This window comes from Bos indicus, chromosome 17 (assembly GCF_029378745.1).
Source record: "Bos indicus isolate NIAB-ARS_2022 breed Sahiwal x Tharparkar chromosome 17, NIAB-ARS_B.indTharparkar_mat_pri_1.0, whole genome shotgun sequence".
NCBI classification, from domain to species: Eukaryota; Metazoa; Chordata; class Mammalia; order Artiodactyla; family Bovidae; genus Bos; species Bos indicus.
Genome location: NC_091776.1, coordinates 42066059 through 42187954, shown reverse-complemented (window position 1 = coordinate 42187954; position 121896 = coordinate 42066059). Strand labels below are relative to the sequence as shown.

General features: G+C 38.2%; 1 protein-coding gene across 1 annotated transcript; it reads left to right on the top strand.

The window, feature by feature from the left end:
* The first annotated feature begins 3588 nt into the window (after window positions 1-3588).
* On the top strand, window positions 3589-93008 carry GLRB (glycine receptor beta). The gene is made up of 10 exons (XM_070769207.1): window positions 3589-3702; window positions 5449-5599; window positions 43370-43476; window positions 45154-45221; window positions 60913-61142; window positions 61251-61333; window positions 63313-63453; window positions 68397-68549; window positions 82722-83014; window positions 90561-93008. The coding sequence occupies exons 2-10, from the start codon at window positions 5478-5480 to the stop codon at window positions 90855-90857; spliced, it is 1494 nt and encodes a 497-aa protein (XP_070625308.1). The 5' UTR covers window positions 3589-3702; window positions 5449-5477; the 3' UTR covers window positions 90858-93008.
* The last annotated feature ends 28888 nt before the right edge of the window (window positions 93009-121896 follow it).

Below are 121896 nucleotides of genomic sequence, written 5' to 3'. Positions count from 1 at the left end.
AGTGGACACAGGACTTGGAAAGGTTAGTTTTCATTCCAGTCTCAAGGAAGGGCAATGTCAAACAATGTTCAAACTACAGTACATTTCACACATTAGCAAGGTAATGCTCAAAATCCTTTATGCTAGGCTTCAAGAGTACATGAACCAAGAGCTTCCAGATATACAAGCTAGACTTAGAAAAGACAGGAGAATCAGAGATCAAATTGCCTACATCTGGCAGATTATAGAAAAAGCAAGAGAATTCTAGGAAAAACATCTACTTCTGCTTTATTGACTACTCTAAAGCTGTCGACTGTGTGGGTCACAACAAACTGTGGAAAATTCTTAAAGAGATGGGAATACCAGACCACTTTACCTGTCTCCTGTGAAATCTGTATGTAGGACAAGAAGCAACAGTTAGAACCTTACATGGAACAACTGACTGGCTCAAAATTTGGAAAGGAGTAGGGCAAGACTGTATATTGTCATGCTACTTATACAACTTATATGCAGAGTCTATGATGTGAAATGCCAGGCTGGATGAATTAGAAGCAGTAATCAAGATTGCCAGGAAAAATATCAATGATTTCAGATAAGCAGATGAGACCACTCTAATGGCAGAAAGTGAAGAAGAACTAAAGTGCTTTTGGATGAGAGTGAAAGAGGAGAGTGAAAAAATTGGCTTAAAGCTCAACATTCAAAAAACGAAGATCATGGCATCCAGTTGCATTACTTTATGGCAAATGGAAGGGGAACAATTAGAAGCAGTGACACATTTTATTTCTTGGGCTCCAAAATCACTGCAGATGGTGACTGTAGCCATGAAATTAAAAGACGATTGCTCCTTGAAAGGAAAGCTAGACAAACCTAAAGAAAAAGTAAAAGTAAAGTGAAGTCGCTCAGTCGTGTCCGACTCTTTGCGACTTCATGGACTGTAGCCCATCAGGCTCCTCCATCCATGGAATTTTCTAGGCAAGAGTACTGGAGTGGGTTGCCATTTCCTTCTCCAGACAAATCTAGACAGTGTATTAAAAAGCAGAGGTACCTCTTTGATGACAAAGGTGCATATACAAAGCTATAGTTTTTCTGGTGGTCATGTATGGATGTGAGATTTGGACCATAAAGAAGGCTGAGCACTGAAGAATTGATGCTTTTGAACCGTGGTGCTGGAGAAGACTATTGAGAGTCCGTTGGACAGCAAGGAGATCAAAGGATTCAATCCTAAAAGATACCAGTCCTGAATATTCATTGGAAGGACTGATGCTGAAGCTGAAGCTCCAATATTTTGGCCACCTGATGTGAAGAGCCAACTCTTGGAAAAGACTCTGATGCTGGGAAAGTTTGAGGGCAGGAGGAGAAGGGGGTGACAGAGGATGAGATAGTTATATAGCATCACTGACTCAGTGGACATGAATTTGAGCAAACTCTGGGAGATACTGAAGGACACGGAGGCCTGGCATGCTGCAGTCCATGCTGTTACAAAGAGTTAGACATGACTTAGTGACTGAACAACAACAGCAACAAAAATATATTTTCTACCCATAGCAATCTACAGATTCAATGGCATTCCTTTCAAAGTACCCAAGACATTTTTTTATAACTCTAATAACAGTTCCAATGTTTTTTTTTTTTAGTTCCAATGTTTATATGAAATTATAAAAGATCCCAAATAGCCAAATCAATCTTGTGAAAGAAGAACAAAGTTTGCAGTAGCACACTTCCATGCTTCGAATAATATTACAAAGCTATAGTAATCAAACAATATGCTACTGGCAGGAAAACAGACACATAGACCAATAGAGTAGAATAGAGAACCCAGAAATAAACTCACACATGTATGAGTGAATTAATCTACGACAAAGGAGACAAGAATACACAATGGGGAACAGACAGTCTCTTTGATAATTGGTGTTGTGAGAACTGGACAGCTATATGCAAAGGAATGAAACTAGAACATTTTCTCATACTACATACAAAAATAAACTGAAAATGGATTAAAGATGTAAATTTAAGACTTGAAACTATACAATTCTGAGAAGAAAAGAAAACACAGGCAGTATGGTCTTAGCAATATTCTTGGGATCTATCTCCTGTAGCAAAGGTAACAAAAGCAAAAGTAAGTGAAACTCCAGTACTTTGGCCACCTCATGCGAAGAGTTGACTCATTGGAAAAGACTCTGATGCTGGGAGGGATTGGGGGCAGGAGGAAAAGGGGACGACAGAGGATGAGACAGCTGGATGGCATCACTGACTCGATGGACTTGAGTTTGTGTGAACTCTGGGAGTTGGTGATGGACAGGGAGGCCTGGCGTGCTGCAATTCATGGGGTTGCAAAGAGTCAGATACGACTGAGCGACTGAACTGAACTGAACTGAAGACCTAGTCAAACTAAAAATCTTTTGCAAAACAAAGGAAACCATCAACAAAACAAAAGGACAATCTATTGAATGGAAGAAAATATTTGCAAATGGTATGTCCAGTAAGGAATTAACCTCTAAAACAGAAAGAACTCACACAACTCAATATCAAAAAACAAGCAACCCAGTCAAAAAATGAGCACAAGAATCAAGAATGCATTTTCTAAGGAAGACATACCAATGCCCATCAGACTCGTGAAAAAATGCCCAACATCACTAATCATCAGGGAAATGCAAAACAAAACCGCAATTAGCTGTCACCTCACACCTGTCAGAACAGCAGTCATCAAAACACAGAAGAACTAACAAGTGTTGGTGAGGACGTGTAGGAAAGGGATCCTGTGTGTACTGTTGGTGGGAATGTAAACTGGTACAGCCACTATGGAGGGTGTATAAAAATTAAAAAAAAAAAAAAGAAGAAGAAGAACTGATGATACCATATGACCCAGAAATTTCACTTTTGAGTATCTATCTGAAGAAAATTTATAAAAATACATGCACCTCAACGTTCATAGTAGCATTTTTTACAATAGCCAAGATATGAATCAACTTGTGTCCAAGATTGTATGGTTTTATGGATTCTGATCAATTTCAGCATGCTTAAAAAGGTCAGGCTTAGAGGAAATGGCAACCCACTCCAGTGTTCTCGCCTGGAGAATCCCAGGGACGGGGGAGCCTTGTGGGCTGCCGTCTATGGGGTCGCACAGAGTTGTACACGACTGAAGCAACTTGGCAGCAGCAGCAGCTGCAGAGAAATTGTAAAAAAGACTGGAGAGGAAGTTAAATGCCAGAAGACCATAAAAATTATAGTCACAGAAACTGTTGTCTGCTTAGGTCTCAGAAGGTCATTTGTTGTTTGATTGTTTTTTGTTGCTAGTGGTAAAAAATAGACTCTAAAGAATTCCAGCTCCTTGAAAGGTTTTTCCTTTCGAAGTAACCCAGCTGTCCCCCGCGCCCTGTCCCCCACCCACCGTCCCCATCTTCTTTAGCCCCTGGTGGGGACTGCATTCCTCCACTCAGAGGCCGGAAGGGGACACGCGTGCAGCCGGGACACCTCTGCAGTCCCGCCCGGCCCACCTTTCGCCACGCTCTGGCTGTGCCGCGGGCCCCGCAGCGTCCAGACCGCACCGGCGCGGACACCACGGCGCAGGCTCCTCGGCCGGAGCAGGCGCGTCAGCCCATCGCGGGAACGCGGGGACGGGGACGCGGGGACGGGGACGCGGCCGCTCCCCCCGCGGTCCCCCTCCCGCACCGGCGCGTCCGGCGGAGCGCGCGTCCTCCCGGGGCTGCGGGAGGGGCGCCTCAGGTAAGTCGGCTCCTAGAGAAGGGGCGGCGCGGGGGTCCAGGGATGCGCACCTCTGCGGCAAGGCCTGGCGGGGGCACCGGGCACTGCGGCGGCGGCGCGAGGAGGAGGAAGAAGAGGAGGAGGCGAGAGCATCCCTGGTGGTGGCGGCGAGCACATCCCCGCGGGTCAGCGGTGTGGGTGTGCTCGGCTGGAGGGATGCGGGCAGCGGAGGATCAGAGGCGCAGTTGGCGTCCTTTGGTCTGCAGGGGTCCCTCAGTCCCTGTAGCCAGCCCCTTCGGAAGGTGGGAGGTGGATACAGAAAGACAGGGTGGAATTTCTCCACCCTCAGACCTCCAGGGCCTCTGGGCTCCTGGGCTCCTGGGGCTGAGTGGGCAAAGATGTGGGCACAGTACCTGCGGCCTTGGGCAAGGTGTCTGCACCAGATGTCCCCCTAGGCTGGGGCGTGGGGGGAGGGGTAGGAAGTCCAGTGTTGCGAGTTGACTGGGGGCAGCTGTGGGCCTGTTAATTCCCCTCTGTCGTGTCTTCAGGAGAAAGACCAGGGAGGAAGCCCTTACTGCTTGCTTAGGGACTGTGAAGAATAAGTGTGGGAAAATAAGAGTTCCTAGGAAGAAGATTGGTGGAAAACATGCCACAGGAGAAGCAAAATTATGAGGAGTTGGGGATTAAGTTAATGTTGGGGAACAGGCCGGTCTCTTACTCGGCAGGAAACAAGAAGGAGAAACAATTTATGGTTTGGGAATGAAGGATGCGGAAGAGATTTAAATATTCCAGTGTTTAGAAGATGCTTAAAGTTTTTATTGTTGTTATTGCATCAGATAGGCAAGAATGTAATTCTCTTGGAGCGTGAAAAACGTTATTAAAATATGGCTAAGAAGATTATTTGGAGGAATCTGACTATAGTTGCTAATTTATTTCTTGCAGTGTAGCCTAGAATTTCTAGAGTCAGAAATCATCTATTGAATGCTAAATGTTAGTACCATCTGAGTAGACAAGGAGAACGCTAACTTAAAATATTATGCACCTTCCTTTTTTGGGTAAAAAGTAACTTGCAAATTTAATGTATATAAAAAAAAGACCATGAATTTAGAGGGTGAAACTTTGATACTATTTTTTTTTCTTTTATTTCTGTCAGTCCTTTAATAATTAGAATTAACTTTTTCCTTGAGAATATATTGTCTTTGAAAAAAATATGCATACAAAAGTCAAAGAACAGAAGAAATTTAAAAAATAAAACATAAATTTAAATGTACTAGCACAATCTTAACACCTTGTAAACATCTTTCCAGCTATCTTTCTAAGCGTGTATTGATACATTCTGTAATTCAGTATCAATTTATAATTTTATGAAACTATATAGTAGAAAATTTTACATACTTACTTTTTACTCCTCATGGGGGTCTTATTTTCTATGAAGCAATTTTTAAACTAACTTTTACTATGAAAACATCACAGAGAGTCACAAAATATGAAGTAAGGTGTAATTACAGAGATGCAATTTACAGAGGTTTTTTTTCAAGGAAGAGAAAGAAGAATAGAAAATTTTACCGAGTATAATATATTTAGTAAGCTTAAAATATGACAAAGCCTTCATGTTTGTGCATGTACGGAAGACAGATGTTTGCCAGGAGCCGTGAGAATATGATGTACAAGCGCCCTGTCCATGGTAGTAACAGTCATGATCCTTAAAGAGTCATGTAATTGTCATTTGTCTCATGAATGTAAATATCTTCTTGTTCTTTCTTGTAGATCCATCTTCTGAAATTTAAATTTTCAAGATGAAGTTTTTATTGGCAGTGGCCTTTTTTATTTTAATTTCCTTGTGTATTGAAGAAGCCTACTCAAAAGAAAAGTCTTCAAAGAAAGGGAAGGGGAAAAAGAAGCAGTACCTATGTCCATCGTATGTCCTTCATGTCTTATATTCTTATACAGAGAGATGTTATTGCATTTTTATCAAAGTAAAGTGGTTTACTGAAACACATGTCATCAGGACTATTCCAATCAGAATATGTACCAATTTGTTTCATAGGTAGAAAGTGACAGAGTGAAGAAGGCTTTAGTAAATGAAAGCTAGTTCTCAGCTTTTAGATGAAAATAGTAGAGTTTTATCAAGTTTTGTTCATGCCATGGACTTATATAATTTTATACATCTTTTATAAAAGTAGGAAAAAAAGTTATTTCTTTCTTACTGTGAATTCTTTGGATACTGAGATTATGTGTTTTGAGCAAGTACCAGTTCAAAAAGTTGACTTTTTAAAAACAACTCCTAAAAATGAATATTCATTAAAAAATCAGATAGCTGGAACTATAATTTTAAGGTCTATTTAATTCATATTAATGCATGGCAGGAGAAAATTCACACAGTAGATCAGTTTTCCATTTCAGTGTATTTTTTTTTTTTTGGCAAAAGATTTATATTAAGAAATTAGGATATTTCTTAGAAAATGTCATTAATTTTGAAGTTACTTATAAAAAAGAATCTAAGTCCAATTCCCACTCCCTCCCCACTCAGAAAAAAACCAGCAAGGTTTTGTGGTTTGGGCTCCATTTTGTAAAATAAAGAGTTAATATTACTGGTGAATAATAGTATATAAATAAATAACCTTCACAAAATATGTGCTTTTAGGTAGTAATGTTACAATGTATGCAGTTATCTGGAATAAAAATTAATTTGCTGATGCTGATTATTTTTACATTAAGATTTCTTAAGTGCCATATTGGTCTGGGGTAACATTATTCCAGCATCATCATTATTTAAATATAGACTATATAGTTTCATAGATGTTCCATAAAGATTTTTAAGGTACATTTTAGGAAGTGTATTTTTTAAAGAAAAGATATTAGAGTTTGTATTCAGGGTGGATGTTTGTATGAATATGTGAGACAGAAGTTCTGGGGCTGGTATGGTGACCCACATAAAGCCTTATCATGCATAAATCTCCCTGTTAAGCAGTACCTCCTGGTTTACAACTATAACAGTTCTGCTTATTCCAGTTTACACGGTCTGATGTCAGGCCGGGTTCTGGGTGTGACAGGATGGCCCCAACTGCCTGGCTGAGTGTGACCTCCTGCCTCTGTCACTCATCTTCACTGATACAGTTTTTGTGCAACAGCCGGGAGATGAGCATTTTAGGGAACTGGACATGGTCAGGCCTTACTCTTCCCAAGCAAAAGGACACATTGTCTTGTTTTGGATCGTGTTTATATTAACCTTTTATTTGATGAATCATAGCATATTGACATGAACTGTTGTATTTGTCTTATAGTCCTGGTGATTCGGTTTATCAGTCAAGCCATCTGTGATCACTGAGGAAGCTGATAGGAATCCTGTCTCCCCACCCTTCTCCCACCCAGTCCCCCCATCAAATGTCATGAACCAGAGTTCTGAATGTGGCAACTGCAAGCCTTATAACTATCATGTATCTTATAAGAGTCTTTTAGAGGGCATCCTGATAGCATAGCTGGTAAAGAATCTACCTGCTGGAGACTATTTGAGTTCTGGGTTGGGAAGATCCCCTGGAGAAGGGAATGGCTACCCACTCCAGTATTCTGGCCTGGAGAATTCCATGGACAGAGGAGCCTGGTAGGCTGCAGTCCATGGGGTCGCAAAGAGTCGGACAAAACTGAACAACTTACACACTTACCCCTTCCCAGAATTATTCTATTGCCTAGGGCTTCCCTGTTGGCTCAGATGGTAAAGGATTTGCCTGCAGTGCAGGAGACCCAGGTTCAATCCCTGGGTTGGGAAGATCTCCTGGAAAAGGGAATGGCTACCCACTCCAGTATTCTTCCTAGAGAATTCCATGGACATGGCAGCCTGGTGGGCTGCAGTCCCTGGGGTTGCAAAGAGTTGGACAAGACTGAATGAACACACACACATGAACTGACTTGTATATGCTTAGGGTGTCTACAGTTAAGACAGATTTTTAAAGTTAAACCTGATAGATAAAGAGTGAAACTCTGAAGGTTTTCTTTGGTACATATTGGTGATCTCTAAGTGGAAGGCCCAATATATACCTGGTAAGTCCATATCACAGTATTTTAGATACGTTGAGAAATCTATCTCAACCACAGTAGTCAAATTTTGATTATATTACTTACTTTTGTGTAATAATAATGAGACTAAATAAAACTTTATGAACAGTGGGCATAGCTATGCTGCCCCAAATCCAACTTATTAAAAAGTAGATGTACTTTGGAGAGTTAGATTGGTATAGTTTTTCTTTGAGCATTTTATAAAGAATTTTGATTTTAAATGATCACTAAACCTCTGAAGGGAGAAGTCAATGGCACCCCACTCCAGTACTCTTGCCTGGAAAATCCCATGGACGGAGGAGCCTGGTAGGCTGCAGTCCATGATGAGGTCTCTAAGAGTCGGACACGACTGAGCGACTTCACTTTGACTTTTCACTTTCATGCATTGGAGAAGGAAATGGCAACACACTCCAATGTTCTTGCCTAGAGAATCCCAGGGATGGGGGAGCCTGGTGGGCTGCCATCTATGGGGTCGCACAGAGTCAGACACAACTGAAGTGACTTAGCAGCAGCAGCAGCAAACCTCTGAAGACTAAGGTTTTTTCCTGGCTATTATTGGATCCACTATATTAAATTTTTTTGAAGATCCAGATTTGGAATCTCAGTTATAATAATGGGCTGAGAAAGAATATGCAAGTTATTTGTATCTCATACAGTTCAGTTTGCCCATTTTGTGTAAGTTAAACATTAATCACCTTGATTAAGAGGAGTATTTGAGATCACAAAACCAAGAAGTTAAGTGGACTACTATATTCTCTTCAATATGGTGAAACTTGCCCAGTGATATCTTCATTTATTTAAGCTTTTTTTGGAATACAATTGAGTAATGGAGTTGGATGTTATATACGCAGTTAATGTGTTATGTTCATGTAGCAAACATGAGCAAAAACTTCCCATTTTACTCTTTTAACTTTTCCCTCCAAAGATTAGAAATAAGGAGGAAAATGTTTTTAAATGTAGAAAAAATAAAGAACTTAGGACCCTTCATATTCTAGGTCAGCGTGAAGCTTGAATCTTATGATAAACTTTTCCTGGCTTTTTATTATTTTTTTAACCTACATTGTTTTGAGAAGCTTGACAGTCATAAATTTGTGCCATTATTCATTTTTTATGGTGTATAATGAAAGCAGCAGTACCAGCTTGACAAACTACCTGATAAATTTGAGTTAAAAATTTTCAGAAATTTAGTCTCTATTAATAAATATAAAATAAACTTAGAAAATATATTTTAGATGAAGTCTTTGGACACTGTTTAGCTTTCTCTTTTATAGGTTGAAGTTTACATTGATCTTAATCTTTTGGTCTTTTTATTTCCTATATATTCTGCATTAGTGGTTGTGTCCAAATCTCTGACTATAACTCCATCCATTCACTATTACCTCCTCAGGCTCTGGTTTTAGCTCAGACCTCTCTTAGCTCAAGCCATACTCATACATCCAACTTTTCTATTAGTACCTAGTAATCCTGTCTTGATCTTAAAACTCAGTTTAAAGTGATAAAAACCAAGTATTGAAACCCTCCCCACCCTTTCCCAAAGTGGTGTTTCCATTTGCATTCTTTTCCATCCAAGCTCAGATCCTCAGGATTACCTGGGACCCTCTCTCTACCTTAGCTTCTCAAATCCAGTCATTCGTCACCCAGACTCCAGGGTCAGAGTCTGCACAATGTTAGAAGTGTGTGAGTCACTCCCATCGCTATCATGACCCTGCTTTCTCTCCTCCTCTCACCTGTTTTGCCTGTATTAGTCTCCTTTCACTTTATTAGTCTCCTTGCTTCTTGTCCTTCATCAATTCCTACCCCACATCAACCCTAGAGTGTATTTTCTTCAATCTACTCAAGTCATTCCAATGCTTAGAGCCCTTTTAGGGATCCCATAGCCTTCTGGAAAGGGTTCTCACAGAACTCCTGCTGAACTGGCCTCTGACTCTCCCAGCTCTATCTCCCCATCCAGCCCACACCCTTACTCAAGTCTCATACACACTTGATGCTTCAGACCTCTGAAATGTTCTTCCATTTTACCAAAATGCCAGAGATTTCCTTCTTTCATTAACTTCTGACTCAGTGCTCTTATTCAAATCCATAGCTGCAAATACTGTTTTCACTGTTGACTTCTGTGTGTCCAGCCCAGATTTGTCTAGAAAGTACCACACCCACACATCCAACATTTCAATCTAACTGTTCTATAATGACCTCAAAGTCAATTCAACACAAACCTTGCTGTTTGCTCTGGGAGACCTTTCCTAAGCCTAACAATCTGATTTCTATAATCACACTCTGTTCCTTTGTGGTTCCCTAATTGCCTGTCCCGTTTATAAGGCTATCCGATGATATCACCTGTAATTGTCTGCTTTGCCTACTAGACTGTAAGCTCCTTGAGGGCATCATCTTACTGACTTGGTCACCAGAGATTGACATAATGCCAGGTACAAAATGTACATGGAAAAAACATTTGTTTAAAAAATGAATACAAACATCAGATCTTTGAATAACTTATGTCATTGTATCTAGATTTTTTTATAGTGTTGGAAAATAATGTATAGATCTCTGTGGATAGTATTTAGACCTACAGTCTGAGTATAGGGAAAATTAGTTAACAACTAGGTAGCTAGTACAGCATTTCAACCTGCATGATGTTTCCTGATGAAAGTTTGGCCTCATCATGTTAAACATCTTTACCAATGGGAAAATAAGACTGTACAAGGGAAACACTCAAATGAAATAGATGGTGGATATGTGAGATAGAATTAGGATCTAATATGGTATTGAAAGAGCTTCCCTGGTGGCTCGGGTTGAAGCATCTGCATGCAATGCAGGAGACCTGGGTTCGATCCCTGGGTTGAGAAGATCCCCTGGAGAAGGAAATGGCAACCCACTCCAGTATTCTTGCCTGGAGAATCCCATGGACGGAGGAGCCTAGTGGGCTACAGTCCACAGGGTCGCAAAGAGTCAGACACGACTGAGCAACTTAACTTTCACTTTCACTTTTCATGGTCTTGAAGGGCCAAAATGAGGAGCTGAATCTAACAAAATTGAAGTATAAACTGCACTTTGTTTCAGAAAACGTGTGTCCAAGTGTATAGAATGGGGAAAGCATAGTTTGGCAGAGAGCAAATGGAAAAAATGTTAGATGCTATTAATATTGTTTAAAAAAAAAAGAAAGTGAAAGTTGCTCTATTGTGTCTGACTCTTTGCAACCCCATGGACTACAAGGCTCCTGTCTGTGTAATTCTAAGGCCAAAATACTGGAGTGGATAGCTGTTTCCTTCTCCAGGGGATCTTCCTGACTCTGGAATTGAACCAGGATCTCCTGCATTGCAGGCAAATTCTTTCCTACCTGAACTACCAGAGAAGCCCTATTTATAATATATTAATATTGTAACCAATATGTTAACATTGTAACCATGATACAGATGAAGCATTATGTAACATAATATAGTATAATAGAGTAGAATAGTATATTAGAATACACATGATACAGATGAGTAACTATATACTTTATCTTTCCATATCTTTCTCAGCTGTATATAACTATATTTAGTTACTTAAGAAAGAAATTAGTGTTAATATTTTACTAATTCTGTGTTAAGCATATTACTTCACTTAAAATAATTCAGTTATTTATAGCAAGCTTTACAGAGATTTCTGTACTGTGCTAGTCGGTACTTTCAGGGGAGAGAAATAAGAATAGTTGAAGTAATTACCATAATGTCATATTTGGAAGAGCTAAAAGAACTGAGGTATTTGACAGTTGTCTTCAATTTTTTGAAAAATTTTGATTTAGATGAGAAAGTTTTTGCTGCTTGGCACCAGTAGTTAAAACAAGGACTAATGAACAGAAGACACGAAGAGGGATAATTTTGGCTCCAAATTAGGAAGAATTTTCTAATAGCAGTCTGCCAGATATAATTGCCTAGGCAGGGAGATAGTAGAGTTCCCAGTGACTCCAAGCACTCAGCCATGGGGGATAATTGCTTGGCAGCATATTTTATAGAAAGTTTGAGCGTTGAATGGGTGGTTAGGCCAGATGGCAGTATTTATGGACATTTCATTTTGTGAGATTCTAAAGAGTCTTTGATTCTAATATATTGTTTGTGATGATAGCCTTAAGACTATCCAATAGTAGAATGATACAGAATCATCTTTTAAAAATTTTATCTCCATCCAGACTTAAATAGATCAGCTGCTATTTTTGGTGCATTGTCTTGGAAAGCTCTACCATATAAAATAAATATATCTTGGTCTAATAATAAGGATTTAACTTTCAGTGGTAGCATTTCTTCTTGAAATTTCATGAGTAATCAGATTTTTTTTAGTATCTTTTAAAACCACACAATCTTTTTTCCTGGAATAAGCATGTTAAGCTACTATTAATTTCAAGAAATAGTGATTGACAGATGACAAATTTAAATTATCTAATGAATGCCTGCCATAATTGATAAGAAGGAGGCATAGATTTATAGATTTGTATTTATATCTCTATTGTACATGAAACCAGAACTTTCTAAAATATACTTCCAGAATTCTTGATTGAATAAGCAAAAGCAAAACAAAACTATCACAACCAAAACCAAAACATGATTTATCATGTTTATTTGTGCTCATGGCAGACATAATAACACTTTTTAATACTGAATTTGGCCAGATCATAACCTCTTGGTACATACTACCTTTTTTGGCATCACTGAGTTAGGGAACCTTCTACTGTTAACGAAGGACTGTTTGAATTTCACCTACTCGCTCACTATAGGTATAACTAATATGCTTGCAAGCTACATTTGATATCTCCTTTCTTGGGCTTCCCTGATAGCTCAGTTGATAAAGAATCTGTCTGCAATGCAGGAGACCCCGGTTTGATTCCTGGGTCTGGAAGATCTGCTGGAGAAGGGATAGGCTACCCACTCCGGTTTTGTTGGGTTTCCCTTGTGTCTCAGCTGGCAAACAATCCACCTGCTGTGCAGGAGACCTGGGTTCAATCCCTGAGTTGGAAAGATCCCCTGGAGAAGGGAAAGGCTACCCACTCCAGTATTCTGGCCTGGAGAATTCCATGGACTGTATGGTCTATGGGATCGCAAAGAGTTGGACATGACTGAGAGACTTTCACTTCTCCCATTTTGGGCCCATATTTCTATCTTAGGTGTGAAGAAGCCTAAGAAGCCCTTACTTGATACTTGTGAGGGCTGCTGTTATTTCTGAGTGTGTAGTCATGTTTGCATGTATTTATTTTATCTTCTTAATGATCTTTCTGTCAAACTGTTGGTGCATGCATGCTCAGTCATCTCCTACTCTTTGCAAATCTATGGACTGTAGCCCACTAGGCTCCTCTGTCCATGGGATTCTCCAGGCAAGAATACTGGAGTGGGTTACCATTTCCTCCTCCAGGGAATCTTCCTGACCTAGGGATTGAACCCATATCTCCTATGTCTCCTGCATTAGCAGGCAGATTATTTACCACTGAGCCACCTGGGAAGCCCTCAGACCGTTGGCACTCTAGCTTTAAAATCATGGCATAAAGATTTATGGTTCTCTCTGTGTGTAATGGGAAACAGTATGACTTTTTTTTTACTAGTTCACAATCTGAGAAAGTTGTGTGTGTATAAATGTGTTCGAGAATTTTTTGTCTCCTGGAGAGAGCTGTCGTACCATTTAATGATAGCATCTATATACATCAGTTCTGTGTAGTAAGGAGGGTTGGATTACTGTGAATAATTAAAGCCATTGTGTGTTTCCTAAATAATGTTAGCCGTTTTCTTCCTATTCTGATTTTCTTGCCTACTATGCATTAATTAATAGTAATTAATAATTAATAGTTATTAATGTAATGGGTTGATTTTTGTTTACTTCCATTTTCTAACTACCTAATGGGGATGTTCGAGATAAATACATTGGCAAGAAAGATGAAATGCTGATTTATAAAGAGTATTGAGAGCATGTACAATGGATGCAATTGAAAATTGCCTATATTATTATCACCGTAACAAAGTAGAACAAATTTTTCGTCAATGGGCAGTTATATATTTTCTTACTAGCTATTGAACCGTTCTAATTTAATGGCATGCAATTATTTTGCAGTCAGTTGAATTAATGATCTTCCTTTTACAAATAATTCCCTAGGTTTTAAAGTAAGCTTCTTCGTTATTTTAGTTATTTGGGCATGAAATTTAAATGGAACCTGTTTTCTCTTAAAGTGATCTCCTATGTCTGTCCTATTCATTGCATCTGTGCTTACCATCATGTTCAACTTATCTGCTACAATAGCTTCGTACTTATTTACTGTATTTTTTCTCTGCTCATTATTATTTGCCTTATATATTGTTTCCATTTTCATCTTGTTAATCTTATGTTCCAGACCCACAATGTTGTCTTATTCCTTCATGGATCCAGGGCAGACTTTTCATTATGACTTTGAAAGGCCTCTCTGATTTACATGCAGAACTTTATATAAAACTATTTTCTTGTCTCAGAAAGGTCAGTCTGTCGTTAACGCCAGTCTGCCACTTATGCTTAGACAGGCTTTTGGTTAGGATGACAACTTCCTGCTTAATCTATGCAGCCCTTCCAGGTACATCTCAGATATTTCTTTGCTTTATGAAATTAAAAAAGTGTATTTTATATTGGAGTATAGTTGATTAACAATGTTGTGTTAGTTTCAGGTATACAGCAAAGTGACTTATATGTATGTGTATGTATTATATATATATACATATATATAATATATTCCTTTTCAAATTATTTTCCCATTTAGATTACTACAGAATATTGACTATAGTTCTCTGTGCTGTACATGAGGTCCTTGTTTATTTTATATATAGTAGTATTTGTTAATATCAAACTCCCAATTTATCTCTCCTCCTACCTTTCCCCTGGGTAGCCATGTTTGTTTCCTATGTCTATGAGTGAGTTTCTGTTTTGTGAATAAGTTCATCATATTACCTTGCCTTGCCTTATGAAACTTGTAAAATGATTAGAAATTTCCATTGAGAAAAATAGTAATACAAATTAATAGCATGCTGAAGTTGTTAATAAATTGAGTTCTTGGACCTTGATAGAATACAGTGTTTAGATAGAAAAGAGTGTTAATTTCCTGGCGGGTATATCATAACTGGAACCTTGTGTGGAATTCTGGCTGCTGTTGTTTATGAGGGTTGGATTTACATGAGAATTTCTTCCAAGAACCATGATCAGGGTTTGCTGGAACATGAAAGTCTGTGGTTTGATCGATTGTACTCTGAATTTTTTCTTTAAGAATAGATGAGGAGTTTGTATTTAGACCTCACGTTACAGAACCAAGACCAGAGAGAGAAACATAGAAGAAGACATTTCAGTTTTACGGTTTAGGATGTAACTATCCAAAGAAAAAGTGAATTTCCGTGGGTGGTTCTTTGCTACCAGAGTGATGAACATGCTTGACTAGGGACAACAACCAGACCAAGTGTCACTGGGAAGCTTGATTAGACTTTATGATTAAAACTAAAATTAAACTTCTTGATCTCTTAGAATCCTTTTTGTTTATCTTGTATGTTTTGACACTTGATTAGATTTAATATTATTACTCTTTATATGATAGCTTTTATTTTCTGATTGAAACATTTATATTATGTTAACTCTTTAGCTAAATTACAAATACTTGAGATGAGATGGTGCACTCTCTCCACTTTCATTATAGTATATACACTTTAACTTAGTAAGCGTAAATGAAGCTCTTATGCAAAGAATTTTCATGTAGGCAGAATATATATATATTTAAATATATATATATACTTTATGAAATGCATATATACTTTATGAAAGTGTATGTGTATATATAAATACAGTTTATATAGTTTCTTATATAGAATATAGATATGAATATGTAGTTTCATATGAAATTATATATATAATTTCATAAATTATATATATATATATAGTTTAATAGTCTGCCTACTTCAGAGTTCTTTGTATTTGAGCTCTGTTTGTATTAAGACTTAATCAAATGGAATCAAACAGGTGACTGAGTATATAGAAAAATCATAAGTTAATCATAAATTAATTCAGTGGCTCCCTGGGGCTGTATTTAGAGGTCAAATACTTGGAACATGTGCTATTTAAATTCCCTCTGTATTTCTGTTTAATCTTGATGGAAAAAGCAGTGTAATTGGAGAGAAAGAGCCCTGCTGTATCTCAGAACTCTTGCTGATAGGCTTTATAATTTTCAGTAAGTCATTTAATTAATCTTGGTCTCAATTTTCTCATTGCATGGTGAAAAATTTTATCTCAGTTGTCTCCTCATTTCATTTATTTATTCCAATTCTATCTATTATGCTACAATCCTGTTTTATTTATGATTGTTTTGGTAACTTAATATTCAGGGCTATTTTTTTTTTGTCACAATCTTTTTGTTTTCTGATTTAGAACCAATCAAGCCTAAAAAATGGAAAGAAAATATACAAAATTCTGTTTCTTAAGCAAGTTAATTACTAAGGGATATGATTGCAGATTTGACTTAGCAAAATACAGGTATGTAACTGTCCTCCCAAATTGAAGAATGACATGTGTCCAAGGTGAATAGTCACCGTTCTTAGCTCTGTAATTCTTTACAAGTTATAATGATCAAATTGTGGAATTTGACTTACAAACTTATGTCTTGTGCTTGCTTTTTTGTTTTCTTTTGGAGGTGAATACTTTCTATAATGCAGTAAAGGATGCAGTAGCTTTGTATAAGTCTCCTGTATTCTTCTTATGCTACTACCTGAAAAAGGCACATCACTGCTGTCCTCCTGAGAACAGAGAACTCTTCGTAAATGAGTTCCTCTGGCCCAGACATTTTATGGAAATTTACACACAGAATTCATAAAGCAAATTATTCAAATGTATGTACATATAAATAGCTCCTCTGAGAAATGATGTAAATAGGAAATTACATTTCTCAGAGCTCTGATTGGAATAATAGCAAAACACTGATTAAATCACTAATAGACTCTGTTAAAGAATATGAAATATCTGACCTGTATTAGTCCTCCTGTGAGAAGACAGTGGTAGGAATTCATGATGATTCGGGATTCAGGGAAATTTAGGACTCTGAGCCTGAGAGTAACCAAAGAGAATAGGCCCACCTTTAGTGAGTGGATTTGCTGCCTTCTGTGCATCACTGTTGAGCTCTGAGTTATACCACGGACCCTGCAGCTGAGACATCCCCAAGGTCTTACTGCAACATTCTTTGATATCTCCTAGAAGTTCCAAATTTATTGGATTAGAACGTCTATAATATTTTTCTTTCATTTTACAAATGTTGCTTGGAATCTCTGTTGGTTTGTTTTGTGTGTTGATCTCACCTTTTCTGGTCTTCATTGCGGGGCCTCCACATTTACTTGGCTCTTAGTGGCTCCATTGTTCTCTTTTCCTAACAGTGGTTTCAGTCCTTGATCAACACCCCTTTCAGTCCTTGCCTACAGTGTGAAATTCAACTTTAAAGGAAAAAAAAAATAGAAGTCACTGGACAGTTGCACCCCAAACCCCTCCTTCTTCCCTCCAAAGCTGCCTATGGCATCATCCTTTCTCTTCTTCTTGCCTCCTGACCTAGACGAAGAGTCTTCGATTCTACCCCCCACGCCTCTGAGACTTCCCCATCACCACACTTGGCTCTACCATATGTCATCATCTTCTCTTCTTTGGCTCCTTTTTCCAAGGGCTTAAAAATATGCTGAAGTTTTGCCTACCTGAAAAAAAAAAAAGTGTGTAGTTTTTTTTTTTTAACTTTTAATTTTTGTTTGGGTATAGCCAATTAACAACATCATGATATTTTCAGATGAAAAGCAAAGGGACCATTCTCCCCTAAACTCCCCTCCCGTCCAGGCTACCACATAACACTGAGCAGAGTTCCTTGTGCTATACAGTAGATCCTCATTCACTATCATTTAAAATATTAAAAGTGAGTAGTTTTTATATTCCTGTTTCATCAACTTTGTTTCTTTGCCTGTGTTCATTGTCACACTTTTTAAGCTGACAGCCCACAGCAGCTTCTCCTTTCTCAGCTCTGTTGTTCAGTTGCCCAGTCGTATCCAACTCTTTGCGACCTCATGGACTGAAGCACGCCAGGCCTCTCTAGCCTCACCATCTCCCAAAGTTTGCCCAAGTTCAAGTCCATTGCATTGGTGATGCCGCCCAGCCATCTAATGCTCTGATGCCCTCTTCTTCTGCTCTCAATCTTTCCCAGCATGAGGGACTTTTCCAATCAGTCAGCTCTTTGCATTAGGTGATCAAAATACTGGAACTTCAGCTTTAGCATCAGTCCTTCCAATGAGTGTCCCGTTAACCCTTAAGATTAACTGGTTTGATCTCCTTGCTGTCCAAAAGGACTCTCATGACTCTTCTCCAGCACCACTTTGGCATTCTGCCTTCTTTATGATTCAGCTCTCACAACCGTATGTGACCGCTGGGAAGACTATAGCCTTGACTATATGGTTCTTTGTTGGCAGAGTAAAGTCTCTGCTTTTCAACATACTGTCCAGGTTTGTCACAGCTTTCCTGCCAAGAAGCAGTCGTCTTCTGATTTCATGGCTACAGTCACCATCTGCAGTGATTTTAGAGCCCAAGAAGAGGAAGTCTGTCACTGCATCCACATTTTCTCCTTCTATTTGCCATGAAGTAATGGGGCCAGGTGCCATAATCTTGGCTTTTTTTAATATTTAGTCTTTTTTTTTAAAATTTAGTCTTAAGCCAGCTCTTGCACTCTCCTCCTTCACCCTCATCACAAGGCACTTTTGCTCCTCTTCGTCTTCTGGCTTTAGAGTGGCATCATCGGCATATCTTGATCTCTTCAGCATCTACTAGGTCTTTCCCATGATGTCCTTTATTGTGCCCATCTTTGGGCAAAACGTTCCCTTGATATTTCCAATTTTCCTGAAGAGATCTCTAGTATTTCCCCTTCTGTTGTTTTCTTCTTGTTTTATACACTGTTCATTGAAGAGGCCTTCTTGTCTCTGTGTGCTGTTCTTTGGACATCTGCATTTACTTGGACATACCTTTCCCTTTCTCACTTGCTTTTCACTTTTCTTCTTTCTTTAGCTATTTGTAAGGCCTCCTCAGATAACCACTTTGCCTTCTTGCTTTTCTTTTTCTTTGGGATGGTTTTGTTTACTACTTCTTGTACAGTATTACAGAGCTCCATCCATAGTTATTCAGGCACACTTTCTCCAAGTTCTAATCCCTTGAATCTATTTGTTACCTCCACTGCATATTCATAGGGGATTTGACTTAAGTCGTATCTGGCTGGCATAGTGATTTTCTCTGCTTTCTTTAGTTTAAGCCTGAATGTTGCTATGAGACGCTGATGATCTGAGCCCCAGTCAGCTCCGGGTCTTGTTTTTGCTGATTGTATACAGCTTTTCCATCTTTGGCTACGAAAAATATAATCAATTTGATTTCGGTATTGAACATTTGGTGATGTCCACATGTAAAGTTGTCTCTTGTGTTGCTGAAAAAAGGTATTTTCTATGACCAATGGCTTCTCTTGGCAGAATTCAATTAGCCTTTGCCCTGATTCATTTTGTTCTCCAAGGCCAAACTTGTCTGTTACTCCAGGTATCTCTTGAGTTCCTACTATTGCACTCCAGTCCCCAATGATGAATAGAATATCTTTTTTTTTTTTTTTTTTTGCTGTTCTAGGAAGTCTTCTAGGTCTTCATATAACTAATGAATTTCAGCTTCTTTGGCATCAGTAATAGGGATATAGACTTGGCTTACTATGATGTTGAATGGCTCGCCTTGGAAATGAACCGAGATCATTCTATTATTTTTGAGGTTGCACCCAAGTACTGTATTTCATACTCTTTTGTTGATTATGAGGGCTACTCCATTTCTTTTATGGGATTCTTGCCCACTATGTATTCTATATATATACTACTCTACTATATACTATTTCCCTGGTGGCTCAGGATAAAGCATCTGCCTGCAAAACAGGAGACCCAGGTTCAATCACTGGGTTGGGAAGATCCCCTGGAGAAGGAAATGGCAACCCACTCCAGTACTCTTGCCTGGAGAATCCCATGGACAGAAGAGCCTGGCAGGCTACAGTCCACAGGGTCACAGAGTCGGACACGACTGAGCGACTTCATTTCACGTCACTTCATACTATATAGTATACTATATAGAATATATACTACTATATATTCTATACAGTAGATATAATGGTCATTTGAAATAAATTCATCCAATCCCATCCATTTTAGTTCATTGATTCCCAAGATCTTGATGTTTATTCTTACCATCTCCTGTTTGACCACATCCAATTTTCCTTGATTCAGTAACCTAACATTCCAGGTTCATATGCAATACTGTTCTTTGCAGCATCAGATTTTACTTTCATCATCAGACATCCTCAACTGAGCATCGTTTTTGCTTTGGCCCAGCCACTTCATTCTTTCTGGGGCTATTAGTAGTTCTCCTCCGTTCTTCCCCAGTGGCATATTGGACACCTTCCAACCTGGGAAGTTGTCATATCTTTCGTTGTCATATCTTTGTCCTTTCATACAGTTCATGAGGTTCTCATGGTAGGTATACTGGGGTGGTTTGCCATTCCCTGCTCCAGTGGATCACGTTTTGTCAGAACTCTCCACTATGACCATCCATCTTGGTTAGCCCTACATGGCATGCCTCATAGCTTCATCAAATTACACAAGCCCCTTAGCCACAGCAAAGCAGTGATCCGTGAAGGGGGATCATTGAGATCATTCTCAGTTCTAATTCACTATTTTTTTTTCCTTTTTTTACTTGAATTGCTTTGAATTACAAAAGCCAGACATTACTGTTGTAACAAAGGAAGCAATACAACCTCATTAATTCTCCTATTCACATTGACTCCTGTCCCATTGTCTTTTTTCCTTAATTTATTTATTCATTATTTACTTAATGTGTGAGCTTTCTCTAATTGCAGGGAGCAGGGACTAATCTAGTTTCAAACCTAGTGCTTAGGTTTCTTATTGGGGTGACTTGTTGCAGAACATGGGCTCTAGGGCAAGGGCTCAGTAGTTGTGGCACACAGGCTTCATTGCCTCATGGCATGTAGAATCTTCCTGGACTAGGGATCGAACCCACGTCTCCTACATTGGCAGGCAGATTCTCAGCCACTGGACCACGAGGGAAGTCCAGCCATTCTGTATTTTGATGAAGATATTAATTTTGTCCCTTTAAAGAAAATATGCTAAATTTATTTTGAGACCTTATAATTTGACAAGGACTAATGTTTGTCTAGGAGAAGGCAGTGGCAACCCACTCCAGTACTCTTGCCTGGAAAATCCCATGGACGGAGGAGCCTGGTAGGCTTCAGTCCATGGGGTCTCAAAGAGTCAGACATGACTGAGCGACTTCACTTTTACTTTTCACTTTCATGCATTGGAGAAGGAATCGGCAACCCACTCCAGTGTTCTTGCCTGGAGAATCCCAGGGACGGCATAGCCTGGTGGGCTGCCATCTATGGGGTCGCAGAGTCTGACACGACTGAAGTGACTTCGAAGTAGCAATGTTTGTCTTCTGTGTCCTGAAATGACCATGTCCCCCACCAGTCCCAATTTGCCTTCCAGCATGTATCTGGTTAGACACCTTCCCTGGCTATTCCATTATGTCTGTCAAGAAATAGTGGATTTTACCAGATATCCATCCTCAGTGCTGCTAGAGGTTCATCCTTGGTCCTTTTATTTCCTTAACACTTTCCCCCTAAGTTCTACCTGTATCTGTGGGTTATGCACACATCCTTATCTCCAGGTATAGTTACTCTTGTGAGTTCCAGTTAATTATTTGTAACTTCCTCTGGACCTCAGCATTAATATATCAAGCTAGCTCTGCTGTCAACCTTCCTTAGCTCTGCTCCTAGCCTTTCATGAGAAAGGGTTTAAACATCTTCTATTCTGTCCCAGACATTCACCTTGATCATCTCATCTTTATTAATGTGCATATTAAAGTGGACAGATATTAATGTGGAATTAATTGAATTGATACAAAAGAGGAAGAATGGGATTGAAATTCAGGAAAATGGGGTTCACTCTGTCACTAACTTTCTTTGTGTCCTCAGATAAATTGCTCTGGACCTTAATAGTCTTGATCTGTAAAATGAAAGAACTGCCAAAAGAATTAATGAATTTTTCATAGTCACTGGAAGAGAAGTTTGCTCTGGAGGTTTAATAGGTGGGAACACCATTGTCTTGAGTATGAAGGGACTATTCTGGGATGGATCACTTAATACATTTGTGACCTTTCTTTTGCCCCACCTGTGCTCAGTTCTCTTATCTGTAAAATAGAAATGATGAACTGATTTACAGTGTTTATCTGACAATATAATTTGACATTGTGTATGAAATTATCTTTTGAACCCTAAACATTCTATAAGGTGGACTGCCTGTGTTTGTGATATTGAGTTTCTTTGAAAGAGCTCAAGGGGGTTTTGCATATTTTATATGATTCTAGCTCTTATTCTATCATGACTTAAGCTAATTTTTAGAGACAGAAAACCTAATTTTACAGCTAAACAATACCTGTGTCACTTTATTGTACATATTCTCCTAAGATTCAGGATTTTAGGACTGGGGTGAGTACAACACACGTCCCACCTATCTGTGCCAGGCTGGCACTGTGAGCTATGTGTGAGACTCAGAGCTGGGCAGATTCTCAACTGAGTTTATACAACAGGCAGTGGCACCCTCCCTTTACACACGAGCAACTTGTGGCATGTGTTTCTTAAGGTCATAAGATTAGTCAGTGATATTCCAGTGATACTCTCTGGTGGGTATTGTGGCTCATTTTTTTGGTCATTGGGTACATCTCATAGTTTATCCTGTTTATCTAGGAGATAAGAATGCTGGGGTCCCAGGAGGTAAGATTTTTTTTGCCAAGAGCATAGCCCTGGCCAAAAGCCAGAGGGGAACATAGACTTCTGATTTCCAGTCCAAGTCTTCTCATGAACTTCCTTACCACCATATTTGTGGTTTTCTAGTTGTTGCCCTCACCAGTAAGAACACTTTATCTTGACTTCATTTTGTATGTTTTTAAGAAACATATATTAGGTTTATTGTAGGCTTTTCCTAAGACTTAAAACTCATTGAAGTACTTTGTAAATAACAAGGAATGCATTCTTTGTAAATAACAGAATGTGACAAAATTGTTTGTGTGTTATTGTTTTTAAACATTTTTGAAGTGTAGTTTGCATATAGAAAAGTGCAATCTTAAGCACACAGCTTAAGTGTTCACATGTAACTATGTAACCAGAACCTGGATTTAGAAATAGAATATTGTCAAGTTAGAAGCCACTTATTGTCTGCCCATTTTTGAAGTATGATAAATGGAATAATCCTGTAAATATATGTAAGATTGATCCACAATGTTAAATGTAGCAAGAGTTCAACCATTTTTCATTGCTGCATAATAGTTCATGATAGAAATCACTGTCCTTTATTTTTCTCTACTTTTTGTAGATGTTTGTGTTGTTTCCAAATAAATAGACACATGCACGCACACACACACCCTAATAAAGATTTTATGGAGAATATATAAGAAACGTTTAGAAATCATTAGGAAAAAGGCAAACAGCATAATTGAATATGCCCAAATGATGGCAGCCAAAAGGCCAGAGCTGTATTTAAAGATGATTGACTTCATTACTCGTCAAGGAAATACAGATTAAAATGACAGTGGGACACTATTATAACTCAACAGAGTGGCTAAAGTGGAAGTGAGAGGGAAATACTAGGTGTTCGTGAGAATGTGAACAGGTACAGTTTCATTCTTTGCTGGTCAAAGTCCACATAGGCAGCACCATCTGATAAGCCGCTTATCAGTGTCTCCTGAAACTGAAAATCCATACACCCTATGACTCAGGCATTCTATTCCTATGTATAGATACTAAGCAGAAACATGTGGACATGTTTACCAAAATACAGAACAAAATGTTCATACAAGCACTGTTTGTAATTACCAGAAGTATAATTCATCTTTGTTAGTTTTGTCTATGGTTTTTTGATTCCAGAGGATTCAAAATTTTTCAGACTAAAATAATATTTAGCATCACTAAGGCTAGGTGACCAAAACTTTAGTAATACTAAAATAGATTGCGTTGGTTAGAATAAGAATTGTATGATAAAGGCAAAACTGACCTTTGAAGCTGTAATCAAAATATCCAAGATAAAGACAAATCCCTTTAATTTCTTCCTGGAATTATCATGCATCTTTTTGCTTAGCAACATTAGGTGTGTCTAGGCAGCTCTGAATTATCAATGGAATGGTAGTAGTCCTATAGTTAATTCTAAATAAAAGGTACAGTCATTAGTACTTTGAGTGCATTTATAATATTCTATTCTGGGATTTCACAAACCTTAAGCAAACTTCCAACTTAGAGTAAAAAGAAAATGATTTCTCTATGACTCTTAACTGGCTTGCAGTTTCTAATTTTATTTTTTAAAAAGTGAATCATTTAACTCATTCAATTACTCTTTTTTCTGTCTCTTTTTTAGAATAGGAGTTTCTTTTTTTTTTTTTTTTTTAGTAGGAGTTTAGTTGCTTTACTCTGCTGTGTCAGTTTCTACTGTACAGAAAAATGGATCAACTATATGTATATCTGTGTTGTTGTTTAGTCACTAAGTTGTATTGATTCTTTTGCAACTTCATGGACTGTAGCTGGCCAGACTCCTCTGCCCATGAGATTTCATAGGCAAGAATACTGGAGTGTGTTGCCATTTCCTTCTCCAAGGATTCTTCCAACCCAGGGATCAAACCCACATCTCCTGCGTGGCAGGTGGATTCTTTACCACTGAGCCACTTGAGAAGCCCAGTGATCCCATACGTATGTATGCCTATATCCTCTCTTTTTTGGGGTTTCCTTCCCATTTAGGTCACCACAGAGTACTAAGTAGAGTTCCCTGTGCTACACAGTGTGTTTTCACTCGTAATTATTTTATACAGAGTAGTGTGTACATGTCAGTCACCGTCTCCCAGTTTCTTCCACCCTTTCCCCCTCACCCTTGGTATACAAAGGTTTGTCCTGTATGTCCGTGTCTCTGTTTTTGCTTTGGACATAAGTTCATCAGTACTGTTTATTCTGTGTTCTACATTTTGAGCATCTTCCCTGTGCACCTGTAAACCTTACCACTTATTCTGTGCTAAGACACAGATTCAAGGCAAAATACTTTACATACATATAAATGCCATACATAGCTATGAGTCAATATCTTCTGTCATCTTCTGATGACAGAACATAGCGGTATTTCTTCTAAGCCTCTGTTATAGAAGCACACAGGATCTGTAAAACCTGTGTGGGCGTTAAGTCACCATGCAGTGAGGTGGATTATGGGTGTGGTTCATTGTTCCATTTCCCTGGGTTCCAGAAGATTGGTTTACAAAACTTCAAATTGTTTTCTCTGCACATATTTGTCTGTCTGTCTTTGGAGGCCTATTTCTAAGCAATATTGCACAAATAACCTTTCAAAATTGTGTAATGTTTTACAGGAAAACCTACTTGAATGGGAATATTAAAATAAGACTTCCTTGTAGATAGCAGAAACATGTTTACAGTGACCTTGCAGGGGGAGGAATAGCATTGATTACGACATGATTCTCTACTCTCTTTTACATGCTATTCTAAGTGCTTCACATCAGAAATGAAAAGTTTTTGAAATAGTTTTTATTAGCTCTTTATGTCAAAATGATCAATGGTTCATTCAATTATTAAGTATAATAGAAAATTTGTATTTAATTAAAAAGCCAAGTTATTAAAATTCTAATTGATAATGTTCATAATTCTGAAATCCTACCTCATGTGAAAATTCTTAAATTTCTACTTTAAAGAGCCTGCATAGCTTATTTCATATATTAATAATATCTGCCTATATTAATTCACAGTCACCTGTCACATTTGAAAGTCTTTTGTCCTTAGACTGTGTCTGGCCAGAATCCAAAATATACATGATAATTGATTGTTTGATATTAAGGACCATTTTAATTAATTATATTTAATTATTAAGTAAATAGTACATTTACTTATGTAACTTATATAAGTAATCTATAATTGTATTTTCTTTTGGCAATAACAGGAGGAGGGGAGTTGGAACTTAGCTCAGTATGTCAGGAATTTGAAGTAGGATTTTTTCTGCATCAGTTTCCCTGAGGTTCCAAAGGCCAAGAACAACCATGCCTGCATCCTAGAGTTGGGAAACAGACCTCTGATGCGGTCATGTTCGTGGGACCTCCAGCCCGCCATCTGCATCCATGGCCCAGCAGAGTTAGAATGCAGAAGACCAGTGGGAGAGCCTCTTTGGAGGAGATTGTGGAGGTGCCGTGGCAGTTCTCATGGTCCCCAGCAGATGGAGAGGATGCTTTTCCTTCTCTAGGTGACTCCAGAGGCAGAGTCACCTGTGTCCCCCAAGTGGGGGGCTCATGGCGACCTGGTCCCTGGACCCCATGAAAGTGAAGTCATGGCTGTAACTGTGGGTGGCAGACAGAGGAACAGACAGGAGAGGCTGCTGTGAGTGGAACCATGTTTACTATTTGTCAGGAGAAAGAAAGATTGAGTCCTTCCTGCAACTCAGATGTGGTCCCAGGAGAGAGAGGAAGAAAGTGCAGCGTGAAATTAGCAGTAGAGGAGCTGTGCCTGAAGGCCCAGGAGGGTTCTGAAACCCAGGTGTGCGGACTACAGGATGCCTGGGCTCAGAGTTGGAATCTGGGTTGCCAGCTGGAGCAAAGCCCACAGTCATCATACATGGAGAAAATAGGCAAAGCAAATTAATTGGGAATGAGGATATTTTTCATAACATTTCAATAACCACCTTTTCATAAATGTGGCTGGATAGCAGGTATTTGAAACCATATCAAATGCAGACCTTAGCACTGAACGATATTCTTTTAGGACTGGGAACTGGGGATTTGGGGATTGCTATCCAGTGACTATACAGTGGAAGTGAGAAATAGATTTAAGGGACTAGATTTGATAGACAGAGTGCCTGATGAACTATGGACATTCATGACATTTTACAAGAGACAGGGATCAAGACCTTCCCCTGGGAAAAGAAATGCAAAAAAGCAAAATGGCTGAGGAGGCCTTACAAATAGCCGTGAAAAGAAGAGAAGCGAAAAGCGAAGGAGAAAAGGAAAGATATAAGCATCTGAATGCAGAGTTCCAAAGAATAGCAAGGAGAGATAAGAAAGCCTTCCTCAGTGATCAATGCAAAGAAATAGAGGAAAACAACAGAATGGGAAAGACTAGAGATCTCTTCAAGAAAATTAGAGATACCAAGGGGACATTTCATGCAAAGATGGGCCTGATAAAGGACAGAAATGGTATGGACTTAACAGAAGCAGAAGATATTAAGAAGAGGTGGCAAAAATACACAGAACTGTGCAAAAAAGATCTTCACGACCCAGATAATCACGATGGTGTGATCACTCACCTAGAACCAGACATCCTGGAATGCTAACTCAAGTGGGCCTTAGAAAGCATCACTACGAACAAAGCTAGTGGAGATGATGGAATTCTGGTTGAGTTATTTTGAATCCTGAAAGATGATGCTGTGAAAGTGCTGCACTCAATATGCAAGCAAATTTGGAAAACTCAGCAGTTTCCAGGACTGGAAAAGGTCAGTTTTCATTCCAATCCTAAAGAAAGGCAATGCCAAAGAATGCTCAAACTATCGCACAATTGCACTCATCTCACACGCTAGTAAAGTCATGCTCAAAATTCTCCAAGCCAGGCTTCAGCAGTACATGTACCATGAACTTCCTGATGTTCAAGCTGGTTTTAGAAAAGGCAGAGGAACCAGAGGTTAAATTGCCAACATCCGCTGGATCATCAAAAAAGCAAGAGAGTTCCAGAAAAACATTGATTTCTGCTTTATTGACTATGCCAAAGCCTTTGACTGTGTGGATCACAATAAACTGTGGACAATTCTGAAAGAGATGGGAATACCAGACCACCTGACCTGCCTCTTGAGAAACCTATATGCAGGTCAGGAAGCAACAGTTAGGACTGGACATGGAACAACAGACTGGTTCCAAATAGGAAAAGGAGTACGTCAAGGCTGTATATTGTCACCCTGCTTATTTAACTTATATGCAGAGTATATCATGAGAAACGCTGGGCTGGAAGAAGCACAAGCTGGAATGAAGATTGCTGGGAGAAATATCAATAACCTTAGATATGCAGATGACACCACCCTTATGGCAGAAAGTGAAGAGAAACTAAAAAGCCTCTAGATGAAAGTGAAAGAGGAGAGTGAAAAAGTTGGCTTAAAGCTCAACATTCAGAAAACGAAGATCATGGCATGTGGTCCCATCACTTCATGGGAAATAGATGGTGAAACAGTGGAAACAGCATCAGACTTTATTTTTTGGGGCTCCAAAATCACTGCAGATGGTGACTGAAGCCATGAAATTAAAAGACACTTACTCCTTGGAAGGAAAGTTATGACCAACTTAGATAGCATATTCAAAAGAAGAGACATTACTTTGCCAACAAAGGTCCTTCTAGTCAAGGCTATGGTGTTTCCAGTGGTCATGTATGGATGTGAAAGTTGGACTGTGAAGAAAGCTGAGTGCCGAAGAATTGATGCTTTTGAACTGTGGTGTTGGAGAAGACTCTTGAGAGTCCCATGGACTGCAAGGAGATCCAACCAGTCTATTGTAAAGGAGATCAGTCCTGGGTGTTCATTGGAAGGACTGATGCTAAAGCTGAAACTCCAGCACTTTGGTCACCTCATGTGAAGAGCTGACTAATTGGAAAAGACCCTGATGTTGGGAGGGATTGGGGGCAGGAGGAGAAGGGGACGACAGAGGATGAGTTGCCTAGATGGCATCACCGACTTGATGGACATGAGTTTGAGTAAACTCCGGGAGTTGGTGATGGACAGGGAGGCCTGGCATGCTAAGATTCATGGGGTCACAAAGTCGGATACGACTGAGCGACTGAACTGAACTGAACTGACCGAGTGACGATGACTCCGTGAGTCGGGGATTTAGCTCTGTGAGGGCAGTGTGTTTGTATGTTGTTCTGCTTGTGCATTTCCAATGTTTAGGAAAATACCTAGCTGTGGCTGGCTCATTGTGTAATGCTACCCATGCTGTGTATGCAGAATTGACGTTTTATTTGAGTTCTGTGAGGGAGAAATAGTTTCAACTCTTTGAAAATTTACTTTTAAAGAACACCCCCCATACCCAAAATGTGTTAACAAATATAGACAACCATAGACCAATTGAAAATAACCATGCTTAGTGAATCATTTTGTAACAGTCCTAAAGAGTTAATTTCAAAATCAGTTACACTGATATTTTGTTTACCTTTAATGTTCAAAATTGTTTTGAAATACAATTCAGTGTACTTCATTTATCTTCTAGGTGTTTGTGTGATAACTTAATTCTTGGCAGGTAAACAAGAAAAGTGTTCTGGATTGCTATTGTGAAGCTTTTGAGGACAGAACATCTGTCTGACTCAGCTTTCCCTAGGCATGTGATCCTGCCTGTGTCCTCTTCTCCCTTCATCTCTTTCAGAGAAGGGGCTCCCCTTCATCCAGCCAAGGCTAATTCTCTAAACCACGATGTAGATTTCATTGACTCCTGTTTTTGGGGGGGAATCTGAAATTGAAATTAATTTGTTCAAGTTTATCGACTCAACTGCATCTTTCATCACATACTTGGATTTTGCATCACAGACTAAAGTGAACAAAAATGTCAGTGTGTCTCTGAAACCCATACCTGTTTCTAGTCACTTGTTCTCCTTTTGTGGAATCAGTGTAGTCAAAGTCTTCTTTGGGGGATGGTTAAAAAAGGTAGATTTATTTTATTAATTTTTGAAGTTGAAGTATTCAGGAAATATATTCAATGATGTTTTGTCCTGCTAATGTTCAGTTTTTATTTCTTCATGGGCCAGGTTTTCCTTAGAAGGAAGCCAGAGCTTTAAATTTGGTTTTCAAATATTAGCTATGGAAATAGTTTTAATAATCAGCCATTTGATTTAAAAAAAAAAGCAAACTAATAATTTGACTGACTTTTTTCTCTATTAAATTGAGCAGTAACTCAGTTAAAATATATGTATACATGAAGTGTGGATTTTCTTTTGGGAGAAGTTGTTACTGGAAATTTTTTTTTAATTAAAAAAATTCTTTGTGGCAAGGACACTTAACATGAGATCTACCCTTTTTAACCAATTCTTATGTCCAATACAGCATGGTTGACTATAGGTAGTTGTACAGGGGATTTCTAGAACTTATTCATCTTGCTTAACTGAAATTTTAAACTCGTTGATGAGTGGCTCCAGTCCCCCCATGCCCACTCCAGCCAACGCCCCCCCATTTTTTCCTCTGTTTATGTTAGTGTCTTTTTTAGGTTTTTCATATAAGTGGAATCCTGTAGTTTTTGTTCTTCTTTCCCTGGCTTATCTCACTTAGCATCACATCCTCCAAGACCATCTGTGTTGTTGCATATGGCAGGATTTCCTTTTCAGGGCTGAGCAATATTCCATTGCATGCATAAACTGCCTTCTTAAAAAATGCATTCATCTGTCAGTAGACTTTGGGTTGTTTGCACGTGCTGTCCATAGTGCAGAGTGCAGCAGGACTCCAGAGGGTGCAGATATGGGGAAGAGCTGGGGTTTTAGAGCCCAACACTGTGTGCTGACGGGGCAGGAAGAGTGTCACCAGTGCCCTTAGTTCCAGTCCCAGCTTGGTTCTCTGTGGTCCGCAGGGAATGGAGTCTGCCAGCCCCTTCGTGGTCCTGAGACTGGAGAGCTGGAAACCTGTCCCTGGGGTGGTACCTCGGTGAGCTGGGGTGCTGGTTCCACTCTTTCCCTGTTCTCACTGGCCTGTGTCTGGGAGTGGGTGCCCTTGGGGAGATGGTATCTCCCCTTTTCCTACTGGTGCCATTGAGGCTGGTTAGGTGGAGAAGCCTCTTAGCTAATTTCTGGATTTCTCGCAAAGGGAATGGATCTCTGAGATGCTCTTGAGTCAGTGTGTCCACAGGGGAAGGAGAGTACAGAAGTTCTTGTTCTGTTTTCTGAAGTCTCTCCAGTCAAGCTCTTCAGTCCTTATCCCTCCTTGCTCTGACCAATCCACCCACTCCAGTGTGGCTTCTGTTTCTCCCTCATCTTGAAATCTCTCTCTCTCCCTTTTGCTGAATCCTTGGAAAGGTCTTTAGTTCTCATCTTACTGACCTCTCAGCAGCCTTGGTCCTGTGAACCAACCCCTCCATCAAATTTTTTTTTTTCCTGGATTTCTGTTGATAACACACCTATGGGTTTCCTCTGTCGACTTAAAAAACAATTTTAACGTTGAGGATTATGTTTTATTTGGTGCACAAAACTGACGATGTAAACCTGGGATGCAGCATCTCACATAGCTCTGAGGGATGGCTCCAAAGAGGCAAAGGGGAACCAGGCTATATAAGAGTTTCTGCAACAAAGATCAGGCAGTCAGAACTTGAAAAATTACTGTTGATTAAGGAAAACCAGATATCTCAAGTTAAGGAATTTAGTGCTTTCTATGTATGGGACGGAGAAGGCAATGGCACCCCACTCCAGTACTCTTGCCTGGAAAATCCCATGGATGGAGGAGCCTGGTAGGCTGCAGTCCATGGGGTCGTGAAGAGTCGGACACGACTGAGTGACTTCACTTTCACTTTTCCTTTCATGCATTGGAGAAGGAAATGGCAGCCCACTTCAGTGTTCTTTGGAGAATCCCAGGGACGGGGGAGCCTGGTGGGCTGCCGTCTATGGGGTCGCACAGAGTTGGACACGACTGAAGCGACTTAGCAGTAGCAGCAGTAGCAGTATGTATGGGAGAATACAAAAGTCTGGGCTCACTTAAGTCATTTCTTTGATGTGCATCTCAGCTGTCTGGGGCCAGCATCCTGTGATTCTCATCCTGAATCCCCTCGGGGTACATAGCTGGGGCAGTTGCAGCAGCTGAAGTCTTGATGGTTGCAGCATCCTTTGCTTACTAATGGGGGAGGTGACATTCGTAGACCACACCTCCTTCTTGGGCAGCTCATTCTTTGTTTTAATTTTTGGCTTGTGTTCCTCCATCTGCTCCTTAAATGTTAGGGTTTCTCATATTACAATCCATGTCTGCTTGTCATGGAGCTTTGTTTTCTAACAGGTGATTTGTCTAACCATTCAGATCATCTGAGAAGCCTTTAAAATCCTGATCCCACGTTGACTCAACCTGAAGGTGGGGTATGGGGCTCAGTACCTACAGTTTGCTGAGCTCCTCAGGTGGGTTCAGTGCAACCAAGCTTAGAATCACTGGACAAGTTCATTTTATATCAGAATCATCCACATGTGTGTTTGACTCTTATATGCATAACTGGTGCATGGCATGTTGTGAATGCCAAGAGCTTTCTTAAATAAAACCTTTTAAAATAACTAAAGTAGAAGAGACACGTAGCATATTGGTAGTTGCATTACTGGTGAAGCTTTGGTTGTTCTTTAAAGAATCTTATTTAGTTTATATCATCAGTTGAATTTTCTCAGAAACAGCCTCTGAGATGAAGATTTCCCTGTAGAAAGAGATTGTTTCTAGAAAAAGACCTCTTGGATCTGAGAGAGGTGGATTCAAACACAGGAACAATGCAGATGAAACCGAGGCTTTAGTTGGTGCCCTTGGAGCTCTGAGACTGGGATGGACTTTCAGAATGGCCGCTAAAGTTAGTAGAAAGGAACTTGGTGCCTTGGTGTCCGCGCGTCAGAGTCTTCAGAGTCAGGTTGCCTCCAGGGCAAGACACGTAATGTCAGCTGAAGCTTGTTCCCAGAGTTTTGCAGGTCAGAGCTCTGAGTTCTTGGCAGCCTCAGTTCTGCTGGGTGATCTGAGGGGCACAAGGTCACAGCCTTCATCACAGGGCGATTTAGATTGTCACCTGAAGGATCTTATCAGTCACCTCATTTAAACCTTCATTTAAAGTACGTGGAATACATGAAGCCTCAGAGAGCATAAGAGATTCACCACTGTCACATTGGACTCTCACAGCCTGTCTGACACTAGAACACGTATCCACCCTTAAGGGTTTCTTCAGTGATATTCGCACTTAACTTTATTATGTGACTGTGGGGCTTCTCATATTACCATTTATATTAAGCCAGACAGGAAATATTTTATATTAATGCTGTGTGTGGGAAAAACTGAGTGAAGATAAGTCCTGTTCCAGTTGTAATTAGTCTCAGAGTCAGAGGTATTTCTATGGATACCAATTTGCTGGGCTAGGTGGAATATGATTTCTGCATAGTATGGAAAATAATTGCACAAGAAACATTTTCTTTGGATTGAGGTTTAATTTGTTGTGTCATGAGGCTTCTGTCCAAAGGACCATAGTCTTTGATGGGTTTTGGCAATTGTCAGTATCCAGTATACAGCACCTCTCAAAGAGGTGTTTCTACTTTGTGAAAAATACTTTTCAAAGAGCCATGGATAAGTAATTGCATAATTTAAGATATGAAAGATTTTAAGATGTTTCCATGGAATTCATCAGTTCCTTAAGCCCAACTGGGGTGATAAATAAAACAATTATTGAGGAACACTGTTGGTAATTACAATTCTTAGCCAATTATAACACAACACACTTTCCCACCCACATACACATATACCCATAAACACTTTCTTTTCAAATAATATAAACTAATTAAACTGACATAATGATGGTAGAGGGTATCACTCCCTGTATGCATAAACCTTCATTCATAATTTAATCTGGGAAAACCAAATGGAAAATAAATACAAAAGATTTCAAGAGAAATGATAATAAATTACACTATAGTTAGGCAAATAATAAGCAAATTAAAATACTCTATAATAATCCAAAGATTATCTAGAGTCTTAAGATTCTTAAGTAACTACTGACCAAATTTATTACCTGGATATAGAAAGTGTTTATCTATCTTTGTATGTCTATCTGATTATCCAACTGAAAATTATTCCATGTGGATGAAAATTGGAACCTTCTGAGGTGATATGTACGACTTGTAGCAGCAGTTTATCATAAGCCCCAGCCTTCACATATGATCATAGTGTCAGTTTTCCATGATTTTATACAGAGTTTACAGAGTTATGAAGTAAGAAGGATTTTGGAATAAGAAAGTGTAATTTCCTCTTTTGAATCTTTTAGTTTCTTTCCTGTTCTTTTTTTTAACTTCGCTTTTCTAAAGCGTCTTTAGATTCACAGCAAAATTGAGAGGATGGTATGCGATTTCCCCTGTACCCTGCTTAGCCTCTCACATCAACATCCTCCACCAGATGGTACCTTTGTTACAGTTGATGACCCTGCATCGTAATCACTCAAAGTCCATGGTTTACATGAGGATTCACTCTTGGTGTTGTCCAAGTTCTGTGGATTTTGACAAATGTATAATGACGTTATCCATCCATTACAGTATCCATTATTATGATGTCATATGGAGTGTTTTCACTGCCCTAAAAATCCTCTGTGCATCACCTGGTCTTCCTTCCTCCAAACTTCCAACCTCTAGGCAACCACTGGTCTTTCTGCTGTCTCTCATAGTTTTGCCTTTTCCAGAATATTATATAGTTGCACATGTACAGCCTTTTCATATTGGCTTCTTGGAAATATGCATTTCACTTGCTCCTTGTACTTTCATGGCTTGACAGTTTATTTTGTTTTAGTGCTGTTCCACTGTCTGGACGTTCAGTGTCCACTGTCTGAACGTTTGCCAGTTTGTTTATCCGTTCACCTACTGAAGGACATCTTGGTGGCTTCCAGTTTTTGCAGTGATGAATAAAGCTGCTGCTGTAAGCCTTGTGTGCAGGTTTCTGTGTAAACATGTTTTTATCACCTTTGGGTATACACCACGGAGTGCTGTTACTGGATCATACTATATGAATAGGTTTCGTTTTGTATAAACCCACCAAACTGCCTTGCAAAGTGGCTGTACCAGTTTGCTTTCTCACCAGCAATGAATATGTGTTCCTGTTGCTCCATATCCTTGCCAGCATTTGGTATTGTCAGGGCTCTGGATTTTGGCCATTCGAATAGGTGTACTGTGGTACCCCATTATTGTTTTAGTTTGCATTTCCCTGGTGATACAGGATGTGGGGCATCTTTTCACAATGCTATTTGTCACCTTGCTCACCTTTGCAGAGGTGTTTATTATTATTATTTACCCCCTCTTCTTTTTTTCTCAAATACACTTTGAAAAAGTTATAACGGCTTTAGACTTGACATTTTTAAATGTCAGTTCTAGACTTGACAATTTATAGAAAAATTATCAAAATGATATAGAGTTCCCAATACTCTGTGCCTAGTTTTCTCTCTCAGAGAAGGCAATGGCACCCCACTCCAGTACTCTTGCCTGGAAAACCCCATGGATGGAGGAGCCTGGTAGGCTGCAGTCCATGGGGTTGAAAAGAGTCGGACACAACTGAGCGACTTCACTTTCACTTTTCACTTTCATGTATTTGAGAAGGAAATGGCAGCCCACTCCAGTGTTCTTACCTGGAGAATCCCAGGGACGGGGGAGCCTGGTGGGCTGCCGTCTATGGGGTCGCACAGGGTTGGACACGACTGAAGCGACTTAGCAGCAGCAGCAGCAGCAGCAGCAGCAGTTTTCTCTATTATTAACATGTTATATTAGTTTAGCACATTTTTTTTACAATTCAAGAATGAATATTGGTATATTGTCATTAACTAAAATTTATGCTTTATTTATATTTCTTAGTGTTTATTTAATATCTTTTCTCTGTTCCAGGATCTCATTTAGGTTATAAATTGCATCTAGTCCTCATGTCTCCTTAGGCTCATTTTGGCTGTGACAGTTTCTCAGACTTTGTTTTTCATGACCATGGCAGCTTTGAGGAATAGTGGTAAGGTAGTTGTAGAACATCCCTCCATGGGGACTTGTCCAGTGTTTTTGTCATGGTTATATTGAGGTTATGTGTTCTACGGAGGAAGAACACAAGTTTAGAAATAACATTCTCATCATACTATATTGAAGGTACACAAAATCAGCATGATTTATCATGGGGTTAACAGGTTAAGTTTAATCACCTGGGTAAAGTTGTATTTGTTAGACTTTACCAGTGTAGAAGTTGCTATTTTTCTCCCTTTCCATCCTGTGGTCTTTGGAAGGATGTCTCTATGCACAGCTCACACCAAGGAGGGATGTGATGCTGCACCAGTTTGAGCACAGAGATCTATGCCAGTTACTTGGAATTTTGCATGGGAGATTTGTCTTTTCTCTACCATTTATTTATTCAATCAGTCATTTTATTTACATCTTTATGGACTTATGGGTCTTTATTTTGTACTTTGGATTATAACCCAACTTGATATTATTTTGTTGCTGAAATCATCCTAGATTTGGCCATGGGAAGCTCTTTCAGTTTGTTCCTGTGTCTTTTTTGACAAAGTCTCATCAGAGTCTCAAAAAAAAAAAACTTCCTTTATCTCACTTTAGGTGAGGATAACAGCACTAGTTTCCATGAAGAAGGGTTTCTTTTCTTTCTCTCTCTCTCTCTTTTTTTTTTTTTAGCCATGCTCTATGGCATCCCAGATCTTAGTTCCTCGACCAGGGACCAAACTTGTGTCCCCTGCAGTGGAAGCTCAGAGTCCTAATCACCGGATTGCCAGGGAGGTCCTGAAGGAGGGTTTCTTAATCTGTGGAGCACAGTCCAGGAAACCTCAGGATTGCAAACTTTGTGGGCAATTTTTAAGGAAAGAACATAACTTTTATCAAATTCTTAGCATGTCTGTGGTGCTAAAAAAGAATAAAACAACCACTGCCCTAGAGTAAAGAGGAAAAATAATAAAACCTACACATTGTGCAAACGTCACTCTTTCCTTGCTCTCCTGTGCTTGTAGAAAACTCTGCAGCTCCCATCTTGAGAGGACCCAAGCTGGAGAGATCCATGCCACACCCAGATCTGAGAAGATGTGTAATATCGTTGCTGCATTGTAACTCACAGGAAAAACAAAATGATCCTATGTCTCAGGTTCCTGGTTTAAGGGAGGACATACAGCCAATATGTCTGTGCACCCCAGTTTTGAAATGCTGCTGTGCAGTGTGGCCACTAAAGGGTCACGGAAAATAAGAACATTCTGCAGTTAATGGAAAACTGAGCTTCCCCCTTTGGAAAGACATTTCTGGATTTTTCCTTTAGTTCTGGAAAACGTTACATCATCCAGCTATACAGCCTGGTCCATTCCATGCATATCTTTACATATTAGTCATGACATCAGTTCAAGTTTAGGCAAGTGAACAAAAGAGGACAGATTGTAAAAAGGCTTTTGGTCTAAGACATTATTTTCTCTAGTCATTTGATCACTTTCCCTGAATGGACTCAATTATTGTCTTAAATTAATATCATATTTCCATGAAATCAATCTGGTTGTGTAATAATATCAGAACTGTTGACAGATTGGTTGAAAGAAAATAAAGTGGCTTATATATATATACTTAATCGGTAAAGATGACTTTAATGTTGTTTTAGGATTGGTGAAGCTGAAAAAAAAAAAATTTCTGCTTTTTTAGGTAGGGAAAATGCCCTGGATTCATGTATGTGAAAATAAACTACATGAGATTTCACTTAAATTTTTAAATGTCTTTGAATTTCTAATATAAAGAAAGGTGAAGAGTTAATTAAAGATTCGTATCCAGTTGCTTACAGCAAAGACATGAAAATATGTACTGACACAAATAAGAATAAAGAAAAAGGTCTATAACATATTTGATATACTCTTGTTTTCATTTCAAGAGATTTTTTGTCAACCCAAACTGTGTTTTTGTGCTTACTAACAAGTTAAGATATTTTAAAGTTTGACTGTGGAGAGAAGTCCAAGCATCTGAAGATGACTACAGGAAAGGGAGACCCTGGCAAGTTGTAGAAAGTGTAACTTCAAATTGTCAGGATGAATGATTTTGAAAATTGGTAAGATTAATGTCCTCTATCACATAAAGGAGTATATGGATGGACAGTAATAAAAGATAGATAATATTCCACTTTTATTATGGCAAGTTTGTGAAATGATGGCTAGTAGTAGGGATTACCAGGGTTCATTCTTGACTCTCCCACCTCGGAAAATCTCTGAACCTTGCTGTGTCCTGGTTTTCATATATACGTGCCTTATGGCCCCATTTACTTGCCTGTTGCTAACTCTCTGCCTATATGTTTTTTCCTCTTTCTCTGTGAGAAACTATTCTCTGTGTGGTTTATGTCTCTCCTATGTAACCAAGTGAGTGAGTGTGATGATCAAGTGAAATCGTGTAATGGACATGGTGATTGGTTCTCCAGTATTTGTTCTTTACCAGACTATAGATCTGAGCCAATCATGATTGCTTTTTCCTCTTTACTAGTGATTGGTTCAGGAGTGGCCAATGCTGGGAAGCTTCTGAGGAAAAAAAAAAAAAATCCTTTCTCCTAAGAGAATTTCTGAAGAGCAAATGCTCTTCGTATGGAAATGTTGAGCAAAGCTGCTACTACTATAGTACCCGTGGGCATCCAGAGACTGAAACTGATGTAGAAAAGCTGGCAGGTGGAGAGTGCCTGGGGTATTATGTATTTATTGCTACATGAGTATAGGGAATTACAAAACCATAGAAGCCATGGTTCCCTCAAGAATCACTCAGTACATTCAGTATAATTAGTAATATACACATAGATATGAAAAAAGCTATCAAAAATTCAGTCAGTTCAGTTGCTCAATCTTGTCCTACCCTTTGAATCCCATGGACTGCAGCATGCCAGGCTTCCCTGTTCATCACCAACACCCAGAGCTTGCTCAAACTCATGTCCATCGAGTCGGTGATGCCTTCCAACCATCTCATCCTCTGCTATCCCCTTCTCCTCCTGCCTTCAATCTTTCCCAGCATCAGGGTCTTTTCCAATGAGTGAGTTCTTTGCATCAGGTTACCAAAGTATTGGAGCTTCAGCTTCAGCATCAGTCCTTCCAATGAATATTCAGGACTGATTTCCTTTAGGATGCACTGGTTGCATCTTGCAGTCCAAAGAACGCTCAAGAGTCCTCTCCAACACCACAGTTCAAAAGCATCAATTCTTTGGTGCTCAGCTTTATTTATGGTCCAACTCTTACATCCATACATGACTGTGGAAAAACCATAGCTTTTACTAGACAGACCTTTGTTGGCAAAGTAATGTCTCTGCTTTTTAATATGCTATCTAGGTTTATCATAGCTTTTCTTCCAAGGAGCAAGTGTCTTTTAATTTCACGGCTGCAGTCACCATCTGTAGTGATTTTGGAGCCCAAAATAATAAGGTCTCTCACTGTTTACATTGTTTCCTCATTATTTGCCATGAAGTGATGGGACCAGATACCATGATCTTAGTTTTTTGAATGTTGAGTTTTAAGCCAGTGTTTTCACTCTCCTCTTTCACTTTCATCAAGAGGCTCTTAAGTTCCTCTTCACTTTCTGCCATAAGGGTGGTGTTATCTGCATATCTGAGGTTATTGATATTTCTTCCGGCAATCTTGATTCCAGCTTGTGCTTCATCCTGCCTGGCATTTTGCATGATGTAATCTGCCTTTAAGTTAAATAAATAGGATGACAATATACATCCTTGACGTACTCCTTCCCAATTTGGAAGCAGTCTGTTGTTCCATGTCCAGTTCTAAATGTTGCTTCTTGACCTGCATACAGATTTCTCAGGAGGCAGGTAAGATGGTCTGGTATTCCTATCTTTTAAAGAATTTTCCACAGTTTGTTGTGATCCACACAGTCATTGTGTGGATCTACAATGATCCACAGGCTTTGGTGTAGTCAGTAAAGCAGAAGTATATGTTTTTCTGGAACTCTGTTGCTTTCTCTATGATCCAATGGATGTTGGCCCAAGAGTATATTTTTCAGTTTATTAGAGTAAACCAGTATAATCAAAGCATCATTTTAGAGGAGCAGTATTAAAGAATACTGTAGATTTGTTCAACGATGAGTAGGAATTATGATTTTCCACTAAGGGGGGCTGACAATCGGGAGAAAAATAAAATCTGGTAGTGAGTTGGAAGGGCTAGAAGATGAGTTTGGGTAACTTGACTTACAGCTGTAAAGGAGAAAAGGTTTCTTTTTGTTCCCTACCCCATCCTCAGTAGCTGGGTCTGTGAAGTAGTCTGACAATAGTCATGCTAACAAAATAAAAGGTATGCACATTTATTAATTTTTAATGTTATGTGCATATGGGCCAGCATCAGAGAAAAACAAAATTGAATATGGGAGAGAGTGGTGAGTTTTGGGAATTTATATATCATCTTGAAAGGGGGAGGGGAGGAGAATGTGGGCCTCCAGAGGAAGTGGATGACTTTTAGAAAAGGTGACTGGTCTGGAGAAGAAGAGATGAAAGAGGTGTGATGTTTGTGACTCTGTTTTCCTGGGTGTGGATCAAGTGTTGTTGTCCTGTCCTGTGATGAGTCATCTTACCCAGTTGATGAAAACTCTGGGGAGGGGATTGAAGACAAGAGGGTTCCTTTTGGAGAAACTCTTTCTCTGGTTTTTTTTTTTTTTTTTAACTTTTAATTTTGTATTGGGGTATATTCTTGCCTGGAGAATCCCATGGACAGAGGAGCCTGGTAGGCTGCAGTCCATGGGGTCACGAAGAGTCAGACACGACTGAGTGACTTCACTTTCACTTTATACTTTCATGCATTGGAGAAGGAAATGGCAACCCACTCCAGTGTTCTTGCCTGGAGAATCCCAGGGACAGCGGGGCCTGGTGGGCTGCCGTCTATGGGGTCACACAGAGTCAGACACGACTGAAGCAACTTAGCAGCAGCAGCAGCAGCATAGCTGATTAACAATATTGTCATGGTTTCAGGTGAACAGTGAAGGGACTCAGCCATGCATCTACATGTATCCATTCTTCTCCAAACTCCCTTCCCATCCAGGCTGCCACATAGCATTGAAAGAGTTCCACATGCTATACAGTAGGTTCTTGTTGGTTATTCATTTTAAATGTAGCAGTGTGACTGACTGTAGTCAGATAAGAAGAATTTAGAGAAATCCTGCCCCTCTGTTTGCTTTTCTTCAAGTGCCTTTGGTTCAAAATAATTTTTATGCTGAAGAGGTATAGATTGTGGGGTGTTGTATTCTTCCTGCCTTCACAGCTGGGAAGAAAATCAGGCTGAACAGTTCTCTACCACAAAAATTATTATGAGACTTGGCTGGTATTTAGGACTCCACACTTCCAATGCAGGGGGCACGGATTTGATCCCTGGTTGGGGGACTAATCCTCCATGGCATGGCCAAAAAAATAAATAGATAAGTTATTATTAATTGGTTTTATGATGTCTGGTTCTTGCATTACATAGAAGAAACAGACTTTTGAAGGATTTTACATTGAGAGATAATAATAACAGTTCTTAATTGATCCTATTCAAGTGTAGTTTGTAATCCATCAATTCTATCTTCCTTCCTTGAATGAGAAAACCTGTAAATGAGTTTGGACACTAATTGCATCCTAATATCCAATTTTCTGAAATAGGCTCATTTTCTTTGAAGTTTTCTACATTTTGCTTAGGAATGACAGTTGGCTCTAAGAAGGTTACAATTTCCCTTGCAATGAAATGGAAAAATCTCATTACTAGTCCCCAAAACCTGCAACTAGGTAGGATATGAGAGCTGATAAGGTCAAGAGATACAACTTAAATCTACTTAATCTTCTGCACTTTGGGGAGATTTGACTAATTGGTTTTCACTTTATTTCTCCAATGTTTTGGATTCTTTCTGATAACTACTTGAAAAGTTTGTCTGTATCAACTCATGGTATTTTTAGATTTTTTTTTTTGAATGCTAGTTAATGTCATATTTCACCTCTAGTGGTTGTATAATATCAGCTCATAGTAGCATAATTAACAAAGAACAAAATTGCCTGATACATCAGAGCTGGGATCTCAAAACAAAGCAAGTGTATTACATTATTTGCTTCCTATAAATTAATGTCATTTATGAAATTTATACTTTTACCATCTCAATGGGGTTTCCCAGGTGGCTCAGTGGTTAAAGAATCTGCCTGCAATACAGGAGACGTAGGTTCAGTCCTTGGGTCAGGAAGATACCCTGGAGGAGGACATGGCAACCCACTCTAATATTCTTGCCTGGAGAATTCCACGGACAGAGGAGCTTGGCGGGCTACAATGCATGGGGTTGCAAAAGAGTCAGACAGGACTGAAGAGACTGAGCACACAGGCACATCATATTGATACAGAATAGACAATGCTGGGTGCTCAAGTGTAGTTTTAATCTTCCTTGTGATTTTCATGGATATTATTTTTGGACTGTGGTATTGGAGAAGACTCTTGAGAGTCCCTCGGACTGCAAGGAGATCCAACCAGTCAATCCTAAAGGAAAGCAGTCCTGAATATTCATTGGGAGGACTGATGCTGAAGTTGAAATGCCAGTCCTTTGGCCACTTGATGCAAAGAATGGACTCATTTGAAAAGAACCTGATGCTGGGAAAGACTGAAGGCAGGAGAAGGGGACAACCGAGGATGAGATGGTTGGATGGCATTAGCGACTCAATAGACATGAGTTTGAGTAAATGGGAGTTGGCAACATACAGGGTGGCCTGGAGCACTGCAATTTATGGAGTCGCAAAGAGACATGATTGAGCAACTGAACTGAACTGAACTGATTTTTGGACTGGGAAAATTATTATATGATAAGATTTTATGGGTAGTAATAGATCCCAAACAAACAGTAAACAACAGAACAGTTTTCAAAGACCTCCAAGGAAGAGTTTAAGTGCTCCCAAGCAACACCAATTTAGTCAAGATTCATTGTTCAAAGTTAATTACAATAGAAAAATATGGCAGTTTTTCTCTTTTTGATAGTTGATAGCAAATATGTATATATATTGAATAAAAGAAAAAGGCAGCTGTATCTCAGACCTCTCTACTTTCCTTTATTTAATTGGTCTGATAGTAAAGACCTCTTTTACCAATCCAGAGTTAATGGCTTCCCTGATGACTCAGTGGTAAAGAACCCGCCTGCCGATGCATGAGACTAGGGTTTGATCGCTGGGTCCGAAAGGTCCCCTGGAGTAGGAAATGGCAACCCACTCCAGTATTCTTGACTGGAAAATCCCATGGACACAGGAGCCTGGCAGGCTGCAGTCCATGGAATCGAAAAAGGGTCGAACACGACTTACGAACTAAACAACAGCGAACTCCACAGAGAGCATTCATTGTGTGTTTCTTACACAGTATCATTTTACAAGTGTCAGATGACTTTTATAAATTTTGTAAATTCTTGGACTGTCTCTTTGTCCATATCATCTTGTAGTCTTCGCATACTTTTTTGCTTAGATAGAAGGTTAATATATTATTCAAAAACTATCTCTTTTTTTCTAACTCCTTGTCTGCCCTTCCTTTGTGCTTGTCTAGATTTTGACTGCATACTGCTTCAGGACAAGTAAAAGATCTGCATAACTTTATTTAAAAGAAAGAAACATGGATTATTTGCAGCAGTGTTTTATGCATTTGTTAAAATTAAATGCTGGATTACTTTTCTGTTTTATTTTTTTTTTAATGACATATCTTTTGGGCTTCTGATAATATCTATTACTTTTCACTTCTATTTGGAAAAGACATGCTATATATTTGTCTCAAAAAGCAAAGTCTTTAATGAAAATCACCCATGCCTGTTGCTTGCTGTTTCTAAATACTTACCAGGGTTTTGTTTTTTCTCTCATAGGCAACAGTCAGCAGAGGATCTAGCCCGAGTACCCGCCAACTCCACCAGCAATATCTTGAACAGGCTGCTGGTCAGTTATGATCCCAGGATAAGACCAAATTTCAAAGGTTTGTCTCTCCCCCGTCAATATCTCCATTCTTTGCAGTTTAAACCCTAATTTTATCTGTGTAAAATCATTTATTTCAGATATTCAAAACAGTAATAACTGTTCTGTAATGTTCTTATGTCTGAGCAATTAAATGCAAAAAATGTTTAAAGATAAGCAAAACATTACTTGTAATAGTTGTATATGGTTCTAGGGCTTAAAAGAAAAAGGTATATTGTGAATTAATAGGCTAACCCATGTGACGGGTTTTCTATGGTGAATTAATAGACTAACCCATGCGATGGGTTTTCTAAGTATTTTGTATTCTTAACCTTAATAATTTAAATTTAGGCTCTGGCTCTCATTCAGACACCAAAGTTCTACTTTGTAGGAGAACAGCCATATACTCATTTCCGAATAGAGAAAGCTCTGATAGGCATTTAAATTATTTTTTTACTCTTTATTAGTTTTTTACATTGACTTAAAAAAAAAAAACCCTCTATGCTTTGGCTGAAAGAAAAAGCCATATAGTTTTTAAAAACACGTTAACTTTGTGAATAAATGTGACTATATTTTTATTTCAATAAATATTACCGCCTATCACACCATTTAAAAACCAAAACTGTACTTGCAGTAAAAGTTGTGGGAAGATTGTATATGTTTGCCTGCCTTCCTTTCTCCCTTCCCTCCTTTCTTTCTTTGTTACTTTCCCTCTTTCTTTCTTCCTCTTGATGAGTTAGATATATGAATATATCTCTGGAAAACTGCCATCTTTGTTGCTGGCTAAGGACAGGTATTAATGTAGATTGCATTAACATTAGGAGGCTTGATTTTTTTTTTTTTTTCCTTTACAAGAAAAAAAAAGAAAAGCCTGCAGCTGCTTCTAGTCAACTGAAGTTATACAACGATGTTGTAAAAACAGAGTTTTTTGTTCATTACCAGAACCTACTCTGTTACTTTCAACAGCACCATGGTCTGGGTTGTCACATGTCTACCATGTATTGATTCAACACCTGTTTTTCATCAGTCAGAGGTTATGTGGCCAAAAGGCTAACTTCACATTTTCCCTTTGTTAGCCCAAGCAGCAACCCACAATGAGTGAAAAAAAAAAAAAAAAGAAAGCAAGAAAGAAATTGGCAACATTATACCTTAGTTCTCACTCTATGAACTCTAAAATTATTTTCCAACAGGTCAGGCAAAAATCTTTATAACGATTCTGTTGTATGTCTGATTAAGTTTACATTTTCATGGATTAAAAATCAAAATATAATAATTGTTGTATTCTGCTTGCCATTTAAGGTAAAAAATTTGAAAGACTATAAAATGCAAAACATAAATCATATTTTTAAATGATGTTTTAAAAAAATAATTTGCAATATCTTAAAGTAAATGCATCAGCTCAATTGAAAACTTTTTAAGGTAAATGTATTTTCCCAGAGTCCCTACAATTTAAGAGAGAAATATTTCTGAATAAATAGTGCTATGAAGAACAACATAACTCATTTTTTGTTTGTGTGTTGATCCCTATTTAGAAGAATAAGTTAATAGCAATTGTGAACATGTATCTTGAAACCATAGGTTTATACATCTGTGTGGATTGGAAAAAATATAACAATCAACTGCATAAACCATAAAAATATGAAGATTCTGACCAAGGTTTGTACAGCCACTAAACTATATCCTTAATTTTTATTGACAGGCATTCCTGTTGATGTAGTAGTCAACATTTTTATCAACAGTTTTGGATCTATTCAAGAGACAACAATGGTAAGATTAAAATTCATTTAATATTTTTAGTTGTGAATAGTTTAACTGGAAAATATTAGAAGAAATTATAACTGAAAAATAAGGAGTAATTCTCAGGAAAAAAAAATGCATGCTCTCTCCTAGTATAAATATTCAAATTTCAGGGTTTTGCTGAGTTAGTGATTTCAATGCCTTTGTATTTTTGCAGTTCACATTTAGTCTTTATACTGCATTGAAACTTACAGAATTGGGAGAATTAACATTTCACTCTGAACAACTAAGTGGATGCCACCTGGGAAAGGGATTTGTGCAATTAATATTCTGGTGCAACATTATTTCCTAATACACTTATGTGTATGAGCATTCAAAACTTTTTGTGTTCATAGTCTTCTTTTGTTTTTTCTTCTAGTCTCCTGAGGATAATCTTTGTTTTCTCTCTTGTACTAATTTTGGGATGTGTGAAGCAGAGAATTGTAAAAAGCAAATTTAATTTTCCTAAAGTAGAGCAACAGAGCTCCCTAAAACGTTTATGTTATATAAACAAAGAACAAGGAAAGGCCCAGGAAGAAAAGGAAAGAGAGGCTTGGGGTGGGGTTGCTGACCGGCGAGAGTTGGGTGTTAGGGACAAAGAAGCCTGTGAAGGATGATTTGTGGATTCCTTGAGTGACGTGTGGTTCAGTTACCCTTCAGCTTCTCAAAGACATTCAGGAAAGTCCACTTGCTTATTAATGTTTTAAAATATTAATATTATACCCTTTCTGAAAAACCACATGCTGAAATGGTATTTCAGGTGGGAGGAAGAAGGCTTAAAAGTTTTATTTTGAGCATCATTTTTTGAGATACTTATATGTTTCTTAAGTAATAATATAAGGTGTGGATTAAAAGCTTAATAGTAATGATTACAACACAGTGTAGCTTTTCAGGGAATATCTCAGACCAGAAAAAGAATGTATTCCTATATTCCTAGGAGCATCATAGCATGTTATAAAATTGTGTGTTACGTTTAAATTATGACACATTTTTATATTAATTAATATCATGGTAAAATATATTGTGATGAGAATGTTATTTATTTTTCATAGAAGCATGTCTTTAACTCTGAATACTTAATTTTTTTTAGAGAGTGTGTAGTTTGAATAATTAGTTATTTTGAAATCAAGTCCAAAATTCACTCCAGTGACTTTTAGTTAACCTAAATGGCTGTATATCTAGTATATTATAGATCAAGAAAGCTCTTAAACAATGTACAGACAAGTATGTATCACTGAGGAGACAAGAGTTGCATTCATCATTTGAAAATATGACTAGTTTAAGCAATTCTGACAAGAAGAGTGAGAAATGTAATTTTCTCAAGGTGAAACGTCTGGGAAATTTATTTGGTATCTGTGCTTTTCGCTGTACCCTGTTTTATCTTTCATGAGGCCACGATACTACCCCTAAAACACCGTGATTGAGGTGTTACATCCTGTTGGAAACATCCCCAGTACTATCCTGCATTTTAGGACAACTAATACAGTTTTTTTTTTTTTTTTTTTTTTCTCATTTGCACAGGAGCAACATGTGTGTCCTAGCTCATTAAGTACCATTAATGTATCTATTCTTTAATACATATTGAATGCCTTCCAGTTACCAGACACTGTACTTCTTTTGGTCCCATCAGTCCATCACTGACTGTATCAAGCTGAAAATACCTGCGGTAAAGGGCTGACAGAAAAGGGGTAGGAACTTTCTCATAGGTTATTTGAGGATCATAATAAAATAGTGCATGGTTTCTCAATATGATCTTGTCTCATCCTTCTGCTCACTCTTCACAATAGCGAACCCCGAGCACCGATTGCTGCGGCCGGATTCCATCGGTTTTCAGCCTGCACTCTTACCTCTGACCTCCATCTCTTGTCTGAGCAGAGCCTCTGACTCTGAGCTGCACTCACTCACTCTCTGCCCCCTTTTCCATCCACGTCTTTCATCTCTATCATTGTTTGTTTGTTAAACTGATCACTTCTTGACTGTAATTCAACTCTTTTTGTGTGTTTTAATTTTGTTCTCTGATGGAGTTATTAATCTCTCAAAGTCAAAAACAGTGCATTCTGCTTCTTCAGTTTCCATAAAATACAGAAGACAGTAGGTCCTCAATGAGTGAGCCCATAAATGATGTCACATTATTAACTAATATTGATTAAATAAATTAATACATTCTGCTTTGGCCAGCAAAAAGTGAGCCCAGGTCACCATAAAAGTATTGGCAGAGCAAACTTTAAAAATAGACTCATGTTGAATGTGTGCATGCGTATGTGCTAAGTTGCTTCAGTCGTGTCCAACTCTTTGCAACTCCATGGACTGCAGCCCACCAGGCTCCTCTGTCCATGCCCTCCTCCAGGGGATCTTCCCGACCCAGGAATTGAACCCGAGTCTCCTACATCTACTGCATTGGCAGGTGGGTTCTTTCTACTAGCGCCACCTGGGAAGCCCATGTTGAATTTATAGATTAAATAACAGAGTAAAGAATGCTATTACAGTAGAGTGTTAGTTTTGTCAATTTAGAGACCTTTATGCAGAGGAGCCAAATTATTTATATTTGCTATTTCTTTTGATGAAATAACCTATCTTTCCCTTTGTGTTGTGCTGATATAGCCTAAAGGTTCAGAATTGAAACCATGCTCATCAAATAGACTTAAATAGTCTACTTTATTGTAATGATTATTTTTTTGTTTTGGCAATGTTTATTTCATACTTCTAAGACAGTTTTTACAGATGTCTCTTTCAGGGCTGTGATATTTTATAGATTTTCTCACTTTTTCCAAAAAAAAAACTCTTTAATACCTTGTTGTGTAATAGTTAAGAAAGGTACAAGCTATTATCTGTATAGAGATAACACTATATGTCTTCTAAGGGGAGAAATGTGTCTAAGACAAAGCTTGTTCTTCATGACTTGTTACAAATACCAATCGGAAATAGTAGCGATGACTCAGGAGGGTAAGAGGATACACAGGTGTGGAGAGCAGTTATATTATAAGTGGGTCTTTCTTTTTCCTTCCAGTCACAAAGAGTGGGCTTATTAACTTTTCAGCTTTGCTGAGGTATAACTGACAGGTGAAATTGTAAGTTAAAATGTGTGTGATGATTTGATATGTTTCTACACTGTGAAAGGATTTCCCCCATCATGATAATTAACACATCCATCATCTCATGTATATATATTTTTTCTTTTATAAGAACATTTAAGTTCTGTCCTCTTAGCAAATTTCAAGTACACAGTAGTGTTACAACTATGGTCACCATGTTACACCCTAGATCCTCAAACCTTATTCATCTTATAACTATACGTTTACACCTTTTACCAACCTCTCCCTCTTTCCCATACTCCAAATTCTTGGCAATCACTTTTCAACTCTCCATTTCTATGGATTTGACTCTTTTTTTTTTTTTTTTAAGATTCGACATATAAGTGATACCATGGCGTATTTGTCTTTCTCTGTCTGGTTTATTTTACTTAGCATGATGCTCCTCAGGTTCATCCATGTTGTTGTAAATGATAGTATTTTCCTTCTTTTCTTAAGGCTGAATAATATTCTACTTTATATGTATGTATGTGTGTGTGTGTGTGTGTGTGTACCACATTTTCCTCGTCCATTCATTCATTGATGGGTGCCTAGGTTGTTTCCATACTCTAGCTGTTGTAAATAATACTGCAGTGAGCATGAAAATGCAAGCATCTCTTCTAGATGTCATGTTTCCTTTGGGCATATACCCAGAAGTGGGATTGCTGGATCTTATGATAGTTCTATTTTTAGTTTCTTGAAGAATCTCCATACTGTTTTCCATAGTAGCTTTACTGGTTTGAATTTCCACTAATAGTGTACAATCTCTTCACATTCTAAACAGAATTTGTTACTGCTTGTCATTAAAAAAAAAATTATTGTCATATAGTTGATTTACAAAGTTCTGTTAGATCTCGTCTTTTTTTGGTAATAGCCAAGGAACATATTTCTTAAAAAAAAAAACAAAAGAAAATAAGCAAATGATACCCCCAGAACAAGAGGCTGGAAAAGTAGAGAGACTTAGATTTGTCTAAATACAGAATATATGTTCGTGGAAATAGTATGCTGAACAGTGTGATATCAGAGAGGCTTGTGCTTGAATCTTTTGTGTACTTGATGTGTTACACCCTAAAATGAGTGAAAAAATTACAGAAATTAAGGAACAATATTTTTTCTGGCATCGCAACCCTAAAGGGACATTGACTGTAGGGTTGTGATGCATCTGCAAGTTAATGTCATATTTTACAGTAGAATCTCATCCTAAAGAAAATGAACCTTTTGTTAGTAACTCTGTTGTACAGTTGAGGTTTTGTTTATTAATATCCCCTTAGAAATTTCCCTACAAAGGTCTGCTGAAATAAAGGAAGTCCTAAAATTTGGAAGCTTCAATATTGGCCAGAGCTTTCCTCTGCACTTCAGGTCTTTTTACTTTAACTCCAGAGCCTGGTGGTGGATGCGGCATTAAGAGCTGCAGACAGAGGTGGAGCAACTTTTGAAGGAAGGAGGCAGCCCTTTTCCCCAGTGTATAAAGTTCATTATCTAACAAAGAATCCATTGAAGCAATGAGTATTAACATTATAAGGATATTTTAGCCAATTCTGTTTGTAAAACATTCCTTCCTGCTTATTTGTCTTTTAATTCAGATGCTAAATGTCAATGACTAAACAGAAAGCAATCTTACATTTATTCACAATCTGTAACTGTGTAGTAGAAGAAAAATCACAGCCATATAAATATTCCTGAAACTCTCCAACCTCCAGGGCTATGTGCTCCTTCAGCTTTTCGCATCTTAGTTTTTAGCTTTATGGTTCCTATTTCTCATGTCTGTATGTTCATCTGCATTCTGCTGCCTTCCATTTCTGTAAGGTCTCATTATTAATGCTGTAATTCCCTGGTGGCTCAGACCGTAAAGCGTCTGCCTGCAGTGCGGGAGACCCGGGTTCGATCCTTGGGTTGGGAAGATCCCCTGGAGAAGGAAATGGCAACCTACTCCAGTACTCTTGCCTGGAAAATCGCATGGACTGAGGAGCCTGGTAGGCTACAGTCCATGGGGTCGCAAAGAGTCGGACATGACTGAGCGGTTTCACTTTCACTTTCACTAAAATCATCAAATAAATGTAATCATCCTCTTTTGAAGTTGTTATGACAGTCATTTATTATATCAGTTTGTATGCTACTGCTGGTGACAACTGAACTAAAACCCTCAAATCAGTAAGAATATAGATTTGTTAGAGGTGAAGTGTGGAGAAGGCAATGGCACCCCACTCCAGTACTCTTGCCTGGAAAATCCCATGGACCGAAGAGCCTGGTAGGCTGCAGTCCATGAGGTCGCTTAGAGTCAGACACGACTGAGCGACTTCACTTTCACTTTTCACTTTCATGCATTGGAGAAGGAAATGGCAACCCACTCCAGTGTTCTTGCCTGGAGAATCCCAGGGACGGGGGAGCCTGGTGGGCTGCTGTCTATGGGGTCGCACAGAGTCGGACACGACTGAAACGACTTAGCAGCAGCAGCAGCAGAGGTGAAGTGGCATCTGCTGTATGGTTATGCTTAAAATATTTGTTGATTTCTCCATTCGATTCCTACCTTTGACTGAAATCTGTGGGTTTTTATAATAGAAAATGTAAACTTTTGCATTCATGGGATACAATTAAGTATTATGATATATTATAACAGTCTATATACATATTTTGCCTTGTCAGAAATACATAAGAACTCTTTCATGGAAATAAAGCCTGTTTATACAATCCATTTTCTTCAGTGTAGACATGCTTTGTAATTATATCGAATTATTGTTACACTACAATCTGTGATCCTGCCAAACTTTCTATGCCTTTCTGCTGCATGAGTTTTTTATGTGTTTTAATAGTAGGCTTCAGCTCTGTTTGGGCAACACAGTTGTACCTGTCAAGAAAAAAACTCATATTTGGGATCAGCTAAAAGAGCTTAATTCTGGTTCTTGGAAATTACTTATCTTTGTTGTTTTAAAAAAATTTTATTTTATATATTTTCTTCTCCATGTAAATCTAAATTTCTTTTCTTAAAACTTTCTTAGTTTACTATTCTATACATTTTATTGCTTTTGTTATTAACTTTCCAACATTGTTTCATTTATTATAGGATAATATTGACATGCTTGCCCCATTTTTTTTTGTCTACTTTGCATCTTAGATACTCAAATCTTAAAATATTTAATTTCTTCCCTTGCTATTCATCTTCAGGGTTTGTGCCTTGTGCTGGGCTAGATAGTTGTCCCCTAAAGAGGAACTTATCCTAATCTTTGGACCCGTGAATATGTTATTTTACACAGTGGAAGAGACTTTGCATCTGTGATTAAATTAAAAGTCTTGCAATGCAGATTATCCTGATCATCAAGTGGGCCCAGTGTAATCACCAGAGTCCTTAGAAGAGGAGACAGGAGGGTAGAGTCAGTAACAGGAGATGTGATGTAACCAATGCAGTAGAAGTGACATGAAGAGGATGCAGGTGAAGGGATGCAGACAACCCGGCCATGCTGGGCAAAGCAAGGGATCAGACTGGCTGCTCAGACCTCCAGAGGGAACCAGCCTGGACCTCAGCTCAGTGACTCTGATTCTGATGTTCTGAACTCCAGACCTAGAAGGTCAAGATCAGTCTTGCTTTAAGCCACTGACTGTTGGCAATAGTTTTAGCAGCATTCAGGAACTGATACACATGCTGGTGGACACTAGTTAATAATTTTTTTCTCCCAAATTCTCTTGGAGAATTATCTGATTACATATGACTTTCTCCCAAATGCTGCTAGAGGGCTATCTGATTATGTACATTACTGTTTCCATATATGGAAATGCAAAAATAGCCAGTCATTTTTTGTGCAGTGATTAATTACTAAAAGTCTCACTCACTCAAGTTATTCATCAAAAGGACATAACCAGAAAGAGAAGCTATGCTTTTATTAGTTAATATATACTGTATACCTGTCTCTTTTCCTTGTCAGTTACTTTTTAGTGGATTTACCTCAAAATGAAGGTAAATCCTTTTTAATCTATTTCTTCTAGCTGTTTTGTTCAGAAGCTTTGGTGATTCGACATCATAAGTCATAGCATTATACAGTTGGCTCTTGAACAACACGAGTTTGAACTGCGTGGGTCTGCTTCTACCATTTTCACCATAATACTATCTGTGTACTATAGTACTGTATGAGCTATGGTTCGTTGGTTGGCTTAATCCATGGATACAGAGGGCTAACAATAAAGTTACATGTGGATTTTTGGCTGCATGGAGGGTAAGCACTACTAACCCAGTGTTGTGCAAAAGTCACCTGTCTTAGACAATCAGGAAGGATGAGAAACACCCCAGTTTTATTTTCCCTTCTTGTAATTTGTCACTATCAACTGATATAGAAAATTTGCACCATTACATAAGTGGTGTAAATAATGCTGGACCAATCTCCTAATCTGTCAAAATGTCATGAAAATTACTTCTTCACTACTGTATTTAACAGAAATATATTGAGAATTTTCTGTGTATCTGATCTGGCAGATTGCAAGACTTACGGAGGTTATAGTTAGGGTGGCTGCATTGCACCACATAGCAGGCACCCCCAATCAAAATAGAATATTGGCATAGATCTAGAAAAATTTAGATAGTCATATGCTGTTACAGAACAGTATTTAATAAAACTTTTAAAATGTCATATTGAGAAAAATAAAGTGTAACCTAAGAATTTTTACTGACGTTTGGTTAGCTTGTAGTTCTTGCATGAAACGTCTAACCTCACTAATGATTAAATTTAAATCCTTTTCAAACCAGGCTTGGTTGAAAAACAAGCTCTGTTGCCAGAATTTTAAATGTAATCCTGCTGGATACCATGAGATTTGATCTTCTTTGTTTCCATGAATGCCATTTTTTATCATAAAGAAAATAAAAGAGTAAAAATTGCATATATAAGTGTTAGGTAAAAATTACAAGTAACCGTGCTAGCTATCCTAACGATAACACAAGATATAAAACAGTTCTTAAAACTAAAATATCATTAATGAAACAAACTAGTTTTAATGTCTTCTTGTGAAATTTTTATTGCCTTGAGAAGTAGCTTAATTTGGGTGTTAATTGGTACTGAAAATCTTGGAGAACATCCATGTTCCAGATCATGACTGTTTGTGTGCTATTTGTGATGAACAATGATAGTTTTTGTCACCAAGTTCTTTCAAAACAATTAAGTAATTTTCCAGTGATAAAAGAAGTCTGTTTCTGATGGGAATTTCTTCATTGCAAAATAATATGATCGAGTTGTAATTATAGTGATTGAGTAATTGAAAATGAAAATAAATAGGTTTCCAAATTAGTTATCTTAATGTAGAGCATTTGAAATGCCAGTAACTAGCAATTATTTAGAAATGCTCATAAAAAAATGAACCAAAGCATACTAACTAATAAGCTTTTATCTTCTAATGAATGTGGAGCCAAAGCTATTAATTTAAATTGTAAAAACTTTAAACACTCCTTATATAAACTTGCAACAACTTGTATTCACTATAATAATATGTAGCTACATAGCTAATGGAAAAGCATCTTGGAAGGACTTTCATAATGAGATAATAAATTGTAATGACCAAGAATAATACAATGAAGTAACTGATTTCCAGTTTTTCAGTGATGCTCATTCTAAAACAACTCTGGAGTTCTATTAAGAAATAAAATTTGATACAGGATTATAGTAGAGAGCCCAAACTAATAGTGTTTTGAGCTTATCCCAGTGCAGCTAGAAGCAAGAATTTCAGTAGATGCTGAAGGCACAGTTTCAAGATTTGTGACCTTAGAAAGGGGTTACTATTTAGTACAATTGTAGGTCAGTTGGCACAGTACGGAGCAAACCCAATGAATTACAGTATAGGCAGGATTTTTTTTTTGAAGCAAAAAGTCTATTAACCACTATTACCAACATTATAAAAGAATAGCAACATAATGAGTATGTCCCAATAAAACAAAATGCTTGCTTAGCACATAATACAGTCAGGTGAAGTTCATGTACTTTACGTATGTTTTCTCATTTATTCCTTATAAAAACCCTGTGTTGTGGGTGTGTTATTTTATCTCCATCTTATAGATAGGAGCCTTCATGCACCTCTTAACCCTCTGTCATCTTGCTTTTGTTGTATGCCGCTCTGCTGTGCTGTGTTTAGTCACTCAGTCGTGTCTGACTCTTTGCGATTCCATAGACTGTAGCCCGCCAGGCTCTCTGTCCTTCCATGAGGGTTTTTGCTGAAATTGTCAATGGCTTCCTCATTTGCTGAAAGTATTCAGTTTGATTGTATTTGACCTTTGATGGTGTTTGCTCTGTTGACCATCTTAAAGCTTTTGACTCTAGTTTGGTGAAATCTAATTCCCAGGGTTTTCTACCTTTTCTCAGACTTCTAGCCAGCCCTTTAAATGCTTTTCTTCCCCAGGGTTTGCTTTGCCCCTGTATCCCTGCTCTAAGTAGTAATACTGGGCAAATTCTTCCTTAGTCCTGATTTTTAGGGGGTCGTGTTTTCAAGGTTCATTCATGTTGTAACATGTACCCCAATTTCTTTCCTTTTTATGGCAGAGTAATAATCCATGATGTGTATGTATATGCAACACTTGGTGTGTCCATTCATCTGTTGATGACACGTGCATTGTTTCACCTTTTCAGTATTGTAAATGACACTGCTAAGAAAAAGGGTGTACAGATATCAGTTGTAGTCTCTTCTTTTAATTTTTAGGGGCATGTGCCTAAGAGTGGAATTGCGGGATCATATGGTACTTCTGTGTTTCGCTTTTTGAGAACAAAGCACAATTTTTAAAAGGTTGAAACAATTGTGTTTTGTGAGGACATGTCAGTGATTCATGTAACTCATTAAAGAGGGAACCAGCATCCTGATTTTAGCAGCTACACTGGCAAAGTTGCCTGGGAGCCATGCCTAAATAATGCTGAAAGACTCTTCTCAGTATGTGGCAATGTCTCAACAGTTACTCATTTTTATCCAGCCCTGTTTCTAGAGGTGATTTATGGTATCTAATAATAATAAAAATACGATGAAGTAATTGAAATAGTACTAAATGTTCAGGAGCCATACAATGATACTCATATCAGGAAGTGAGCTATGCATTAATTCAATTGGCTATAACAGGGATCCCCAAATCCCCAGGCTAGGAACCGGTACCAGTACTTGTTAGAAAATGGGCCACAAAGCAGAAGGTGAGCAGCTGGTGGGGGGCGAGTGAAGCTTTATCTGCCGCTCCCCATTGCTCACCTTACGCCTGAACCACCCCGCTCCCCACCACATTCATGGAAAAATTCTCTTCTAGGAAACCAGTTCCTGATGCCAAAAAGGTTGGGGACTGCTGGGCTCTAGGGCTTAGCTTTTAGTTCCCTGAATGCCAGACAAAAAGGAAAACATGACGATAGGCTTGCATTGTATTTCCCAGTAATAGGAAGCATATACAAGGATCTTTTGTAAAGCACTTAGATCAAATATACCTAGCACACAGTAAATACCTGTATAATGATATTATAGTTTTATATGGATTAAACAAGTGAAAAATTAAAAAATTCATCTTCAAAATTTTCATGTCATGATCACTGACTGAAATAAGATAACATGGCTTTAATAACAGGCCTATACAAGATACATCGGCACTGTTATCTGACCCTTAAATATAAGTTTAGGACATGGTATTTTATCATAATACCACGAATGCATGTTTGAGATACTGAGGATTAAAGATGCAGTTTTTGATGATTTGATAAGACACAATAGTAATGTTGTTTAAGTGGCTAAGTTGTGTCTGACTCTTTTGTGACCCCATGGACTATAGCATGCCAGGCTCCTCTGGGATTTTCCATGGGAAATTCCAGTCCATGAGATTTCCCAGGCAAGAATACTGGAGTAGGTTGCCATTTCCTTCTCCAGGGGATCTTCCTGACTCATGAGTCCAACCCATGTCTCCTGCATTGGCAGGCAGATTCTTTACTCTCTGAGCCACCAAGGAAACCCTCCACAGCAGTTAGAGGAGGTAATAAAATGGCTTTTAGTGTATATACTTTTGGAATACCAATCATTATGACGGATCATTCAGTGCAGTTCAGTCCCTCAGTCGTGTCCGACTCTGCGACCCCATGGACTGAAGCAGGCCAGGCTTCCCTGTCCATCACCAACTCCCGGAGCTTACTCAAACTCATGTCCATTGAGTTGATGATGCCATCCAACCAACTCATCCTCTGTTTTCCCCTTCTCCTGCCTTCAATCTTTCCCAGCATCAGGGTCTTTTTAGATGAGTCACTTCTTCACATCAGGTGGCCAAAGTATTGGAGTTTCAGTTTCAGCATCAGTCCTTCCAATGAATATTTGGGACTGATTTCATTTAGGATGCACTGGTTGGATCTCCTTGCTGTACAAGGGATTCTCAAATAGTCTTCTCCAAGAACAGAGTTCAAAAGCATCAGTTCTTCTGTGCTCAGCTTTCTTTAGGAGAAGGCAATGGCACCCCACTCCAGGACTCTTGCCTGGAAAATCCCATGGACAGAGGAGCCTGGTAGGCTGTGGTCCATGGGGTTGTGAAGAGTCGGACATGACTGAGCGACTTCACTTTCACTTTTCACTTTCATGCATTGGAGAAAGAAATGTCAACCCGCTCCAGTGTTCTTGCCTGGAGAATCCCAGGGATGGGGGAGCCTGGTGGGCTGCCGTCTATGGGGTCTCACAGAGTCGGACACGACTGAAGTGACTTAGCAGAAGCAGCAGCAGGAGCAGCTTTCTTTATAGTCCAACACTCACATCCATACATGACTACTGGAAAAGCTATAGCTTTGACTAGTTGGACCTTTGTTGGCAAAGTGATGTCTCTGAGTTTTAATATGCTGCCTAGGTTGGTCATAAGTTTCCTTCCAAGGAGCAAGTGTCTTTTAATTTTATGGCTGCAGTCATTATCTGCAGTGATTTTGGAGCCAAAAGAAAAATAAAGTCTGTCACTGTTTCAACTATTTCCCCGTCTATTTGCTATGAAGTGATGGGACAGATGCCCTGATTTTCGTTTTCTGAATGTTGAGCTGTAAGCCAACTTTCTCACTCTCCTCTTTCACTTTCATCAAGAGACTATTTATTTCCTCTACCCTTTCTGCCATCCTTATGGGATGGTGTCATATGTATATCTGAGATTTTTGATACTTCTCCTGGCAGTCTTGATTCCAGCTTGTGCTTCATCCAGTCCAGCATTTCTCATGATGTACTCTGCATATAAGTTAAATAACCAGGGTGACAATATACAGCCTTGAGGTACTCCTTTGCTAATTTGGAAACAGTCTATTGTTCCATGTCCAGTTCTAACTGTTGCTTCTTGACTTGCATACAGATTTCTCAGGAGGCAGGTCAGGTGGTCTCGTAGCCCCATCTCTTGAAGAATTTTCCAGTTTGTTGTGATCCACATAGTCAAAGGCTTTCACGTAGTCAATAAAGAAGAAATAGATGTTTTTCTGGAACTGTCTTGTTTTTTCGATGATCCTGCGGATGTTGGCAATTTGATCTCTGGTTCTTCTGCCTTTTCTAAATCTAGCTTGAACATCTGGAAGTTCATGGTTAATGTGCTGTTGAAGCCTGGCTTGGAGAATTTTGAGCTTACTTTACTAGCGTGTGAGATGAGTGCAATTGTGTGGTAGTTTGAACATTCTTTGGCATTGCCTTTCTTTGGGATTGGAATGAAAACTGACCTTTTCCAGTCCTGTGACCACTGCTGAGTTTTCCAAATTTGCTGGCATATTGAGTACAACACTTTCACAGCATCATCTTTTAGGATTTGAAATAGTTCAACTGGAATTCCATCACCTCCACTAGCTTTGTTCATAGTGATACTTCCTGAGGCCCACTTGACCTCGCATTCCAGGATGACTGGCTCTAGGTGAGTGATCACACCATCATGATTATCTGGGTCTGAAGATCTTTTTTGTATAGTTCTTCTGTGTATTCTTTCCACCTTTTCTTAATATTTTCTGCTTCTGTTAGGGCCATACCATTTCTGTCCTTTATTGAGCCCATCTTTGCATGAAATATTCCCTTGGTATCTCTAATTTTCTTGAAGAGATCTCTAGTCTTTCCCATTCTATTGTTTTCCTCTATTTCTTTTCGTTGATCACTGTGGAAGGCTTTCTTACCTCTCCTTGCTTTTCTTTGAAACTCTGCATCAAATGGGTATATCTTTCCTTTGCTCCTTTGCTTTTTGCTTCTCTTCTTTTCAAAGGTATTTTGTAAGGCCTCCTCAGACAGCCATTTTGCTTTTTTGCATTTCTTTTTCTTGGGGATGGTCTTGCTCTTTCTCTTCCATTCCAGTCCATTTTAGTTTGCTGATTCCTAAAATGTCAATGTTCACCCTTACCATCTCCTTTTGGACCACTTCCAATTTGTCTTGATTCATGGACCTAATTTTCCAGGTTCCTATGCAATATTGCTCTTTACAGCATCAGACTTTGCTTCCATCACCAGTCACATCCACGACTGGGTGTTGTTTTTGCTTTGGTTCCATCCCTTCATTCTTTCTGGAGTTATTTCTCCACTGATCTCTAGTAGCATATTTGGCACCTACCGACCTGGGGAGTTCATCTTTCAATGTCCTATCTTTTTGCCTTTTCATACTGTTCATGGGGTTCTCAAGGCAGGAATGCTGAAGTGGTTTACCATTCCCTTCTCTGGTGGACCACATTTTGTCAGAACTCTCCACCATGACCCGTCTGTCTTGGGTGGCCCTACACGGCATGGCTCATAGTTTCATTGAGTTAGTCAAGGCTGTGGTCCGTGTGATTAGATTAGTTAGTTTTCTGAGATTTTGGTTTCAGTCTGTCTGCCCTCTGATGGAGAAGGATAAGAGGCTTATGGAAGCTTCCTGATGCGTGAGACTGACTGAGGGGGAAACTAGATCTTATTCTGATGGGCATGGCCATGCTCAGTAAATCTTTAATCCAATTTTCTGTTGATGGGTGGAGCTTTTTCTCACTTCTAATAATAATAGCAGACCCAACCAGTCCATTCTGAAAGAGATCAGCCCTGGGATTTCTTTGGAAGGAATAATGCTAAAGCTGAAACTCCAGTACTTTGGCCACCTCATGCGAAGAGTTGACTCATTGGAAAAGACTCTGATGCTGGGAAAGATTGGGGGCAGGAGGAGAAGGGGACGACAGAGGATGAGATGGCTGGATGGCATCACTGACTCGATGGATGTGAGTCTCAGTGAACTCTGGGAGTTGGTGATGGACAGGGAGGCCTGGCGTGCTGTGAGTCATGGAGTCGCAAAGAGTTGGACACGACTGAGCAACTGATCTGATCTGATCTGAATAATAATATTAAATCTTATTATTTAATAAAAGATAAGATATTATCTCTTCCTATTTAAATATTTACATTTTGATTTGAAGTTGATGATCTGTTTCATTTTGATCATATCAAAAGGCTATGGATAGATAATATTTTGTGAATTTAGAATACTTGAAATAAGGATGCTTAAGCCCAAAGTGGTTTACACCTTGGACATTTTTGTGCATATTCTCAGTTCAGCATCTAAAATTAAAATCAAAAGACCTGAGCATGATGCCACAATGCTAAGTTTGACTTTATATACTAACAAGCCAATGTGGGTCAGAATGCCATTTCCCTGGCAAATAAATGTATTACGGTGTTAAATATGTTTCTAGGGTCATATATTCTTAGAATCTCTGTGTCTTGATATAATTCAGCTTTTACAAAGTTGTAAAATTAAAACTTTGGACAGAGGTAGAAAACTGAGGTAAGCAGCTATTTAGTGGATTTCCAAACCTTTTTCTACTATTGTTGAATATAGCATCACATGTACAAATTTTGTACATACTTTTGTACATACTTTCTCCTCTTTTGCATAATCCAAATCTTATTTGAATATCTCTCTAATCATTTACTTATATGAGTTATCGAGGATAATTTTTCTTTTCTTTCTCAAATATATATACAATCCAGTGTTATATATGGTTTTATTTTTATTTATTTTACTTTTATTGAAATACAGTTGATTTGTACTGTTAATTTCTGCTGTACAGCCAAGTGATTCAGTTATACATATGCATATTCTTTTTTCATATTCTTTTCCATTATGGTTTATCACTAGATATTGAATATAGTTCCCCATGTGCTGTCCAATAGGTGCTTATTGTTTATTCATCCTATATATAATAGTTTGTGTGTGCCAGTCCCAAACTTCTACTTCATGCCTCCACCACCCCCCTTGTAGTTTTATATACATATAAATTATTTTTGTAATTTGCTGTTGAGTAAAAGACAAGTGAAATATTTTCTCTTGGCTTTTTATTTATTTTTAACTAAAATTTATCCTACTTTGGGGGGAAGAAAAATGGTAATATATAGCAGTCCGTATGCTTTTATGGCAATACCAACTAACCCCCTGGTACAATTTGTGTTAGAGTAAAGCAATTATCGGTAAAGTACTGTGATGACACTTGAACTTGCAAGTGCTGAGAGGATGTCTGTAGAGTCATTAGAAAGACACAAAAGATACCCGAGCTATTGTGACCCTACTTGATGTCAGACGAGCAAGCATGTTTGGGCTGCTAATCTTTGAACCCTTTTTATTCTGGTGCTGAGCGTGTTCTTAAAAATAGCAGTAAACACACACATGCACGCATAATTTTTTCCAGGATTATAGAGTCAACATCTTCCTGAGGCAAAAATGGAACGATCCCAGGTTGAAGCTCCCTAGTGATTTCCGGGGCTCGGACGCCCTGACCGTGGACCCCACAATGTACAAATGTCTGTGGAAACCTGATTTATTTTTTGCAAATGAAAAAAGTGCCAATTTTCATGATGTCACCCAGGAAAACATCCTTCTCTTCATTTTTCGAGATGGAGATGTCCTTGTCAGTATGAGGTACTCTTTTTATGGCTTATATTTGTGGATTTATAGTTTTCTTTAAAAATCAGTGTGTCAACGAGGCATGTGTTAAACGAGTTCTAAGACCTCTGCTTCTGCTTTCAGGTTATCTATTACTCTTTCCTGCCCTTTGGACTTGACCTTGTTTCCCATGGATACACAGCGTTGCAAGATGCAACTTGAGAGCTGTATGTAAATGAGACCCTAAGTGACTATAGGAATAAAATGCTTAAAATTTCGAGACATTACGTGCTACTAATATCGTAGATAACAATGCTGAAGCTAATGCTTTTGACTGTAAATAGGCATTAGAATTGGAGAAGGGAAAGACTACCCACTCCAGTATTGTGGCCTGGAGAATTCCACGGACTGTATAGTCCAGGGGGTCGCAAAGAGTCGGAACAGACTGAGAGACTTTCACTTCACTTCATTTCAGGCATTAGAATGGTAGCTCAGAAGGTAAAGAATCCACCTACAATATGGGAGACCTGGGTTTGATCTCTGGGTTTGGAAGATACCCTGGAGAAGGGAACTGCTACTCACTCCTGTTTTCTTTGCCTGGAGAATTCCATGGACAGAGGAGCCTGCCAGGCTATAGTCCATGGAGTCCCAAAGAGTCGTACATGACTGAGCGACTTTCAGATCACTTCAGGCATTAGAATAATTTATGTAGGGAAATTATAAATTTTATATTTTTAATATTTTATATTTTATTAGAATTATGTTTTACTGTATAATTTGTACTAAGATAATCTTTTTGATATTTTGTTTTGGCATTTTATTAGTTTTTTTTTTATTTCAGTTGAGTTATTTAGGTGTAGTTGTACAATTCTAACTTATTCCAATTGCCATCTTCATCTGAATTAGTAATATAGACAAGGTAAAGGAGAAAATGATGTCTGTCCTAATAACTTTTCTAATGTTAAAATAATGTTAAAACTATATTTATCACAGCAGAAAATTTGGAAAACCCTGAAAAAAAAATTAACTAAATGTTACCAAGCATTCACTTTCTATGGCTCTATAAAAAGATTGTTTACAAAATTGGATTTTGGATTTTCTTTGCTTCTGTGATCATGTATTTTTCAGTTTCTGAAAGATATATTATGTCTTCACCAAAAGGATTAGCTCTAAAATATGGTAAATTGCTATGAAGCTTGTCAGGTGAAAATAAAAGTAGGTAATAAAACTTGAAAAACTAACACTAATGTAAGGAGTCTTCAGCCTGAATACCCTTATTCTGTGTCCTATTTCTACAGAGAATAACTTTATAAAATGTATTGTATGCACTTGATGATACACTTTAAAGTTACTTAGTGGTTATTTGTTGTTATTGCTATTTATTTTTAATTTACTGAAGCTGGATCCTAAATTTGAGCAATATTTATTGCTTTCTGACTATAATTTGAGATTTTGCAGATGTAAGTGTATGTATGTACCTTGTGTATGTGTTGTAGATGTGTGTCTGTGTATCAATATATATTTGTATAAATTTCAAATGTGTATATATATTCACTTCTGTTATTGTATACACTAAAGTATGGCTTTTAAAAATACAGGCATGAAAGAGTTGAATGGTAGGCTGTTACATACCATAAGCCCATGGGCCCTTGAATTATAGCCAGGTTACCTAAGCCCACAGAGTGGGCTCCCGGAGGCACTACTGATGGAGAGATGTCCCTTTGAGGAGCTGTTTTATTGTTTTTCTGAGGCCATGCAACTCCTTTAGGGAAGTTGGTAGTTAATTCTTCCAGAAAATTTGTTTTGGTGCTTAAGTTTTTCTGAAAACTTCCAGGTAGCTTATGGGCATAATTTGTAAATGTTTACATTCAGGAAGCTAGTATCACTTATTTCCTACTATTTTGTTGATGACAGTTCAGAATTCTGACAAAGACAAATGTACTACCATTTTTGACACCCTGGGATTTTACTTGCCATATGCTGATTACTTTAGCTTGTCCTTTCTTTAAGCCAATTATCTGTAACTTTTGTATGAATACTTGCATTAGTGGCCATAGATTTTTACCTCTTTACATTTCTAATGGAAGTTTCATGTAAGAATGGCCTATTGTTTTACCATTTCTATGTTTAATATTTGGATGTTTCAATATTGAAAAAGTGTTAATGTTATATCCCAAGCTAGTATTTTGTTTATTTTTGTTTATAGTTGGTTACACAACTGATGACTTAAGATTTATCTGGCAGTCGGGGGATCCTGTCCAGTTAGAAAAAATTGCCTTGCCTCAATTTGATATTAAAAAAGAAGATATTGAATATGGTAACTGCACAAAATACTATAAAGGCACTGGTAAGTAATGTCCTTTAAATTAAACAAAATGAAGTCCTATTCCAAAGATTTATTTCAATACTGTATATGCTAAGGACAGAATAGAGAAAACTAGTTAAAAAATAAGTTCAAAATTTATAGATGGTTCATACTGATATATTTAAATCTTTCATAAAATTACATTCACTAAAGTTAAACATTTTTTTTACTCAGTAGATAGTTTTGCTTTTCTTTATGTAATTACAAATAAAAGAGTTTTCAATTTTTATTTTTTTATTTTATTTTATATTTTATTCTCCAGGCAGTGATATTCTTAGATGTTGCCAAGAAATTCTGCTTTGGGAAGGGCCAGACATTATGGGTGTGAACATGTAACCCATTTATAGTCATCTGCTGTCATTAGGGCAGTTTTTTGATGTTAGTTTTTGACTGCATATTCTTGATTCTCAAAAGCATTCATCTTTATAGTCTGCAGGAAATAATTAGCACATGAAGTAATTGGGCATTGGTAAATATTCACTACATAATATTCTTGGCCTAGGTTATGGAACAGCCGATTATGAAATCTCAACAAATTAGTCTCATTCATTAAATTACATCAAGCTTTACAGAAGTGAAAATGCAGTACTCGCTGATCAATACTTTCATAATATGATTAGTATTCAAACCTTTGTGTCTCCTATGGTAGTTATAGGTTATTGAGGACTTTAGATATTAAATATAGTGCTACTGCCCTTAGCAATGTAAATAAAATGATGATTGATTTTGATCATTACATTCGTATCAATAATCTGTCTAACTTGTAAATTGCCATACAGTTCTAAGTCTATATCAGGAAGTAAATCAAAGATATTTATGAATAGATGAAATTAAAGTTTAAGTTTTTGCAACATTTATGTTGACTTTGCAAAAATAAAAATATATAGTGTGATTGTGGAAAATTTATAGAGATCAAATGTTTGCACTAAAATTCTGCCATTGTGACATCATTAAGGAAGGACAAGATATGACTTAAAACATTCCTATCTGACACTAGAATAGAAGCGTGAACAATTGCATATTTGCATCATTGTAATAAACATGACACAGGCCAGCTCGGAAATAAAGTTAGTTTAAGCATCCATTATCACTGACCTTCAAATAAATTAACAGATTATATAACACTTATATATAAAGAGTCCCTTCTCTTGTAGAGTTGATAGTATTTTAGGACAAGAAACAAAATAAGCAAATACACTACTGAAAGAATTGCCAATTTTTTTTTAATGGAAAAAAGGAGCACTCTTAAAAATTTTACCATCAGTGTACTCAATGAAGAAATCATAGATTTCAGTGATTGTTGGATATGGATATGATCTTTTTGCTCATTCTGAGCCAGCTCCTGTATTGAACACAAAAAATAACTAAAACACTCGGTGAATGTCTTACTGAATGTCAAGGACAAATCCGTGTCAGCTGTGACCTGGGCACAGTGTTCCTTCTCCTCTCTCTGCTCCTCACTCAAATTATAGAGCCTGACTACAGTTTTTAGGGATTTTTACAAATCAAACCAAAAAATGAACTTGAAAGCCAATAGAGGTATTTTTGGGAGGATTGTTGTATAGAAACACATTTAGTAGATGGCTTTTTGAGTTCTTGCTGTAAGACATTGTTTTAAGTGCTTTGTAGGAATTCCATAATTTAGTCCTCACAGGAATGTTATGAGTTCAGTGAGTGTCATTTTACTTGTAAAATAGTTACCCACATCCAGATTATATGCTTCACATTCTAAAATGAATAATTTCTAAATTGTCTTGAGAAGCTTGAAATATCTTTTATTGAAGTTTTAAACTTCATCTAGAGATGAAAATAAAATTAGTAATTTTATATCTAATTTTATGTAGTATAAAATTATGTAAAAACAAAGTTGAAAACTCTGGTGTTATTCATTTTTTCACCTTTAAGCTCTGAATTTAAAAGTTTTCATTTGGGGATTCAGCAGTAAATAAAGGATAGATCCCTGCTTTTTTATAGATCCAATGGCAGGCAAATAAATGAAATATAATCCCTTTTAGTTCAAAGAAGGAACTAGGGTGTGCTGTGGTGGAGAGTATTCGGGGAGATACTCAAGATTTATGATTAGTAAATCTTTCCTAGATTTTTGTGTATGGTATTTTTGGTTTATCATAAATGAGTCAATTATATATCATTATTTACAGAAAATAACAAAAACTCATGGCTAAGAGAGTAATAATTGAAAATATATTTCAGTAAACATGCTTTATCAACATTTATATGAATAATTGTATGTATATAAGAAACATTTTAGTGTTTGGATAATACTTAGAAATATATGTAGAAAAACAGAACATTCAAAATATATGGAATGCTTAACAGTGTAGAATAGTGGATAAGACAGAGGGCAGCATGTACAAAAGGATGGCCAATACTTTGTTTAATTTGTATAAAATTATCCAAAAATCATGATTTGGCTTTAACTTTATTAAAAATTACTGTTTTTGTAATTATAGAAATTACAGAGGTGGAGAAAAATATGAGTATGAAAGTATAATTCCAAATTCAATTTCTATACTTACATTGGAAGCCCAAGTGAATAATAATCAAGTAAAGCCTCATAGGAAATAGTAAATTGAATTCGCCAATGAACATTTATATCAATTAGCTGCCCACCTGCCTCTCATAAATTTAACAGTACCACGAAAAGATCAAAAAAGATCAAGAAATGTTTCTGATAAAAGCTTATGGAGCAAATCACTGTTATATCCAAGCATGTATTTCTCTGCCACATGCATCCAAGTCCTGGGAAGTTCCCCAGCGGGGTGCCTTCAGATGAAGGACTTAAGTTTCTAGGCTGTCATCTATATGTGAGGGGATAGGATACAAAATGCATTTGAAAGTAAGCAACCTTATAGAAAATTATTACGATCTTTGTGACAACCTAGGCTCCTAAAGATACATGGTAAACACATATGTGTCCTTCCCTACTTCATAGGCACTAGATGGGAGTGGAATTAGTTACCTTGAGCAAGTGGTGCTCTTACAAAGCAAGGTACTTCAGAACCACTCGTAGGAAACACTGTGGGCCTTCTTGATCACAGCAAATAGACTTGTAAAAGATGACATTTTGGAAGTTTTGCCCATGATTGTTAGTTGGAAGCTTTTGTTCTTATTTGTCCAGGAAGGAAGTTGAAATAAGAGATGGGCATTGAATAAGGAGAGGAAGTTTCCATCGGTTTGCCCTTCATGTCTTCTTAGAACCTGTGCACGATTTTCACAAATTTCTTAGTTTAATGAAGTTAAAGGGAATGGCAACCCACTCCAGTATTTTTGCCTGGATGATTGCATGGACAGAGGAGCTTGGCAGGCCACAGTCCATGGGGTTGCAAAGAGTCGAACACAACTGAGCAGCTAACACTTTCACTTTCAGTGAAATTAAAATTTAAAAAAGACAAACACTGTGCATTGCTTTTTTTGATATAATATGGAAACATTTGGCATAATTAGAATTTACTTCAGTTCATATCAGCTCTTTATATTTGTTATGTATTAGCCCTAATATCTTTCTAATCTCTCTGAGGTATCGATCATTATAATTCACATTAGGAAAAGGATAGATTTCTAATCTAGGTTATTTGATAAAAGGATAAGAATAGCCATTCTTTTATTCAACAGTTTTTAACATGTGCATTGTGTGCAATTACTACTCTGGATACTACTAACGAATAAAAATGACGTGACAACTATTCTAGCATCTGAAGTATATGTCTTCTTCCCAACTAGCAAAAAGAGATAAATGCAAGTTTTTATTTTTATTTTATTTTTTTAATTTAATTTTATTTTTTAACTTTACAATATTGTATTGGTTTTTCCATATATCAACATGAATCCGCCAGAGTTATACACATGTTAGCATAGTAAAAAGTAATATTGCCTTTTGCCCCATAATTATTTTATTTATTCACTGTTCATTCATTTGTTTTGACATTTGAAAATAATTTTGTACAGTTTAAGCTGAGCACAGCTGAAAATATTTTAACTTTTTGAAATTCATACATAACCTTCCTTTTGTTGAATGGGAAATGACATTTTTATCTAAAGTAAGCATTAAAATAAAGCATCTCAGACATCTGGAAATGTCTCTTCTATGCCAATGCCGCGAGAATATTTGTGTCACTTATTTTCTTTCTCCAGTCAGCAAAGGCTATTATGAGGCGGCCCATAATTTGTGATTAATTTGGAAGACTAGTTGATATCATGGTAGCTCTAGAATGATGTTGTAAAGTGGTGTCTGCTTTTGTCTATGTCTGTGAAAGTGAAATCCTTTCCCTCGATTAGGGAACATTCAAGGTCCTGGAGTGGAGCCAGGGGAGGCTTGGAGAGATGTCAGATGTCTGCCGTCTGTAACCTTTTACCTTCATGGACTGGGGACATTCATTTCTTATCCTTGCTAATGTTTACCTCTTACACTATCTTCAGGGTTAAAGTATAAATATGCATATGAGCTACTGTAGTGGGCCAGTCCTCCCAGATAAGAAGTGGTTCACAAGGCTGAAAATTATGTTGACAATGCATAATCCAGGAGTGTTTCTTTGTAGACTTGCGCTGCTTCAATTTGCTGTTCCCAGGGGCTCTCAGAGTACCCAAGGATGATAAAAAGTTTAAGTCATTGAAAAATCTCTGAACAAAGACTTAAAAGCTGAGACTGGGTATCACAGAGCAGCATGGAAGTTTGCTTCTCAGTCTCATAATGGAGTTGCAAAAGGTTGGGTGAAACAGGTCCCATAATTCCATCCTCTTATATCACATAAATGATGTATATTTACAGAAAAAAATACTCCATTTTTGGTGGGGTTCACTTTGTGAAGTTGCCTCAAGCAGCAATGACTCCTGATTTACGTGCACACTGTGATTTTGCAGTCGGATGTGCCAGGAACCTCACTCCTGTTTGCCTCTGTGTCTGGCAGGGTACTACACGTGTGTGGAAGTCATCTTCACCCTGAGGAGGCAGGTGGGCTTCTACATGATGGGCGTCTATGCCCCGACCCTGCTCATCGTGGTTCTGTCCTGGCTTTCCTTCTGGATCAACCCTGATGCCAGTGCTGCCAGAGTTCCCCTGGGTAAAGTGTCTCTCTCTGGGGGTCAGGAGCGTGCTTGCGTCTTTATAGAAGAGACTGCGTAGTTTTGAATTCATACTAAATCATTTAGAAACAATGAGTCTTGGAATGGTTTGTAACCTTTTCCTCAGACTTTCTCCAATTCTTGACATTGAACTAGATTTTCTCTCTGTTTATGCATTCTATAATTAAGCCAAGTTTTCTCTTTTTGTGTCCTTGGGGTATTTTAAGCAGTTAATCCACCCTAAATTGATGCTCATGAAATAACTATTAATAAGCGATTTTCATGGATAATGGAAGCCTAAAATCCCCAGTAGTGCCAAGCTTAAAAATGAATGACTATTTGGGTAGAAATCTTTCTAAATCATTTTATATACCATCTCATACTTTTCATCAGGGAATGTGTAATAACATTTATCGTTTTAAAAATGACTTGGCATCATTTTCCTGAACACTAATTACTGTGTGCGTACCATCAGGAGAGCTAGAGAAAATAGGATCTGGTGATCCTATAGATATGTATCAAGCCTGTTTGTTATTTTTAATGCTCTGTGACATAGAAACACCACTAGCCAGAGTTGGAAATTATATCTGTATTAAGGCTTAAATAGTCTTTGGTTGGGAAAATAATTGAGAGCCTTTATTCTGGGTAAAGTGAATAAACTTTAAAGTAAGAGCATCGTAACAACACATTTTGATTGCTTGGAGAGTTTTGAAATTTGTCACTCATATGTATGTGTGTGTTTTCTGAACATCACATGAAACTTACATAGGTAAGTCTGTGAAATATCTGACCTCTCAGCAACCTGATTAGTTTCAGGATTTTATTTTTTTTCTATCATCAAAAAGGCCTTGTGCAAGCCTCCCTCCTGACTTACTGGAGGAACTAAATACAGATATTAAAGAATAGGAAATCAGGAAAGAGCCAATGAAAATGACAATTTTATCCAGATAAGAAATTTGGTGATTTTTCTCTAATAAAAACCACAGAGACCAGATCTATATCTTAATAAGCAAAAAAAGTGAGAAATTTCATCCTAAGAATTGTGTATCTCTAAGGAAGACAATATAATTGCTAGATTAATCCTTTAGGAAAGTAGAATTAACTTTGTAGATACTGTACTGGGACTAAAATACCTCAAAACTTGATTTAAAATCAAGTCTTATGCTTGTCAAAAATATCATGCTTTTCCCTTAAATTGCTAAATATTCTGTTTATTAGAGTTATCTTACTCTCATGAAGTGATATAAATTGAAATATCAGCCTTCCAAGGATGCTCTGGAGACATCCCAATCTCTGGCTTGTTTTTGGAGGAAACTCTCTGTAAACCCTCATCTCTTATAGGACTTCTGATTATAAAATTCTTGAGCTATCACTTAGCATCCAGCAGACCCACTATTTGGAAAGAAGTTAATGGTTAAATATCGATCTCTAGAATCAAACCAGGTCTGAATTCCAGCTCTGTGCCTACCAGTTGTTACAACTAGCCATCAGATCCAGCCTCTACGAACATACTCTTGGACATCAACAGGGATGAAAAAGTACTGCAGGGACTTTTGGAAATTTGGGGAAAAAAGTGAGTGTTAAGCCCATTCATGAGTTCATAATGTGCCTCATTTACATATTACTTTACAAAGCACTTAGACACATTCTAGTTTATTCAGCAGATACCTATGGAGCACTGACTATGGGCTAGGTACTATGCAAAATGATGGGATGTAAAGTAAGTAGTGAATAAATAGTTTATAAAATAGATTTTTAAAAGCACAACTCAGCCTCAGTGAATTTATGCGCTCTTGGGAAGAAACAGACACCAAATAAGTACAACATAGAATATGTAAGATGGAGACACAGAATGGAAAGTTGAGGGCAGCAGCCTGCTTGTGGAGAATTGCCTCAATAAGAAAGTGATGTTGAGAAGAGCAGGAAGGAGGGGAGTGAATGGACCAGTATAGATTTCTAGGAAGGGAGTGACTGGTCAGCAATCAGGGGAGCATCCTTGAGGCAGAAGCCTGCCTAGAACACTAAGGAATCCAGTAAGAGAAGGGGGAATCAGTAGATGAGGTCAGAAAATTAACAGTGGTGAGAGATGGGCTATGGAACACTTCTTAAGGAATTCTGGTGACTTTGGCTTTTATTCAGAGTGAAATGTGAAGGCCCTGAGAGCTTTTGAGTCGATCTGATTGAAATTTTAACTGTTTCTCTTTACTTCTTTGTTTAGAATAGGCTGAAAGGCAGCAAAGGCGGCAAAAATAGAAGCAAGGAAAGCGGGTAGGAAGCCTGAAATAATCACTGGTGTGAACCAGGGAGTGTTAGTGGAGGTACTTATGAATATTAGATGATGGATGTGGTAGAGAGAGATTTGTAGATGTGTTGCATGTGGGATTTAAGAAAGTAGAATAAACTTAAGAGGTGAAATTGCCATTAACAGAGGTGAGTAAAGCTTCAGGTAGAGTAGTTTTGAGAATGTGGGGAGGTTCTGGATGCACTGAGTTTGAGATATCTGTTAGGTGGAGATAGCAGGTCTTGGAGAAAACAAAATTGGAGATCTGAGTTTGAGATTTCTCAGGATTTAGATGGTATTTAGAGGGGTGAGTGGAATGGAGATAGCGGAGTCTCAGGGCTAAATCCTTGAGATTGAGAAGATGAGGAACAACCCATGTGATGTGGTTTCCTAGAATCCTGCCAAGTGGATAATTATGTGTTTTCAGGGAAGGAGAGTGACCAGTCAGTGCCCGTAGGTCAAGGCCAGGGCTAAAGATTGCCCTTGGCTTTAGCAGCCTGGGGAGTCGCTGGCGTGCAGGACAAAGAGTGTCCATGGAGTGAGGAGAAGGAGAAAGCCTGGTGGGAGTGACTTCAGGAGTGCATAGGAGGGGGACCTGGAGATGGGCAGTGTGAACAACTCGTTGGACACTGTTAGGTGCCAAAAGTAAAAGAGGATAGGTAAATGGTAGGGGTGGGAATGGGAGTCAAGAAGGTTTCTGGTTTTGTTTTTTTTAAGGCAGACTGTCAGCGCATGGTTATTTTTGGTGGAAAATAATCAGTAGGAAAGGAAAAAATTAGCAATGGAAGAAATGCAGCAGTAGTGAGGGAACATGAGTGGTAGGCAAGGGAGAGACTGGACTTTGCTAAAGTCAATTTTTCCTTGGGGTCAGCAAACTCTTTCCGTAACAGAGTAGAGAATAAACATTTTAGGTTTCTGTTGAGATCCCCAAATCTTCTATCATAGTGCTAAAGCAGCCTTAGAAAATACATAGCTGAAGAAATGAGAATGTATCCCAATAAGACTTGATTTATAGAAATAGGTGGTGAGTTACATTTGCCCTGTGCATTGAGATGACTGACCCTGGTCTGTAGGGTCAGGAGAGAAGGCAGGGCAAGTGGGCATAGACAGAGAACGTGGACAAATGTGGTTGTGGGGCTTGTCATTGAGTTTGATTTTTTAATAAAGTAGTAAGAAAGATCATGAGTTGCAGGTGTGGTGGGAGAGAGTGTTGCAGGATTGAAGGGAGAGACAAAGTAGTAAAGAAACAGAGGAAATACATCCTGACTACCTGGTAGGATCCTGGACCTCTTGACGTCAATGATCATAAATTTAAAGTGGGATCGGTCAGTATGTTGGCAGTGTATGTCATGGCTGGGCTTCCCCATGGAAGGGCTTCCCTTCCCTTTACCGTTCCCCGACGGTAAAGAATCCACCTGCATTGCAAGAGACCTGGGTTCGATCCCTGGGTCAGGAAGATCCCCTGGAGAAGGAAATGGCTACCCACTCCAGTATGCTTGCCTGGAAAATCCTATGGATAGAGGAGCTGGCAGGCTGCAGTCCATGGGGTCCCAAAGAGTCAGACACGACTAAGCTAAGTGCACATGTCATGGCTACAGTCTGGTAATCGTGTAGTTAACTTCTCCACTTGGTGGGGGTTTCAGTATGAACATGACGGCTCACAAGATATGACTTAGAATATTATCTACAGCTTTTGAGAAGGAACTAAAGGTTCTTGTGCATGCATGCACACATGCTTAGTCATGTCTGACTCTTTGTGACCACGTGGACTGTAGCCCACCAGGCTCCTCTGTTTATGGGATTTTCCCAGCAAGAGTACTGGAACGGGTTGCCATTTCTTCCTCCAGGGGATCTTCCCAACTCAGAGATAGAACCTGCATTTCCTGAGTCTCTTGTGTTGCAGGAGGATTCTTTACCACTGAGCCACTAGGGAAGCCAAAGGTTTTTGACGATGCTTAATGACTAAACTATTATTATTTGATGTCCTTTGTTTTCTTTTGTTTCTGCATTTTCTCACTTCTCTGATTAAACTTATTCTTTGGCTTAAGTTTTTCCACAGACAGAAGGCAGACAGAAGACATAAGGGACAAAACCCATAGGGTCCTGCTCCACTTCAATAGTATGCTTTCCTATTAAACAGTTGTTGAGGATTTGGGTTGTTTCCAGTTTTGGAGTATTACAAATGATGCTACGAATAATTGTGTACAAGCCTCTGTGTGGGTATATGTTTTCATTACTTTTGCATAAAGACCTAGAAGTGAGATTTCTGCATTTTATGGGGAAAGTATGTTTCACTTTTCTAAAATAGTGTTTCAGTTCAGTTCAGTTCAGTCACTCAGTCGTGTCCGACTCTTTGCGACCCCGTGAATCGCAGCACGCCAGGCCTCCCTGTCCGTCACCAACTCCCGGAGTTCACTCAGACTCATATCCATTGAGTCAGTGATGCCATCCAGCCATCTCATTGTCTGTCGTCCCCTTTTCCTCCTGCCCCCAATCCCTCCCAGCATCAGGGTCTTTTCCTTTTTTTTTAAATTTTATTTTATTTTTAAACTTTACAATATTGTATTGGTTTTGCCAAATATCAAAATGAATCCACCACAGGTATACATGTGTTCCCCATCCTGAACCCTCCTGCCTCCTCCCTCCCCATACCATCCCTCTGGGTCGTCCCAGTGCACAAGCCCCAAGCATCCAGTATCGTGCATTGAACCTAGACTGGCGACTCGTTTCGTACATGATATTATACATGTTTCAATGCTATTCTCCCAAATCTTCCCACCCTCTCCCTCTCCCACAGAGTCCATAAGACTATTCTATACATCAGTGTCTCTTTTGCTGTCTCATATACAGGGTTATTGTTACCATCTTTCTAAATTCCATATATATGCGTTAGTATACTGTATTGGTGTTTTTCTTTCTGGCTTACTTCACTCTGTATAATAGGCTCCAGTTTCATCCACCTTATTAGAACTGATTCAAATGTATTCTTTTTAATGGCTGAGTAATACTCCATTGTGTATATGTACCACCGCTTTCTTATCCATTCATCTGCTGATGGACATCTAGGTTGCTTCCATGTCCAGGCTATTATAAACAGTGCTGTGATGAACATTGGGGTACACGTGTCTCTTTCCCTTCTGGTTTCCTCAGTGTGTATGCCCAGCAGTGGGATTGCTGGATCATAAGGCAGTTCTATTTCTAGTTTTTTAAGGAATCTCCACACTGTTCTCCATAGTGGCTGTACTAGTTTGCATTCCCACCAACAGTGTAAGAGGGTTCCCTTTTCTCCACACCCTCTCCAGCAATTATTGCTTGTAGACTTTTGGATTGCAGCCATTCTGACTGGCGTGTAATGGTACCTCATAGTGGTTTTGATTTGCATTTCTCTGATAATGAGTGATGTTGAGCATCTTTTCACGTGTTTGTTAGCCATCTGTATGTCTTCTTTGGAGAAATGGGTCTTTTCCAATGAGTCAACCCTTCACATGAGGTGGCCAAAGTATTGGAGTTTCAGCTTTAGCATCAGTCCTTCCAATGAATACCCAGGACTGATCTCTTTTAGGATGGACTGGTTGGACCTCCTTGCAGTCCAAGGGACGCTCAGGAGTCTTCTCCAACACCACAGTTCAAAAGCATCAGTTCTTCAGTGCTCAGCCTTCTTCACAGTCCAACTCTCACATCCATCATGACCACTGGAAAAACCATAGCCTTAACTAGATGGACCTTTGTTGGCAAAGTAATATCTCTGCTTTTGAATATGCTATCTAGGTTGGTCATAACTTTCCTTCCAGGGAGTAGGGTCTTTTAATTTCATGGCTGCAGTCACCATCTGCAGTGATTTTGGAGCCCCCAAAAATAAAGTCTGACACTGTTTCCACTGTTTCCCTATCTTTTTTTTTTTTTTGCCATGAAGTGATGGGACCAGATGTCATGATCTTCGTTTTCTGAATGTTGAGCTTTAAGCCAACTTTTTCACTCTCCTCTTTCACTTTCATCAAGAGTTCCTCTTCACTTTCTGCCATAAGGGTGGTGTCATCTGCATATCTGAGGTTATTGATATTTCTCCCAGAAATCTTGATTCTAGCTTGTGCTTCTTCCAGCCCAGCGTTTCTCATGATGTACGCTGCATAGAAGTTAAATAAGCAGGGTGACAATATACAGCCTTGACGAACTCCTTTTCCTATTTGGAACCAGTCTGTTGTTCCATGTCCAGTTCTAACTGTTGCTTCCTGACCTGCATATAGGTTTCTCAAGAGGCAGGTCAGGTGGTTTGGTATTCCCATCTCTTTCAGAATTTTACACAGTTTATTGTGATCCACACGGTCAAAGGCTTTGGCATAGTCAATAAAGCAGAAATAGATGTGTTTCTGGAACTCTCTTGCTTTTTTGATGATCCAGCGGATGTTGGCAACTTGATCTCTGGTTCCTCTGCCTTTTCTAAAACCAGCTTGAACATCTGGAAGTTCACGGTACATGTATTGCTGAAGCCTGGCTTGGAGAATTTTGAGCATTACTTTATTAGCGTGTGACATAAATGCAATTGTGCAGTAGTTTGAGCATTTTTTGGCATTGCCTTTCTTTGAGATTAGAATGAAAACTGACCTTTTCCAGTCCTGTGGCCACTGCCGAGTTTTCCAAATTTGCTGGCATATTGAGTGCAGCACTTTCACAGCATCATCTTTCAGGATTTGAGAAAGCTCAACTGGAATCCATCACCTCCACTAGCTTTGTTCGTAGTGATGCTTTCTAAGGCCCACTTGACTTCACATTCCAGGATGTCTGGCTTTAGCTTAGTGATAACACCATCGTGATTATCTGGGTCATGAAGATCTTTTTTGTACAGTTCTTCTGTGTATTCTTGCCACCTCTTCTTAATATCTTCTGCTTCTGTTAGGTCCATACCATTTCTGTCCTTTATCGAGCCCATCTTTGCATGAAATGTTCCCTTGGTATCTCTAATTTTCTTGAAGAGATCTCTAGTCTTTCCCATTCTGTTGTTTTCCTCTATTTCTTTGCACTGATCGCTGAGGAAGGCTTTCTTATCTCCCCTTGCTATTCTTTGGAACTCTGCATTCAGATGCTTATGTCTTTCCTTTTCTCCTTTGCTTTTCACTTCTCTTCTTTTCACAGCTATTTGTAAGGCTTTATCAATGTAATATACTGTTTTGTTTGTTTTATATACTCCTCTGTCACATACTCCCCAAACACTTAATTTTTGTGTCTTCTTGTGGTGCCTCTAGTACAATGTTGAATAGAATTGTGAGAGATGTTTATTCCTAACCCTGGGTAGCAATAGTTGAAGCATTCACTGTTGCTTATAATACCAGCTCTCTATTCCAACTTGCAAAGAGTCAGACACGACTGAGTGACTGAACTGAACTGAACTTATCATGACTGTTGAATTTTGCCAGATGCTTTCTCTGTGTATGTTTAAATGTTTATGTTGTTTCCCTTTATTTGGTGAATTTTACCAATTGATTTCTAGATGATAGATGAATTGGAAAAATTATTGGTACAAACATGTTCATAATATTGATTTTCCTTTTAATGTCTAGCTGTAGCAATGTGTTCAATCCTATATATTCCTGATACTGTTAACTGGTCAATTTTTTTTTTTTTTTTACTGCTCTAGCTAAAGGCTTATCCATTTTCTTGGTATTTTCAAAACATAAGCTATGATTTCATTCATTTTTTCTATTTACTTTTCTTTTTCATTGATTTTAGCTCTTTATTCTTTCTTTTCACTTAGTTTAGATTTTTAATTTTTTTATTTTTTAAATTAATTTGTTAGGAGTAATAATTTTTATTGGAACATAGTTGATTCATAATGTTGTGTTAGAGTCTGCTGTACAGCAAAGTGAATCAGCCATACAGAAACATATACCTACTCTTGTTTAGATTCTAATAGATTTTATTTTATCTTTTTCTTGATGCTTGAAGTTGAAACTCCGTTCATTTTAGGTCTTTCTTCTTTTTTAATTTGAGCCCTTAAAGTTACAAAGTTCCTTGTAAGGCCTCCTTTAGCTGAAGTGCACAAATGTTGATATATTTTTACCTTCTTTCATTAACATTTTTCTTCTTATTTACATTATGATTTCTTATTGAGCCCATGGATTTTTTAGATGTGTGTAGTTTGGTTTCCAAATAGTTAGGATTTTCTTAAGTACTTGAATATGATTTGTTTTTAATCTTATCAGGGAACAAAGTTGATGATTTCAATACTTCTATGTTTATTGAGCCTTTTTTGATGGCCCAGCCCAGCATATGTTTCCTGGCATCATCCCATGTACACTTGCAGTGCATGCTTGTCATTGTTGGTGTAGTATTCATAAATATGAATGGAGCCAAGTCAGTTGATAGTACTTTTAAAATCTTTCCTGTCTTTTGTCTAAGTCATAGTTATTGATGAGGGTATGGTTAAAATCTCCAACTCTAATTATGGAATTATGCTTCAGGTATTTTGAAGCTCTGATATTAGACTCACACATATTTCTAATTTTACCCAAAAAGAAAAATGAAATCATGTTACTGACTTAAATTAAATTTCAGGATATTCTGTCAATATGGCTATTTTGACCCAGTGTATATTTCCTTTCTCTCTTTTTTCCCTACATTGTTTCAAAAGATTACAAAATCAATTTTCCAATCTTTTCCTAGGATGGCTCATATTATTTTTTAAAAATTTAGGAGAAAAACATGTATCATTTACCCTAGATTCATTTTGCTTTTTTAAAAAAAGGATTGGTTTGTATTCTAGTTTTATTTTTCTTCCTGTCTTTTTTTGATTTACATTCTTCACTGTTAACAAAAATCAGAGCTTCTTCTGTGCATTTTAGGTAGGCTTTGTCTTCAGCTATTTCTTTAACTATAAAAGTGATTGTGGCAGGAATGTCTTCTACTTCTTACTCTAAGTAAGCTGTAACATTTTTTTTTCCTGATACATAAAATGCTTTTGTTGCTGCTAAAAAAGGATTTTTTAAAACAAATAATTTTCAGTCATAAATGTAAAAAGATGAGTAACTCAGGTCACAATTCAGATCTCTAGTAGGCCACGTATTGGAGAAGGAAGTGGCAACCCACTCCAGTGTTCTTGCCTGGAGAATCCCAGGGATGGGGGAGCCTGGTTGGCGGCCGTCTGTGGGGTCGCACAGAGTCGGACACGACTGAAGCGACTTAGCAGCAGCAGCAGCAGGCCACCTGTCTTTCTTTCTTTCTTTCTTCTTATAGTACCTTTCTTTTTTCTTATAGCCTTTATTATCATCTGGAGCATGATTCAAGATCTTTTTGATTGTAAGAATCTCCTTCAAAAATTTCAAAACTATTTTTGGATTTGCACATGGTAGCAACTGTAGTTTTGCTTTTAATTGTCCTTTGGTTAGAATGATGTGAAATGATAACATGCTGATATAATAATTTAGCAGTATTTCTAAATGAATTTTCATGTTATTAATAACAACTACATATATAGGAATTTAGAGAGTACTGTAATTCATCTCAGTGTGGGATAAAAAAGATTTTAGGTTTAGATAGTAGCTGCTACGCACAGTTTCTCCAAACTCACTCTGTTGGTTCTGTTTGTTGTGAATAGAACCCCCTTTCTTTTCCTTTCCATTCTTCACACTTTTTTTCCCTTTTTTTCTTCTTTTCCTTTTTTAGTCTTCTAGCTTTGGTATTCCTCTTCATTTTTTTTTTTTGCTTTTTGTTTTTTTTTAATATAAATTTATTTATTTTAATTGGAGGTTAATTACTTTACAATAATGTATTGGTTTTGCCATACATCAGCATGAATCCACCACAGGTATTCCTCTTTAATTCAGTGCATTCCTAGCATGAAGTGAAGTGAAGTGAAGTGAAGTAGGTCAGTCGTGTCCAACTCTTTGCGACCCCATGGACAGTAGCCTACCAGACTCCTCCATCTGTAGCCTACCAGGCTCCTCCATCTGTGGGATTTTCCAGGCAAGAGTACTGGAGTGGGTTGCCATTTCCTTCTCCAGGGGATCTTCCTGACCCAGGGATTGAACCCAAGTCCCCTGCATTGCAGGCAGACGCTTTATCGTCTGAGCCACCAGGGAAGTTCCTAGCATATGTGCTATTTAAGAATCATTCTACAGATGTTTCCTCTGAGATTGGCTAAATGAAAACTCTCTGGACATCCCACAGTCAATCAGAGTTCACTATACATAGTGGTCCTGTAAGGATTTTATCACTATAAAGTATTTTCTTTATACTGATGAGCTAAACAACTTTCTCTTCCCTCTGAATTCTTTATAAATGTTTTTGTCCAGGTCAGTTCTTTATGTAATTTATTATTGCTTTAATTTATATTATTTGTCAGCCATAACATTTAATATATGTAGACCTCCACATCTATTTATCAGAATTGATAAGAATTTTATGGCATATTCCCTGATTTGAAATCTAGACTTGATTCGTTTTTGCACTAGGGAGAGAAAATTAACAAATGACAAATAAGGACTATATATTTTAAACGTTTTTAGAAATATTAAACCAAGAAGTCCTGACATTTATTAGAGAGGTGCTCCATTAAATAAGGATATTTTATTAAGAATACAATATTGAAATTATAAAAATCCACATTTGTATGAATGATGGACTTCACATTTCTTTTTATTGGTTCATAATATAGTAAAATTCAGGCAAAATTTCACTATGGGTTAGTTAGAAATGAAGTAATCCCATCTGACAGCTGTCTTAAGAAAATACTGAATTGTCTAGAGAAATATTATTTTCTCAAATTTCTTATTTTAGGATGAAAGAGCATATGGACGTTTCCTATTTTAATGGTTTCCTGTAGACAAGGTTCACAGTCATGTCCCTCAGTTCATCTCCATTTCCATTCCAGCTTCTTCAAAACGATACAAATCTTAGTGGAATTGGCCATTATGGGTTTTATTAACTTAACACCTGGGACTTTAAATACCTCCCAAATGTCCATTAATATCCTATCCCTCCTAATTCCTCTCTGCTTCTTTGATCCCCCTTTTCTGACGCCTGAGCATCCCTGCCTCAGAGTCCCTCCCCTTTTCACCATGATGCCCCTAAATGATACTGACTGACCAGTTTGTCCTTTAACAAGTTCCCAGTTTTTGTTTCTAGACCCTGATTTGACCTAACTAGGTATTTTCCTTTCAAAGTCACATCTTTTCTATAGCCTCCTATTCCTATTATGTATTTCATGTTTCCCCAGTCGTTCTGTCCAGAAGTTTGTCTCAGTCTACCTTCTTTCTTAATCGGTAACCAAGTTTTAAAAAGTGCTCCTCCAGAATCCCTCTTTCTACATCAATCCTATCATTCATTTTGTTATTCTTTGTTTCTGAATCTCCTATTTTCTCTTTCTTAGTCTATTTGTATATCCCTACTGGAGGGACATTACTGAAACATTCTTTTGATAATATCATTTCTCTACCAAATACAATTAGAGGTTCACCTTAGGACTTTTAAGACCTTCTATAATCTGGCACTATTGTCCATTTCGTTCATAAGGTTGCTAACATGTCAAGACAAAGACTCAGGTATGCTACTAAATTTGCTACAATGTGATACATTCTGTTATTGATGAGAATGGAATGCCATGAAAACAGAGAACGGTCAGTATAGTCTATCTCAAGGCCCCTTTTTGCTTAAGTTGACATAACATTTGATTAAAAATTAAGAAAAAATGTTTTGGAAAAATGACTTACCAATTGAGTGCCCATAACTATAATTAACTGAGGTTACGGCAGTGATTGAGAAGATCTTGGGTTTTTATGCTACTTTTCACTTCCAGGTTAGAAAACATTAAAACCTATGTTAACTTTTAAAATATAGTGCTATTACATAATTAGTTTTCATCAGGATGAAGGATAGTTACTATAATAGTAAATGAGATGTTTAGCAAGCCTAAATATATATGTAATATTATTATATACATGTATATATGTAATATTGTTATATGCTACTGTTGCTGCCAAGTCTCTTCAGTCGTGTCCAACTCTGTGCGGGTGACCCCACAGACAGCAGCCACCAGGCTCCCCTGTCCCTGGGATTCTCCAGGCAAGAACACTGGAGTGGGTTGCCATTTCCTTCTCCAATGCATGAAAGTATAAAGTGAAAGAGAAGTTGCTCAGTCGTGTCTGACTTTCCAGACCCCATGGACTACAGCCCACCAGGCTCCTCCATCCATGGGAGTTTCCAGGCAAGAGTACTGGAGTGGGGTGCCATTGCCTTCTCCAAATATTGTTATATACAAGTATATATATATATATATATATATATACACACATATATATATACTTAATATTATTTCTATCTGCAGAAGTTATATTTTACAAAAAGTATCTCTTTCTGGGAGAGTCTCTTAGCTCTTCAGTATTTACAAACAAAAATAAAAAATCTCTACACCTTTCAGAAGCCTCTGAAATGATGAAAGTGATGGAATATATATTTTTCAATGTTTTAGCTGATTATTGATACTAGTATAGTACTTACTGTATTCCCAGTGCAAGAGCAAAGACAGCCAAGTACATCTTTCATCATTAGGGTAATATATTCACTAGCTCTCAGAAGTGGTCACATCTAGGAAGAAAAAGGTGCACATAGCCCCATAATTGAAATTCACTCTCAAGAGCCGGGGCAAACCTGCTCCTGCTTGACTTAGAGTGAGGCTTCATTGACCTCACCTGAGGCTCCAGCCCAGTATGTGGTGGTGATGGTCCCAACAAGTCAGGCTTCCCAGCCCCTCTTCTGAAAATACTGAGGAAGGAAGACCCAGGGAAAGTTTAGGAGTGTGGCAGGAGGGGAGAGAAGGAGGGAGATGAATTATTGCTATTCTCCTTTGGAATTTTACACATATTTGACTTAAATTGATACACAACTAGTTAGCATCCCATAAAGGTTAATAAAACATATAACAAGATTTCATTCTTTCCTTAAAAAACTAGAATCATTTATTTTCCCTGAAATAATCCAGGATGTTCTTTGCTTTGTCTTTTCTATTAGATTTTTAAAAATTTTGAACCTTATCAGAAAATTGCTTTATATGTTCTATTCTTTTTCTGACTTAGTAGTTCAGGGAGCAAAACTCAGCTCTATAAATGTTTAGAGTAAAGCTAAGAAGTGAAATAACTTCTCTAATCAGAGAGCTCTGTGGCTTCCTTAGAGATACTATGGAATAGTTTTAGATATCTTTAATATTTAGATAAGATCCAAATGGTAGTTTTTATACCGTGGTTTACATTTATATTTATTTTTTAAAAATGTTAGGTGTTTACATGCATCCTCACGCACATTAAATAATTCCTTCATAAAAATTATATACATAGTATTTCTTCTACTCTTTATGCTTTAAAGGAACTTGAGTGATAATGGGTTACTAGAGAGGTGGTGGTGGTTTAGTCTCTAAGTCATGTCTGACTCTTGTGACTTGAATGGATTGTAGCCCACCAGGCTTCTCCGTCCATGGGATTTCCCAGGCAAGAATACCAGAGTGGGTTGCCATTTCCTTCTCCAGTTACTGGAGACAGATTTCATCAAAGAACAGTGATTGTAGAACATTTCATGGGAGTAAGAAGCATCTTACTCCAGCCCTAGAAGGAAATGGCAACCCACTCCAGTATTCTCGCCTGGAGAATCCTGTGGACAGAAGAGCCTGATGGGCTGCTGTCCGTGGAGTCGCACAGAGTCAGACACAACTGAAGTGACTTAGCATACATGCATGCATTGGAGAAGGAAATGGCAACCCACTCCAGTATTCTTGCCTGGCGAATCCCAGGGACAGAGGTGCCTGGTGGGCTGCCATCTATGGGGTCGCACAGAGTCAGACACAACTGAAGCGACTTAGCAGCAGCAGCAGCAACAAGAAGCATCTTGAATTCTGGTCTCTGTCCTGCAGGAATCTTCTCGGTACTGAGTTTGGCCTCTGAGTGTACAACCCTGGCTGCAGAACTTCCCAAGGTGTCTTATGTGAAGGCGCTGGACGTGTGGCTCATCGCATGTCTCCTCTTTGGCTTTGCGTCCCTGGTGGAGTACGCAGTCGTCCAGGTGATGCTCAATAACCCCAAGCGAGTTGAAGCAGAAAAAGCCAGAATTGCCAAGGCTGAGCAAGCAGTTGGGAAGGGGGGAAACGTGGCTAAAAAGAACACTGTGAATGGCGCAAGCACACCTGTTCACATCAGCACCTTGCAGGTAAGGATGACGTCTGACGTTGGCCAGTGAAATGCGTTCTGTGGGTGTAAAGGTTTGGTAGAATTGATTCACACTCATTTCTTGCTCACAGATGAGAAAGAATTAAGCTCAATCTACTTTTTGGAAAAGAATAGAACACTTAGCAAATCAACCATCAAATTGCTAGATGACTTCCGTGGAATTCAAGGATGCTTAAATTCCTTCAGTATGATGTTCACTATCAAATGTGGAGGTCTTGCCCAAACTCCAGACTTTCCTACTGTTTCTCATGTGACAATCCTTCACGAATGGCCAGGGGACATAGGGAGCCCATGTTCTTGATTCAATCTCCCACCTCTTTCGCATCAAGTTGGAGGGCTTCACAAAGCACATGTCAGGCAGGCTACTTCTTTATTGGGTGCCTGGCCCAAAGGGAAACTATGCCCATGGTTTGGTATATGTCCAGTGCAGGGTGAGTAGCTGGAGAAGAACTGGAAAACCATAACCTTGCTTTGTTGCTTGGTGATCGGGCTAAGAATAGTGAACAGTGCCTCCAGATTCAGGTAATGATAAGTCCTTTAGCCACAGGCAATGTCAGGGTTAAGGACACCTGTCCACTTATCCCATTATGCCTACTTGATATCCTCAAGTTGAGAAGACCCTTATCTAGGGGACCAGTTCCATGGAACTTAGCATGGGAAGTTCTGCAAGAGACTAACAGGTCCAGACCATTCTGCCTCTGGGAAACCTTGCCCTCCTGCCTACCCTGGCCCCAGACCATGTCCATTTGCTCACCACCACCACCACCACTGAACCCTAGAGTGTTAACACACTTTTAGATACAGAGGCCACTAAACTGTTCTAAGGTGGTTCTGCCTGAAGCTCTTTTTTGTTTGTTTTTCTGTTAAGTCATCAACTCATTTTCTAAGCCTTCAGTCAAGTCTGCTTGCAAATTCTTCATTGCTACCTTGTAGGGAGGTTCCTCAGGCCCTAGAGCTCTTTATACCCTATTCCTCTTCATGAAGAATAAGTATAAAATATCCATTAATGTGGAGTTATCATAGCCTTAACGAAATCGTGTCTTTAACATATCTCTTTCCATCCTTTTCCATGCATCATGTCTATATCATTCTATGTGAAGTGAGTTTCTTGTGGGCAACATATGGTTGGCTGATGGCCTGGGAGACTTCATCTCAGAGAAGGCTGAGAGAACTGCTCCAAAGAGGAAGAGGGGAGCCAGGTTGCACAAGAGTCTTTACAACAAAGACTAGGTAGTTGGAACAAAAGGTTATTGTTACTCTTTTAACAGATTGAAAACCAGACTTCTCAAGTTAATGAATTTAGCTCTTTTCTCTGTAAGGGAAGATGCGAGAGTCTGGGCTTAGTGAAGGCATTTCTCTGATGTGCACCTTGGCTGTCTGGGCCAGGACCCTGTGTTTTCTCATCCTGAGTCTCCTTCAGATGCGACATTGGGGGCGGCTTCAGGACTGACTGCCAAATGAGGGGCATCCTGTTTCCGTCCTGGGTTCCCTCAGGGCTCACTGGAGAGGAGGGTGGTGGCTGTTATGTGATTGGTTCATGACTGCAATATTCTTTGTTTACTGACATGCCAGCAGAATCTTAGGTCTTAATTCCATGAACCAGTGTCTTGGTGGAAACAGATTCTTTACACTCAGATTTTCAGAGTAATAGAGAACATGCCAGCATGATCTGTGAACATAGATATAAAAGATAAGTAGGATCCAGGATATTAGACTGAATTATCCTAAATTTGGCTTTCAAGCTTTAAAATAACTACCCAATGAATAAAACAACATATTTAAATAATTTAAATAAGCACACATTTAAATAAATCAACATATTTGAAAACTCTTATCTTTTTATTCTCTATGTTTTTAGCAACTAGTAATAGCATACATGCCTGGATTCTGAAACTACTAGAACATTTTGATACTAAAGTCATAGAATAATGCTTTAGAGTTGAAAAGTTGACCAGAGGTTTTCATCTCCAGGGTTTTTCTGGTAGCTCAGCTGGTAAAGAATCCACATGCTGTGCAGGAGACCCCAGTTTGACCCCAGTCAGGAAGATCCGCTGGAGAAGGGATAGGCTACCCGCTCCAGTATTCTTGGGCTTTCTTGATGACTCAGCTGGTAAAGAGTTCACCTGCAATGCGAGAGATCCCTGGGTTTGATCCCTGGGTTGAGAAGATCTCCTGGAGAAAGAAAAGGCTACCCACTCCAGTATTCTGGCCTGGACGTTGCAAAGAGTCAGACACGACTGAGTGACTTTCACTTTTCATCTCCAGAAATCAATTTAAGTACTCTTATTTCTTACAAAATGAAATGTCCAAGATGCACAGGAACCTGTGTGCAATTTGTATCCTGAGACAAGCTTCAAAATGAAAATGAGTCCAAAAATAACTCAACTTTAATAGGCACATCCAACTTACAGCAAATGTGTAAGACTGACAAATTCAGAAGACTGTTATACATTGACACATGAAAGAAAATATGAAAAAGGAAATTTCAAAACCATTGCCCTTTTAATTTATTGAATTTGCTGATGTAAAATATAATTATGACTTTAGTTTCAGAATACTTTGTTCTAGTATATTTTGCTTTTCAAAATACAAATTTTTGCTCAATAACGTCAATCAGGGAATGTATCACTTATTTTCAGACAGAATAACAATGGTGATTAATGAAAACACAGTGAAATTTGAATTGTAGAAGTATTTTGATACTGATTTTTAAAATCACTTGCCATCAGGCATATATAGTTGTTTGGGTTTCTCCCTTCCCCAAATCTGGTACTTCCTCCACAAATCCTAATATTTTGTTTATTGATTTGTTTCATTCATACATTTCTACTTTTATTCAATCAAAACAGTTGAGGACCTATTGCTGTTCACATGAACCTATTTCCAACCCCTAGTATCCTTCATAGTCTTCCTTCATGGGTCAGTCAGTAAAGAATCTACCGGCAATGCATGGAAACTGAGGTTTGATTGCTGGGTCGGGAAGATCCTCTGGAGAAGGAAATGGGAACCCACTCCAGTATTCTCGCCTGGAGAATCCCATGGACAGAGGAGCTTGGCAGGCTACAGTCCATGGGTTCGCAAGAGTCAGACATGACTTAGTGACTAAACCAGTACTGGTATCCGCCAGATGAGTCAGAGCTGCATTTCATGTAGCATGAATATGACTGCTATTTCTTAATGAAATTTATATATATTTTACAATAAGAATTGATTTAAATACAGTAAAATATATAGGAATTATTCCCTTCTGAGCATCTTTATCATCTGTAGAGGATACCTTTATCACCATGAAATCATACCTAAGTCTTCTGGCCAAGAAATATTGTCATTGATAAAAAGAGAAAAAGAATTTATTTTTTGTTCCAGCCAACGTCTCCCTAAAATTAAAAAAAAAAAAACAACATTGTTTACTGTGATTCGCTTTTGCATGTGTGAAGATTGAAGCTGGGAAGGACCACAAAGACAATCTTAGAGGCTACAGTTGGAAGCCTTTGGAAGTTCTTATGTGCATCATTTTTCATCCTCGACAGTCTCATTATTGTAGCATTAACACCTTATTTTTGCTACCAGTAATTTTCAGAAATGACAAGTCTATATGATGAAAGTAAATGAGTCACATGTTCCTAAGAGGAGCAATGGGGGAATTATAAATTAGAGAATCATAGTACCAAGATCACCTTTAAGAATGTGTTAAGTAGGGTTACTATCTTACTTTAAGTAGTTCATTTAGTCCCTATGCATATATTATGATGCTTAAAATAGTATTTATTTTGTAAATATTTATTAAATAGTATTTACTAAATAATATTTATTTGTATTTATTAAATAGTATTTTTTTGATCTTAATTTTATTTTATTTTTAAACTTTACATAATTGTATTAGTTTTGCCAAATATCAAAATGAATCTGCCAAAGGTATACATGTGTTCCCCATCCTGAAAAGTACAAAATAGTATTTATTTTATCTTTGTACTCGTGTAAAGATTTGATTTGATATTGACGTACAGAGTGATAACTGAAGAAAGTTTTGTTTGTATAAAGTGTTTGATGAGACCAGTTAACTAGGTAAAGAATTATGAGTGGTAGTGAACCTACTTTTATCCCTTATTCAATTCTGTCACATCATTGAAAATTACTTCCATTGTAGACGTTCTCTCCACCAACACACACACACATACTCATACCCCTCATTTCAAATATCAAAATCTCCAAATACAGTTATAGAAGAGGGTTTAATAAATTAAATGATTAAACATTTAGTATAACCAAACTGAAGCTTTTGGGGGTGGTTTTCATGTTATCACTTTAACATTGAAGTTATTCTTCTTTTAGGTATTTACTATATTTAAACAATCTTTCAGAATAAATATAACATGCATTGTCTACATTTTTAATAAACTGTATAGATATTAATACAATTTTATAATGACTAACATTGCTGGCAGAATCTATTAATAAGAATAAATTTATGTTAAAAAACTAGAAACTTTGAGGTGTTTAAATGTATTACTTAGATTATAGTATCATATAAATTTGGCTACTTGTCTGGTTACTTACAGGTAATGAAATCATTTGTGATGTCATGAATTATTCAGAGTAAATGCCTTTCTGTAGTAAATATGTACAGCCTTCTTTGTGAAAAAGTAAAAAAAAGAAACTGATAAGAATCATGCTTCCTGAGTTACTGTCAGAAGCTTAAGTCCTCCTTTGTTTTGATATGTGGATTCCAAAGCATGATTAGTGCTTTTGGAGTACCCACAGCAGGCTGCTCTGAGAGTGAGAATAATGCAAAGGTTTGTTACGTAGAGGCTCTTCCCATTTCTGTTCCAGTGCAGGTTGTGATTCAGTCTTTATACAGTTCGCTTACACATCCTTCAAACAACACTGAAAAACTGGAGCTTCAAGTTGTGTCTTCTGTTTGTGACACTTACTGGGAAGGTGTGTGAGTGGAAACGTGTGTGTGGTGTGTGTGTGATGATGATGGGCTGCTTGCTGAAAGAGACCTTTTAAGATTTCAAATTGGGGAATTAAATAGAACACATGGAAGTAAATTTTAAATATATGTATTCATGCATATATATGAATGATTCCCCAAAGTTGCATTTAAATTACTTCGATTCTAGTTGCTAGCTTTGTTCTGTTTCATTATATTGATGAGTCCTTATTTTCTCCAGACATTTTCCTAGATGCTGTGTAAAATTGATTTGGATCAGACTCTGGATCAGTGGTGACTCCATCAAGACATAATTCTGCTTTAAGCCCCACTGGGCTCTCACACTGGGGTGACTGGAAATACACATTAAAAAAATGGGGATCAGGAATCCCCTTTTCTCAGGTTTGCTTCCTTTAGCTCAAAGTCCAGTCAAACCAGGATGGAGATAAACAGACATTTTCTAAATATTTTAATATATTGATGATTTCCATTTTTTTAAACATATAAGACGTTCAAGAAGGATGAACTTCCAGAGCCTCAATCCCATTCCTACTTATTAACAGTTTCTTGTATGCTCTCTGTTTATTATTTGTTTATTTGGTTGCACTGGGTCTTAGTTGAGACACGTGGCATCTTCTGCTGTGGTACGCGGGCTTCTCTAGTTGAGTCTCGTGTGCTCTGTAGTTGTGGATGTACAGGCTTAGTTCTGTGCAGTATGTGAGATCTTAGCTCCCCAACCAGCAGTCGAACCCATGTTCCCTGCATTGGAAGATTCATAACCACTGGACCACCAGGGAAGTCTACTTCTTGAGTGCTTTTGTACTATTATATTACCTAAACTATTTGTTTACCTAAACTTCTTTTTCAAAAGTTCTTACCCGACAGGAGTGTAAAAATATCTATGTAGTATAATGATATAATGGTAAAGCCAACATTTGTAAACCAGCTTCAAAAAGCATTACTAGTGCTTGTTCAAGATTGAAAAATATAGAAATAACTTAAATGCATCAAGCCAGGATGATGTGTAAACACATTTTCACTTGTTTTTTCACTCAGTGTATGTTGGTTGTCTTTGCTATCCACCTCTAAAAAGTGCCACTTGACTTTGCCCAGAAAACATGCCTCGGTGTCTGTTCAGATAAAGGACAGTGTCCTGGTACCTGGAAGACTGCTGGAGAATCATTTGTTTTATGTCTTACATTAAGCATCATTTTTACCCAGGCATAATCTAGTAAATATAAATAGAATTCAAAAAATTACTCAACATATTATAATAATAAGGCAAAAACTAGTGTAACTCTAGTATACTGAGAGTTTCGGTAACAAGTACTCTTGCCTGGAAAATCCCATGGACGGAGGAGCCTGGTAGGCTGCAGTCCATGGGGTTGCTAAGAGTCAGACACGACTGAGCGACTTCACTTTCATTTTTCACTTTCATGCATTGGAGAAGGAAATAGCAACCCACTCCAGTGTTCTTGCCTGGAGAATCCCAGGGACAGGGCAGCCTGGTGGGCTGCCGTCTATGGGGTCACACAGAGTCAGACATGACTGAAGTGACAGCAGCAGCAGCAGCAGTAAATATTTTAGTGAAGACTCCAAAGGTAAATCACAAAGGTTGGAAGTAAGAACAGTGGAAGATTAAGCAGTGGAGGCACTCCTTAAATCACTGGTCAGCACTATACATCTGTCTTTTCCAGGAACTTTTCTGATGGCCAGAGAGAGTTCATTGTGAAATAATGATTTTATATATTATAGGAAATCAAGTCAAATTTAGAAATTCAGAGATGATCAACTGAATATTTTCTGTAGGATATGATCTGGTTGAAATATACACAATTTCTTTGGATTCTATAGCTATTTTATCTTTAGTCAACAAGTGATGAATGCCTTTCATTCATCAGTCTTTGGTTTATGATCATTGTGACCATTTTTAGTTATTTGTGAGTGTGGTTTATAAATACAGTCTGTCTCACTGAAGGGATACATGCTTCAGTCATTTAAAAACCACTCAATTTGGAAATAGAATCCCTAGGAAAGTCAAAGGTTAGAAGCACCAGAAGATGTTTGTATTCTGTATAGTCTACTAATATGATATGTGTCATAGTTCAATGCTGGATTTTTATTATTAATCAGTCTTTCAGCTGAGAACTCTCACAAGCCTGGGAGCACCTAAGATAAATGATGATAGGTACCGTGATCCCTTAACATAAAACAACCTCCTGAAAGTTTATGCCCACGACTTAAGCCTTGTTACATTGATAGGCAACATTTTAGAACCATAAATGTTCAGGTAATTATGTGGTTTAATCAGTGGACTATTATTTCTGTTAGTGGATTAAATGAGACACTAGCCAACTGAATAAACCATCAATTTTTTTTTTTAGTTCTTATGGCCGATCTTTAATCAGGTTGTTTATTTTTTTGATATTGAATTGTATGACCTGTTACATGTGTTGGATATTAACTTCTTTTTTTTTTTCTTTTTTTATTATTTTATTTTATTTTTTAACTTTACAATATTGTATTGGTTTTGCCAGATTCTTTATAAGTAGAAAAATTCTCAATACCCTCTGTCTTTAATTGTTATTCTCAGGTTGGGGAGACTAGATGCAAAAAGGTTTGTACGTCCAAGTCTGATCTGAGATCTAACGACTTCAGCATTGTGGGAAGCTTACCGAGAGATTTTGAATTGTCCAATTATGACTGCTATGGAAAACCCATTGAGGTCAACAACGGACTTGGGAAGTCTCAGGCCAAGAACAACAAGAAGCCGCCTCCTGCCAAACCCGTCATTCCGACAGCAGCAAAGAGAATCGACCTTTACGCGAGAGCCTTGTTTCCTTTCTGCTTCTTATTCTTCAATGTTATCTACTGGTCTATATATTTATGATAAACCCTTTCCATTCATATGAAGTAAAATCCCATTGCATTGTGACCAACCTCATTCATAAATGCCAATCTGTGAACAATCTTTGCATTTTCATAGCAGTATGTTGCATTTTGGATGCCATGGGATTGTAACACAAATATGGCACCTTCATGTGGAATGGCAGCATGATTGTGTTACGTCTGTGCTCTAATCATGATGTACTTAGGTAAAGCAAACATAATTGCTTTAGGAATAAACGAAGGATAAGCATACTACATAAAATAAAATCCAAACATTTCTCTCCAGTTAGTGTAAATTGCAAACACTTCTGATAATTCTGATAATAAAATGGTATGCACGCTGAACCCTGTTAAGATCAGCATTCCAATGTATGTAGCATTTCAAATCTTCCTTGTAACTTTCAAAGAAAGCCATCTTATTCTTGTATAATTTTAGATGGTATTATTACAGATAAAGCAAAATTATATTACATATGGTATAACTTTATAAGTAGAAATATATCAGCTATAATTATGTGGGGGCTGTGGAGAAATAAAGTTCAAAAAGATTCCTAATTTGTAAAGTCAGCTAATTTTAAAGTGTGCCCGTGTTGGCAATGCCAGACAATAAAATCCAGTAAGCATTTTTGGAATAAAGGGAAATCTAGATTTACCTACATTCATGCTGAATTCTGGTTTCTGATAAAGTAGATATATTGATTAAATATTTCTGATAAAAGAAATTCTATTTAGTCCACTTTAAAACCTAAATATATTTTCATGGATTTTATTTTGTTGATACAGAGTATACAGAATCATTGTGCCTTAAAAAGAGTCATAAATATTTTAAATTGGAATATAGTAATGAATATTGTGATTTCATACCATTTTTAAGAAACCAAGAAGAAAATACCTTATTACTAGAAGTAACTTGAGTTAGGAAGAAAAATCCATAATCATTAAATTAAAATCATTAAAAGATTGTAGCTTCTTTATTTTATTAAAATGCTAGCATATTTTAAAGTAAAATTAATTTTTTTCATTTTCTTTTTTCTTATTTGAATAATGTTTGACTTGTTACAAAACATTTAACAATTAAGTAAATGATTACTTCATTAGGCCTCACCTCTAGTTGCATTTTCTTTCTTGCTGAAAGTCTGGACTACTTAAATTTACTTGCTTTGATCTTGTTCTAACTTGAAAATAAGTACTTTCTGGTCTATAAGACTTGAATTTCCTAGTAATATCAGAGCCAAAGTACCTTTTATTTCTCCATAGCTGATACTAGGACTATCAGTAATCCACGTAACATAAACATGAGGCCAAATAAATATATTTATGTGGAGAATTTAGTAGCAGCTGAGATCTTGGATGGTTAATTCAATAATAAAGTGTGTTTACATACAATTTATGCAAACTGCAACCTATATTTCAAGGCTATTTTATTGAAGACTTTAATTTGTAAAAGAGTCACTGATTACTAAATCTTTACAAAATGAGATGTATCTAATCCTCTGTGGTCTTTCAGCACCCTCTAGTTGCAGAAGCTTAGCCATCTGAATCATTTTAAAATTGCCACAAGTCACCCTATTGGTAGACTTAACATCCTGCTAGGACCCAGGGCAGTAGTATCGTAATGGTACTGTGATAGGAAAAAGGTGTCTTGAAAAAGACTTAGACCATTTACATTTGTATTAATAATAATTATACTTCCTTGTAGTCTCTTTTCTTTATCCTTGCAAATTTCATTCATATTAGGGAGTTTGATTTCCATACAGTTTTAAGTGGGATATGTACCCAATGGAAAATAGTCTCATTTTGTAAGAATTTATTTCTTGAAAATAATGTGAATGAATTTCTTTCTGTAATATAATATTGCAGCCTCCTAAGATCCATTTTACTACCCAAATATATATAAATAGCTATCCCAGGATTAAGTGTGTATATATAACTACAAATGGAACATTACACAATGATCATAATGCAGTACAATCAGTGTCCACTAACAGTTGCTTTCTATTGTTATGTTGAAAATTTAGCCAATTAACCCCAGGGTAGTTCTGATCTGTGTACTTTAAATATTATGTCTTTCTAGGAAACTTGCAGTATTTACCTGGATATCAGTGTTGCAAATTTGATCTTTCCAAAATAAAAATGATCTTCTCCTTACAAATCAGTGGCTTCTCTTATTTCCTGTTTCTGATTAAAAAAAAAAAAAAAACTCACTATTTCACTCCTCTGAGGTCCATCCACCTTCCTTTCTCACATGGTACCCAATGTCAAGTACCAAGCCCTAAACTTCTCTCTCTTACGCCGACCACCTGGTCTCCATTTCTGCAAACACCACCCAACTTGTTTCCCTTTTATGTTCATCAGACTGTTACAGCAGTCTGAAGGCTCCCTCCTTCTTAAATCTGTTATTGAATTTACTTTGTGATGTTTATTTTTTAATTGCATAAGTAATGCATAAATATCTTGTTGCATTAGAAAAACAGATGTATTTAAAGTAAGCACTTAATGCTGGTGTTATCACCTTCTTTCTACAAACTCTCCTCTCTTCCCAGAGGTCACCACTGTCTTTTGAGTATCTAGACCTTACTCTAGGCATCTACAACCTCTATCTACTTTTTAAATATAAAGGACAATTTAACATCAATGGAATTGTACCATATGTACAGTTTTTCAGTTTATTATTTTTCACCTATTGGGGATATTTCTATTTGGGGCCATATCAGATGTCCATACATCTATATTTGGCCTCCTATTATTCTTTAGTGTGAATGTACCTGAATTGAGCTACTTTTTAAACACAAATTTTTACTGTTTTTGCTTTCTTTTTAAAAAAACATTATCTTTTTCAAAAAAAATATTTATTTGACTGCACCAGATCTTAGTGGCACACGGCATCTTTAGTTGCAGCAACTGGAATCTAGTTCCCCAACCAGGGATCAGTCATTTACCCGGGACCCCTGCTTTGGGAATGTAGACTTTTAGCCACTGGACCATCAGGGAAGTTCTGTTTATCCCTTCTAATGCAAAATAGCATTGCACTAAATGTTTATGCTCACATATGCATGTATTTCCACAAGGTAGATATCAGAAGAGGAGTTACCGAGTTGAAAAATGTCTATGTTTTAAATTCTGATGTGTATGCTCAGTCGTGACCAACTCGTGGCCCTATGGACGGTATGTAGCCTGTCAGGTTCTTCTGCCCCTGGAAGGTTCCAGGCCAGAATACTGGAGTAGGGTGCCATTTCCTACTCTAACCCGCATCTCTTGCCTCTCCTACATTGGCAGATAGATTCTTTACCACTAGTGCCGTTTGGAAAGCCCATTAAATTCTGGTAGTTTCTACTAACTAGTTTCAAAACTCCTCTAAAGTAGATTGTCAGTATGCTGTGTGCAAACGTTCACAGCCTAGCCATCTCTTAACCTGTTGTATGCTGTGGACATACTACTTTTCTTTTTTAAACACTTTTTTGACATTGTTTCAAACTTTCAAAAAACGTGCAAATATTACAAAGAATTCCTGTGCACCATTCATCCAAGTGCCCAAAGATTAGTGTTTCATCACAGTTGCTTTATTTTCTTTCTCCCACTTTGTGTGTGCTAAGACACTTTTTTTCTGAAACATTTAAAAGAAAGTTGCAGATATAATAATGTTCCTTTACACTTAAACCCTTCAATGTGTGTTCCTAAACAAGGAACTCCTTTCATAATCACAGTAGTACTAGGTACCCAGTGGAGAAGGAAATGACAACCCACTCCAGTACTCTTGTCTGGAGAATCCCATGAATGGAGGAGCCTGGTAGGCTACAGTCCGTGGGGTTGCAACGAGTCGGACACGACTGAAAGACTTCACTTCACTCACTTCACTCACTTCATACTTTATCACTGGAGAAGGAAATGGCAGCCCACTCCAGTATTCTCACCTGGAGAATCCCATGGACAGAGGAGCCTAGCGGGCCATGGTCCATGGGGTGGCAGAGAGTGTGACACAACTGAAGTGACTAAGTACACATGCATTAGGTACCCAGATCAAAAAATTGACATTGATGAATTAGTATCTAGTGACTTTATTCAAATTTGCCCATTGTCCCACCCTTTTTTTTTTTTTTCTTTTTTTGATCAGGATGCAATCCAATATCACATTCTCTACTTATTTGCCATGATGTTAATTTCTTTAAAATAAAGGTGAAAATCGGTTTCACGGGTGGCTCCGTGGTAAAGAATCTGCCTGCCAGTTCTGGAGACATGGGTTCAATCCCTGTTCTGGGAGGATTCTACATGCTGCAGAGCAGCTAAGCCTGTGGGCCATAACTATTAAACCTATGCTCCAGAACCTGGGAGCCTCAACTACTGAGCCCATGTGCAGCAACTACTGAAGCCCGCATGCCCTAGAGCCTGTGCTCTGCAACGAGAGGCCCACACAGTGTAACTACATAATAGTTCCTGCTCGCCACAACTAGAGAAAAGCTGGCACAGCAAAGAAGAACCAGGACAGCCATTAAAAAAAAAAAAAAGAGGAAGATCAATTCCAGAAAGCAAATCCTCACTTGAATTTAGAACAAGGAAAAGTTAGAGATTACACACCGACCCCCCACCCCCCGACACACAAAACTGAGATCATGGCATTCTGCTCAGGTATCTTTAGAGCTTTGTGTTGCCCAATGAACTAAGTAAAAAATCCACTCTCTGACATATAAAATTCAGATTGTTAAATGTTTAACTTATTTTTTAGCCATTTCATACTGCTCACATCTTAAATGCCAACCAAACCAAAGCTGACCTTTACGTTTCACACTTAGCACTGACAGGAATGCTAAGTTCAGCCAGGCTCCTTTCCTTTTAGGTTAGTGGTTAATTTTACGTCTCATTATTTCTCTACAGTGGGTCATTCTTGGATGGCGTGTCTTCAAATACTTATTTTAACTGAAATGTTTTTATTCAACATTAAGCATTTTTCAGTTATGCAGTTTCCTCTTTATTAAATAATGAAATTAAAATATTTACCATTACATATGCAGTATAAAGATTGCATATGCAGTATAAAGATTAAGCTGCTCTAAAAACCACTCAATTTATCATCATCCATATAATGGAAAATTTCAGTTTCAATAAACAGTTGGATATAAAATTTTAAAGTACCTAGCCTAAGATGAGAAATAGTTTGAAATGATTTTTATAACCTTTAATAAGGATTTATTGTTAGAATATTACTACCTTGCTTTAGAAAAGCAGAATTTGCCACTTATATTTTAAAATTAAATTCATATGCTTATGCAACATATCAATGATCTAGCATTCACTAACTCCCCTCTACCTTTTTTTTTTTTTGTATGAACCTAGTCTTAATATTTTATGAGGTTAGTGTTCAGTTCTTTCTTTACATCAATGGAGTAGATATACTTTACAGACTTTCTTGTGATTGATATTAATGGGTAATAGAGATGTCATATTCAAAGGTGATTATAATGTTAGTGTGTGTAATATGCATAAACTTGATATTTTTAATTTTGATATACACACATGCATTTTCTCTACACACACACACACATATACGTATTATTAAATTTTGTCCTTACCCAGTAAGAGCAATGAGAAAATTCATGAATTCAGTTCTAGTTGGAATTTCTGTACTTCAAACAATAAATGCATTTTGACTTCCATAAGTATTTTTTAAATTTCTCAAACCAGAAGTCAAGGGATACCTCTGTGTGTCTGTGTGTGTGTGTTAGTCGCTCAATCATGTCCGACTCTTTGCAACCCCGTGGACTGTAGTGCCCCAGGCTCCTCTGTCCATGGAATTTCCCAGGCAAGAGTACTGGAGTAGGTTACCGTGCCCTTCTCCTCAAGAGATACCTGGGTAGCAGGCAAGTTTTGCCTTGGAGAACAAAGTGAACCAGGGCAAAAACTAACAGAGTTTTGCCTAGAGAAGGCACTGGTCGTAGCAAACACCGTCTTCCAACAACCCAAGAGACAACTTTACACATGAACATCACCAGATGGTTAATACCGAAATCAGGTTGATTATAGTCATTGCAGCAAAAATAAGACCAGGAACTGACTGTGGCTCAGATGATGAACTCCTTACTGCAAAATTCAGACCCAAATTAAAGAAAGTAGGGAAAATCGTTAGACCATTCAGGTATAAACTAACTCAAATCCCTTACGATTATACAGTGGAAGTGACAAATAGACTCAAGGGATCAGATCTGATAGACAGAGTGCCTGAGAACTATGGATGGAGGTTTGTGACATTGTACAGGAGGCAGTGATCAAGACCATACCCAAGAAAAAGAAATGCAAAAAAGGCAAAATGGTTGTCTGAGGATGCCTTACAGATAGCTGAGAAAAAAAGAGAAACTAAAGGCAAGGGAGAAAAAGAAAGATATTTATCTAAATGAAGAATTCCAGAGAATAGCAAGGAGAGATAAGAAAGCTTTCCTCAGTGATCAATGTAAAGAAATAGAGGGAAATAATAGAAAGGGAAAGACTAGAGATCTCTACAAAAAAAAATAGAGATACCAAGGGTATATTTCATGCAAAGATGGGCACAATAAAGGAGAGAAACCATATGGACTTAACAAGCAGAAGATATTAAGAAGAGGTGGCAAGAGTGCAAAGAAAAACTGTACAAAAAGATCTTCACGACCTAGATAACCATAATGGTGTGATCACTCACCTAGAGCCTGACATCTTGGAGTGCAAAGTCAAGTAGGGACTTAAGAAGCATCACAACAAACAAAGCTAGTGGAGGTGATGGAATTCTAGTTGAGCTATTTCAAATCCTGAAAGATGATGCTGTGAAAGTGCTGCATTCAATACACCAGCAAAATTGGAAAACTCAGCAGTAGCTACATGACTGGAAAAGGTCAGTTTCCATCCCAATACCAAAGAAAGGCAATGCCAAAGAATATTCAAACTACTGCACAATCGCATTCATTTCACACACTAGCAAAGTAATGCTCAAAATTCTTCAAGCTAGGCTTCAACAGTATATGGACCAAGAAATTCCAAATGTTCAAGCTGGATTTAGAAAAGGCAGAGGAACCAGAGATCAAATTGCCAACATCTGGAGAAGGCAATGGCACCCCACTCCAGTACTCTTGCCTGGAAAATCCTATGGTTGGAGGAGCCTGGTAGGCTGCAGTCCATGGGGTCGCGAAGAGTCGGACATGACTGAGTGACTTCACTTTCACTTTTCACTTTCACGCATTGGAGAAGGAAATGGCAACCCACTCCAGTGTTCTTACCTGGAGAATCCCAGGGACGGGGGAGCCTGTTGGGCTGCCGTCTATGGGGTCGCACAGAGTGGGACACGACTGAAGTGACTTAGCAGTAGCAGTTGAATCATAGAAAAAGCAAAAGAATTCCAGAAAAAGGTCTTCATCTTCTTGCTAAAGCCTTTGACTATGTGGATCACAACAAACTGTGGAAAATTCTAAAGAGATGGGAACACCAGACCACATTACCTGCCTTCTGAAAAACCTATATGTAGGTTAAAAAGCAACAGTTAGAATTAGACATGGAACAATGGACTGGTTCCAAATTGGGAAAGGAGTATGTCAAGGCTGTATATTGTCACACTGGTTATTTAACTTATATGTAGAATACATCAGGCGAAATGCTGGGCAGGATGAAGCACAAGCTGGAATCAAGATCCCCAGGAGAAATACCAACAACCTCAGATATACAGATAACACCACACTTATGGCAGAAAGCAAAGAGGAACTAAAGAGCCTCTTGATGAAAGTGAAAGGGGAAAGTGAAAAAGCTGGCTTAAAATTCAATATCAAAAAACTAAGATCATGGCATCCAGTCCCATCATTTCATGGTAAATAGATGGGGAAACAGTGGAAACAGTGAGAGACTTTATTTTCTCGGGCTCCAAAATCACTGCAGATGGTCACTGCAGCCATGAAATTAAAAGATGCTTGCTCCTTGGAAGAAAAGCTATGACCAACCTGCTGCTGCTGCTAAGTCAATTCAGTCGTGTCCAACTCTGTGCAACCCCATAGACGGCAGCCTACCAGGTCCTGCCGTCCCTGGGATTCTCCAGGTAAGAACACTGGAGTGGGTTGCCATTTCCTCCTCCAATGCATGAAAGTGAAAAGTGAAAGTGAAGTCACTCAGTCGTGTCTGACTCTTAGCAACCCCATGGACTGCAACCTACCAGGCTCCTCCATCCATGGGATTTTCCAGGCAAGAGTACTGGAGTGGGTTGCCATTGTCTTCTCATGACCAACCTAGACAGCATATTAAAAAGCAGAGACATTACTTTACCAACAAATGTCCGTCTAGTCAAAGCTATGGTTTTTCCAGTAGTCATGTTAGGGTGTGAAATTTGGACCATGAAGAAAGCTTAGCACCAATGAACTGATGCTTTTGAACTGTGACGTTGGAGAAGACTCTTGAGAGTCCTTTAGCCTGCAGGGAGATCAAATCAGTCAATCCTAAAGGAAATCAACCCTGAATATTCATTGGAAGGACTGATGCTGAAGCTGAAGCTCCAATACTTTGGTCACCTGATGCAAAGGAGTGACTCATTGGAAAAGACCCTGATTCTGGGAATGACTGAAGGCAGGAGGAAAAGGGGACGACATAGGATGAGTAGTTGGATGGCATCACCGACTTGTTGGACATGAGTTTGAGCAAGCCCAGGGAGCTGGTGATGAACAGGGAAGTCTGGTGTGCTGCAGTCCATGGGGTTGCAGAGAGTTGGACCCGAATTAGTGACTGAAATGAAATGAACATGTATCATACTCAAAACAAGTCTTTCTAAATCTTCTCAGTGTAGAATAGTAAATAAAAAATTGTAAATACATAAGTGCTTATTGGGTACTTAAAAATATTCAAGGTCTTCTGTTAGCTTAAGATGAAGAAAACTTTTAAGGGTGGAATCACTCCTTAATGATAGTCAACAGTATGAGAGAGATAAGCATGTTAAGTACAGAAATCACTATAATATGAATCAGAATGCATAATGCATATCATTTAAATACAGAAGAAAATCATTGAAATTAAATAACTTGTCTTAAAGAAAAATAAGTAAAAATTACTTCAGCCAAATAAAGGTCATTTTACTACAGATCATAGAATTTTGAAGCTAGACATTAACTAAAAGAAAAAGTACGAATGGTAAAGTGTAGAAACATTGCCATTAAAAGTTAAAGTGCCATTTGAATTTTATTTCCTAGTTAAAGTGACTGAGGAAATAATGAACAGGAAAGCAAAATTTCCATAGCTGATGATGTAAAACACTTTAGCTAGTGTTTGTTTCTTAACCAAAATTCCCATCTGATCTTAATCCTATAACTTGAAACAATTTTCAGAAAAAAAAAAAAATCCCAATTCGTAGCCTGAGGCAATGGCAGTTCAGTTAATATGATTCACAGTGAGGCAAGCAGGAATCATAGTGCTCTGTGAAGCAGTGTGAATGCAGTCAATTACCTCATCAAATAGGGATTTTATTAGTCAATTAGCATTACCTTGTCCCTATGCCTTGGCTGACACATAACAGGAAACCTATTTTGTTAGATGGTAAACAAGATGAAGAGGCAAGTGATTTTAGCTTTTGAAAGTCTCAGCTGAGTTTATTGTATGTTCTCAAGGGATGTGCTTTTAAGTGTTTATAGGAGTTGCAAATGTAGCCAAAGGAACATGGCATTTCAAAATAGTAAACGCTCTGGCTGTTTCTCTTGCAGGACCACAACCTAGTTTCCATAAAGCTTTTAGAAACCTCCTGAGGACATGAACTTGATACACAAGAGCAGCAGCATCTCTGCTGCTTACTAACAAACTTTAAGCATTTTTCATAAATCTAAGTCAGAATCTGCTGGCTTGTCAGCTACGAAGATGATATTTCACTCACTGAGAAAATATAACATGGAACTCATTAGCAGGAATATCTAATAAATTCTGCCTTGGACTATTATAAAGCCTCTTTCTAAGCACAGCTGCCTGCCTCTGGTTAATTCCTTTGTATACTCAAAAGCCCTTTCATTCAAAAATCACTAGAGTCTCCTATCAGTCCACTGGCATCTTAGAAGCTTTCAAATTTCCAAGGAATTAACTTAAATGTCCAAATAAAAATGTGAAATTTCCCAAGAAATATACATGGGACATGCATCCTATAGAAATAATCGCAGAGTCTATGCTATGTCAGAAGCCTATCCAGTATGTAGTCACAGAGGGAGCAGGAGAGAGTAGAAAGATTGGGCTAAAAGAAATAATAGTGTGTGGTTATAGCCTTGGGTTTGTCATTTACAACCCTGCAGACCTTGTTAAAGAATCTTCTTCTCAATTACCCTATGTTCAAAGAGGGATTAAAAACAACCTAAAAATTACCAACTACAGCATACAGTTCTATTTTTTGCAGTGTTTTACAACAAAAGACTTTTAAGCAGGTAGTCTGAGGTAGCGTCCCATTCACCAGAGTAAATGTTGGCAGATTTTTTAACATCCTGAGCCTCAGTTTCCCCAATGAAAAGAACATAGTAACATTAATGTGAGGATATAATGTATTATTATAAGAAGTCTCAGCAGGATTCCCAGTGCAGAGTAAGTGTGCAAGAAATTATGATTATTATTATCTCCTTTTATCTTTCTGCTACTATACTATTTCTAGCACTACACTACTTCTAATGAAGTTTCAGTCTTTCAAAATTTCTTCATTAGTGCAAAACTCTCTATTAGCTAATAATATGCAGTGACATCCATAATCATTGAGCTCAATTTTGAATGTAAAACAATTTAAAGAGAGTAGCAATAGCAGGAAATATGAATGTATATTAAAATGTTCTTGGAATATTTTAAGGAGTTCTTGGATTATTTAGTTGGAGATCCATAATTTAGGAATTAGGCTGTGGGCAATGGAATGTCCAAAATTCAGAATCTACATAGTTAAGGGTAATATTTTACATTTATCCTATAAAAAGAAAAATAAACAAATGAGAATGTTTCAGAATTAAAAAAAAAAAAAGAATAATGAAAAGAATTTCCAAGGCGCATTAAACAGGCTGTACAAATGAAGGTCATAATAACTTGTGCATGTATGGAAGTGATTCATGCATTGTATGATCCCTTATAACTCATGCATGTATGGTACTAATAAAAGATAATTAATGCTCATAATGATCATCCTGGAATACTACATCTTTGCAAAATTCTTTCAGAAACAAAGAGAGAACACTAAATTATGTTCAATAGTATTGTTGTGTAAAATATTTTATTGTATTCTCCTTCTTTGGAGATTTGTAATCCAACTACTGAACAATGGTTATTCTCAATTAATCAAAATATCCAATTAACCAGTTCCATATAGATAGTAATGTACTGCATTCAGAATTCACATTAAAAATGTGGGAGGCCAATCTTTAGGTAATAAAATCATATTTAACTCTCCTTAAGGAGAAGGCAATGGCACCCCACTCCAGTACTCTGGCCTGGAAAATCCATGGACAGAGGAGCCAGGTAGGCTGCAGTCCATGGGGTTGCTAAGAGTCAGGAACGACTGAGCAACTTCACTTTCACTTTTCACTTTCATGCATTGGAGAAGGAAATGGCAACCCACTCCAGTGTTCTTGCCTGGAGAATCCCAGGGAAGGGGAAGTCTGGTGAGCTGCCATCTCTGGGGTCGCACAGAGTCCGACACGACTGAAGTGACTTAGCAGTAGCAGCAAGGTAATATGTTTGATATTATAGTCACAGTATTTATCCATTTATTGAAGAAAGCTTGTTAAATACTCAAAACTTAAGTATAATGCTGAGAAGATACTAGATTTTAAAAAATACATACATCAGATCAGATCAGATCAGTTGCTCAGTCATGTCTGACTCTTTGCGACCCCATGAATTGCAGCACGCCAGGCCTTCCTGTCTATCACCAACTCCCGGAGTTCACTCAGACTCACGTCCATCTAGTCAGTGATGCCATCCAGCCATCTCATCCTCTGTCGTCCCCTTCTCCTCCTGCCCCCAATCCCTCCCAGCATCAGAATCTTTTCCAATGAGTCAACTCTTCACATGAGGTGGCCAAAGTACTGGAGTTGCAGCTTTAGCATCATTCCTTCCAAAGAAATCCCAGGGCTGATCTCCTTCAGAATGGACTGGTTGGATCTCCTTGCAGTCCAAGGGACTCTCAAGAGTCTTCTCCAACACCACAGTTCAAAAGCATCAATTCTTCGGCGCTCAGCCTTCTTCACAGTCCAACTCTCACATCCATACATGACCACTGGGAAAACCGTAGCCTTGACTAGACGAACCTTTGTTGGCAAAGTAATGTCTCTACTTTTGAACATGCTATCTAGGTTGGTCATAACTTTCCTTCCAAGGAGTAAGCGTCTTTTAATTTCATGGCTGCAGTCACCATCTGCAGTGATTTTGGAGCCCAGAAAAATAAAGTCTGACACTGTTTCCACTGTTTCCCCATCTATTTCCCATGAAGTGATGGGACCGGATGCCATGATCTTAGTTTTCTGAATGTTGAGCTTTAAGCCAACTTTTTCACTCTCCACTTTCACTTTCATCAAGAGGCTTTTGAGTTCCTCTTCACTTTCTGCCATAAGGCTGATGTCATTTGCATATCTGAGGTTATTGATATTTCTCCCAGAAATCTTGATTCCAGCTTGTGTTTCTTCCAGTCCAGCATTTCTCATGATGTACTCTGCATAGAAGTTAAATAAACAGGGTGACAATATACAGCCTTGACGTATTCCTTTTCCTATTTGGAACCAGTCTGTTGTTCCATGTCCAGTTCTAACTGTTGCTTCCTGACCTGCATACAAGTTTCTCAAGAGGCAGATCAGGTGGTCTGGTATTCTCATCTCTTTCAGAATTGTCCACAGTTTATTGTGATCCACAAAGTCAAAGGCTGTGGCATAGTCAATAAAGCAGAAATCAATGTTTTTCTGGGACTCTCTTATAAATATGAATGTATATATATATATGGATGTATGTATATACGTGTGTGTTTGTGTGAAGAGCTTTATGCAAATATATGTATACATTTGTATATGTATATTTGTTAAAAAAATGTTATTTGCTTAGTCATGTCCAACTCTTTGCAACCCCATGGACTGTAACCCCAGGCTCCTTGTCCATGGGATTCTCCAGGCAAGTATGCTGGAGTGGGTAGACATTTCCTTCTCCATGAGATCGTCCCAACCCAGGGATCAAACCTCAGTCTCTTGTATTGCAAGCAGATTCTTTACTGTCTGAGCCACCAGGCCAACCATATGTATATATACATACATATAGTATGTAACATTGATTGGTATTTTATTTGCAACTAAGAGCTACTCCATTTTTGCTCTTTAGGAACTCCTACAGAGTACCTATTTCATGTATATCTGAAGCAATTTCACACGAATGTTACATTAGATGCTCTTTAAGGGAATGCCTATTTAAAGATCAAATAAAATAAGTGTGTGCTAATTGATATGAACCAGATGGCCCACAGAAAGAAGACTTAGTCTCAACAGATTGTTCCACTTATTTATTTATATGCAGTACACTGAAACACACTCCCACTCTTGTATGTACCTCAGGTCCATTCTGTCCCAACTCATAAAATGCACTGTCCATTCCCCTACCCCATCATTCTAGACATCAAGAGCAGCTCTTCTTTTCTACCTGCCAAAAGGTTCTGGCAGGAAAAATGCCTAGTTGCATCCATACTCACTTTGTCTTGTTCTTTTGGACTCACGTGCTCTTTAGGGTGAATCTAACTCCTTCCACATACAACAGGTCCTCCAGGGCATTTTGACACTTGCAGAATGTCCCATTTTGTTGGGATGTATATCTTGATACCCCACTCTTCTATCTTATTTCCTTTGTGCCTGCTAGAGTGTCCGTGCCATTATAAATAAAACCCACACATCCTGAAGCTTTCTGTGTTTTACTTCTATCTCTGCCATGCATGCACCTAACCAGAACTGTCCAGAGAATTGTTTAAGTTAGATATCAAACCATGAAATAGATCTCAATAGATCTCTCTGTGTGTTACAAGTAGCCCCTGCTTATTTTCCTTCACCATCTAGGGATATGGGAGTTGAATTAGCATTTTTCTTGCTCTTTAATGCTCTCTAATAATCTCTCCTAGATTATTTATCTGCCTATGTATAGAGACAGAGAAGGCACTGGTGACCCATGCCAGTACTCTTGCCTGGAAAATCCCACAGATGGAGGAGCCTGATAGGCTGGAGTCCATGGGGTCGCTAAGAGCCAGACATGACGGAGTGACTTCACTTTCACTTTTCACTTTCATGCATTGGAGAAGGAAAGGGCAACCCACTCCAGTGTTCTTGCCTAGAGAACTCCAGGGGTGGAGGAGCCTGGTGGGCTGCCATCTATGGGGCTGCATAGAGTCGGACACGACAGACGCGACTTAGCAGCAGCAGCATGTGTAGAGAAATACCCATAGGTACAGAGCTTGAGCTTTAACAAATCACCATAGACTGAATGGCTTAAACCACAGCCATCTATTATTGCTCATGATTCTGGAGGATGATGGCCCAAAATCAGGGTGCTAGCATGGTCAGGTTCTTGGGGATAGCTCCTTCTTGGTTACAGAGGAGTGTCTTCTGTCTCTTTCACCCTCACATGGCAGAAAGAGAGCTGGCCAGCTCTCTGTCCACTTGTATAACAGCACTAATCCCCTTCAAGAGAGCTCCACCCTCATGACCTAATGACCTTCTCAAACCTCAATGTCCAAATATCATTCCATGGGGGTATGGGTATCAACATTTCAACATATGAATTTGGAGATAACAGATATGTACAATATTGCACTATGTAAAATTCCTTTCTTTGTTTTAAACAAATGGTGTGGCTGTGTGCCAATAAAACTTTATGAACACTGAAGTTTGAATTCTGTGTAATTTTTGCATGTCATGAAATCTTTTCTGATTTTTTAAAAAACTACTATAAAATGTAAAAACTATTCTTTTTAAAATGTTTTTTTTGATTGTGCTAAAAGTCATATAAAACATACTATTTTAACCATATTTAACTGTGCAGTTCAGTGGCACTAAGTACATTCACATTGTTGTATAACTTTTACCATCATCCATCCCCCCAAATTTTTATCTTCCTAAACTGAAATGCCATCCCCATTAAACACTAACTCCCCATCCCTCTCCTAACCTCTCCCAACCTCCTCAATCCCCTACTCCCACTTGTAGTATCTCCCTGTTTTACGCTTTTATTTTGCATATATGAGAGAAACAGATTGAGAGAGAGACACACACAGATAGGGGTGTGAGTCCATAAAAGTCAGAAAAATGGTAAAGGAAATATAATTACCTATACTCCAACATAGAATTAAATCACCTCAACTTCCCAGAATATTTGATTGAAGTTTTATTTTATTCTTTTTATTGATAAATACACATGAATACTTTGTCTTAAAAAAAAAAAAAAACAACTTAAAACCTTTAAGATAAACTTGAAATCATCATGACCTCCAAGACTTTATCTTGATTCTCTGCACTTACACCTAGAGAGAACCATGATTATCAATTTGTTTGTATTTTTCCAAACAAATTTAATACTATTTTAAAGAAAAAAGTGTACAAGTATTAATGTTTTTAAATTTACATTAATGCTAACTATATGCATCACTCACAACATTAGGTTTTTTGAGACTATTCAGAAAGATTCACAGATTGTTTAATCATATGCATATATCATATTTTATTTAAGTAATTATATTGTTTCAAAATTTTAATTTCAAACAATGCTAAAATAAACATATTTTGTTTTTGTGCTCTATAATTTATCAGAGAATGACTTTGTATAGCAGATAACTACAGATAGACCCTCTGTGCAATTAAAAAATTAATTGGTAACAAAATTTTTCTATAGTAATGGTATCAATTGACACTTCTATCAAGATTGTAAGAAAGAACTTAATTTACACCCTCAATTCAACAAATGGTGTAATCAGAATTTAACCTGTAGAAATTTCACCAATCTCATATGCACAGTTCAGTTCAGTCGCTCAGTCGTGTCCGGCACTTTGCAACCCCATGAATCATAGCACGCCAGTCCATCTTCCCTGTCCATCACCAAATCCCGTAGCTTACTCAAACTCATGTCCATCAGGTCGGTGATGCCATCCAACCATCTCGTTCTCTGTCATCCCCTTCTCCTCCCATCTTCGATCTTTCTCAACATCAGGGTCTTTTCCCATGAGTCAGTTCTTTGCATCAGGTGGCCAAAATATTCGTGTTTTAGCTTCAGCATCAGTCCTTCCAATGAACACCCAGGACTGATCTCCTTTAGGATGGACTGGTTGGATCTCCTTGCAGCCCAAGGGACTCTCAAGAGTCTTCTCCAACACCACACTTCAAAAACATCAATTCTTCAGCACTCAGCTTTCTTTATAGCCCAACTCTCACATCCATACATGACTACTGGAAAAACCATAGCTTTGACTAGATGGACATTTTTCGGCAAAGTAATATCTCTGTTTTTTAATATGCTGTCTAGGTTTGTCATAGCTTTTCTTTCAAGGTGCAAGCGTCTTTTAATTTTATGGCTGCAGTTACCATCTGCAGTGCTTTTGGAGCCCCAAATGATATGCTAAATAAACTCATTGTCTCAATTTGCAGCTACTGACACAATTATATTGCTTTTCTCTCATAAACTGTAACATCTGTGTTAAAAGACTTTCTAACTTGAAATAATACCTGGGATAAACTGGTTTTTTTTTGTCTGTGACATATTATTTTTAGAACATTCCTTTTACATTTAGTACAGTCTTTTAAGAGTTATGTGAATTGTTTTATACGTATATAAGTGACATTGGCCAATAATATCATTTTCTTATAGCATCCATATTCTATTTATGCTTCAAGATTACACTCATTTCATAAAATGTACCTTTTTATATCTTCCTAGACTAGAAGAAATTAAATAAGCCTGGAGCTTTCACTCCCATAAAACACATCTAGCGTTCTGCTACTGAAGGTAAATTGAAAGACATTTATTATTCTAAGTACATTTTTTAAAAAGTGCATATTGGTCTATGCAGATTCTTTTCTTCTTAGATGAATTTTGATAATTCATTTTTCTCCAGGAAAGTATCTATTATATTTGGTTTTTAAATTCCTGACAATTATCCATGAAATAATGCTTTGGAACATATATACTCTAATATGATCTGTATTACTTTCTATCTTTGTGATATTTACTCATAACTTCTCTTTTCTTAATCACAGAAATGTTTTCAATTTTGCTAGTCTTATGAGAGAATTGGTTTAGCTTTTCATTGACCAACTCCGATTTAATGCATAATTCTACTTCATTAATTTATCTTTTTCTCTTCAGTATTTTCTTTCTTCTATTTTCTTTGGACTTATTTTGTTGTTCTTTCCTAAACTTCTTGATTCAAATGCTTAGGTTGTTTTTCCAACCATTCATATTTTCTGAATGCGTTTACTGCTATAAATTCCTCTTTAATTACTGCTGCATGCCACAAATTTTATATGCATTTTTGTTGAAGCTGAGGTACAAAGGATTTTAAGTTTATTTTTAGTTTATTCTGTAACTAAAATTACTTAGGGGTGTGACTTCTAGACATGGAACAACAGACTGGTTCCAAATAGGAAAAGGAGTACGTCAAGGCTGTATATTGTCACCCTGCTTATTTAACTTCTATGCAGAGTACATCATGAGAAATGCTGGGCTGGAAGAAGCACAAGCTGGAATCAAGATTGCCAGGAGAAATATCAATAACCTCAGATATGCAGATGACACCACCCTTATGGCAGAAAGTGAAGAGGAACTCAAAAGCCTCTTGATGAAAGTGAAAGTGGAGAGTGAAAAAGTTGGCTTAAAGCTCAACATTCAGAAAACGAAGATCATGGCATCCGGTCCCATCACTTCATGGGAAATAAACGGGGAAACAGTGGAAACAGTGTCAGACTTTATTTTTCTGGGCTCCAAAATCACTGCAGATGGAGACTGAAGCCATGAAATTTAAAGATGCTTACTCCTTGGAAGGAAAGTTATGACCAACCTAGATAGCATGTTCAAAAGCAGAGACATTACTTTGCCAACAAAGGTTTGTCTAGTCAAGGCTATGGTTTTCCCAGTGGTCATGTATGGATGTGAGAGTTGGACTGTGAAGAAGGCTGAGCGCCGAAGAATTGATGCTTTTGAACTGTGGAGAAGACTCTTGAGAGTCCCTTGGACTGCAAGGAGATCCAACCAGTCCATTCTGAAGGAGAGCAGCCCTGGGATTTCTTTGGAAGGAATGATGCTGAAGCTGCAACTCCAGTACTTTGGCCACCTCATGTGAAGAGTTGACTCATTGGAAAAGACTCTGATGCTGGGAGGGATTGGGGGCAGGAAGAGAAGGGGACAACAGAGGATGAGATGGCTGGATGGCATCACTGACTCGATGGACTTGTGTCTGAGTGAACTCCGGGAGTTGGTGATGGACAGGGAGGCCTGGCGTGCTGCGGTTCATGGGGTCGCAAAGAGTCGGACACAACTGAGCAACTGAAGTGAACTGAACTGTGACTTCTAGAATCCAAATTCATGGTATGTTTGGCTATCATTAGGGGTATCTTTTTGGGGGGCTACTGTTTTATTATTGATATTTTTATTTACTAGATGTGATTGGTGAATGTAGTCTTTGAAAAATGACTTCTCTGAATCTGCCTGCCAATACAGGGGACACAGGTTCAATCTTTGCTTTGGGAAGATCCCACAAGCTGCAAGGCAACTAAACCCATGTGCCACAGCTCCTGAGCCTGTGCTCTAGAGCCTAGGAATCATACCTACTGAACCCATGCACCTTTTAGCTCCACAAGAGAAGTCACAGCAATGAGAAGCCTGAGCACCACAAACAGAGTGGCCCCCACTCACCACAACTAGGGAAAAGCCCACGTGTAGCATCAAAGACCCAGTGCAGCCAAAAATAAATAAATAAATAAATAATTTTTTAAAAATCTGTGAAAAAAAATGCTTAAAACTCGTCATTTTCTTTTAATAACCCCATTAGATTTGGCTCTGTATATTTTAAGACTTTATAAATATTTTTCTGTATATATATTACACACACACACACATGCTGCTGCTGCTGCTGCTGCTAAGTCACTTCTGTCTGACTCTCTGCAACCCCATAGACGGCAGCCCACCAGGCTCCCCCGTCCCTGGGATTCTCCAGGCAAGAACACTGGAATGGGTTGCCATTTCCTCTCCAATGCATGAAAGTGAAAAGTGAAAGTGAAGTTGCTCAGTCGTGTCCGACTCTTAGCGACCCCATGGACTGCAGCCTACCAGGCTCCTCCGTCCATGGGATTTTCCAGGCAAGAGTACTGGAGTGGAGTGCCATCGCCTTCTCCACACACACACACACACATATATATAATTTGCACACATTTGAATTCAAGACTGACATTTTGTGTTGCATTACTGCACTTGGTTGCATTTTTTTCTATGAATTGCGCTGTTTAGCCTCATTTCACACCTTTCTCCTTTAATTCTACATTTTATTTTGCCTGATGTTAGTTTAATCATGCAACTTTCTCTTTGTTGATCTTTCCATTTTTTTGGTGTTCCTTGGCCTTAGTTGTGTTCCTTACAAACTTTGTGTAACTATGTTATGTGGGTTATTTTTAAAATCTAACTTGAACGCTGTCTTCATCATAATAAAACATTAGAGAAAGTCAAACTGAGGGACATTCTGTGGTGACTTGACAAGTCCTCTTTGAAAGTGTTAAAGTTAAAAAAAAATACGGAAACACTCCTGGTTTGGAGGAAGCTGGGAAGACATGAGAACTAAAGGCAATGTGGAGAGATCTTGGAACAGAAAAAGGACATTGACAAAAATCTTGGGGATACAGAAGGGAGTCTGTGAGTCAGTTTCAACACTAATGTTAATATTCTAGCATTTGATATGCATACCATGTTTACTTACTGTGTTGGTGTGAAAGAAAGCTGGGAGAAAGTATAGGGAACTCTGTATTTTCTTTGTTACTCTTCAATAAATAGACTTTCATTTAAAAATGAAAGTTTACAAATGTAACTTGAGGCAATCTTCTAGTGTGTGGGGGCCCCCGCTCAATACCCCCATCCTCCTGCCATTCTTAAATTCATCACTTCTATTTTATTTTTTTAATTTATATTTTTAAATTTTATTGGAGTATAGTTAATTTGCAATGTTGTATTAATTTCTGCTGTACAACAGAGTGAGTCAGTTATACATATATATATATAAGCATTCTTCTCAGATTCTTTTCCATTGTGGTTTGTCACAGAATATTGAATAGAGTTCTCTGTGCTACACAGTAAGACCTTGCTTATCCATCCTATATATAATAGCTTACATCTATTCATCCCACGTCTATTTTATGAATGAACTTTGCCGTGTGGCTCTCTTCCAATGAGGATGCTTCTAAGAGATCACCTCAGTGGTCATCAGCATTTCTGGCCTTAGATTTATTTAACCCCTTCTGTGGTGTGAAAGATTGAAGGCAGGAGGAGAAGGGGATGACAGAGGATGAGATGGTTGGATGGCATCACCAACTCAGTGGACCTGAGTTTGAGCAAGCTCAGGGAGTTGGTGATGAATGAGGAGGCCTGGCGTGCTGCAGTCCATGGGGTTGCAAAGAGTCGGACACAACTGAGCAACTGAACTGAACTAAACTGAACTGTGGTAGGTGAAGTCTCCATTAACCCAATAGCAAGACAACACTTTCCTTTCAAGGAGTCTAGATGAATAGCAGTCTTAAGAAGTTCTCAGATCTGAAAACTTTGAGGCCTCATCTGGGGAGCCTATTTCAAATTTTTCCCAAAGATTTATTCTGTGTCTATTTGGCTTGCACCTTGGTCCTATGGGCTTAAGCTGGCTGCTGGAGACACCACTCTGTAACTATTTAGTGCTAGTTTCTACTCAGAGCCCAATTCTAATTCAGATTCCCTTAAAATAGGTAACAAATGAGGACCTACTATATATACAGTATAAATATTGGGAACTATATAAATGTACATATATATTCCTGTACATACATATTGGGAATTATACTCAATATATTGCAATAAACTATATTCCTGGATTAGGAAAATGATTTTGACAACAAATCAAGTAAATTGAATGAGTCAGAAGATTCACCCCCATTTAACCCTTAATCGTCTATTGTTCATCTTTTGCTCCTGCCTGACATACTGGCTGAATAGAATTGTGACAAAGGGAATTACCCTTTAACCATTTCCTTTATCAGAGTAGTGATGGCTTACTGTCTTTCTGGGTTTTTATCTCTTTGACCTGGATAACCAAGATGGTCACTCACCTAGAGCCAGACATCCTGGAGTGTGAAGTCAAGTGGGCCTTAGAAAGCATAACTACCAACAAAGTCAGTAGAAGTCATGGAATTCCAGCTGAGCTACTTAAAACCCTAAAACATGATGCTGTGTAAGTGCTATGTCAATATATCAGCAAATTTGGAAAACTCAGCAGTGGCCATAGGACTGGAAAAGCTCAGTTTTCATTCCAGTTTCAAAGAAGGCAAAGCCAAAGAAAGTTCAAACTACCATACAATTTCACTCATTTCACATGCTTGCAAGGTTATTCTCAAAATCTTTCAAGCTAGGCTTCGGCAATATGGGAACTGAGAATTTTCATATGTACAAGCTGGATTTAGAAAAGGCAGAGGAACCAGAGATCAAATTGCCAACATCTGTTGGATCATAGAAAAATCAAGGGAATTCCAAAAAAACATCTACTTCTGCTCATTGACTATTCTAAAGACTTTGACTGTGTGGATCATAACAAACTGTGGAAAATTCTTAAACAGATGGGAATACCAGACCACCTCACCTATCTCCTTGGGTATCTTTTCTCAACATCTTTGTTGCCTCTGGGATTCAGTCTTGGGCCTTTCTTGCACAATACCTGCCTCCATGGGGATGACCATGCTTTGAACCCTGAGCAGGGAGGCATGTCCTTGGCATCTTAGTCCAGAAGCTCAATTCATTCTCATCCTCTTCCTCTTTGCCCTATATTGTTCTCTTGGTCACTTGTAATTTATTTAGAATTTAACAAGTGCTATTACAGATCCTTCTACATTTCTCAGATCCTCTCAGGTTTGTTTCTAGCATCCATCCTTCAGTTCAGATGTGTCTTTATGTGGAAAGACCATGGCTAAACCTGCTTCAGAGGATGCTATGGACATGGACGTGGCCTGGTCAGTGGAAAGGGCCCCCAGGTCATGTGTTATCTGGTCAGGATAGCCTGAAACTAGAACCAACTGTGTGCATGACAGAAGTCCAGACCCTTCAACTCTGAGATGGGATTTACATTTCCAACTCCTTGAGGATTCCCTGAGGGGTCAGATTGAACCTGGGGCTCCCTGGGGAAGTTGCACTCTCCTTGGCTTTTTCCCTTCTGACTCTGGCTTTTCTTTCTCTTCTTGGTTTCTCCTGAGGACAGCTTCATACATCACTTGCATTTGGATCTGTGATTCAGGTTCTGCTTCTAGGGAATCTGACTGGAGATATTGACTAATACTCAACTCTTGCCCAACCTTCTGTTCCTGGTGAATCTCAGGGTCTTGCTTTGTCTCAAAAGAACTTAGAGATGAAGTGGTAGGTAAGAAGTGGATCTATTTCAAGAGAAACACACTCCACACACACAGGGTAGGCCAACTCAGAAGATAAGAAGAGCCTTGAAATGTGGTGTGGTTAAGTTTTATGGGCTGGGTGATTTCATAAGCTAATGAGTGGGAGGATCATTCCAATTATTTTGGGAAAGAGGAGGGGATTTCCAGAAATTGGGCCACTGCTCACTTTCTGACCTTTTATGGTCAGCCTGGGAACTGTCTTGTCACCTGTGGGTATGTCATATAGCTGATGTGTTAGAAAAGCATATAATGAGGCTCAAGGTGTAGTGGAAGTTGACTCCCCCACCGTTCAGTTCAGTCACTCAGTCATGTTTGACTCTTTGAGACCCCATGGACTACAGCACGCCAGGCCTCCCTGTCTATCACCAGCTCCCAGAGTTTACTCAGACTCATGTCCATTGAGTCGGTGATGCCATCCAACCATCTCATCCTGTCATCCCTTTCTCCTCCTACTTTCAGTCTTTCCCAGCATCAGGGTCTTTTCCAATGAGTCAGTTCTTCGCATCAGGTGGCCAAAGTATTATAGTGTCAGCTTCAGCATCAATCCTTTCAATGAATATTCAGGACTGATTTCCTTTAGGATGGACTGGTTGGATCTCCTTGCAGCCCAAGGGACTCTCAGGAGTCTTCTCCAACACCCCAGTTCAAAAGCAACTGTGGTTCTTTTGACTCCCCTGCCATCTTCAACCCATTTGGTTCTAATCAGTTTATGTCATGTCCTCAGGCTATGTCTTTCTTTCAAAGATTTTGCCCTGAACCCTTCACACTTGTTTCACTTCTGGTTAAGGCTTCTGTCTTAGAGAATGGGTTGCACTTTGACCTCAGGCTCTCCTCTGACCTCCTTTCCTATCTCTTAACGCAGCCATGGTACATATCTTGGATCTTCCCTGCTGAACTCAGATGCCACCTTGAAATTCTCTCCAACAAGCTTCAAAAACTCCTTAACTGTTTTAAACTTTTTCACCTCAATAAAAAACAATAGCAATACATAATAACAAATCTGTCCCTTTAACCACTCACTCTCCCAGCCCTGCTGTCTGAAGAATTTCTGATGTAAATACGACTAAATCCATGCCATATTCTGAGCTGCTTAGTCTACTTATAGGTAACTATACACTAATGTTTTCTTCTCTGTTTTCACAATGGAGTTTCAAAAGGATTCTGCAACTATGTGGTCAGGGAGAAAGAGCACAGTATTATTTTTTTTTAATTTATTTATTTTTAATTAAGGGATAATTGCAATAGTGCTGGTTTTTGCCATACATCAATTTGAATCAACCATAGGTATACATATGTTGCTTGCCTCTTGAGCCTCCATCTCACCTCCCACCCCATCCTACACCTCTAGCTTGTCACAGATCCCTGATTTGAGTTCCCTGAGTCATACAGCAAATTCTCACTGGCTATCTATTTTTACATATCTTAGTGAATGTTTCCTTGCTACTTTCTCCAATCACCCCACCTTCTCCTTCCTATTCCCCCCTCGCCGGTCCATAAGTCTGTCCTCAATGACTCTCAGGACCTCCATTGCCACCCTGCCAATAGATTCATCAGTACCATCTTTCTAGATTCCATATATATGTGTTAATAGATAATATCTGTTTTTCTCTTTCCAACTTATTTCATTCTGTATAATAGGCTCTGGGTTCATCCACCTCACTAGCACTGACTCAAATGCATTCCTTTTATGGCTGAGTAATTTTCCATGGTATATATGTACAAAAAAACTCCTTTATCCATTCATCTGTCAATGGACATCTGGTGAGCACATTAGTTTGTTGTTGATCACTGGGGTATCTTGGGGCAATCACCAGTTTCCCTGGGGTGTGCCTCTTGCTCCTTTGAATGATATGAACCCCAAAGTTGAACTTGGTAAATGTGTTGAAAGATGTGGTTCTTCCTTCTATTCCTTTAGGTAACAGCTTTAAATTGACTTTTCAGATGACTCTCCATTAAAAGACAGTGCTGTGTGTCTACTTCTTCCCATTACTTATGTAGACTTGAAATATATTAACTTGATAATGTTTGACTCTCTATCAGAAAACATTAAACAAAATTTCATAAGAACAGGAACATATCTGACATGTTTGTCTTTGTATACCCAACGCCCCACTGCCTGGCACAGAAGGCTTCAACAATTATATGGTGAACAAGTTAGTGATGATTGAAATAGTAGGAAGAAGCATGCATATATACATAGACAGTGGAATATTATTCAACTTCAATATAGATGGGTCTTCAGGGCATTATGATAAGTTAAATAAGCAAGGCAGCAAAAGAAAGGTACTGCCTGGTAGCACTACTATGATTTTAGTATGCATTTAAAATGTAGAATGGTGGGTCACATATGGTTTTAGAAATAAGACACAATCCATATTTACATCCTTGGTCTGCCATTTACTACTAAGTCAGGGCGATGTAAATTTCAGGACTGTTCCCCTTTAAAATAATATTATGCAGAATAGAATAGATAAAATGAGTCAGTATCTGGCACATAGTAAGTACTCAATAAAGATAGCTGTTTTAGAACTTTCTGCATACAACACTATTCCTTTTATGCACTATAAGGGTAAATGGAATAAAGCAATACTACTCATATATGAAAGATAACAATACATACTAATGTGAACACAATTTTGTTTACCTGAACAATGATACCTTGGTTCTAAATTGTAGCATAAAGGCTAGAGATCATCCCGCCCATCATTCCACTAATCAATTTCAAGGTTAATAACCAAGATTTGCTGTTCATGTTCCTTTGGCAACATAAGATAATTTTGAAACACTGTTGGATTTTAAAAGCTGCTTTGAAATTTATACACCAAATATAACAAATAGTAAATACAGAAACACCATTTAAAGAATGCCATGGATATGTGTGGTTCTTTTAGATCCAAATTTACTTGCTTATCTATGGAGAAATTTGAGCTGTATGAATTTTATTCTACTTAACCTCAGCCTTTTCCCTGTACCTTGTTTTTAGAATAACTGGAAAGCAAGTAGTTCGGCTAGTTTCTGTGTATGTTTGCATTTGCAGAAAACATTACTTGAAAAGGTCCAAAGTTTCTGTGCTCTGGTGACTCTTCTCTACATGTTTGTTCTCTTATTAACTCTAAAAGCTGCTTGGTAGCAAGTGTTCTAAAGATGCCTCTACCTGAGTCTGTGGCTGTTGTCATCCTAATACAATAAATTCTGTCTTCATTTCATTCTGTTTCAGCCTTAAAAGGGGCTTTAATGTCTACAGAAGCATTTTTTTTTTAACTTTACAATATTGTATTGGTTTTGCCATAGAGCAAAATGAATCCACCACAGGTATACATGTGTTCCCCATCCTGAACCCTCCCCCCTCCTCCCTCCCTGTACCATCCCTCTGGGTCATCCCAGTGCACCAGCCCCAAGCATCCAGTATTGTGCATCGAACCTGGACTGGCGACTCGTTTCATATATGATATTATACATGTTTCAATGCCATTCTCCCAAATCTTCCCACCCTCTCCCTCTCCCACAGAGTCCAAAAGACTGTTCTATACATCAGTGTCTCTTTTGCTGTCTTGTATACAGGGTTATTGTTACAAGTAATTCTATCTTCTGTTTAGAAGTTGAAGAACGAATTTTTTTTTTTTTTAATATTTGGAAATGGCAACTCAAAGAGAATTTTGATGGGTGGTGTCAGCTGGACAGTAGTGCTGAACAAAGGTTAAAATAACAAACAGAGAGTGTGATTTCCACTTATACTTGTAAGGAAGTATCAACTACAAATTGGCATTTGCCATGGGCACTTGCCATCTGCCTCTACAAGGATTAAATCATGTGCTACTGCAGCTGCTGACCATTAACACCTGAACTCCTTAAAGGAGAGCAGAAATGCAGATAGCAGTTTTGGAAAGCAGAAATGAGACACTCTTTGCTCAGGGAAAAATGACAGAATAAGTCCTTAGATAGCTAGATATTTTCAGGAACCAATTTTATGAGCCCAATTCTTATATCTCTTCATACCTAGAAAAGCACTAAAATCCTTTATGGTGATGACTGCTCCTCATGGCTAGTGTTGTGGTCTGGGTGCAGGTTGGAAAAGAATTTCCAGACATGAGACAGAATGAGAGGGAAATAAAGTTTATTAGAGTGGGAGATGCTGTTAGAACAGCAGGCCAGCTCAAAGGAGAACTGACCTTGAATGGGGGGTCTTAGTCCACTTTTATACCCATGGTACAGGGAGTGGGATAGGGTTCTTGCGGGTCATTTGCTAATTGGATGAGGCATGTATACTGGGTGGGAGGAAGAGTAAGGCAAATACCTCCTCCTTATGGGGTAGGAGGGGAGACAGGTTATACTGTTACATTAATAGTTACAACATAGGGAAGGGAAGGATGATAGGGTCTGGTTTTTCCATTCCTGCATTCCAAGACCCTTCTTGGTTTTATCTGCTCTTTCATCCTTGGATCACCATAGCTAGCAGAAACCTCCTGCAAAAAATATGTACTAGAATGCATGTACTCTCCCTTCACCAAAATCACATATATACTGATGTACCCACCTGCCTATTTGGAGCAGTTTCTCAGAGCTATCTGAGGTGCTGTCTCTGAGGCTGCAATTCTCACTTTGCCTCAAATAAAACTTAATGTGCAACTCTCATGTTGCATATTTTTTTTTAAGTCAACAGAAGGTACAAGAAAAGTCTGTAGTGCCCTTATTTTTCTAAACTTAATTGAACCTATGCCCTCACTTCCCCTGGGTGGTGAGAAATTAAAGTTTGTCAGTACTTTCTATTTCAAAGGACCCTTTCCTTTCAGATGGTAAACTGAGGAACTTAGCAATGCTTGGCAAATATGAGAAAGAATTCTTGTCTCCAGGGTATCAAGTCATTTTCTGAGGTCCATGATCTTTCAGATGCTGTGAGCAGCTCTATCTTTCCACCAGAGCCTGAGCACAGAAACTTTGCCCAGCATCAAGGCCATGGTGCTTAGGGTTCTCTGTCTCTCCAGGTCCTCACATGCCACCCCTTCTACCAGCCCCCAAGCCCTTCCATATTTTCCCACGTCTTGTGAAGAACCCCATTCCTCACAACTCTCATGAAAAATAAATCCAAAGTAAACAAGAAACCCATCTCCATCCTTCACATCAGAGAAATTGTCTAACAGTTGAGACATTTTCAGTCTTAACTTTCTGGTAACTTCAGAACTACACCCTTCAGTGTTTGACACTTTAATTCAAAACCTATTAAATATGACCCTAGGACAAGGGCATCCTTCTGCCTCTAGGACTAAAAACCCAGCAAAACATTTCAAAGGGGGTTAGAGGTGAGAGAAAGAAAATAGTTCTCCTTCTTTAGGATTCTTCTGAAAGAGGGAGAACAAAAGCCTTCTTGTCATTAACATCCGCTCTGTAATGCATTTCAGTGAAAAGGAAGGGTAATGAGGCATCTGAATGAGGTTTTGTGTCTAATTTGACTGAAGTACTTTCTCAAAAGTAATAAAGACCTACATAAACAGTGGGAATTTAAAATTAACTTTAGCAACTTCAAGTGGTTGGTTTCCTCATTTTGGTACTTTTGATACTGAGGTAAAATAGGGTGCACTTGAACTGAAATTTTGCTTTAATGTCACCATCAGAAAAATGTTTTTTGGTTATGTTCTTCCATATGGAGCAGCAAAAATCTCTCAGACGTGGCTCTGTTTTAATGCCTAGTGAGAGGAAGCAAACAAACAAAAACCAACCGACAATAAAAACAAAAGTCTTGTCTTTCTGTAAGGACATCATAAAATTTTGTTAACTTTAATTATTAAAAATAGCTGTCCAACCATGCACAGTTACATAAAATACCTAATTAGTGTGGCCAAAAAGAATTTGAACTAGAATGTTTGTGGGCTAGAAATTCTTTTATGGAACTTGTTAGTGATATCAGACCCAAAAATATTTATGATGTTATAAAACTGCTGGGAAAAGAGATGGTATTTAGTGCAGTTGAGGGTTAATTTGGGCCTCAAAGCACTTTCAGGGCCTTGAACTTTTCTCAAGCTGTACTGCGGTAGCAAATGATGCTGTTGCACCAGAGTTTATGGTGTGAGCGGAATTTATACAATGTTCAAGGAATAGCCTTTGAAATGAACAGAAGGCTATAATCATAGCACATAGTATTTAAGTGATTGAATCAATGTAAATGCTTCTAAGATGAGACAAAGCATGTTTCTCCTATAAAGTCATAAAATTTCTCCTTTATTAGGATTATCCTCTCTGGGGGACAGGATGATCTCTCTGCTCTGCACTCCTTTCTCCCTCCTTCTCCCTGGTCACAGCATCACACACCCACTAACTCCTGGCTTTAGTGGTGAGTCCCAAATCCAATCCCTATTATTTCTTCTTTCCTGGACACGGGCATTGGGTTAAAGCTGGACATGTGACCTAGGCAAGTCAATAAACATAAATCTTAAATCTTCAAATGTTTTGTCGGAAAGTTGAAAAAAAGATTGTTCTTGCTTTGGCTAGAGGAAACACCAGTTGCTACCACCATGAGATTTCACTTTTTTTAAAAATTTAATTATAGTTGATTAACAATGTTATATTTGTTTCTGGTATACAACAAAATGATTTATATACACATATACCCTTTATACACGTATATCCTTCAAAAACCACTGCCTCGTCATGGCAAAGGGGCTTGTGCAACTCAGTGAAGCTATGAGCCATGCCAGGCAGGGCCACTCAAGATGGGTCAAGTGAAGAGTTCTGACAAAATGTGATCCAGTAGAGAAGGAAATGGCAATCCACCCCAGTATTCTTGCCTAGAGAACCCCAAAGACATTGTGAAAAGGCAAAAATATGTGATACTAGAGGATGAGCCCCTCAGGTTGCAAGGTGTCCAACATGCTACTGGGGAAGAGCAGAGAGTAATTACTAACAGCTCCAGTAAGAATGAAATCAGCTGGGCCAAAACAGGAATGACACTCAATTCTGGAGGTGTGTGCTGGTGAAAGTAAACTCTGATGCTGTAAAGAACAATATTGCATAGGAATCTGGAATGTTACATCCATGAATCAAGGTACACTGGACATGGACAAGCAAGAGATAGTAAGATTGAACAGCAACATCTTAGGAATTAGTTCAGTTCAGTCACTTAGTCATGTCCAACTCTGCAACCCCATGAACTGCAGCACACCAGGTTTCTCTATCTATCACCGACTCCTGGAGCTTGCTCAAACCCATGTCCATTGAGTCAGTGATGCCATCCAACCATCTAATCCTCTGTCGTCCCCTTCTCCTCCTGCTTTCAATCTTTCCCAGTATCAGGATATTTTCTAATGAGTCAGTTCTTCACATCAGGTGGCTAAAGTATTGGAGCTTCAGCTTCAACATCAGTCCTTCCAATGAACACCCAGGACTGATCTTTAGGATGGACTGGTTGGATCTCCTTGCAGTCCAAGGGACTCTCAAGAGTCTTCTCCAACCCTACAGTTCAAAAGCATCAATTCTTCAGCACTCAGCTTTCTTTAGCCCTTCATGACTACTGGAAAAACTGTAGTTTTGACTAGATAGACCTTTGTTGGCAAAGTAATGTCTCTGCCTTTAAATATGCTGTCTAGGTTGGTCATGGCTTCTCTTTCAAGGAGCAAGCATCTTTTAATTTCATGGCTGCAGTCACCATCTACAGTGATTTTGGAGCTCAAGTGCATAAAGTCTCTCACTGTTTCCATTGTTTCTCCATCTATTTGCCATGAAGTGATGGGACCAGATGCTATGATCTTTGTTTTATGAATGTTGAGTTTTAAGCCAGCTTTTTCACTCTCCTCTTTCACTTTCATCAGTCTTTAGTTCCTCTTTACTTTCTGCCATAAGGGTGGTGTCATCTGCATATCTGAGGTTATTGATATTTCTCCCAGAAAGCTTGATTCCAGCTTGTGAATTTTAGGAATAAGTGAACTAAAATGGACAGGAATGGATGAATTTAATTCAGATGACTACTATATCTACTACTGTGGGCAATAATCCTTTAGAGCAAATGGAGTACCTTCATAGTCAACAAGAGTCCAAAATGCAGTTTCTGTGTGTGTGCTAAGTCACTTCAGTTGTGTTCAACTCTTTGCCATCCTATGGACTGTAACCTGCCTAAGGCTCTCTGTCCATAGGATTTTCCAGGCAAGAATACTGGAGTGGGTTGCCATGCCTTCCTTTAGGGGATCTTCCCAAACCAGAGATGGAACTCATGTCTCTTAAGTCTCCTGCATTGGAAGGCAGATTCTTTACTACTTTGGATGCAATCTAAAAAAAGAATAATCTCTGTTCATTTCCAAGGCAAACCATTCAATATCACAATAATCCAAGTCTATGCTTCAACCACTGATGCTGAAGAAGCTGAAGGTGACCAATCCTATGAAGAATCCTTGCTCTAGAACGAGCAAGAAAAAAAAAAAAAAAGATGCCCTTTTCATCATA

What these genes read in the sequence shown, in the direction of transcription:
- GLRB (XM_070769207.1), top strand. Translation starts at nt 5,478, where the DNA reads ATGAAGTTTTTATTGGCAGTGGCCTTTTTTATTTTAATTTCCTTGTGT. An exon ending in CTATTCAAGAGACAACAATG is followed by an intron (nt 45,222 to 60,912) that starts GTAAGATTAAAA and finishes AATTTTTTCCAG; the next exon opens with GATTATAGAGTCAACATCTT. An exon ending in CAAGATGCAACTTGAGAGCT is followed by an intron (nt 61,334 to 63,312) that starts GTATGTAAATGA and finishes TTTTGTTTATAG; the next exon opens with TTGGTTACACAACTGATGAC.